The sequence below is a fragment of the Thamnophis elegans genome, chromosome 2 (genome assembly GCF_009769535.1).
Source record: "Thamnophis elegans isolate rThaEle1 chromosome 2, rThaEle1.pri, whole genome shotgun sequence".
In the NCBI taxonomy this organism is placed as follows: domain Eukaryota; kingdom Metazoa; phylum Chordata; class Lepidosauria; order Squamata; family Colubridae; genus Thamnophis; species Thamnophis elegans.
Window position 1 is genome coordinate 47,896,632 of NC_045542.1, and position 110,996 is coordinate 48,007,627.

A 110,996-nucleotide genomic window follows, 5' to 3' on the forward strand; every position below is an offset into this window, starting at 1 on the left:
TGCACCAGGTCCCCTAAGATAAGGAAAGCAATGGCTTTGACAGCTCTGGCATGGCAGTGACCCTGAGTGCCACCTGTAGGACAGCGAAGTTCATTGGGCATTACATATTACAAATAGACAAATCCGCTCTGTGAGTGAATCTGATACTTCTGGCTGTTCAATTCTGTGTTGGGTGTTGGAGGTGGTCAAGGCCTGCCCTGGGATACTGCTATTGCTACTAAATATTCTCTGCTATCATCTCCAGCAGTCCAAGAAAAATAGTTAGACCTATAATGTAAGCCATCTGTCACTCGATAATAGACCTAATAATTCCACTCAAAATACCGTATCATATAGAACCAAAGTATGTAAAGGGGAACATTTATACAGTGCCTGCCTAATGACGGGGATACATTTCCCCTTGATTTATTTGTTTTATTTATTCATTAGACTTATTTGCTTCCCATCTCACCAAGAGGCAACATTTATCTTAGTGTATCCATTTAAACTGGTTTCGATATTGTGATTTTTGGGCACAAGGGGTAGTTCCATGCAGCTGAAGTCAATTCCCCAGGAGGAAGGAAGACTGCTTCCTTGCAAGGGACAAAAAGGAAGTTATTGTTCACTCTGCCTTCTTGTTATTAAAACAGTTAACCCTCTTCTGTGGGAATTCTATCATCTGGTGACCAAAAGGCAAGGTAAAACATATTTGCCACCACCCGGCCCTGTTATCTGACTTCCTCTAGCTCATCTCTCCCTATCAAATACATACAAACACCTGCACACCAGAGGTGGAATTCAGCAAGTTCTGACCAGTTCGGGAGAACGGATACTGGGAATTTTGATAGTTCTGAGAACTGGTAAATACTATCTCTGACTGGCCCCGCCCCCAACTATTATCTGCCTCCCGAGTCCAGCTGATTGGAAAGGAATGGGGATTTTGCAGTAACCTTCCCCTGGAGTGGGGAGGGAATGGAGAATTTATAGTATCCTTCCCCTGCCCCGCCCACCAAGCCACGCCCACAGAACTGGTAGTAAAAAAAACCTGAGGCCCACCACTGCTGTACACACAGAGACTACAGATGCTGTTCAGTCTTCCTTTGATCTTGGAGTTATGAGGTCTCTGGGAAACTATATATATCTCACTAGAGGTTTGGTGTCAGCTAGCCATTGAGCAAGCAACAGTAGGAAGCAATCTTCAATATGTATTGATGATTTTCAAGCCATTTATGGAAGCCCTGAGCGCTGCTGCTAGATTGACACAAGTCACAATAAGCAGTCATCTGAAAATACTGAAACAACATCTAATTAAGTTTTGTCTATGCTCTTCTCAAGAGCACAGTGATTAAGAACAGAAAGCAGATAGCCCGGTTGAAAGCAATCATGGAGTCATTTGCAATCTTGAAGTTAAAACTGTCTGTCACAGTTTCTATGTCTCCTGCTTGTCTTTTTCATTATGAATAGCTTGAAGACACTTCCAAGGCTTCAGAAATGTATGAAATTGGCCTACAAAAAAGTGCAGAAATGAAATCTCCAAAGATTTCTGAAAATTTGTTGCCATTTTGTAACCAGGTTCCCTGGTATTCCCAGGCAGCACTAATATCCATCCCTGGGGCTATTGGCCTTAAATGCCTGTTTTGGTAATATTATTGTTGATATTGCATTGCCGTTTTAGACTAACTAGCATTCCCATTGTATATTACTTTTTTAAAAAAATCACTAGAAAACAGATCTGATGAAAAATAAAACTAAAAAAAAAAAGCCCTAGGGGACAAAATACGCATGGTTCAGCAGCAATCTCATCATTTAAAAAAAAGTTTAATGCAAAGGACTAGGGGTGACATGATAGCACTATTCCAATATTTAAGGGGCTGCCACAGAGACGAGTGGGTCAACCTACTCTCTTTCTCTGAAAATAAGACCTTCCTGGATAATAAGTCCAATCGGGCTTTTGAGCGCATGCGCTAAAATAAGCTTTTCCCTGAAAATAAGCTCTTCCTAAAAATATTGCAACACAGCAGCAGCCATGAATTGACCACGCTCGCAGCCTCCTCAAAAATAATAGGACCTCCCCAAAAATAAGGCCAAGTGCTTATTTCAGGGATCAAAAGAAAATAAGACCTTGTCTTATTTTCGAGGAAAACACAGTATTCTCCAAAGCACCTGAAGGCAGGATAAGAAGCAATGGAGCAACCTGCTCAAGGAAAGAAGGAATCTAGAACTAAGGGCAAATTTCCTGACAGTGAGAACAATGACCTGGAATGACTTGCCTCCAGAAGTTGTGGGTGCTCCAACATTGGAGCTTTTTAAGAAGAGATTGGACAACCATTTGTCTGAAATGGTATGGGGTTTCCTGCCTAGGAAGAAGGTTGCACTAGAAGACCTTCAAGGTCTCTTCCAAGCTTGGAATTCTGTATTCTATATTCTGAATGAAGATGGTAATTCAAGGCAGAAATAGTGTGCCATTGTTTTCTACCCTGCTGAGCAGGAATATCAAAATATCTTTTTGAAATAGCAAAATTCTGTATATTTTTGTTATTCAGAAGCAATAATATTTGGCATTCCCTTGTTATGTATTGAGAAGACTTCTGCTTTGGCCCAGTTCTCAGTGACCTAGCTAAGCAGTCTCTTAGCTGACTCTAAGAAGGCAGCATTTTACCTCCTTCAATAGATTCAACATTTTTCCCTCCAATTGATTCAAATCCTAAAACCTGTGCCCTCATGTTTTCCTGGTGAAAACTCCACATATGAAAAGCTATATAATGACTGCATATGTGTAAGTTAAAAGTTTTATGATAGTTGTATGCCAACATAGAAAAAGATATTCAAATAGCACTTAAAAAAAAAAAAACAAGAGCTCCAAAAAGTAGGTAGATCCCAACATGAGGAAAGCCAACTATATGTCAATCAGATCCCTGGGAGGCAGAGTGTGAAGCTGGGGAAAATCTGCTGCCTTTTTACTGTCCAGAGGAAATTCTTTAACCACCAACAGGCTGCCAAGTTCAAAAGCAAAACTGAGCTTTGCATGATTTAATTGAAAAGGACGGAATGCAATTATTCATATGAACTGACTAATATCACTCCTTTCTCATCTCCTGCAGCCTCAGATAAAACTTTCTACAAAACTCATAGCTATTTACTGGCTGCTTCAATGCAGGCAATAAGCTGCTAAACTGATTATTTTTATCTATTTATTTAATTTTATTACCAAAGATCAAATAACTCTGCTGATTGTATCATAGGGTCTTTTCCACATTATTTAGGGCAAAGAAAGAGGGAGGAAATAGAAAAAAAAATCCACTGGTTACAGTTGTTAAAGGTGATCTTATCAGAATATCACGGTTGTTTTGCCTTTATTGCAGGTAATTAAGACACTCTTTTCTAAGATAACAGTTTTTTAAAGAAATATTTTATTTTCTCAACACCTGAACCCATATTCTGCATTAGAGTTGAGTGGTGCAGCTGGTAGTGGTAAAGCTTTTTCTTTCCCTTGGCTATTATTTTATCTATATATAAAATATAAAGAAAAATAGAAAATAGGACATTAGGGGAAGGGAAAAGGAAATGTACAGTACAGAGGAAACAAGAAAAAAATGTGTTGACTTCTGACTCTTTAGCACAGTACAAGATAAAAACATTCCAGCCTCAACTTTGGTTTTTACACAATAGTATATAACTAGCCATTTCTTTAAAGACAAATCTAATCAACAAAACCAAAGTCAAAGTTTCATTTTTTTTCATCACAAGCACAAAATCCAGAAGTGATGCCTAAATGAAAAATTCACTTAAATATATTCTTCTCTTTGAATAAAATAGTCAAATTAACCATTTCTGCTTGTATTTCCTTGCTGTGGAAATAATATGTCTAGAAATAATATTTCTATTTCTGTACAATCTTTATGAACTGTCACCATTTACATCAAGGGTGTCTAAACTTGAGAACTTTAAGACTTGTGGACTTCAAACTCCCAGAATTTTCCATTAATGTGGAAAAGAAGTCTGGGAGTTGAAGTCCACAAGTCTTAAAGTTCCCAAGTTTGAACACTCCTGATTTACATGAAGCTTCCTCAGCTCATCAAGGACATTCACATGAGGCTCAGAATGAAATGATGGGTGACTGTACAGTCAAAGCTTGGCCCTTTTTTAACATGCATTACTCAAATGTAAAAAGGAATGGGAACCTGGCTGCACCATCATCTTGGCTTTTTTGAACCCTGTGCAGATGGACTTGTCCTTTACTTGGTTCTCTGCCTTGGCCATCTCACCTGCTTGCTCTCCTCTCTTGGTGCCATTGCTACTATCCACACAGCTAATGTCTGCATTTTTCAGGGAAAATGCATCTATAGCGAGGGCGATAGGCCCTAGATTGATGGAATCACACATCTTCCTCATCAATAGTCAATAGTCATTATTTAAGATTGTGTCTCAGAAATTGAAAGACCAATTCAGTGCTGATTCAAATTGATTCACTAAATATGGTTATTTTTGATGCACTGTTTTTAAAATTGTTGCTTTTACTGTACAATGAGACAATCAATATTAATCAACATCTTCTTATTGCTATTCAGTTGGCCAACTCTTGCCTTGACATGAAATTCTCCATGTTTCTGTACAATGTCCTCTATATTCCTTCTTGTCTCTTTTTTCTGATTCTTTTATCCTAATAGGAACCGTGAAATATTGTGATTATGTATGTATGTATGTATGTATGTATGTATGTATGTAGAAAAGTGAAATTGTATGATTCATTTACCTATAATCCTAACTGAACATAAGATCAAAGCCTCTACATTGTACTGTGTAAAACAACATATATCTGAAAGTGTGAATACACACTTCGTATTTATGTGTAGTTATTTATGGGTTCAACATAAGAAAGCAAACAACGTGGCAGTTTGGACACCATCCCATCCAGTACTTTGTAACACTTCCTTTGGCAGAAATAACAGCTTCCAAACATTTCCTGTAGCCCTATAAGTGTCCTTCTATTTTTGCTTTTGTGATTCTTTTTTTCTCACTCTTTCTTGCAGAACTAGAGTAATTGAGCATAGCTGTTTAGTAATATTTGGAATATTCATAGTTCTGGGAACTGTGAAGATCATATCAAGCTAAGTATTTCATGGTTAATTTGGAGGTAAGTTTCAAATCCTCTTGCTGAAATGCCCAACTTATTTTCAGCTTTAATTTCTTCCCTGACTATGAGACACTAGCTCCTAGGATCGGTTGATTAGTGGCATCCATTCTTCCTTCACTGACATTGTATTTCCTGTACACTGGCTGCATCCCAAAGCATCATTTTCTGTGAATAACAGTTAGGAAGGTGTTCTTTTCTTCAGCTGTTTTTCCTTCTTTTCTAATGTATTATTGTGTGGTTGCGGCTGAACAGTTCAATTTTTGTTTCATCACTCTAAAGCAGTTTGTTCCAAAACATTTCAGACTTATCCAAGTTTCCTTTCACATGCCATAGGCAGTTGGCTTTGTGATGAGGTCAGAGAAAGATATCCTTTTCCTCATACAGATCATTGTAGTATAATAATGCTTTACAGCACAGCCATGGAATCCCACTCCAGAGTCAGCTAAACTGTTCAGCAAGTTGCTACTATTGACCTCTGGTTTTATTTTTCAAGCCTTGTATGTTTTCAGCCAGGATATTAATATATCCTAGAAGCTTCACAATCAGAGAAGAGATTGAAGTTGAAAAGAATTTAGCTATTTTACCAGGAAAACATAATATTACCAAAAGATTTTGGAATAGCCTTCAGGGTCCTGAATATTAATGAAAATCTGAGTGGAGAGTTCAAACTCACAATTCATACTGGGAGATTTAAAAATATTTCTGAACTATAAGTATACTATAGGAAGGATCATGGAAATAAATACAAAAGCAATAACAGAAAGACTCTTAGATGGTTTCAAAAAAAATATTTGGAAGCTGTAATTTCTGCCCAAATAGTTGTTATAATGTTCTGCCTGAAAGAGTGTCTAAACTATTGTTATCAGCCAAATCCATAATTGCACCTAAAAGTAAAAAATGCATTCGGAATTTGCAGGGATATGTCAGTTTTAACTTTGAATCGTATAGAGATTGTATAAGCATCGTGTTCAGTAAGAGATTCATTGAAACATGCAACCGTCCGTGAGTGCTTGTGCATGCAGCTGTTAGGAGCTTCACTAAATTGTCTGGTATTAGATATAAGTTTCATTTTTCAGGATGAACAATGGGAGAATTTTGCTTGCCCTTGATTATACCATGGGTTAGCGCTATAATATGAACTTGTTCTCTGCAGGATCCCTGTAGGCACTGTGGCATTGTGTAGTAAAAATGATGTACAGGAGCAGAATATTGCTAAAGCAGGACTTTTTCAAGGACCTTTTTGCTTCCTTGAAGTCTGCCTTTTCATGTCAAAAGCCATACTCCACCAATGGGAGAGGAGAGGAATAAAACAAAATTCAGGGTAGTTGTGTTCTAACTCACGGTGCTTTAATACAAAACAGTTATTTGAAAAGTTGGGATTCCTGGATAGTTGAAATATAGGCAGCCAGCTGGCTCTTGTCGCTGGAAATATGTTTGCTTTATTGAGATCAGGAAGATAGGAATTACCTGCCTGATTCATTCCCCAAAACCCATCCAACCTATTATCCTGTCTCCAACAGTGGCAGCACCTGATTGCTTCAAGGCTTGATGCCAGACTTTCCATGTATGGGCAGATGGGGGTTAATCTACCCCAGGATGCAGTTGTCCAAATGGCATCATGCTGGAAGCCAAAGCGTGCGTCCTTCTTCGGAATTTTATTTCATTAATCCATTTTTAGAGTATTTTATCAGTTTCCTGGCCTTTCGAGTTAAAACCAAACCTATGGTATGCTTTTCTGTGCATCCTTCTGTGCATCTCATCGGAGATGAATGTGAGAGAAAACAAGGCAGTTTCGGTTGAAAGATTTTTAAAAAGCACTTGCGTTTGCCTAAAACTAGGAAGCTGCATTGGGACATTTAAGGCTAGTATTATTTTTGCATATTTCTAGTAGCATCTTTTTACTTAAATCGAGTGAGAAACAGCCATAGAAGGGGGGGAAACAACATAATTTTAATAATGCTCATTGAATATACTCTACTGTTTAAAACTGCACACCCATATGGCAGCTATCTCATACTTACCACAGCCTACAGTAGGCTGACCTATCATATCAGCATGCCAGAGTTTAGCCATCCCTGCTATAGGCTGTCAAGTAATAAATGCTTTTTGAAAGCCCCATAACTCTTCATTTAATTTGGAAATGCTTATAAGATTGCGGTGTTAAGGGTGAAATACAGTGAACATTTACTTGCAAGTAAGTCACTGAATAAACAGGCAAGATCAAGGTGTAACAATGCTTTATTCCACTGCAGTGGATCTTGATTTGTTTATTTGTTCAGCTTCTGACTGTCTAATCTCTGCTCTTAACCCCCATTCAAGTGGTTGAATGTCTTATGGATTAATTATATGCTTCTGCATTGACAGATTTATCCTTATGGACCTTTTCCTAATGCCAGTGTATGAACTAAGCCAAACAAAAGCAAGCAGACCCTCTTCTCCATGCACGTTTATTTAGCCAACAGGAGAGAAAAAAGGCATCCAAAACATAATGAAAGAGAAATTTGGTTTTATAGAGTTTAAATTTTGCATAGATCCACTCTAAAAACCCTGAGTTGTGAAAAGCTAACTGGCTTTCATATTTCCACCAATGAGAGATGAAGCTATTAGCTAGGTGGGGAAATCCATTTTGTTCCCCTCCCTGTTGAATTACTACATGATTTGTGAATTAAACATTTATACTGCTTTAACAAACATAAAATGTAAGGAAGCCTTTTCTTGCAAATCATTCCTTTAAGGGAAAAAAAACAACCTTCCACTAAAGTCCGACAATGTTTCTTTCTAGTAACGCTATGGCCCAGTGGTGGAAAATGGAGGATGTAACCAGGAATAATCTGGAGCAAATGGCTGAGGACTGAGAGCAGATTACACCCACTTGGTATACAAAAAGCAAGAATGGTCAGATCAGAAACTTTGTTGAGTCTCAGAGGAGGAAATACATGTCTCACCAAGTGCTGGATGTAAACTCATACTTGGTCCTGTAGTATTTAGCTTGATGCTCTCCGTTCTCTATTGTGAGGGAAGGGAAGCCACTAAAATAGGGGTGTCAAACTCGCGGCCTGCAGGCCAGATGCATCACGTGCTGGCCATACCCATGCCCCGTTTAGTGACGGGGGAAAAAGTCACGATATGTCATGTGATGCTGATGCGAGTTTGACACCCCTGCACTAAAGGGTGAAGGTGCAGCTTTCTGGCCAGGATCCTGACTCCTTTCCTTACTCCATTGTTAATGTGGAAACTAAGCAGGATTACTAAGGGTGCTATGAGCCTTAGTGAGGTTTGGATGCAGTCACTGAAGTTCCTGACTTCCTGCTGTCAGGATCACTGGATCCCAAATGCCAATATTCCTGGATTCATGGAAGCCTGGTGCTTTTGTGACGGTGCTACCAACATTTTGTTGCTCCTCTTATAAATAATCAGCATCCTGCCATGCCATTCACTCTGTTGTTGTTTAAATAAGCCTTGGCTTCACATCCCTTTCTTTACTTTTGGGATGGCCCATTCACATTTCTGCTGTCATCTTTATCCGTCTCCCATTACAGTTCATCCATACCAACGCCCTATGCCCGTGATGGCGAATCTATGGCATGCATGCCACAGGTGGCACACAGAGCCATTTGTTAGGGCATGCAAGGCGTTGTCCTGTGACCTCCAGCGCGCATACGTGTGCTGGCCAGCTGACCTTCTTTTGAGGCCGTTTTTCACCTTCTGGAGCCTTCAAGGAAAAACTGCCTCTACGGGCAAACCAGAAGTTCGGGAACAGGGCGTTTTTCGCACTCCAAAGGCTTCAGGAGGCTTCCCTGAAGGCCCCAGAGGGCGAAAAACAGCCCTACGAGTAAACTGGAAGTCACCATTCCCGAACTTCTGGGTTCCCCTTAGGGCCGTTTTTCACCTTCCAGAGGCTTCAGAGAAGCTCCTGAAGCCTCCAGGGGGGCAGGGGGGGGGGCGTTTAATTATCAATAAAAGCATCTCATAGCCTCTCCCACCACCACATTCCAAGTAATCAGATTTTATGAAAGGAGAGGTGATGATTTGGTGAAGGGAATGTAACGTGATCAGATTCAATGCTTGGCCCCTTTAGCCTGAGCAGGAAGATAACTTTTTCCGCAGCCTTTGAAGAACCAGTGTTTGGAGAGATAGCAAAGGGCCTGGTGGAACGATTGTTTGCAGGAGGTGTTAGGCAACTGCCTACATTGTGCTCAACTTATGACCACAATTAAGCCCAACATTTCTGTTGCTAAGCAAGACAGCTGTTAAGTGGATTTTGCTCCGTTTTATGACAATTGTTTTGCCACAGTTGTTAAGTGAATCACTACCATTAAGGTAGTAACAGGGTTGTTAAGTGAATCTGACTTCCCCATTTATTTTCCTTGTTAGAAAGTCACAAAAGGAGATCACATGACCCCCGGACACTGCAAACATCACAAATACATGCCAGTTGCCCAGCGTCCAAATTCTGATGACGTGACCATGGGGATGCTGCTGCAATGGTTGTCAGTGTGAAAAACAATCATAATAAGTCACTTTTTTCGGTGCCGCTGTAACTTTGTAGTTGTAAGTTGAAGACTACCTGTATCTTAGATTCCAACCAGTGGTGGGATTCAAATAATTTAACAACCGGTTCTGTGCCCTAATGACCAGCTGGGTAGGCATGGCTTAATCATGTGACCATATGGGCGTGGCCAACTCAACGTCATTCAGGTTGATGAGCGCTTCACCTTAGCTATTACAATGTAATAAGGGTTAACCAGTGAGGCAGTTTCTGTAAGCAGGTCAATAAAGAATAGGCTAGAAACAACACCAGTGTCAGGCTTGGAAGCCATGGGAGGAATAGGGTCTCAAGCCTGCCACATATTCAAACATAGTTACTATGGGAAACTGGGACGGGGGTGGTGGTGGTATGGAGCTTGGGAGATGTGTAGCCATAATAACATTCCTTCTCAGAAAGTCAAGGTCATCTTATCCCTGCATCTGGATGGATGTGTATGGGAGGAATCTTCATCCACAGCAGTAACTGCTTGGACCATTTGATGGACTTGTGGGTGTTGGGGCAGGGTCTTGAACTTTCAGCTGGGTGGGGAAAACCTGGAAGCTTTCGGATTTGGGTTTTCCCATATGTGCCAACATGGCTCTTCTAATAAATTGGTGTTTTGAGGAACTTCTTGCCTCAAGCTATTATTTCATAGAGGATACTAGTTGGAACCCTGACAACCAGAATGTTTCCTTCCTGCACTTCCTTACAGGATTAGCCCTGTAAAGTAGGGAAAAAAACAAAATGAGATTTCTTCCAACAACCGGTTCTCCGAACTGCTTAGAAAGTTAACAACCAGTTCTCCCAGATAGGTGCGAACTGGCTGAATCCCACCACTGCTTCCAACTCCCTTTCTATGCTGTTAACAAAGACACCTCTAAGGATATTAGAAGGTATGAATTCACTCCACAAGAATTACTGCCTAATAAGCATGCATAAGAAGGTAGCTTAAAACCAAGGAAGAACCTGAAAGCCTAGGATTTACCTGAAAACTCAGGAAAGAAAACAGAATGTCTACTGCTCTTCGCTGTTGCTTCTCAAAAACTCTCTATACCATTTTTTAGAGGAGTGCATTGCATGGCTGCTGCTTAAATATTCCCTCTGTGCCTCAAGCAGACATATCAAATATGTCTTTATTTTTTATATCATCGTTTTACATTTGAAAAACTTAGTGGGAGCAGAAGCAGCCCTCTTTGTGATTGGCATAAGGAGAAAGCCAGTCAGAACTTATGTGTGTGTGTCCAGATTTTGCTGCAAACAATAAGAACAAGTTCTGTCTGCATTCAGTCCGGGGGGGGGGGGGGGAGGGGAGGATGTCGTTTTGATTCTGTGGATGTGCTTACACAGCAGGTTTGCTACTGCGTGTATGGATATCTGTATAAATACTTAAAATGTGAATAAGTATTCTTTTGTCGGGAGGGAGTTTGTTGTGCGAGACGATTCATTTCACATTACAATCTGCAACCTACCGGACTCTGCTGCATAGGAAGAATAAGTAGAGATTTGTGTCATTAATGGGGGTGGGGTGGTGGTATAATGGATTCATAGTGATTGAATTATTTGTGTTATTAATCCGTTGAAAAGGTTCAGCTCAACGATAATACAAATTTTCTTAAATAAATAAATATAGTCGTCTAGCTTTAACCAAGGGATGTGGTGGCCCAGTGGCTAAGATGTTGAGCTTGTCAATCAGAAAGGTCAGCAGTTCGAATCCCGAACGCCACCTGACGGAGTGAGCTTCCATTACTTGACCCAGCTTCTGCCAACCTAGCAGTTCGAAAGCATGTAAAAATGCAAGAAGAAAAATAGGAACAGTGTTCCATACATCTTCGGTGTTTAGTCATATGGGCCACACAGACAGTGCTGGCTCTTCAGCTTTGAAATGGAGATGAGCACTGCCCCTAGAGTCAGGAACAACTAGCACATATGTGCGAGGCTTTACCTTAACTTTAACCAGAAGAATGTAACAGTTTGAAAAAAAAAACTAGCTCTTTAGGACATTCTGCTATGAATATTCTTTGGAATCCACCTAATTTATTTTGCCATCCTTCCAGGGAAAGCATCACAAGGAAAGCTGCTGACATCTAGTGGCTGTCTGGGTTTTTTCAGTCAAGCTACAGTAGCCTTTAGTCTTGCCGATTTGAACTTGAATCCCACTGATAAAGTCCTGTGTTTGCCATCTATGACAAACAGGTTAGCTGCTCTTTTCAGCCTGGTGTTGAGTGTGCTGGATTGGTGACTTTTCCCACAATCTCATTCCACAGAAAGCTTATTATATTACCAATAGAATGCTGTCCGTACAAACATTGACAACGATATGGGAGTTGGGAGATGAACAAGAAGCATTTTCCCCTAATATAATATACACGCAGCTGTTTTTGCCCGACATTGTTTCTCCTTTCTTTTAAAAGGATGGGTGGTTTCCAATTGCAATTATAGTTGTTGAGTCTGAATGTTGTGGTGTTGGTATCAGTTTAATTCAAGATTTAAGGAAGTTTGCTGATAAAACTGGAGTTATGCCCTGTATGAACAAAGGGCATTTTTAGGAGTTGGTGCTTTGTGTTGATACTTGGCTCAGAGGCTGCAGTGTCCCTCTTTTACATTCTGTTCATCTTTACCCTCGGATGCCTAATCTTCAAAGGGTGAGGTCCAAGCCTCTTTATGCTTTTGCACATTTCTGGAATTCCCATATCCCTGGCTGTGCCGCTCCCAAATGCAAGTCTCACTGCTGCTACTACCGTGATAAGTACATTCTTAACTACTGAGGTGTCTGCACCCTTTAAAAGAAACCTCTTTACAGTGACATTCATCAACTTGCTAGGATTAAAGACAGAAGCAAGACGAAGGGGCATCGAAAGCTTTTTTTTTTTCATCTTCTCACAGTGAACCATAATTATGAGAATTAAAAAAAACAGATAGCAAACTCTTGGGAATAAGTCTGTGCAAAGGATGCAATGCAGTGTCCTATACTGATCAAGGAGGCCAAGGAGATCAGAGAAAACCTACACTGCGTGAAGAAATCGCACCCCCTTAGATCGGAGATTCCCCATAGATGTTGCCACCTCTCGCACCCCCTCCACCAAGGAGCTCTAATACCTGCTGAATCCTGTGCTCCCTTCTGCCAACTTAGAAGTAATTTGTACTAAAAGTTAACCCCCCTGCTGGGAAGCCACCTGTCCTATGTCCTGGCTGCCCCCCAGAGTGATGAGCAAAAATGCTCATTCTAGCCAAGATCACACTATGTGCCTTGTGGTCTTGAGAGGAGGCTACCCTCTCTTGGCTCCTGGCCAATTGAAGGTTACCTACCCCACGATCCAGAAGCAGATGCTCAGAGGCAGAGGTAGCTTTAATTAGTCACATAATGTATAGACTTGCAATGGGAACCAAAAGAGGAAAAGGGGAACTTTGGGCATGGGTGTCTTTTGCCCTGTTTTGTGCTAATGTAATATCTTCATTTTTTCAAGCTGCCTTTCAGGTTTGGGGGAAAAAACGTAATAGTCAAAATGCTAATCGGTTGAAATAAAGAGACCAGAAAGAACATTCCGATCCTCAGTAATCAAAGGTTTCTGTGCTTGTATATAAGTTTTACAACAGTTGTTTCCAGTTCCTATTTATGAAGTCAGAAGATGTGGAATTAAATTGTTATGAAACCAGAATATATATCCCTTTCTGCAGTTCAGCATTCATGGTGTTTGAGAAACGGGTATATTTGAATTATGTAAAATACGATAAAATATACAGCTTGGAAATAGGCTTTGAAAGCTGCAGACACTGAAAAACAAGTGGTTCATTCCTATCTAAATGTGCTTTTCCACCATACAGTCCTGCAGTAATTCTGCAGAGTAATTGAAAATACTCCAGTATTTAAGGTTTGTATAATAGCCAATTGATATAATCTTAAAATGTGAAAGTTAGAGATATTCATTTCAAAGGGAAGGCAAACACAGGATCTCTGAATATTTGATGTGAAAAAAGCAGTTTACCATCATATCTTGCTCTCTTTGCAGCTTTCCGCAGGAAAGAAATTATAAAGAGTAAAACCAGGGCTGGCCAAGTGAAATACTCAGCAGCAATCAGAAGCACATGTAATCTAAGTAAATGATTTCATGGAATGTGAAGGATTGTGCAGAAAAATAAATAAATTAGAAGGACACCGTTCTGGGGGAAACTTAGCAATGCTAGGTAGCTGATGGATTTCGATAAAGATTTCTAGCAATTTGCACTATCCACAGAGTTATTCTTCTGTTGCACAATGGTTGCTGTAAATCTTCAGAAATATGTTAACCAATAATACCTAGCCAATCACAGCACCAATTTGAAGTACTAAATGCAAGGGGTTGATCTGACTGAATTAATAGTTCAAGCAGTGCAGAGTGAAAAGTATGCTGCAGTAGATTATTATCTACAATATAAACCTATTCATATGGGGGGGGGGAGAGATGGGCCCTATATGCTTCTCCCATCTTGAAAGGAACAATCTCCATCACACTACGATCCCTTTATATCCTCTTTAGGCAACATTTTTCCTTTGCAGGGAAGAGCAGACTGGGGGGGGGGGGGGGGGACTGGTCCTTTTTTGTTCACTCAAATGTTCACTCAAATACTGGGCTCCACAACCACCAGAGAGAGACAGAGGGAGAGAGGTTTTGAAGTTTGGCTGTAACACATAAGAAGCCAACATTGCTTCCATTATAGAACAACTGCCTTTTCACCCCTCTCCGTTTATGACAATACTTGTGACTTCAGGATGCCCTTCTTGGGCCAAAGAGCAGGAAAATAATTTGGGCAGGGATTAACAGTGTAGAACACAAGGGGAATATAGCAGTCTTCTGGAGGGCAATATAAGAAAAATTGAAGGAAGGAGGCCAGAGGCCAGCAAAAGAGTAATGAGAATGGTGGCCGATTGCAAAACAAGTGAGGCTTTTGCCATCAAGAAATAAGTAATTTTAAGGCTGAGATTTACAAAAGGAAGCTGGTGAGTGTGAAGAATGGGATGGTATCAGAAGAATGTGCAAAGAAGGGGAGTTGTTCTGTTGACTTGCTCCATTTTTGTTTTTATTTGATTTCTCTCTCCTTGATCCTTCATTTGTTCTTCTTTATTCCTATGTTGACCCTTACATGTTTACAATTTCCATGCAAGGAAAAAACAAGGGTCAATAGCTAAAGAGCTAGCCGGAATGACACTATTCCATTCAAATTCTTGGGGTTGCCACTTCTACAGTTCTCGGATGACTTTTGGCCCTGCTGACTGGGAATTTTGGCGATTACCGCCTCAATTTATACGAAAGGGCCAGTCAGAGGAAAACTGGTAGAAAGTACATCTGGCAAAGAAGGCTGAGGAAGATGAATATCTTCACCCTCAACTAAACATCATTTGATTTTGAAGTGCTTGTTTTCTGTTGTTTTTTTTCTTCTATTCAGGCTTTTTTTTTTTTTTGGCTGCTGCTTTTTCTATTATATAGTTTGAAGTATCTGTAGAAAGGAAGTTTTTCAACCTTGTTTGTACATACGAACACAGAGAAATTGGAGATATTTTTTTTTGTTTTATTGGAATTACTATGACACTTTCAGATTCATAGGCCACACTGTTCTTATGTGCCTTTGACATTGTGTTGTATTAGTGTGAGGTGTCAGAAAATGACCCTATATTTATCATTAATCTTAGTACAGATGTCCAAGTCCTAGCACAGTGATGGCTAACCTTTTTGCCATTGAGTGCCAAAAGCAGGGGGAGCATGTGGGGATCATGTGCGCATATGCCCACACTCCCATGCATGCGCACGTTCCCCCCCCCTCTCCCCGCTTTTGGCACGCAATGGCACGGTGGACCTATTTTTCGCTCTCCCCGGGCTCCAGACCCTTTCTAGGAGTCTCGGGAGGGTGCAAAAGGCTTTCCCCACTCCACCGGAGGCCCTCCAGAGACCGAAAACGGCCCATTTGCTCACTTCCGGAAGGTCCGTTTTTCACTCTCCCTAGGCTCCAGAGCCTTTCTAGGGAGGGTGAAAATGGCTTCCCCCCCACCCCGGAAGCCAAAAATAGCCAGCTTCCTGACTTCTGGTGGGCCCAGAAAGTCCGAAAATCAGCTGGCCAGTGAGCTCATGCATGGCAGAGCTGAGCTCGTGTGCCCACCAATATGGCTCCACGTGCCACCTGTGGCACCCCTGCCATTGGTTCGCCATCATGGTCTTTAGCAGATGCCTTGGCTACAGGGCATCCTTGTGCTGTCTCAGGCTTCCTGTGTATCAGGTGGAAGAGTAGAAAACACACCTTTAGTTTTAGTGGAAACCAAAAATAACAGCAAGGTAGGATTTCTTAGACTTTAAACTGTGTTGTGTAATTTAGGGCATAGGCCAATGAGCTTGTGAGTTCACTGCCGCTGAACTGAAATTCTGAATGAAGCACAGCATTTGAAGTGAGCCCCATATGGAGAATTGTGTGGGCTTTTAGCAATGCTGGTTGACTGAAAATGGCAGGGATTCTTCCTATTGCCCTAAACTGAATGAGCCGTGAAAGTTTTTGCTGCTTTCTAGATGCCTAAACCCTAGTGATGTGAAGGCACATTCTAGTTCCATACTTGATCAGAGAATGGTAGAAGCTTTGGAGGGATGCAAGCTCAACATAAGGAAGAATTTTCTGACCATGAGAACTATTAGACAGTTGGAACAGCCTGACTCTTAAGTCATGGGTGTTTTATCTCTGGAGGTTCCCAAAGGTTGGACAGCCATTTGTCTGGGATGATTTGGGAATTCCTGATTTGTGCAGATTGTAGAAGAAGAACTTCAAGGTCCTTCCAAATCTATGAGTCTATGTCAGTGGTGGGATTCAGCCAGTCTGCACTTATTCGAGAGAACTGGTTGGCAACTTTCTAAGAAGTTCGGAGAACCGGTTGTTGGAAGAAATCTCATTTTGTTTTTTCCCACTTTACAGGGCTAATCCTGTAAGGAAGGTAGGAAGGAAACATTCTGGTGTTGTTTCTAGCCTAATCTTTATTGCCCTGCTTACAGAAACTGCCTCTCTGGTTAACCCTTATTACATTGTAACAGTTAAGGTGAAGCGCCCATCAACGTGAGTGATGTTGAGTTGGCCACGGCCACACAGTCACATGACTACCAAGCCCCATCTACCCTGCTGGTCATTAGGGCAGAGAATCGGTTGTTAAATTATTTGAATCCCACCACTGGTCTATGTGCATTGAAATTCCCTCCCCTTAGCTATGAGCAATTTAAGAAAACCCTCTCCCTTCCTACTAACTAGTGGTAAAATGTAGAGTTGTGTTGAGAACAAATTGTGGTTAACTATCAAGGCAAGGCAACATTTATTATGTCAAATATGGAGGGAAATTCATTCTGAAATGTGCCACTCTGACTGAAAATTATTCAAAATATTTTTACTGATTTCAATCTAACCTCTGTACAGCATCATCTGTTGGCACTACATGGCCAATCTTGTCTGGTCTGAAAAACTAGTTGTAGTTAGGTAAAGTTTAGTGCTTGTTTGAAAGACTATTATGGATTCTCAGAGCATAGACTGGATCTGATAGTCAAGAAACCATAGCAGAAAGAGGCAATTGTTACCAGTTTTGTATGGTTGCGAAGACTATATGATGATATCCAAGAAGCTGCTAGAAGTCAAGGTTGACTTGAAAGAGACTTTATTTATTTTCCCTTTATCATTGACCCTTATGACTCGGTTCTGTGAACTATCGGTATTCTTTTGGAATAGTATGTCAATGTCCATAAGTAGATTTATGGGGAAATCTTAACATTAAAGAAGTTAATAGGATGCTGAATTATAACTCCATACTCCAGAATATGACTATGTTTGAGGAATTATAGTTGTACTGGGCATGAGAAGTGGCAAAAAGAATTATATTGAGGAATGAGGGAAATGGTATTTTTCTAGGCATTAAGGATTGGCTCTTGGTGTAATTTATCCATTCTGGAAAAAGCAATATTTTCAACTAATCAGAAAATGAAGCAATATGTTCTGCTCTGGAATAGATTTCATGAAATTTTACAATAATACAGTGATATTTCTAGGTAGTTGTATATATTTCTGTATTTGATTATAGTATTGTATTACAAGATATCCTTTCTAAACCCATGACATTTATACATTTAGCCTATATTTTAGATGTATAGTATTGTGATTTGTTAGGTTTTGTTACAATCTTAATAAAGTTTGGGGAAGGGCCCTTTTTTCATTTATTTATTGACGGTTTCAGGTTTAATTTTCATGTGGTTTATTAATTGTTTTTAATATTGCGCTTTTTCTGTAGGCTGTCTTTTCTATTCTGGTACTGTGTGGGGTGTTGGTTTTTATTTAATCTTCTTATATTAAAAAATAAAGATTAAAAAAAATACTACACATAGCAGTATCTTTCCATAACTTCTGCCTCCTATTCAGTGTGTGTGTGTGTACACAAAGATGTTACCGAGCCATTAGTAAACATGTTGCCTCTTCTTGGGAAACCCAATAGATTTCTTTCTAATATATTACTGCATCCTTTGAGGCATCTCATTCAGAATTTGTTTCTAGCTGATTAGTTTGCATGGGATGTTGATTAAAAATAAGATCAGGTCCCCCTGAGGAACATGGCAGAGAAGAGTCCCTGTTTTGCTGTTGGGGTTAATTGTATGGGGGTGGGGGGAACAATAGGAGACATGTGACCTAACCAGCCAACCCCGTTAAAGAAGCATTTTTTTGATCCCCCTCTGTTCTCAAAATGGGTAAACCTTGACACTCCTTTTTCCTGCTATTGCTCTTGCCATAGATCCTTTTCACCAAGAGACCCAGTCAACATCCATAAATCTCCAATTGTCTTCTATTCCCTGACCATGGATGCTGCTCAGGAGCCTCGGGCCTCTCTCCTGAATAGCTGCTATTTTGCATCATTTCCTGGGAATCAGAATAGAGCTGGAAGGTCTTCTTGGAGGTCTTCTAGTCCAGCCCCCTGCTAAAGCAGAAGATCCTGTATACCATTTCAGACAGGTAACTGTCCAGTCTCTTCTTAAAATCCTCCAGGGATGGAGCACCCGCAACTTCTGAAGGCAAACTGATCCACTGGTTAATTGTCCTCACGGTTGGGAAAATGCCAAAGCTCACAGCAGCTTCTATTGCTTCATTAAATCTGTAAGTCTCTATACCCAGTTTGTTCAAAAGCCACCCAATGTATTTTTGCCAGTATCTCTAGGGCTCAGACTGAGCCCTCAAAGGAAAGGATCGTGTTTTCTCAGGACTCTATGGTTCAGCGAAAAGAAGAAACAAAGCCATCCTTCTTCGGTCAAAGTATGGATTGTGCATCTGCATGTGAATCAGATCTGGAAATAATTTAAGTCCCCAATTTTATACTCTGCATTTTTCAGATGGCTGCTGCAGCAGGAAGAATCACCTAATAAAACTCACTTAGAAGCATCTCTGCCTGGCAGGGAGGATTCTGCCTGGAGCCTTGGAAGGCAGCCCAATTGCCGCGTTCCCCACGTTCTGGCTGAACTGAATACTGGATTCACATTTATGCTGCACAAGGAAGCTGGATACAGGTGGCTTTGCAGCTGGCCGGAAGATTTAAACTGGGCCCTGCAGAGAAGCGGCCTTAAGCTGAAGCCCCAAGTGGCCTTTACGGGCGTGTCTAAAATAATGGATCATTTTTCATGCTCCCTTAAGTTGAGTTTACTCCTGGTGACTGCATCCATGCAGAGGTTTCTGGCAGCATTACAGTAGTAATTTGCTATTGGCTTCTTCTGGGATTATTTTTTTCTTCTTCTCAGACTAGGCTATTGCTCTGGGATTCCCAAGCAATCATCCATCCAAGTCTAAACTAGTCCTGCTTAGTTTCTGAGATGGTCAAAGGTCAGTTAAATGCTGAGGCACCCCCAGTTTTCCTAAAGCCTGCAGGAATTCCATGGTGCAAGCCTTCAACATGTCCTTGAGAAACAAGCTATTAGCTATATAACCAGGCTTTACAAGTGATTTTCCTAGCTGCTGCGGAGTTTTCTTTTCCAGGAGCCTCCAGAGTGTGTGAACCTCGGTATTTGTAAAAGAATATGGTACACAACCTTGTTTGGTTGAACTGTATTTTTATAAGAGCCAAGGTGGCGCAGTGGTTAAATGCAGCACTGCAGGCTACTGCTAGATCAGCAGGTCAGCGGTTCAAATCTCACCGGCTCAGGGTTGACTCAGCCTTCCATCCTTCCGAGGTGGGTAAAATGAGGACCCAGATTGTTGGGGGCAATATGCTGACTCTCTGTAAACCGCTTAGAGAGGCCTGAAAGGCCTATGAAGCGGTATATAAGTCTACTGCTATTGCTATATTGCTATTATAACTCAAGCTATGTTATTTAGATTTGGTGGGTTGTTGTGTCAATATTAGCAAGCTGTGGGTTATGTTCCATTTGCCAATATACTGATGTAACATAGCCACATGATGGCGGCTATGGATCCATTATCCTGGACAGAATCTTTTTATTACATAATTGAAATAACTGCAGTTCCTAAGCAAATGGGTTTTTAAAAACTGGTTGTGTTTATCAGCTTTCGAAAGGGCAAGATTCCTCAGTGTCTGGTCGAAGGGTACCCTCACTTATAACTTTCACGGGATTTATTTTTCTATCTTTTTCTATTGAAACGACTCTTCTGAAATTTACTGTTGAAGGCGCTGATCAATACCAAAGATTTCACAGCAGGAATTTCTCAGAATTGAATTCACTAGTAATAGGTGTGCAACTATAAAGGCACTATAAAAAAAATGTACCAAGAAAATAGATATTTATTTGCAACTTTGGGGTGGTGTGTGGCAGTCTGTAAAAGCCTTGTCAAATGGCAAAGAGGATTTTTTTTATTGCAGATGTATTTAAATTCCTATTTAAATGTGGAATTTATGAGAAGTGGGCTGAATGAGAGCACAAAATATTGTTTGTATGATGGAACTCTCTCTACAAAGAATTTAATTATCTGGCTAAATGTTAACTGTTGGGCAAGAAGGATATAAAGTTGGAAATAATTGGAAACTTCACCAAAAGGAGGGCTGCTGCTAGGGGTAGAATCTTCCATTACTGTACAATGTGTACGCTGAAGGTTTGCATTTTGCTGCAGATCCAAAAGTGAAGGATCCTTTTTTCAACAGAACTTGCATCAAAAAAAGATGGTTCTGGCAGGTTCCATTATACATTGCATTACAGCATCACTCAGGAGCCTTGTGAGATGGAAGCTGCTGTCTGTGAGGAGCATTCTGGATTCAACTTGTGTCAGGTGGAGGAGAGCCTGTATGTTTGAGTTTGATACAGGCAGAGCCCTGAACTATGTTACAGAAATATCTCTTTAGCCTTTTTCTATTTCCTTTGATAAGATCACATTCTTATACAGATCCTGGTTCTCTTTTCAAGGAAAGGGGAATGTGAAGTCGTTTTATTTTATTTTATCCAGACTCACAAGCCAAAGAGGTTTTTTTCCTCCCCTTTGAAATCTCCTTCGGCCACACTATATACTTGCCTTTCTTTCTCCTGTCTCTTGACCAGAAGTTTTAACTTTCTTCAACTGCCTATCTTGGGCTTGCTGGTTTCAGTCCCCAGGGATTGGGAGAGAGAGGTCGAAAGGAAGAAACAAGGCTTTGGAGTCATTTATATCTCTGGAAGTGCTCCGAAGATCTTGGTCACTTTCTCTGGGGTGATGGCCGAGTCGGCAGCAAAGCTGAGCTAGGTACCCCACCCTTAACTGTATCGGCTAAGCTTGCTTAGTGGCCTATTTATCGCAGGGCAAGAAGCTGAGCTGCAGCAGGTGAGGGGTTAAGTGCAGGCTCAGCTGTTCCGGATTTTCTTGGTTTCCTAGCGAGCTGTTTGATATCTGAATGCACAGGGGACTCCCCCCGCCTCTCAACCCTCTCTTTCTCCCCCCCCCCCCCACGCGGACACGCGCACACACACACGCACACACACACCCTTTGCAGACCATGCGCTCGTTCAGCCGCTTCGTCTAATGGCACCGACTCTCAGCCGGCACGCTGCTCCTTCGCTGTTTGAACCGAGGACACACAAGGCAGCTCTTCTCATGGAGCCCTCTTAAATCGCTCCACGCGAGGGAGCTGCCAAAGCGGGTGGGGGACGGCCGAAAACGGAAGGGAAAAAAAGCAAGTCCTGCGAAGAGAAGAAGCAGAAGGAGCTGCCAACCTCCGCCGCTCCTGGGTTTGCTGGCGACCCATGCTCTGCTCGATGGCTAACTCCGGCTGCCTCCTAGTCTCCAACTCCGCCTTGCTCCCGCACTCTCTCCCTTGCCCCCCAGCCTTCCTCTACCTCCAGCAGGTAAGTCACCTCTTTGTGCCTCCGGTTCACACGTGGCTGGCCTCCCCAGGGCTGAAAAGATCCAGGGCTTCCCTGTCGCCCCTACCCCGGGCTCCCCAAAGGCAGCTCTACCTTGCTCACAGGTTGGAGCTGCACCTGTGCGCTGTCTGGCTGCGGTAGGGCTGACTTGGCAGGGAGCTCAAGATCAAGGAGATGACACTTCTCTGAGCTTGTAAATGGGAGTGGGAGGTGCAGCACTGTTCAACTTTACCTCCCCCCCCCATTAAGACAAATAGGTGGCTGTGTTGTATATCTGGAGCGTACCTGTTTGTGTTACCTGTGAAACCCCATTTAGAATGTATTTAAAGCATGATTTTTCTGCCAGCAGATGTGATGCATGTGGGCTACCTCTCTCTCTTCTCGCTCTACCTCTCTCTCTTCTCGCTCTACCTCTCTCTCTTCTCGCTCTCTTTCAGTTGCCTTTTAGTTGCAGTCAAATTTTTATGCTCCCAGGGTGGGTCGAATGTGTTTGTTTTGTATGTATACATGTGAAGTCATTGAAAAAAGAGATCTGACTGTTTCGGCTTGGCCCTCCAAAGTGCTGCAACCCAATTTCCAGGCAGCTTTGGTTTTGCCAGGCGTGTCTCCCCTTAGCTGAAGCATCTCGCTGCAATGTGAGTCTAGTTCCTTAACTTCTCTCAAGGGGCGGGGGGGGGGCTTTGTGATGCCCACGGCACCCTCACCAGCAGGGCAACAGCACTTTCTTTCACTTTGGCACTGTGATCAAGGAGCCACACATGCTTCTCGCCTGGGATCTCCAGAGGAATGGAAGCTGTGGCTTCAAAAGTCTCTTTTGCAGCATCGGAAATCCCTGTCTCCCAGCTGTGCTAACCCTTCCATTTGAGCTCAAAGGAGTTTTTAAAAATTCATAGCTTCCTAACCATTGGCACTAAGTAGTTGACATGGCCAGCCACCTTTGGGGTAGAAGGGCAGTCCCAGTTTGTCCTAAAATCTTAAATAAAAGAAGGGGAGGTTATTACCATTTGCTTTAATGCTTCAAACCTTTGAACAGAAGGAGATCATTCACACCTAGGACTTCCTTAAGTTTGCAGAGTAACGCGGCGGCTGCTTTTTTCTCTCTCGGCAATCTGGAGAAGGGGAATTCTCTGAATCATGATTTTCTCTTTTCTTAGTACGTGTTAGTCAGAGAGTCAGAATGGAATGGCTCCTGTTCCAGAGGAGGCATGGGAGTTTGGATGAGAGGCTTTTTGTAATTTCAGTAGCTTCTTGCTAAGGCATGGAATTCCCTGGGAAAATGAAGACTCATTCAGAAAAATATCACAGTCAGCAGCATGAGGGATTTATGAATACTTGAAGGGAATACTAGGGAAGCCTCTCCTGCTTTGAACTAGAAGACAGACTGGGCTAATATGATTAAAACATGGAGGGTATTCTGTTAGGGGGGATCCTTTGGGGGTTTTGCTTTTGGTCGCACTGCGTAGCCCTTCAGCCAGATAAGACTTCAGGAAAGCTGCATGGACGTTTTGCCTGGTGTACATTGCATTTCCTCTAGACCGGACAAGGGAATATTGCAAGGAAGTTCATTAAATGAGTGGTTGCAGCCCAAAACCTCAGCACAGAGGAATTTAGGGGAAGGAGAATCTTCACTGAATAGCTTGGTTTCTTAGCTTTTCTCAAGACTCCTTATTTTCATCCAGCTTCCCCACCCTCTCTGCTTTCTAAACCTCTTCCACTTTCTTTTTTTTTGGGGGGGGGGTTGTTATATAATTTTATGGGGATTATTTGTTTGCGACTTGTTTGTTTTGTTTGGAGAATAGACTAGAATTTCTCTTCTTCTGGGCAGGAAACAATCTGCATCTGAAGTTTTTAGTCATTATCAAATTAGTTTAATTTAAAAATTAATTTAAAAACCATTAAATAATATTTAAACACAAGAGAAAATTAACTGGCAAAAACTATCTACTGTATGCAAAGCACTTAAGGAGAGGCCTATGTGGAAGCTGCAGCTCATGACACAATTATTCCTCTCCTGTCCCCCACCATTTTGATTCAGGTTTATTCCTTTGAGGCCTTCCTGCATGTGGCATGGAGACTGAATGTAGGCTCGCTGCCATGGTTCATTTTGGGGCATTCAAAAGTAACTTTAAAATTGAACGTTAACCTTAATTGTGGTTTGGTTCCTATGGTGGGTTGAGGGGAACCCCACACATTCGATAGTAAGCAAAATATCTGAAATTTCTACTGCCCAAGGAATTTTCACCCAAGTTAAAAACCTGAATGCTATGAAAGGTTGATTATGAATACTAGATTATTTAGACCCATCAACACAGTTTATCAAATATCAAGAGTGTCCAGTTTCAATTTACCTCCAGCTCTTACATAATTAGCAGAAGTTTGGTGACATTCAAACGACAATCCAGGGCCAGTTCAAGATTTTTGACTTTGGCAAGAAAATGTCCAGATGCCATGTGCACAGGCACTCTCATATTCCTATATTAATTGGATAATTGACAATTTTGTGAGATTTTAATGGAGCCTCTAGATATTGCAAATTGAACCTGCCATTTCACTGCCTCTCCAAAGGGATATGTTTGTTTCTTCCCATTGCTTTTATTTAATATTTGTTCGTGTAAACACCTTTTAGAAAAATAATATTTTTAATAGCTGGGGATATATTAGCTAAATGGATCCTTGGCCTAACACAATACCTTTATCATACTAATTTATCTTGTTTGCAAAATAAAGATTTGTCATTCAAAAGTTTAAAAATTGAATATTTTGGCCCAGTTTTAATAGTGATGATGCTAATGTGTTCAGTCATAATAGGATTATTTTTGTACATATTTAACATTTGGTTACATGTTCACAGATGTTAAATGTAAAAGGATCAGTAGTGCAATCTCTAGTGACACTTTATCTCTTATAGATGTGTTGTTCACAGTTTCTCCTCTAAACCTCCAAGATTAAAAACCATAAAAATAAGTGTCTCCTTCATTAGTCCTTGCTAATTGCTTGACACTTGGTGTGCATATAAATGGATGTGTGTAATATTGTATATTATATTAGTTTAACTGATCCGTTTGGGAGTACATAGCCAAAATATTGCACTGATTTTGGTTAGCAAAAGTATAATCTTACACAACATTTACAGGCAAATTCAGAATGGGTTTCAGAAACTAAAGCTTTAAGAAGCAGGTTTTGAAAATAGTAAAATTTCTTCTGCATATAAATAAGCAGTACGTATGGAGTTAAATATATTAGAATGCTTTTATAATGGATACCTGTGCATAGGTGTTTGTTATTATACATATAAAATGGGCATGTATTTTAGATGTTTAGAAGTAGATTGAAAATGTGGGGTTTTATACCTGGAGCAAGCTGAAAATTATTGTTGTGTGTGTCCAATGACAAGCTGAATTGTTCATGTGAATTTCCACACTATTGGCAGGGAACATTACTGGTAAATGGTAGGACTGAAATTGGATTTTACCACAGTTCAAATAAAATTTGAACGTTTGTTTCATTAAGTTTGATTTGCTCCATCCCTAGTGAATGTCAGAGTTTTAGTTGAATTACTTTAATATTAATTTGCCCCTTATATTTTGAGGTATTAAGATGTGTCTGTCCCATAATATGCTGTGATCCACTGTCGCCCGAATCCCATTGCAGAGGCATTGTAATTTTTTTTTAATTTGGAGATGGGAAGATTAACATGTCTACCACATGGTAGCTGAAGTCTGAAGGCTGCTTCAGATTCTGTCAAGATGTTGAGTTACTCTAAGCTGTGTATGCCTTCAAAATAGAAGTGTTTTCCTTCTGATAAAATGCAGATTTAACTCTTTCCAAAATCCTATTTTGAGTTGCTATTCGGAAGTGCGCATGTAAAATTCAGTTGCTATTCTGGTGACAAAACTCTCACACACCTTCTGTCTTAACAAAGGGGATGAAAGAGTACAGTAGAGTTTAAGTCTATGAAGAGGACTCTCAATTCCTTCCACACATGGTGATACTTTGATTTGGAAACTGATTATCTGTTGATAGAAGCCATATAAAAGGCAAACTTTGCCTTTGCTGGAGTTTTATTAAAATGAAACGCATGCGCTGCCTGCCCACAAATAAACTGCCCCATGTTCAGTAGGACTTTTTAATATTTCATTATAATCTCCAATATTTGGAAGATAATGATTTGCAAAGATTGGTGGCAAAATATAACCAAAAACTGCTCAAACAGCCTAGACTGTGCCATCCCCTCCAGGTTCTGCTTCCCTGTTTAGCAACTGGATTTGTATGTGGATCTCAATAGATATGATATAGGCAATTGAAACTGGCAAAAGCTGGCAAGTAAGAAATTCTCTTGGTTGCAGATGGGAAGAGGTTGGGGGGGAATAAAGAGGCAAACACAAGGTGTGTGCAGGTTGCATTGAGGGTTGAACCACAGCACTGTGGCTGACCTAATCAAAGATAAATTAAAGAAAAGCGACAAAGCCACCAAAGGCTTTTCCTGGTGCAGCAGAATTGACAGAGTTCATCTCTTCCTGTCCAGTAGCTTGGTGCTTAAAAATAGTTCTCATCCTCATTAGAAGACCCAGGTTGTTGGGGACAATATGCTGACTCTGTAAACCGCTTAGAGAGGGCTGTAAAGCATTATGAAGCGGTATATAAGTCTAAGTGCTATTGTTATTAATTTTCTGCTGCAAGCAGCTTTCTTCTGCACCAGTTAGTTCAAGCTACACTCCACTCTGAATCATCTTGCCGAACCGGTTATAGAATAGAATTCTTTATTGGCCAAGTGTGATTGGACACACAAGGAATTTGTCTTTGGTGCCTATGCTCTCGGTACATAAAGCAAAATAAAATAGAATACATTCATCAAGAATCATAAGATAGTGTTAGTCATAGGTTACTAATAAGCAATCAAATCATACTAGGAAACAAATAAAGCAATGTAAATTGTAAAGATACAAGCAACATGGTTATAGCCATAATTGGAAGGAGATAGGAAGGATGAGAAGAATAATAGTAATATAGTCTTAGTAAATAGTTTGACAGTGTTGTGGGAATTAGTTGTTAAGCAGAGTGATGGCATTCGGGAGGGGGGGAAACTGTCCTTGTGTCTAGTGGTTCTGGTGTGCAGTGTCCTATAGCGTTGTTTTGAGGGTAGGAGTTGAAACAACAGGATGCGAGGGGTCTGTAGATATTTTCACAGCCCTCTTTTTGACTTGTGCAGTATACAGGTCCTCAATGGAAGGCAGGTTGGTAGCAATGTTTTTTTTTTTTTTTTTTTTTTTTGCAGTTCTAATTATCCGTTGAAGTCTTGTGACTGTTCAATGGATCCTGCAATCAGCACTGGACAGACTGTATTAATGTGGGCTGGTTTGTGGAGAGAGGATCAAAGCTGCTTGCACATTTACTCTCTGGTACATGTTGTTTGAAGGCAGCAAGAATCCTATGAAGTTTGGGGCAAACCCAAGGACAGTTTGCTTCCAAAAGAACGGAGCCTTCTTGAACTCAAAAAGGCTATAGTTTAAAAGGAACTTGGAGGTAGGAGAATGATGTCATCAAATTAAAAACATCCCTGGAGAATAGGTATTCTTTCATCACCAATCACGTAATTCTTTCTTAGTTATTTATTCTTGCCTCTTCAACCCTTTCAATATTTTTTCCTTATTATTAATAATCTCAGCCTAGCTAGGATCCTTTCTGCTGTGCTGCCCTAAATCTGGAAATAGCTGGTGGATATTAGGTCCAGGCGGTCTACAGAAAATGTTTTACATAGAGTTTTGGACAAATACATGAAGAGAGGTTAATATAGCAGCTTTGGTAATTCATTTAATCTTGGCTGCGGAGAAGGTGGACAGGGGTTGTAAATTAAGGGGGTGGGGAGACAAAGCAAAGCAAAAAATAAAGACCAAATTAAATGGAAGTTGGCAATTACAGGTAGATCTTACTTAACCAACCACATCCGGGACAACAACTCTGTCACTAAGTGACATAAGTATAAGTATAATCTTTATTGTCATTGTACTTAAATACAATGAAATTGGTTTTAACCTCACTGGGGCAAAATTATAACAGAAATGAAAAAAGAAAGAAAAAGGAAAAAAACTAGCGTGTGCATGGAGTGATTGTGGTTGTATTTAAAAGTCTCACAGCCCAAGGATAGAAATTATCTTTAAACCTATTTGTTCGGCTGGCTATACTTTGATGTCTTCTGCCCGATGGTAGAAGTGCAAAGAGACACTGACCAGAGTGTGAATCATCTCTGAGTATCTTCCTTATTCTGCTAAAGCAGCAAGATCTGGCGATGTCATCCACTGGTGTCAGAGGGCAACCAGTGGTTTCTTGTGCCGTGGTCGTTAAGCAGAACATTACATGACTACGACTAGAGTTACGACTTCACTTCTACTGCATTCAGTAAGCCAACATCCGTCATTATTAAGTGAGACACCATGTGACCACAATTGGCAGCTTCCTGTTGTCTTTCCTATTGAGCTTGCTTTTGGAAGCTAGCTGTGCAGATAACAAATTGTGATCATGTGATCAAATTGTGACCATGGAACACTGCAATCAAAGGTGGTATTCAGCCGGTTCTCTCTGGTTCGGGTGAACCGGTAGCAGCAGCTGCGGCCCACCCACCCCGACGTAATGCGTGAGCACTGGGCATGCACATGCTCACATTTGCAAACCGGTAGGGAAGGTAAGTGAATCCCATCGCTGACTTTAACTATTGTAAATATACACTGGTTGCAAAGGTGCCCAAATGGTGACCACATGATTGCTGGAATGGCTGCAAGTTTGAGGACCAGTCGTAAATCTCCTTGTTTAGCATCACTGTAAGTTTGAACAGTTGCTGAATGAGGCATCGGTAACCAAGGACTATTGATCTATTTATGCCACATTACTTTTTTCCTATATGAAAAATGTGTGTGTATGTTAATTATAAGAAATACTTCTAATCAGACTAATTGGATAAGATTTATATCTTCCTTGCTTGCACACATTCACTTAAAGCAGAGATATGGAAAGTGAAGATAGGGCCACACCAGGGGTGGGTTCCGGCAGGCACTACTGCCGGTTCTCTCATGTGCGCGCTGCGTGCACATCTGCAGTATGTGTGCATGCGCAGTGCAATTAAAATTGTTCTGCACATGTGCAGAACTGAAAAACAAGATGGTGCCATTGGTGCTGCCCGGAGAACCAGTTCGTGGGTGTGGTAGGCTTGGGTTGCTGCCGGTTCCAGCGACCCAAACCGCCAAACCACTACTGGTTCATCTGAACCGGTAGGAACTCACCACTGGGCCATACTTTTATGTGCCTAGAACAGGAGTGATAAACTAGTGGCCCATGGGCTGGATGTGTCATGCACAGGCCACACCCACCTAAGCTCCATGAAGGGAAAAACATCATGATATGTCATATGATAGCAATGTGATGCCACGAGTTTGACACCCGTGGCCTAGAGAGTCTTGCCCCCCCGCCCAGTTGTTGCTACCATTTTTTTAAAAAAATCTAAGTGCATCCTTAAAACAAACTTTGCAGACTCCATTTCATCCTTTCACCTCCCCCAAATATGTCCTGCATGCGCCCACTTGGAATGCAACTCTTGAACTGTGGCTCTTAGGTTGCTGAAATTTGTAATGTCCTGACATCCCAGCCACCCAACTGATCTGTTTGGTTCCTGCATGTGCAAATACATGCGCTCAGCAACCTACCTGCTCAAACAACATTTTCCACATTGTTTTATAATACAGGTCTTATACAAATAGATATTCAAGTGATTTACAAATTTGGGACATGCTGTATGTGTTATCTATTAATATACTTTCATATTATGCATATACTTAACATGCGTAAATACATAGACGTAGAGGGGTTTTTTTTAATCCCTACTTTCATTTTAACTCATGGAACTTTATACACAATAGACCAAATTCAATACTTTTGCTAGCAGTGATAAGCAAACTTTAATTGAAAGATTTGGTGAATACTTTATATGGACTTTAATTTCTATAGCTTCCATTTTGGCATATATGGAGTCATTTTATTCATGTCTAGTATTTGCTGCAATGGATAAAAGTAACTTGGATCTCAGAAATAGGAACATGTGGTGAAGATGATATGTTGTTTTAACTAGAAACATCCTATGATTTAATAAATGGTTTCACATGTGAACATGTGTGTACATTCAAACATTCCACCTTTCTTGGTTTGAAATTATATGATGGGGAGAGCAATTTGCCAAGATGCACCATGGCCATAAGAGCAACCCAGACCAGTTAATAGCACCAGACAGTGTTTGCCAACATTAAAAGTTGACTGAATTCTCTTGACTTCGTCGTTTTGTCATACTAGTTCAGAAGAACAAGAAAGAAAAGGTGCACAAAAAGAATAAGAGAAGAACTACCAAACCAGAGCAGAGTTATTATCAAGGAATGTCAGAAAATCAGAAGCCTAGTAGTACTTTTTTTGACGATTGATTGATTGGTTGATTGATTGGATTAAAGGAGCCCAACTGGAAGAAGACAAATACATTCTCAGATTTTATTTCTGGAACTTATAATATTTCTAGGTTGTTTTACGGTTGAGATTGCAGATAAAATTTCTTGTTCATGAAGTCATGTGTGTCTACTGAGAAATCTACTATCCCTCTAATATGATTAGACAAGAAAGTGTTAGTAGCTTACTGATATAGGTAATCCTCAACTTACAACCCTTTGTTTAGCTCATTGGAAGTTATGACACTGAAAAAAGTGGCTTACAACCAATTCTCATTTTTATGACCATTGTAGCATCCTTGCAATTACATGTGTGTGATCTGATTGCTTGGCAATTGGCTTGCACTTATGACAATTACAGCATCCTGAAATCATACAAATGCAGTCAGAAACTTGGCAACCTGCTTGCACTTATGACAGTTGCAGAGTTCTGCAGTCATATGATCGCAATTTGTGACTTTCCCATCCAGCTTCCAACAAGCCAAGTCATTGGGGAAGCCTACAGGAGATGGGAAGCTGCAATTGTGTGATGTCTTGCTTAATGAGATGGCAAAAGTGATGATAAAGTTTAGTGTGGTTCAGTGGTGAGTTGCAGGCGGTATGCCTCACCCGCCCGCTCGTGCTTCTTACCTGTCTTTAATGTCTTTGGCGCTTCCGCGCACGGCTCGTACAGCACCTGCGCAACAGTCCGACAAGCAGCTGGAGCATCACAGAGGCGTCGCTGGATGGCAAGACACATGCATGCACTGTGCACGTCCATGTTGATGATGCCAGGCCCATTCCAACTGTACCGGTTGGAATGGGATCCGGAACCCACCACTAGTGTGTTTACATGATGTCATTTAACAACTGCACCGTGTAACAATGAATTTTCCTCTCCCGTTTGTGATTGTAAATAGAGGATTACCTGTTCTGCTTGCCAGAATTTCTTCAGAGTTTGCATTGGCTTAGCTTGCTTCTCTTTGTGCAGATGTGTTTTTGAAATAAAATCTTCAGCAGAGAAAGTCTGCTAATGTCAGATACAAATAACTGAGAGCATTTGTTGAATTCTATGCATAGTAGAGTTTATTATTGCTACCTATATGCAAAAATCTAGACAACTAACAAGCAAAGCTAAATTAGCTGTAGCTAAGGATCAACAGAATTAACTAGACTTGGGTCTCTTGTGGTAACGCAATCACCCTAAACTGATGACACATTTAACTTTCCCGTCCAGCTCAGCCTGCTTTCTCTTATAACTATCTGTTTACCCCAGTCCAACTCTTTTCTTCGTTTAAGCCACATCCATGGTTGCAAACCAGTTGTCTTGGTTTACTTCTTCCAAACAATGAAAGATGCACCCTATCACTTTAGTTGCGAAGTTAACTTTTCCCTAAATTATTTTTTGTATAAGGTTTTGCATTTTTTTCATGTGTGAAGAAGACTAGATATAAATATGTTTACCAGCTACTTATAGTATATTAATATTACATTAATACTTTACAGTTACCATTGTCTTTTTGTTAAAAGTTCAAGTATATGAACATTATCTAATTTTTTATTATTTGTTAATAAATAACATGAGATACAGTATGAACATATTTTTTGATTGAATTATTAGAGAAGTGATTAGTTACTGAAATGACTCGTAGTTGTTTTGATGAAGGGAAAAGTCATTTCTTTATTTCTTTTTTCTTTATTTTTTCCTTCTGCCCTTTTTTTCCTCTGTACTTTTTATTTTTCCTTTCCTTTTTAAATATTTTTAGTGTACATTAGTTTTTTATCTTTATATTTTAAAACTTTAATAAAAATTATTATTTAAAATAGTGAAAAAAGTTGAATTTTTCTGAGCACTGGGCCTTGTACATCTGGCATAAAGCCACAATAAGATTCAAGGTAGTTCTGAGTTTAGTTATTTTCATTTTAGAAAGCAATGATATCTGGAATCCTTACTTGGTTCCCTCATCCCAGCTGTAGAATATAGTCCTTGGGGAAAATGCATTTTGTATACATTCAAAACTATAAGTGATCCATCGTCAACATATCCAAGTTCTCTGTCCATAGATCAAGTATATCATTTCATAATCTACCAAGTATTTGTATCATTTCTGTGTTTGTGTGAACTTTGTGCTTCCTGCTGAGATGTTCAATGGCTTTTGATGACCCACAAGGGTCAAGTTCAGATCTTGAAGCATGATACTTATTATGTTTGGCCACATCTTGCACACTGGAAGAGAAAACAAAAATTTGTGTAAAATAAAGTTTTTCCCTTTCATTTTTATTGAGCTGCAGGGTTTAGAATCCTGCTTTAAAATTCTGTGAGTAGGAAAAAAAAATAATTCTGCTGAAGACAGGAGAATAATGCAAACATTTTGACAGACTAGGCTAACCGACATAAAGGAAAGATAACACTCATAAGTCATATTTGTAGACGAGTTTGAGGGAAGGATTGTGCTATGCAGATGTCCCTTTCTTTACTCATTAAACTAAAACTCTTGTGAACTTGGTTGCTTTTGGGAAACTGTGCCATTCACTGTAAACATGCGGGATAAGAATTTGTTGTTTATAAATCCAAGGTACCTATTTGGTGAGGTTGGTTAGATGACACAATCCTAGTCCTTAGACACTTTTCTATACAGGTAATTCTCCACCCACGACCATAATTGAGCCACAAAATTTCTGTTGCTGGTTATAATCTAAAACTAGTTAAACTTAGTGAAATTTAGTGACAATAGATATAGTTAAATAAATAATTGATAATGATAATTATGCATACATATGTATTGCTATGATAAGTAATAATTGGATATGAATATTGAATGGTACCTATGAAAGGAAGATTAGAATTTTTTTTGATTATATATAAAGGTTAATAAAAAAGAACTAAGTTAAATTTAGTTGTTTTGTTTATTAGGGGGGAAATGTTATGATAAAGGAAACAGTCAAATAAAGGAGGGATAATGATAACAACGTATATATATGTATGGGTACAACATAAGGAAAGTGGATGTAAATTGTAAACAGTGATTTGGAAAGGAGGATTAGAAAAGTTTGTTATTAAATATTATGGATGTTTAGCTAGAATAGGACATAAGGATTCAGTGTCATTGGAGGATTTTAGAAATAGCAAATGAAATGCCAGTATGTGGTTTTGTTTTAAATCTTGGTATATTTTATGATGAAGGACAATTAAAGTCAAATGAAAATGGATGTATGATTATGGTAATATGTATAAATATATCTGAGTTAAAATACTTGAGTTAATATGAATTATGTTGATAACTGTGGAAGAGATGCACGAAAGTCTTTTGTAACCAACTGATACACAGTATGTAAAGAAGGAGGATTCTTTGTGTTATGTCCATTTTGAAAATAAAAGATAAAAAAAAATATATAAATTTTTTTGCTGCTAAACGAGACAGTCGTTAAGTAAGCTTTGCCCCATTTTGTGCCCTTCCTTGCCACAGTTGTTAAGTGGATCACTGTAGTTAAATTAGTAACATGGTTGTTAAATGAATCTGGCTTCCCCATTGACTTTGCTGGTCAGAAGGCTGCAAAAGTGATCACATGACACTGCAAACATCATAAATAGAATGAACCGGTTGCCAAGCATCTGAATTTTGATGACGTGATCATGAGGGATGCTGCAGTGGTGGTAAGTGTGAAAAATGGCCATAGGTCATTTATTTTATTGCCATTATAACTTCAAACCAGTGGTGAAATCTTAAAATTTTCCCTACTGGTTTTGTGGGCGTGGCTTGGTGGTCATGGTCATGTGACCGGGTGAGCTCAAAAACCAACTTTCAGACTTTGCAGACAAAAAACACAAAAGCCACACAACTGACTCACGCACAATGCAAAAGCACACAAAATGGCCCCTGCAACAACAAGCAGGAACCTCACAGAGTAATGGCTAGGGCTAATAGGTAGTAAAAAAAAATGCTTTTAAAAAGTTTTTTAAAAAAGGTTCTGACATCCCCCAGCACAGCTGATTGTCAAACAGCTGATAGTTGGAACCTTTTTTTGTTACTTTTTAAAGCATTGGTGGAATAGGTAGTAAAAAATGCTGTTAAAAAAGTTTTTAAAAAAGGTTCATCAGTTGTGCTGCGCGATCGTGGGAACCTTTTTTTAAACTTTTTAAAAGCATTTTTTACTACCGGTTGGCGGAACCGGAAGCAATTGTTACTACTGATTCCAGCAAACTGGGCAGAACCGGTAGCATTTCACCCCTGCTTCAAACGATCTCTAAACAAATGTTTGTTGCTGTAAGTCAAGGACTTCCTGTCCAGTCATTTTGGCTGAATGTCTGGCGTCATAAAAAGTTTGCCTCACTTTTGCAAGATTTCTGGAAAGAAAGTCGTCGTAGCAAATTCAGGAAATTGGACGTCTGGCAAAATGCAACAGAAAAAATGATGCCAGTGTAGTCCAGAGGAATGTCCCAGTTCACTTGGAAGTACCCCACCCGGTTATGTCCTAGCTTGGGCTCTTGTTTGCCAGGGTGTCTCACTTACTCAGAGAATTCCAGCTGGCTCCTGGCTCCTCCGTCTCTAGAGAGCTTCTGCCAGAACTGAGCCACCTTCTTGCTGTATCTGAGTTGAATGTCCATTACTGATGGAATTTGCACTGAATCAGCGAGTTCTAGTCCAAGCCTCTGGATGATCTTGGAGCAGATCCTGCCAGGATGTAATCTCTGGCCCTAAGGGATCAGCTACAAACAATGAGGCAATCCCTGGCAGAGAAGACAGTCTGGAGAGCAAATCCTGGGAGTGGCTCCAATGATCAGAATGATGCTTAGAAAACCATAAGAAAAAGAAGAATTCATTTGAGAGAGGGGCTTGTTGGAACTTCAAATAAATTGAGATAAAGTAGAGAAGATATATATGCCCAGCTCAAAGAGAGGGGTAGAAAAGAAGCTATGAAGTTGACCAGATCAGATTTGAGCAGAAGGGCAGAGGAGCAATTATTTCTTGATTTAGTATGCTACACCAATAAAATGTTCCAAATCTCTAGGACCAGAATTTGCTCCCTGTTTCATTTTCCACCGTGGCCTCCTCTCCTCTGTATTCATTCCCATTGCTTTCAAAGTGCTGCTTCCATTGCCTTGTCTGGCTTTGGACTTTGCCTAACTTTTTAATTGTCAAGTGCTGGCACAAGATATGAAAACCTATGGGATATTCTTTGGTGTTATCTTCAGCTGCCTTCTAGGGGTTTTTGCTTTTAAGCAGTGAAAAGGGGCTAATCCCTTTTGCCTACTGCAGGGCCAGCATAAATACTTAACATGAGACTAGTCTTCCCTTTCTGGATTCCAACTCCCTTCCCCAACCAAGATTCTGGCTAGGAGATGGGGACATGACACCCAACCCATTTGGAAGCCTCCCATGTTTGGAGAAGGCTGTTTCATATCCAGCATCTGATGCCTCCGCTAGTCAATAGTAATTCATGAAATTGTGTAATATTTATGCAACACGTTTTGTAGGACTCAGACAATTTTGCTGCTATGTCACTCATTGTGTCTACAGATGGTGATTTGACATTGAAATCTATTTAGATTATAATCATCCTTTAAACCGACTAAATCAATTTTTAAAAAGTATTTCAATTCCAAAACATCTGCATGGCTGATTGATTCACAAGATGAAGGAAGTGTGATTTAGAAACTGGTGATGCTCACTAATTAAACTATATTTTTCATACATCAGAGTATACATTGCTTGCCCAAGACATTTGCTGCCCAAGGCAAAGTAGGAAATAATGCTTCTGTCCATCTCAAATCCAAATACATATTCTGGCATTAAATAAAAAGAAAAAAAAGACAGCAGTATTAAATTATATATCTGACACTTTGCTACCCTTTTGTTATTCTCAGAAAAATCAGCTGCCTGAAGCCACTGTCTCAATTTGACCAGTGGTCAGCCCAGTCCTGAAAATTTTAATCAGAACCAGAGTAAGTGCAGCCCTCAATGAGCAGCTCCAGTAATTATAACTTGCCTTTACAAATTAAACAATTGATGTTTTAATTACCCAAATTGTAATTAGGCTACTTGCATATAAACTTTTTAGCAATGATGGCATTGGTCAATCAAATCTAGTACTTTGTACCGTATGTGTGCAGGGGGAAGTCCTTTTGCACTTTAAATTGCACCCGGGTTATATGTGTGATTGTTCTAGTAATGAGCAGCAAACACATTTGGGTAATCTTAGGAGCAACTAAAATGTCCCATTCTGGAAAACAGCATTTAGAGTTGTTAAAATGAACTCACAATTAACATATTGATGAGTACTTTTTCATTAAGCCATAACAAAAATGAAATTGTCTCTCTCTCTCTCTCTCTCTCTATGCCTTGCCCTCCAGTATAATCCTAATGCGCTATCAACTATACAGGCTATTTCACTAAGTTTCAATGGCCCTGCCTCTAGACATAGAGGTCTGAAGCATATTTAGGGACTTAAGAGTCCCAAGGAAAAACAGAGAGCTGGAAGATGGGATTCTTGGAAAGTGGGAGCCAGATAGTAAGAAAAAGCAGATGGTTGAAAAACAGCAAGTTGATCCATCACTGAACCCTCTGGCTAAATCACCCCTTCCATTGGGAGACTAGTCGGCACAGAGCTTCTCTAGCAACTCTCACCATCCGTCCAACTTTGAGAATCGGAGTGGAGATGCACGGGGTGGGGAACTTGTGTCCCTTCAGATATACGGTTTCTAATATTCCTCCCACTGGCCCTGATGGTTAGAGTTGATGGGAACTGGAGTCCAACAATCTCTGGAGAGTTGGCATGGTAAGTCTAGAAAGGCGAGCGATAAGAAGACATGGAATGAGACGGCAAGTTGTTTGGGGACCTGTGTGTTTTGAGGCGTTAATTAGCGTTAATTATACTAATTAGCTTGTAAATGAATTTCTTTTTTTTTAATGAAATTCTAACCAGATATATACAGGATTGCAATATCTTTGCTGCATCTGACTAAGCTAGGAGCTTAGCAGCAGCTGCTGCTACTTCCCAAGGCTTTGCAGTTTTTCTTCTTTACGTACTGTTCCAACTCATCCAGCCACTAGACCCCACTTGCATACCTTGTTTGAGGAACTTGTATCAGGCATTATTCTTTTGTGTGTGAAACGGCTGCTTCCAAATGGAGTTGAAACGATGGCCACTTCCAAGTGGGACTAGTAGTGTTCATATGCATGAAATTTAATGGGCATAAGTTCAGAACTTCTTATATTCCCACCACTTCTGACTTTGCTGCATAAAATCTATTAAAGAGGATAATATGGGATATAGCTGTATAGCTATTGACTTATGACTACAATTGAGCCTAACATTTCTGTTTCTAAGAGACTAAGTGAGTTTTGCCCCATTTTATGACCCTTCTTGTAACCGTTGTTAAATGAATCACTGACATTGTTAAGCTAGTAATACACTTGTTAAGTGGAGCTGGTTCCCCCGCCGATTTTGCCTGTCAGAAGGTCACACATGGTGACCCCGAGACTCTGCAACCGTCATAAATACGAGTCAATTGCCAAACATCTGACTTTTTATCATGTGATCATGGGGATGCAGCAACGGTCATAAATGTGAAAAATGGACATCCTGGTCCCTTTTTTCAGTGCCGCTGTAACTTTGAATGGTCACTAAATGAACTGTTGTAAGTTGAGGACTATCTGCAGTGCTTTTCAATTGCTAACACAGGTTTTCTCCATCTGGAAACTCTTTTTTGAGGTTAGCGCTTCACAAAGTTCTCCAGGCCATAACCTTTGTGGAAGCCCTGTCAATATTTCCTGAATCTTTCCAGCATTGCAAGTGACCCAGTTTCTGGCTGTTCCTTTATGCATGTTCTTCAAACATAAATAAAGAAAACAGAGTGGAGGTACTTTTTTTAGAATAGTGGAGTCACTCTGGAAATTGCTACCTGTCTAAATATACTTAATTTTCTCAGAGTAGCTTTAAAGAATGGTTTGGCAATGCTGAAGCAGAAGTTGTGCTGCTTCACTTTTACACCATCACGAAAGTAGCTGTGGGGTTGTTGTTGTTTTTTTCCAAACAAAGCCCTATTTTCTTTCGGCAAAGAACAAATATATAGATAGATGCCAAAAACCTCAGTATGTTAATAAGCGAAGCTAGACTTGCTCCTCAGCCAAGAGACACACAATGAGCTTTATCACCTGCGACCTCAAAAGCAATCCTAATTGTTTTTAGCAGTGGGTGGAACTCCCAAGGCATCCTAGTCTCTGGTGTGTGATATAAATCAAGTGTAGTCATGAACGGTGACTGTTGGCTGGTTAGCAGTGTATCTGCCAGCTAAACTGGGATCATTGTTTGTAAGATTCTATGTTTTGGTATAAGACTCTATGGTTTTATACCAAAGTGGTGAGGCATCCATCCTCCTTTTTAAGGTGTTCATTTGATGTACTGGGAGGGGGAGCGGGAGAGGGATGAGTGTGCACTTTTTATTAATTATTGCTTTTGGAAGAATTGTGTCCTTCGCAACTCCTTTGAATAAATACAGTTGGATACTTCTTTTTCAATGGGCCCATAAAACCCTGCAATAAATGCAGGAGGAGAGAGAGTACTGGCCTGGGATCATCCCAGCTCTTATTAGTTTGAGCTCCTACTTCCACAGATAAAGAGCTGATAGAGTTTCTTCAGCCCATGCCCGGTACTCCCCCTCACTGCCAATGCACTACAGCTATAATCTCGTTCTATTAATCGCCCACCCCTTCCTTCCAAGTGGCCACTTCAGCACTTTCCTGCCTAGCAAAGCCGGAGCACATTCCCAGCCCTCGTCAGACCATTCAGAGGCCCTGACAGCCACGAATACCTGACGCCGACACCTTCTCGCTCTGTATCGATCCCCTCTCTTTTCCAATCAGTGCTGCCAGGGTGATGGATCAGAGAGGCTGTGGCCTTGTGCACCCTTTTCTCCCCCCCCTCCACCTCCTTTCTCCGCTGATGCAACCACAACGTGTGGGGACTAGGAGGAACACCTGATTCCTCCATGGAAGTCTCATACAGAAAATAAGCTGGACCTACAACTGCCCAGCTGTGCCAGTACAGCTCCATGCTCTGCTTCATGTTGCTTTCTTTCTCTTGACAGTAGATGTTACATATTGAGACTGGAGCAATAGGCTCCACCAAGGTCCTCCATTCCGGCAGGAAAATGCTCAAAGCCGATTGGCTGAGCCGTCTGACAGCTCCCTATAAAAGGCTAGCTGTCCGAGCGGGCCAGCACTGGATTTGTAAATAGTTATCTAATAAAGAGCTGTTGTTTGTCCCTGAAGCCTGAGTCCTGTCTTATCTATTCACTCTATCTAAGAGTAGACTTCTTTTCAACTGAAATTTAATTTCAATGTGACCTCTAGCACAGGGGTCCCCAACTCCCAGTCCGTGGACTGGCACCACGCCAGAAATCGGGCCATGCAAACAAGTGAAGCCCCACGCAGCAGCTTTGAAACCACACCCTCTCCGGTCTACGGAAACATCAGTCTCCATGGAACCGGTCCCTGGTGCCCAAAAGGTTGGGGGCCACCGCTCTAGCATGTCTGGTGAGGACTTTGATCCAGGCCTTCCCCATGAGCTATGGTGGCTAATGTTTGGGGATGTTGAAACCAGGATTTGTAATGTTTGTGGTGCTGCTTCTCTTCTTTTTATTTTGGTGCTTAACCACAGGTAAAGATTAATAACTGGATATGCAGAAGGACTGCGGAAATTAGTTTGATCAGAATATTTTTTAAAAAAAATCTGCAATGCATTTTGGATTGAAGAGAACTTTAATGAGGCCATGGCGAGCTACATATCCCTGCTGGAGCAGGATGGAATTTTTGGTGGAGATTGGTGGCCATGGGCCCTCCAGCCAGCTGCTTCTTGTGAGTAGACCGCAGAAATTGAGGTTTTTATGGTGAGCTTATGAGTGAAGCGGCTGGCAGTCAAGGGATTCCATAAAAAGCTCATAGTCATAACGCAACATTTATGGACATTATCAGAACCCCATTCCTTAATAAGCAACTTTGGAATTACCCTTTACTGCTTTTAAATATTAAGAAACTTCAGAACGGCAAGTTTTAATCACATTCACAAGGGTTTCCTTGTCCTCAGCTTTGAATACCACTTAAAGGACAAGAAAAATATGACAATAAACAGCAAAAGAGAGTTTAGACTAGTGTTGATTTTGGAAAGTTAAAAAAGGTCCAGATGGATTTGGAATAAAATATTTGAAATTAATTAAAAAATATTTCCCATGGGAAACTCTCATTGTTTAGGTTATCGGGGGGGGGGGGGAACCCAACATAATAGGAAGGGACTATGAAGGGTAGACATTGGACAGAACTAGAAGATACTAACAATTAAGTTAAATGAGAAGAATACTTAAATTAGACTTGTTAATAAAGAATGGAGCAATATGCTTTTGACAGTGGAAATTTTGAAGAATATTTTTAAACAATGGATTCAGGAATTAATTTTAAGAACATATAATTCATTTAAGAATTAATTTTAAGACACCATAAATAGATGGTTGTTAATGATATCTCAGAAGAATAAGCTAAACTAAATATGATTGAAATTGATTTGAATGTGGATTTAAGTATAACAAATTACAAGAAAAGATGGATATACTGGACATAACAAACAAAACTGGTTGGTGTCTTAATGCTTAAAAAAGACGTACAAATATCAAACCAGAAGAGTGATTTGGATAATCTTTTTTTTTACTGGATGTACAAAAGAGATCAGATACGATTTGAAGGAATTTCTTAGAAGAGGCAAAGAAAAAATAAAATGAAATTGAGTTCTAGAACAGGGCTGTGAAACTGGCAGCACATGGGACGGCTATGTCACATGGAGGCCACACTCACCCCAGCTCTGCAGAGGCAAAAAACATCGTGATACGTCATGATCCAGCTCGTGACTTAATTGAGTTTGACACCCATGTTCTAGGACATTATTTGAAGGGATTAAAAACCAGGATTGTTAAAAGTAAAGGGGAGGAATATAGAGTTTGCTTATTTGTTCCAGGTTAAAATAAATATATAGTAACCTCTGATGAAATTTTGCTGATAAGGAAGGAATGATGAAGCTTTTGAATTTTGTTTGTGGTTGAGAGATGGGGAAATGGGAAGAAGAGAGTACTTTTAAGAGACGGTGCTACATTACTAAAATTGGTTGTGATGAAGGAGGAAGTTATTTTTTTTTCTTTTCTACATTTTCTATCATTTTTTTATATCCTATAGTTTTTTTTATTTTCTCTAACTAATCTCTAATAAAATTGTGTGTGTGTGAGTGTGTGTTTGCGTGTACACACAGACACATACACAAACACTTTTGGGTTTAAAGCAAAAGTGGCAGAATCAGAGTGCTTTTTTAAGAAGAAAGCTCAACCACAGAATGTATATTTCATCAGCCAGCCACCCCTCTGTTTTTCTCCTCATTGCATCTTATGTCAACGTAATTCTTTTTTCTCTTGTTTTTATCTATTGAAATCAATGGCCTGATAAATGAGAATGCATAAGGGAAGACCTCAAATAATGAAATATCTCTTGGGATTATATTTTAAATGATTAACTTTACTGCCTTGAATGAAAACGGAGCAATCCAGCGTATCATTTCAAATACAAATCCATATTTTGGATGTGCTGTCTCCATGGGTGGGGCTTAGGTCGTGGTCCCTGTTCCCTCCTATTAGCAAAGAGCCCAGGCAACATTCAGGTTATTCCACTTAGTTTGCACAAGGCTACATACAATAGGAAGGGCTGAATCCTTAGTAATCAAAATACCTTTGTACAGCTGTTTTGTGTTTCCCTCTCTCCCCTTTTATGTAAAGGCACAAGCCAAAATAAGCAGTGAAAAACACAGGAGGTTTACAAATGCCCCTGATCCCGCCTGCCCCCTTCCCCCAAAAGACAACCAGCTTATACAACCAAAGTTCCTCTGGAATCAACTATACAGCCTAGGGACCAGAGGTGGTGTTCAGCCAGTTCTGACAGGTTCTGGAGAACCGGTAGTGGAAATTTTGAGTAGTTCGTAGAACCGGCAAATAGGCTGGCCCCGCTGCTGCTGCCTCCCAGCTGATCTTCTTTTGTTGCCCTGAACAGGAGAACGGAGCTGGAAAGCAGGTTAGCGGAGTGGGGAGGGAATGGGGATTTTGTAGTATCCTTCCCCTGCCATGCCCACAAAGCCACACCCGGTAGTAAAAAAATTTGAATCCCACCACTGCTAGGGACCATGCATTAAGTGTAGGCAATGACTTAAGAAACAGGGGGTGGTATTGTGGGGAGTCACTTTCCGTTCTCCCCAACTTTGAATTTTCAGGCTTTTCTCTAATGAACGTTTCAGGTGGGTATATTTTTGCCACCCTTGAATAGATGTTCACTCTTCTGTTTCTAAGGAATATTGATCTGAAGAGAGATGGTATGCTTAGCATTTGCTGTGGTTGTTTGTTTTGAGTGTTTGTTGTTTTGTGAAGAGATAGATCTCTGCATTCTTTGTATACCCTGCGCAAGGACAAACGGTGTAGGGATTTTTAGGAGTAATGTAACAAGAGAGCTCATCCGTCTCTTGACGGACAGAAGATATACGCCTTTTCTGCCACTGAATCAAACATTGGCTCAGTCATTGCTCTGTCTCCATGCTCTTGATGGGATGCCTTCTTCTTTTTTTAAAAAAATTAATGTGTCTTCCTCTACTCCTTTATCATCAACAACAATGAAGCTACTGTTTTAAGGAGCAAAATTGCTTGGGTGATTTAATGTGAGAGGGCATCTAAAGGGGCTACCTTTGCACTAATGGTAGGAAAGACTCTTCCAGGATAATGTTAATGCGCTGAACTGGTTAAATCCAAGTGACCTTATGAATTCTTCTAGATTACTTTATCATGACCCTTGGCTCAAAGGACCAACCCTGGATTCATAATAGCTTATAGCTAACATTTGTTCACCGTCATCCAGCATCTCTCAAATAGACAGGTATCTCTACAAATCGGATTAAAAAATAACTAAATAAATATCTGTCTTCTTAGAGATCTCTTAGATAGCAGCAGTTGTCCATTCGGTTTGAAGATAGACATACAAAGATGGCTCAATGGGCAGGCAGACTGGGAGATGAAACAAGGTACGAGAACAACCCAGCAGGTTTGCTGCTGCCTGCAGGCAGCAAATGTTTCTTTTAATTTTCTTGGCAGTCAGTTTGCAAACTACCCAAGGTCAGTGGAGTTGTCTTGGTATCTGAAGCAGAACCAGGACACCCCTCTGCAGCTCTCCTTGCTCCCTTCCTGTAAAAGGGTGGAGGTGGTGGTGATGCCATTTACTTTCCTTTTCATGGTGGCTGCCTTCCTTTACTAAAGCTTGCAGTGTCTAAGAAGGCATCCTTCTAAGTGAAGAGATCCATCACTTAGTGGGAGAACGCTGAACTGTAGGTGAAAGTTCTCAAGCATTCTTAAGGCTTTGGAGTTTTCCCTTTTCCCAAGTAAAAAGCAACAGTAAACCGGATATACCATTTGGATAAAAGAAAGAGTGTGGGATTTCTATATGTTGTCTGAAATGGGTGTGAGGAGAGATGAAAGACTTCAAGGGCCAGGGGAAATAATTTTTGTACTTTCTTGACTTGGTCTCTGTGTCATTCCCTACTATCTCAATTTTAGAAGAAATTGGCGGGGTTGTTATTGTTAGAACCTACTATTAGAAACAGTCCTAGTAACTGCCTCTACAATGCACTGTATATGGGGCTACCCTTGAAAAGCATCCAGAAAGTCCAGTTGGTTCAAAATGCGGCAGCCAGCATGGTTTTGGGCAGACCTGTGTTACCTCTCCCACGGGAGCTACATTGCTTACTATTTTGCTCCTGGGTGCAATTCAAGGCGCTGGTTGCAATCTTTAAAGCCCTTTATGCCTTGGGAGCAGGTTATCAGAGGGACTGTCTCTTGCAGGTCACATCCACCTGACCCACTAGAGTCAAACTGATGGCTCATGGGCCAAATGCATCACACACAGGCCACGCCCACCCTAGCTCCGTGAAGGGGAAAAAGATGGTGATACGTCATGTGACAGTAATGTGACACGGCAAGTTTGACACCCGTGCACTAGAGCGTGGAGGCAAGGAATATTGCGAATCCCATCCCCTAAGGAAGTACATCGGGCAGAACTCCGAAGAAGGGCCTTCTCTGCGGTGGCTCCCTCCCTTTGGAATTTCATCCCTTCAGAAATTAGACTGGCCCCCATTTTGACACTCTTTTGTAAGGCCCTGAAGACTTGGTTTTACCAATGGGCCTGGGGAACCAGAGAGAGATGGAGCCCATCAAGTGGCTCATTTGACTTGTGTGTTGTTGTCGGGGAGGTGGGAATAACTCCCCAATTTTTCCCGCTCTATTTTGTGTTTTTATTGCTTATAAACTGCCTATAGTCACTATGAGTGAGTAGGCAGCCATATAAATTTCCTAAATAAATAAACTAAAGTAGAGTAAGTAAAATGCAACTGGAACTAAATATGGGTGTGTTGACTCATAATGGGCTTTTTGTTAAGTACTGTTTGGATTTCAAAGATAAAATATTCAAACTCCACATCTCTGCTATAACAGCCTTCTTCCATTTCATCTCAAATAAGAGAAATGGCAGCCAAATTAATGATTCCCCTTTCAATAATAATCTTACAGCACATAATTATGTTTAACTAGTTATGCAACAAAACTGCCTGAAATTCTGGTGAATAGACGCTAGCAAGTTTCCCAGTATAGTGCAGATACTCTTGTTCTCATATATAAAATACCTCCGTACGATGAAATCGAATTTGGGGAAATGGCTTCTTTGCTCATTTGGTGCCCCACTTATTGCTACACAAAGGTTAGTTTTAAAGGTTTGAAATTTACGGGAGGCTGCTAAGAGGGGACTTTGCAGTCTTGATTTATTCACCTAATTTTAATTTCCAGGTATTTCTTCCCAGAATGGTCGGAAGGTAGCATTTCCTATATGAGAGTTGAGTTGCCTGCTTTCAACAGCCAGATCGGTACACAACAGTGGTGGGTTCCTACCAGTTCGGACCGGTTCAGCTGAACCGGTAGTGGTATGGCAGCCTGGGTCTCTGGAACCAGCAGCGACACAGGCCTGCCACGCCCACGAACCAGTTCCCTAGTCTCTTCTTCCATCACAGGCATGTTTCTGCGAATGAGCATAACGATTTTCAGTCAACTGCACATGCACAACAATACACAGCAGGCGCAGGCGTCCGTGAAGCAAGCAGCGCCCACACAAAATGTCCTCTCAGCAAACCAGTAGTAAACTGGTTAGGAACCCTAACCGGTTAGGGTTAGGAAGTAAAGATAAGGTCAGCTGTACATTAAAGTCATCTCAGCTGGCAGCTTCCTGTTGTGTCCTGCAAGGCTTTCCTCACCCTAATTTCCTTGTGCTCCTTTCTTAGCCCCATAGTGATTCTTCTTCTCCCCCTCCCCCAATTTCTACAGCAGTCACAGGCTTTGTTAGCACACTGGGGTTCAAAAGTCCGATTAGTTGTTAGAAGAGCAAAGGGTCAATTTACCAGTGCGCCTTCCTCCCCATTTAACTAATTTAACAGTGGAATTGTTACAAATTCCATTTTATTAGAATCTTGTTTCTCAGTCCTGCTGAATTACCCAATCTCATTTTCTCAGAAGTGCTGAATATGTAATTAGAGGAAAAATTATGCTCCTGTTTTCTATTAGTGTGGAGCATGCATATGAGAGAGAGCGTGTCCGCACGGGGATGGATCATTTTGTATGTGTGTTTTGTGTGTGACTAGTTTGTAGACTCTGCTTTGGGTGTGTGTGCAAGCACAGGGCTTTGTCTTAATCTATAGACTCACCGATATGATTCCTCAAATCCTCATCGGGACTTAGAGGTCTTTTATAAATTGTGTGAATGTGGATGTCTCTTTTTCCATGCGTGTATATGGTTTTGTACAAGAGTGCATATTTTATGAAGCAAAGCATTATTTAGGGAACATGCATTATTTAGGGAATGCAAAAATCTTAATATTTTGGTATTATTTTAGAACTAGCTGCCTACAAACCTTTTAACTGACCAGACATCCATTTTTTTTTCCAGAAAAGGAAATTACATTTCTGCTTGGGGTGCACATGAATAGGGGCTAAAAGGGATGGTTGGTACCTTTTTGTTTCCACAAATCAATAGAAAGGAAGTCTTCATGCACTTCTTTAAGGCTGTTTTAATCCAGAGTGAAACACCAAGTTTTCCTTCCCGAGCATTTTGGGCCCATATGAATTATTGAGTTCAATTGATTTAGTGCATCAAGGAACTCATGTGGTCTCCTGTGTCTGAACATGTAAGACCATAAAATTGAAGGAGGTAAAAGACAGGTTGGAATAAAGCATAACTAGGTAAAAACAATGAAAATAATGAAATGTAGTTTCACAGTCTTCACTGCCCCACCCCCTTGTTTATTCCTTTAACGCATAGGGGCCCGGGACATAGCATTGTCTGAGATTTTACAATGTACCCCTATTACTCTGTCCTTTTTTCAAGCTGGACATACCAAGAGCTGAATTTGATTCCTTTGTCCTACTCTGCCATTAGGCTTCATTCCATGATACGTTTGCCAACTTGAATTGATTCCCTCCACCACTATCACCCCCAACTATGGATAAAAATCTGATAACTAACAACATTTTTAGCCACTCAGGGTTCATCAAGAGTTTTCCCCTCTCTGCCTCTGTTATCGTTGTGACAGCTTCTATGTTCTTCTGCCTTGAGAAGAATGGCTGATCCAAGGTCATTCACTGAATATTTTGATCGGGGGATTTGAGCCTAGATTTTTATTAATGGTATACATTTGATTTTTAATGTCAAATAAATATGGAGGACCTGGACTCCTGATTTATAATTATATAAGCTGATCTTGGAGAATTCTCTTTAATTTCATAGATTCTGCCGTCTTGAGTTATCTACAACAGACAGTAGTATATCAACCATCTAGACTTCCTATCCCTACTCCTGCCATATTCTTTTTGGTCACCCTCCAGTTTCAAAGCCAAGAAGACATACGCTTTTTATGAGGGACTTATATATCATTATTTTTTCCCTCTCATCAAAGTCTCCTTAAATTATTTGCCAACCTGGGCCATAGAGAGGATTTTAAAAATCCTGTTTTAAAGATAACAAACTCCCCTGTGAAAATATATTGATCGTGCCATTTCTCTTTATTTTCAAATTTAGCTTCCAATCTTAGTTAAATATTCACTTTCCATGAAATCCTAATATCCATCTATAATTTAACAATAAATAGCAGGATTAAATGTCTAATAAAAGGAGCAATAGAAAGTCTAGATGGCATAAACAGCCAAAGCAGGGCTTTGAATTTCAATTTGTTAGGCCAACAGGTGCAAAACAGAACTCAATTGGAGCTATACCTAACAGGTTTTCTTTGTCTTATGAGCAAATGTAAGCAATAATATAAATACATGTTGTTGTCCATAACATAGTAGATTATCCTGAACCTGTAGTTTTGTGATCATACTTGGATTCCTCTGGAGCTTCTTTTCCCAAGCTAGCCATCCCCTGTAATGGTTATTTTCCTATTATTAATTCATGGGGATATCCAAAAGAAATAGTCTTGTCTTTTTGACTATTTCCCTTTGTTAGTTATCTGTCATAAAAGAATTGTCCCAAATGACAATTGTTGGAATCAAAGCTGCAACTTGAAAAATGGTCCTATCGGAGATATAAATGTATTTACTTTGATTTCCAACTCACTTGATCCCCATAGTTTAGGGCAGGCAGCATCAATAATCCAATAACACCTATGAAAAAAATATCATATGGAAAAGTTTATTGGTTTTTTTTTTTCAGGTGGCCTACGTTAACACCAGCAATCATACATAAACTTTCAATAAATCCTTCCTGTGGGGCAGATGGTAGTATATGGCTTGGTGGGGAAGACGAATAGCTTATCTGGATGGAGCATGTTCTAAAACAGTGTCTCTTTTTCTAGTGAGAATTTCCTGCAGGCAGAATACGGTGAAGAATGATAGGTAAAATGTTTTTAAAGCTCTACATTATTTTATCCCCACATTTAATCCCTTGTACCATGTGTAATGCCTTCATTAGGAGATTGAATGTTAGAGGGTGGGAAATTCCTATTCTTCACACACACACACACACACACACACACCTAGGAAATAGGAGCACCTGAGATTTAAGATAGAGACAGGTGAGAGGAGATGAAGTAGCCTGGAGTAAAAATGAGATAGTTTTCAATACAAGATGGGTCTAATTTTAAGGGTACTTTTCCCTAGCGTGTATCCAATTGCATTCATCCTATTCAGAAAATGTCAGGGATAGGTTATTTAGACTGCTAAAGCCCAGTTAAATTGTTTTCTAGCAATTGGGAAACAATATTGAAGTTCCAACTGAGAAGTGTTCAAAGAAGAAAAAAGATTTGAATAGGACAGCTTCTCCATATCCTATCTTGAAAGCATTAGGTGACTGCATGGCACTGAACTTGTCACGGAACTGTAAATTAGGACTGTACATACGTTTTTGGTCTTGGAAACTGATGGAAAAAGTAACTCTGTCTGGATCTCAAGTCTAGAATCCACAGCCAAGTTAGAGGGGCAAAATCCCCTGTAATGAATATTCACTTAGAACAGCAACAAATAGAGACAGTGCCTTAGTTGCCCTGACCTATCATAGTCCATTGATAGTGGTTTCTCCAGCATTCTCTCGTTTTCATATTTCATCATACATACAGGCATGTATAAACATACATAGGGTCATCTTATTGTTTTTAAGTTTAAAAATACATGTTATTTCAACCCCCAAAGACTACCTTAAAGGGGGAGATCCAGGGTAGAAGATTATGAAGTCTGGAGCAAAATTTACTTGGCTGCGTCATTGAGCGGAATCTTTGTCCATTGCTGCATCTCCATGCTAAAGTAGTCTTTCCTGGATGAATTTTTGCTTGTCATGCAGCTGTTAAATGGCTTTGAATGCTTGCCAGATTAAAAAAAAAAGTTAGCAAAAGTTGGCATTTCAGAACAATTAGTAGATGATAAGGAGGGAGGTTATTGTACCTTTTCCACTGGGTCTCATCTGTGAACATTCTTCCTGAGCGATATTCTCTTATTTTAACTTATTTTCGAATGATCCTGCTATAGACTCTTTGATTTAAAATCTGGGACTTATCGGCCTTTTTATTTTTGCAAACCTTTCAGATTTGATGCACTGCTGGGTTGTTATGGATTCCTTATCATGAGCCTAAGCTTAACTGCTCCAGAGTATTCCACCATGAAAAATGGGGGAATTCTAGGTCGTGTCTGAAGTGCATGATTGAATTGTAAGGGGAAAACAGAAGCTAAACCTGACTTTGTAGTCACAATTTAGGGTTACATTGGTGTTTTGCCACACTCCTGGTTGATCAGACAATTTCTTCCATAATGCGTCAATTGCAGTCAAATGATCTTCTGAAGTGAGAGCAGAACTGCATGTTACAGCAACCTTCTCAAACATAGTGCTTTCTAATTTAAAGAATTAAATTTCATCCTATCACAAACTAGGTGATTGGAAAGAATAGAATAGAATTCTTTATTGGCCAAGTGTGATTGGAAACACAAGGAATTTGTCTTTTGTGTGTATACTCTCAGTGTACATAAAAAGACAAGATACATTCATCAAGAATCATAAGGTACAGCACTTAATGATCGTCATAGGGTACAAATAAGCAATCAGGAAACAATCAATATAAATATTACAATATAAAGATTGTAATATAAGAAATTCAAAGCAGCAGCCCTGTGTCAAATTCTCCCAAGCTAAAATATGTAGTGAAACTTTCCCCAATCTCTGGGTGCCATTATTACCTCCTACTTTTTTAGGCACCCGACAATTTGAGGACACAGGAGAAGTTTTTATATACTTTAACAGTTTAAGAGGAAATTTGATGAGGAACTATGGCTTTGGGTAGCTGTCATATACTTTTTGTAACATGAAATCCTACAGAGATTATATAGATGCTTGCTCATCTAAATCCTGACGGGGGGAATAGACAGCAGCCCAGAAATGGCTGCAGTATTCTTCTCTTATATAGTGTCTGTGTTGTGTCTTATATTGTGTAGAAAATCTTGTTGTCTCAATAGCTCTCTTTTTTTTAAAAAAATGCTAGCTTTTCTTCTGCAAAAGTCTTAAATTAAGTACATAAATTTGAAACAAGTTTGAGACTTATGGTTTGGGACTAGAAGGAAGGCACGTACAAAGATGTGCATTTGTAATCTTAATCTTGCAGCGTAGGAATCACATAATAATCTGTACTCTCTTGATCCAAGTACCACAGCATCAGAGAAGAAGCATCCTGAATTTCGGGATTAGAAAGATCCTGAACATCTGCGCAGGAGAAGAGACCTACCTTTATTCACCATGACTGGTATATCCCAAGATTCTTGGTGCTGTGCTCAGTAAAACCAGGGCAATCTTCCATTGTCTGAGCTGAACCCTTGAAGTGCTCACTTATATAGAGCTGACTGACACCCTCATGTTTTAGAATACACACATCTGCACCCTACAATCTCAGCATGCCAAAAGGAACTCATTCCTTCCTGTAAAGTCTGAGGCCCTGTTGATAGAGCAGCTGAAATGCCAATGCTGGAAAGTCCAATTGTGTCCCCTTTGCCAAAGCCTTTGTCCGCCATTTTGCCTCCGTTACACAACAGTATCATCCCATCACACTCTGAAATATACATGAAGTTGGCTGAATGCAGATGAAATTGCACCATTTACAGCATTAATATTTCATGCTCTCTCAGCTCCTTGCTTTCTGGCTAAGGAAGACAAGTAACCAGACCCCTCCCCTCTAGACGTACTTGCTTATACATAGGCAGTGGCTAGTTCCCAATCACCAGCTGGCCATGGGTGTATTTATGGAGAGGTGTGTCTGTATGTGAGAACATTCATGTACACCAGTCCAGATAATGAATAGGATGCTTGGTCAGTGCGGGAAAGCCCTCTCCTGTGCTTTAGCAGGCAATCTGCACTTAGGATTCCTCTCTGTCCTTTGGTTTTGCAATAAACTTTTCAGAAAAGAAACAAAACTAGGCACAATATTTCTGGGTTGGGGGACACAGTATCTTCAGCTTTGCTTTCTGTACACCTAGATTTCAAGGCAGAGTTTTAACTGACTTGCTTGTTTAGCCCGTCATTATTAAGGGTGTCATCATTTTGATGCCGAGTCCCAAATTCCCAGACAGAGGGGCAAGACAGTGAGGTAAAAATATTCTTATGAGAAGGCACCCAAATACGGGCCAGCTGTGTAGGTGAGGTGAGTCTAGATGGATGGGATGTGTGAGCTTGAGTAAGATGCTGAAATACGGAGATGCCAGTTTAAGGAAGAACAAAGTATTCCCCCGCAGACCAAAAGGGTATAATAGATTTCTAATTTCAGATTATGGTGAAGGTGGATCTTATTACAGGCTTCGATACTGGCTGTGAGGAAATTCAAAAGGTAGCCGGTATGTCTTCTTTGCTAGGTTAATCTATGCACTTTTGGGTGGAGGAACTAAATAGGGCAAAACAAGCTCGGATTAAATCCCAGGAAGATGGGAGTTGCCATCAATCTGTAGATGATTGATCTGGCTTGATCCTGGTTCCTAAATTAACTGGCATGTGTGATCATGCTTATCCCAAAAAAGCAGGTTCCAAAGTCTTCTTGGGTAGGGCTGTGGCCAGGAGACTGTTGCCCAGCTTACCAGGTAGTCTGCCATTTCTAGGTCTTTTAAGATTAGGTAGCACTTTCATTTAGACCAGGGTTCCGGTTAGGACCTTTGTGCCTCCTGGTGTTTTCTTTTCTGTGGGAAATGGATCCAAATGGATCTTTGAGTGTTTAAGTTTGCCGACCCCTGATTTAGACTATTGCAATCAATCTACATGGGACTACCTGTGAAAATGAGTGAGAAGCTGCAGAGAGATTACAGTAGACAAGCGATTAGCAAGGAGGGGTAAGTAGTGTTACATCTGTTCCTTGGTCACAACTGGTTGTCAAAAAGGCCTCTGGGTCAGGTTGAAGGGCCTGCCTATTACCTGTAAATCCCTGCATGGCTTGGACCTCAGATCACCTCTTCTGCTTATATTTGACCTTGACTGTATATGCATTCCTGTTAGGACCACTAGACTTCCCATTCTACAGGAGATAAGAGGATTGGAAGCTTGAAGAGTTGGCCCCCCCATGTTATGAATAGTTTTCTCCTTTTGCTCCAAAGGTCTTCCATTCCAAAGGTCTTTTGGAAGACTTTAAAAACTTTGTTCTGACCACCTTTTGATGTACATTGTGAACCTGATTTGTCTTAATAGGTTGATTGCAATTAGATCTTGATTGATTGATTGATTTTCTTTGTTATGTTTTGCTTGTTATGTAAGCCATTCTAAATTTCAAGAGTGAGTATAGAACAAATAAACGAATCTACCCCTCATGATTGGAATAATAAAGGTAAAGGTTTCTCCTATCTAGTCGTGCCCAACTCTAGGGGAAGGTGCTCATTTCCATTTCTTAGCCGAGGGAGCCACCATTGTCCGAAGATACTTCCGTGGTCATGTGGCCAGGCTCAAAGAATGCTGTTACCTTCTCATTGAAGTGGTACTTATTTATTGACTCGCATTTGCATACTTTCAAACTGCTAGGTTGGCAGGAGCTGGGGCAAGAACAGGAGCTCACCCCATCACGTGGTGCTTGGGTCTCAAACTGCTGATCTTCCAGTCGAGAGGCCCAGTGTTTTAACCACTAGGCACTGTGCCCCCCCCCCAATCAAAATATCTCCTAATCTCATATCTTTGATGGGTTGCAGAGCAGTTACTTTAAGGGACTAAATCTAGTGTGAGATCTGAATAGGCATTTCCTAACTGACGCTGTTTCTCGCCCATCACACTATTGGCATCTGGCAGATCAAATCTTGGCAACCCCTGGGTAACTTCTCTCGACAATAAATGGAATTCTGAAGAACATATTCATTCCACGCTGCAAGTTCATTCCCGTGTGCTGCAAGCAATAGATTTATGGCCCAGCCTGCCTAATCCCACCGCAATATTTCCAGGGGCATTAATGAGCTCTGCCGGTCTAGGGGGGTTGTTGGCAGAAAGTGCATCCTCTGCATTGACAGAACGGATGGATGGATGCTCCCTTCCGTATGGCGGACCAAAAGCCATCCATAATCGGCAAATATCCTACAATAGACAAGTGCGTAACTGGTGGTTTTCTCCTGCTTCTCCCTGTCTTTTGTCTTTGGTTCTTTAGAAGAGGAGCTAGCCAAGAAGCATAGGAGAAAACACAGTTGTCGTCTTTGTGCTCACTGGGGATGTGGCAGCAGGTTTCCCAAGGCAGTTTGGGGGAACCTAAATTTAGCAGCCAGCTTCCCCTGTCCCCAGTTCCATCAGCTCCATCCGCCTTCCCCTGTCAATGTGACTAGTTCTTGTTCCCACCGGTTGGGCTCCCTGCTTTGTATGGATGGTGCATTGTTGAGGGTAATGAAATATTCACAGGTCAATGCTTGGCTGAATGATGGCGTGAGCCGTCAACTCCTTCTCAGGGAGACAATTGCTTCCCAGGCGCAACCTCAGCTTCCTGGTGACTGGCATCTGTGTGAAAAGGAGGCCAGATTAGAAAAAACAGCAGAGGCTCAGCCACCTAGAGCTGAGCCCCACTTAAATCCAGACTGGGGTACCAGGGCCAGATTAAAAAGTGGGCAGAAAAAGTGAATGGTTGTAGCTAGGTTGCATGCTGGCATTGGGAAGTCGCAGCAATGCTCATAGGAAGCTTTATATAAAGTTAAATGAATGCTAACATTTTAAAAGCCAGCTGCAAGGAAAGCCTCTTTCCAATTTGCTTCTGCATGTACAAGTTGTGTTGGTCCCATTTATGGCTGCAGCCTTTAGAGTTCCTGGGGCTCAGTGGAGGGACATTTCCAATTAGAGTTTCCTCCCCTTGGACCTCCCAGGAAAAGCCTGTGGGAAAGAGGCTTGCTCTTTTCTTGCAGCCCTTCTACCTCCTTTGTGATGTGCTGAGATTTGCACAAATGGAGTGGCTGTGGGGCACTGAGAAGTGGGGAGGGAGCTTTGGACGAAAGCTACTGCTTAATAGGCTTTGAGCTAGGAACATAACACTCAGTTTTATCTGGCAGCCAGCTTTGTTCTGGCTCAGACCCAGCAAACACAGGCAGGGACGTGTGTGTGTGTGTGTGTGTGTGTGTGTGTGTGTGTGTGTGTGTGTGTGTAACCCTTGACACATCAAAGTATAGGCCAATCCCAGCTTTCACTCCCTACCCCACCACCACCATCTCCCAAGCAAAACCGCTGTAATCCACCGAGTAATTTCTTTTCCAGGAACTACCCTTCACCGTTTTCTTAGGGCTATCCAAATTGCCATCCAGATACCTGGTGCACCTATACACATATATACGGCCTCTTTGCAGGCATGCCCAAATATGTTAGCGATTGGCATCGATGCAACGTATTGTTGCTGTATAAGCAATTGTTTCTGCTGGCTTGATATTAGCTGAATTTGTTTGCAGTTGTGACATCCAGGGGAGGTGAGAATGAAGAACAACACATGGCTTTGATTTGCTAAAAGTAAAGGGAGCTACGGATTCCCCAATTCAGCACTTCCTCTTCCATTCAAAAGGAGGGTGATTTAATCTCCAATAGCAAAGGAAACATACCCAGGCAGTACTGCAGGCAACCAGCCTCCTGGTTATAGCAGGATGCCCGTTAGCATGCCAGGATATCATCACCCAGACAGATGCTAACTTTAAGCACTTGGCAGCTGTGGGACCAATTTAAATGAGACAGGGAGGGGTGCACTAGAGGCTGCACAGGTGTGTTCTTCTAGATTGCCTGCCACTGAATTGAAGTGAGCTCGCCTTAAGGTTTAGAAGGCAGGGGCCCCCAATCTTAGCAAGAGATTCTGTTTTTTAATCTGACTTTTAATCATGACTGACATTCATGTTTATGTGGCGGGTGGAGGGGAGTTTGGGGCAGCAAATAATGGTGTGTGCATGACAACATCATCATGCAAATCCCAAGTACTTGGCACCAGATTTGCGGCATGGGAGAGCAAATAGCAAAATTTGTGTGATAACCTCACACTTTGCTGAGAACACGGCTGCTCCTGAGACCCTCTCGGCTGTATGTCGCACTCCGTGGCCACAGCTCACGTTAAACCAGGTTAGGCAAGCCATGGGTGCCTTTGACCTCGTCATGTCTGATTAGATGCCCAGAGGGAAGATTTCAAGGTTGATTTCGGAATTTTTCAAGGTTGATTTTTTTTTTATTGTACCTTCAGGGTATAGACCTTTACTGAATGCCAGCAAAGAGAGAGGTCTTACCACCAAGCGACTGCCACCTAAATTCAGTCCAAGAGAAGGCTGTGGATGAATGGGACACAGAGGAAGAAAGAGTAAACGTGGCCAATCCATTTAATTCAGTGACATGCCCTTAGTCTTCGTGTCCCTGGGCAGTGAAAGAAGAGGAGCCTTCAGCCCATTTAAGGAATTAGATTGGAAATACTATCGATAAATACTGTACTGCTAGGACAGCAACTCAGTTTAGAGCCAGACTAATTTGTTTGTCATCTTTTAAATGACAGCATGCTTTTATGGTCGCTTGGCTCATTTTTAAATCTCATTCTGACAATAACTGTGGTAAGGACAGGCTAAGAGATGGCTGATTGATACGGCCAGAGGTGTCCAGATTATGGCCGTCTTTATATTTAACCCGGGGGAGCTTTTCCTTCAGTCCTCAAGCAATACTCAATCTTCTTTGCCCGGCCCCTTCCTGGACCTCCTTCCAGTGGACTAGGAAAGTGAACTATCCTGCCTCCCTCTCAACCTGCTTAAAAAAAAAGTCAAAAATCTGGGAGGCCGGGGAATAGGTTTCAGGTTGGTTGCTTCAGCAGTGCAAGCGTGGGAGTGAGTGGTGAGCTCAGGGCAGATGCCACGGCTGTAGTTAATCATGACCAGCTGCTGGCCTCTACAGCCTCTTTGGACCCTGATGTTGGGGTTGTTGCAGTGATAGGAAGGCAGCCCAGCTGGTGGACAGATGGCATTTTGGAGGCATGGCTATGCGGGATGTTAACTGACTGTCCCACCATTGTCATGTCCCGTCTATGTTCAGGGCTGCACAGCTTTGCCCTCCATGCTGCTCTAGTGCTGGGGTATCAAACTCGCAGCCCACGGACCGGATTAGTCATGCACTGGCCACACCCACCCCTGGTTTAGCGGAGGGGGAAAAGTTGTGATGACAACGTGATGCCACGAGTTTGACCCCCCTGCTTTCCAATTGAATGAGGATGTGAATCCTCACACCGGTTATCACAATAACATCCCAATTTACCCCATGCCAAGAAAAGGCAATATGAAGACACCCCAAACAGGAAAACTTCCATTTTCTTCATGTGAATCTGGAACTGCGCCGCCTGCAGCATGATCTAAGCACAATACACAGAATTGTCTGTTACAACATCCTACCTGTCAACGACTACTTCAGCTTCAACCAGAATAATACTTGGGCAAACAATCAATACAAACTCAAAGTAAATCGCTCCAAACTCCATTGCAGAAAATACAACTTCAGCAACAGAGGGGTCAGCGCTTGGAATGCTCTACCTGACTCCATTGTTACATCCTCAAACCCGCACAGCTTCAACCTTAAACTGTCTACTGTAGACTTCACCCCATTCCGAAGAAAGGGGGCGTGCATAAGCGCACCAGCATGCTTCCTCTCCTACTATCCCCATTTATTTGTATTCATTTCTTTCGTTTATGTCCATGTTTATATTTATGCCTGCTGTCTTGTACAAACTAATAAATCCAAATACAAATAACAAGGGGGATTCAACTATGTGGTATGGCAAGAAACTTTGCTTCCTCATCCAAACTAAAGAGGTCCTTGGGTGCTTGGGAGGTCTTTATTTCAAGACCAGCAGCCTGGTCTAAATGCAGCTATCCTGGAAGACCTGGGTGGTATCTTGATATTTGTATTTGTATTGTGAAGTACAACTTCCTTGAGATTTAAGGTCATGGACTCTTTTTTTCCCCTTCCCAAAATAAAAGGAGGAAATGTTAAAAATGGAGTCATCAAGCAAAAGACGACAGGCGCCACTGGCAAAATGCGGTGTCGGCAGGAACCAGCCCCACTCACTAAATGACTTGAGAGGGAATGGCCCCATGTTTGTGCTGAGGTGGCAGAGACCAGCAGGGAGAGAGCAATCCAAGCAAGCCCAAAAACTCCATTAATTAAAGAAACTCGTTAATGAAGGACATTTAATCAGTGCAAGATTAGATCCAACTCTGAGCATTGCCAACAAGGCAGATGAGACAGCTTGGGCCAGGCGCTGCAGAGGCATCCTGAGAGCAGAATGTCCAGCTCCAGTGGGCGGATAAGAACCAGCAAATGGGCAGGAATAAGTCCGAAGGGAGATGGAAGGTATGAAGAGGGGGTGGATCCAGTGCAGGTCTCAGCTGGAATGGCTGCCTGATCCATGTAGCAGAGGCTCTACTTTCCTCTTTCACACGGGAGACGCGTGAAAATGGAAAGTGGAGCGCAATTGCAGGAGTGATTTGTGGCTGTATTTATTTCGTGTGTTGCTTCATCCTGCCCATTTCTGATTGACCATTTCCACTTGAGAGAAGACAGAAGTCTTAACAAGAAAAAGCAGGGGTTGGAAGAAGGGAGAGAGGCTGCCCCGCTTCTGCTTGTCCTTAGAGGCATTTGAGAGGCTAGAGGCTGCACTTTGGATGGATGGATGGATGGATGGATACGGCATTTGATAGGAAACAAGGTTCAAGAAACTGCAGGAACATTTGGGATGGTGACACTTTCAGCTGAATGATGAGGCAGCAAAATCCTGCAGTGACAGAAAGTATTATATCAACTCAAACTTTCCATTGATATTGTTTCTAAATGTTCTCCTATGTGGTGTGTGTGTGTGTGTGTGTGTATGTGTGTGTGTAATTAGTGTCACAACCCCTGGTGTGCCCAAATATATATAAAGGGGTGGCATATATTGAGAAGTTTATGCACATGAAATAAACCTGTGTTGTAAAATTCAGTGCAGGAGAGGTGAAACAATGATTCTTAACTTCTTTGTTGTTCTGGAATAAGTGAGTATTTCTGTTTTGTTGGCCTTTCTGCTTTGGAGGCTGGACAGGCAGCTCTGGGAGCAGGATGTATTTACGCAATTATGCTTTCCTCTGATCTTAGCTACCACGGTGAGATTTCTTTCCATTAATCTCACTGATAGAACACCACATGGTCAAGAAAATGCTCCTGTGTTCTTTCAAAGCCACACTGAAGCAGCAGTTTGGTGGAAGTTAAATGTGTTCATCCTCTTTAGGGCAGCCATTCTCATGAAAGCAAAAGCCAGTTCTGGGGACAAGAAAGAATGTGTAGGTTTACAAGAGAGTGGTGGATGTGCAAGAGAACCAAGAGATTGTGGGAAATAGGATGGGAAGCATTGTTGTCATTTGGAGAGAGAGGGGGGGGGGCTGATGGAGTCCATGGGTTAGAAGGGATTTCCTGCAGGAGCAAACCTCAACACTCTTTCCTTAACCACTGGAGTGTGGGTGAGGGGAGAAATGAGTTGGAAATCAAGAGGGTAAGCACCACAGTCCTAACATTACATTCAGCCCAGAGGTGGCATTCAGCCGGTTCTGACTGTTTCTGGCGAACCAGTAGCAGAAATGTTGAGTAGTTCGGAGAACTGGCAAATACCACCTCTGGCTGGCTCTGCCCCATCTATTCACTGCCTCCCAAGTACCAGCTGATCAGAGTACCAGCTGATCGGCTGGGTCTTCTTCTGTTGCCCTGCACAGGAAAATGGAGCTGGAAAGCAGGTTAGTGGGGTAGGGTGGGAATGGAGATTTCTCCATAGTGAGGGGGGAGGAGTATCCAGGATGGGTTGACCTTATCCTCTCGTGATTGGTTTGAGTCAGATAAGCTCTTTGGGCTCCGCCCCCTGGAAGTGAGCCTGCCCAGTTTTCTGACTCAAATCCATCGTGAGAAGTTGCTCATTCGAGAGCTCCAGGAATTTACTAGGATCTAAAGGAAAATTCATTTGGACCCGTCGAGTTTGCCTCCCTGCTTCACACAAAGCCTCCTCCTGCAAGATTGGAACTGCCACTACCCCCCTGGGGCGGCAGGCTGCCCTGGACACTGAGGAGATCCGAAGACTCTCAGTGAGGAGCTTGACCAGGCAGCAGGAGAAAGGGCAAAAGCCTCTAGCAGGCAGCCCTAACCAGGAGGACGGGCACAAGCCTCTAGCAGGCAGCCCCAACCGCTGAGGCTTGTAAGTCGCTGGAGCGCTCCGTTGCTCCCCTCAAGGGTCGAGCGACGAACCAGGGCTTTCAAACGCCCTGGAGCGCCCGCGCTGCCTCCATGTGGCCAGAGGATCGTGAGGAAGCCGAAGAAGCTGTTCCTGGCCACAGCGGCATCGGAGGAGAGGCAGGAGGAAGAGAATCCGGCTGGGAGCGCACGGGGCAAGCTCTCAGGAGCTCAAGCCTCGCTTCAGGCACTTTTAAATTTCGCGCCCCTTTGCAAGCCGGTCGGCGCCATTTTGAAGCCGGGAGGACCCACGTGGTCCAAGATGGCGGCGCCCAGCAACTATCAGGAAGGAGAATCCCAGGCAGTTGCAAGCAGGGACTGCAGCCCCACCGGAGGGGCAGAAGAACAAGCACCCAGGTCAGTGGCTTCCCCAGAGACTGCCCGAGGAGGGGGGGGAAGAGGAAAGGCTAAATGCAAAACCAAGCACCTTTCCCCCAGGGCAGATCCAGAGGAAGGGAGGGGTCACAAGCCTCCCAAGCCCTCTAAATACGAGCGGAGGAGGCATAAGGCTTTGGAGAGGCTTTGCAACCAAGCAGCCAGCCATCAGAACGCCCCAGGCAAAGGGGGGGAAAATTCAGGCACTCCCTTATCCAGCGGAGGCTCAGGGGAGAATCCAGCCCTGCCAACAAGGATCCCTATAGACACCTCGGGGCTTTGGGGCTCCACTCAGGGGTGGCAATCCCCTATCACCCCTACTGTGGGGGCAGCCTTGCCTACTGGCTTTCCCCTTTTGGGCAGCCCCCCCCCCTGCTCAGGGGGGCTTCAGCCCCAACCCAGCGCCTCCCACAGGAGCCCCCAACTTCCAAGAATTAATGATGCAGGCCTTTCAGCAATACATGGCTGCAGCATTCCAGCAGCCACAGCCTCAGGGGGCCCCCCTCCCCCCCCCCACCCCCAGGGCCCCTGAATTCCCAGAGGCCCAGGAGGAAGAGATTCACAGCTCCTCAGATTCATCCCAGGAGGACAGTGACAATGAAAGTGAGGAAGGCGAGATCAGAGAACTCAAGCTATCAGAGGATGAAGGCATGCCTCCTCCTAAACCCACATTCACTGGGTTGTTCCAGCCCTCACTGTTTGAGTCCCTGCTCTTCAAGGCCAAGGCAACGGTCAAGCTAGGCAACAAAGCAGCGGAAGCCACACCCCAACGCCAGGGCCTCTCAGCAGAGAACATCTTTGATGAGCAGGCCATCGAGGCAGACACTGTTCCTACGCCCAAGACCTTCCTAGGCCTGATAAGGCGCCAATGGGCATCTCCTACAAAGGGCCCCTCACCCTCCTCTTCAGACAGGATGTTCTTCAATGTGGACCAAGAGCTGGCTAAGCTACTTGCACAGCCCACCATAGATGATCCAATCGTGGCTCTTCATACATCCACCAACATGCCTGGGGAGCCAGAGGATGCCTTGAAGGCGGAGGACAAGAAGGCAGACCTCACCTTGCAGAGGGGCCATTTAGCAGCGGCCTGGGCTGTGAAAGCATCCACCACAGCCTCTTTCATCATCAGATCGTCCTTGCTGTGGCTGCAGGAGCTACAGCAACGCACCCCCATAGCAGATGCCCGGTCACATCAGGACATCAACAGGCTGGCAGCGGCCATCCAGTTCTCATCGGATGCCACCCTGGCTGCAGCCAGATTCGCTTCCAGGGCGATCGCATCGTCGGTGGCATCACGCAGGCTGCTGTGGCTTCGACAGTGGCAGGTGGAGGTTCGTCACAAGTGGCGCCTGGCTTCAGCCCCCTTCACAGGGGACTCCCTCTTTGGCTCGGCTCTGGACCGGTTCCTGGTTGAGAACAAGGACAAGAGGAAGGTCCTCGCCACTGCCCAGAAGAAAGGCAGCTTCAGGTCAACTCCATACCCCAGACGCTCCTACTCCCGGGGTCAGGACTCTGGTTCCTTCTTTCGGGGTCAGGACTTCCTTAGGGGGTCAGAGGCAGGTTTCTCAGGAGGCAGGCAGTATCAAGGGGGATTCCCTGCTAGACAGAGGTACCCAGACAGACAGCAAAGAGGCAGGCAACAGAAGCGGCCCTTTCGAGGGGGCGGAGGAGGCGGAGGGGGGCGCTCCTTCCGCAAATATTAAAGCTAGGTCCAGCGTTCTCCCCATTGGGGGGTGCTTAGCGCACTTCGCTGACCGCTGGGACCTCACCTCCTCTGACAGATGGGTGCAGAAGACCATCAGGCACGGCCTTTCACTCGAATTCCTTTCCAGTCCCCCGAGCTTCTTCCGGATATGTCCGGTTTCTAAGAACCCGACCCGGAGGCTGCTGATGCAGGAAGCCATCCAACACCTGTTGGAGATCCGGGCGATCCAGCCAGTGCCTCCAGAGCAACAGGGTCAGGGGCACTATTCCATCCTGTTTGTCATCCCCAAGGCCTCTGGGGGCTGGAGAGCGATCCTTGACTTGAAACGCCTGAACCGTTCCATTCGCTATAGGAGGTTCAAGATGCACTCCCTACACTCTATCTTGGAGGGGGTTAGACAAGGAGACTTTCTCACTTCCATAGACCTCACTGAGGCCTATCTGCACATCCCCATTGCCCAGGATCACCGTAGGTATCTCAGGTTCTGCTACATGGGTCACCACTATCAGTACCGGGCCCTCCCCTTCGGGCTGTCTTCGGCCCCGAGAGTATTCACAAAGGTAATGGCAGCGCTGGCAGCGCACCTGAGACAGGTCCCGGTGCGCATCCAATGTTACCTGGATGATCTGCTCCTGCAGTCATCTTCCTTTAGGGGCGCTCTGCGAGACCTAGACATCACCATGTCAGTCCTGAGGGACCATGGGTTTACAGTGAACCTAGCCAAGAGTCACCTCCACCCCTCTACTAGTCTGATTCACCTAGGAGCCAGAATAGACACCCAGGCGGGCATGGTCTTCCTGTCACCCGACAGACAGATAGCGCTTAGACAGCTAGCCTCCTCGATAGCCAGGAAGCGCAAGGTGTCCCTAGCCACTCTGTCTAAACTACTAGGCACCATGGTCTCCGCCATTGGCATCGTCCCGTGGGCTCGCCTCCACACCAGAGATCTCCAATGGTTCCTCTTGCCGTTCCAGCGAAGACGCACGAGCTGTTCGCAGACCAAGGTACTTCTCCCGCTAGACGTCTCCCGCTCCCTGGCTTGGTGGACATCCCCAGCGATCACAAAGGGCGAAACCTTCTGGACACCAGACCGCTTGACGGTAACGACGGACGCCAGTCTGAGTGGGTGGGGTGCCCATCTGCTGGCTCAGATGGCGCAAGGAGAGTGGACTCAGGCGGAAGGGACTCACAACATAAACTGGTTGGAGCTCAGGGCGGTCCGCCTGGCTCTGTTACGGTTCCAGAATTCGGTCAGGGGCCAGCACATATTAGTCCTCACAGACAATATCACCACCAAGGCTCACATAAACAGACAGGGGGGGACAAGATCAAGGGCCCTCATGAAGGAGGCCAAACGTCTGGGTCAGTGGGCCGAAAGGAACCTCCGGTCCTTGAGGGCAGATCACATAGCGGGGGTGGACAACACCAGGGCCGACTGGCTCAGCCGGGCCGAGGTGGACAACTCAGAGTGGAGGCTACAGCCTGCGATATTCGAGGAGGTGGCCGAGCGCTTCGGGCGCCCGGAAGTCGATCTGTTCGCCACTCTCCTCAACACTCAGCTCCCGAGGTTCTTCTCCAGGTACCGGACACGGGGGGCGGAAGGGACGGACGCTCTGCGGAGCTCATGGCCCAGGGGTCTTTTGTATGCCTTTCCTCCCTTGCCCCTGATTCCCAGGGTCATCCGGAAGATCCTTCAGGAGGGGGCGGAAGTGGTTCTGTTGGCTCCTCATTGGCCCCGGAGGCCTTGGTTTGCAGATCTCCAGTCTCTGTCGGTGGAGAGGCCCTGGAGAATTCCCCAGGAGAGGATATCCCTCAGCCAGGGGGCGCTGGAGCACCCGGATCCTCAATGGCTCCAGTTGACCGCTTGGCGGTTGAGCGGAGCATCCTGAGGAAAGACCTCTTCTCCCCCAGGCTGATAAGGACTATCCAGGCCGCCCGCAGGCCCTCCACAGAGCGCATCTATGGCTCCACGTGGCGGGCCTTTGACTCTTGGTGCAACTCCCAGGGGTTCAACCCCATCCAGGCTACGGTGCCTCAGGTCCTGGACTTCCTCCAGGATAGAGGGTTAGCTCCTAACACAATTAGGAGACAGGTCTCAGCCATCTCATCAGTTCTCCTGTGTGGCAGAAACCAGAGCCTGACGCACCACCCCATGGTCAGGCAATTCCTTAAGGGGGCCTCCAACCTCAGACCACCTACGGTACACAGGTACCCTTCCTGGGATTTACACAGGGTATTGGACGCTCTAACGGGCGCCCCATTTGAGCCATTACAAACAGTTTCCCTTAAGTTCCTGACCCTGAAGGTGGCTTTCCTGGTGGCCATCACTTCCGCCAGGCGGATATCCGAACTGCAGGCGCTGTCCACCAGGGAGGATCTCTGTGTCTTTCACCAAGATAGGGTGGTGTTACGGCTGGATCCATCCTTCATTCCCAAGGTGTGCTCCTGCTTCCATCGGGCCCAGGAACTGATTTTGCCCAACTTCTGTCCAGACCCTTCTCACCCATTGGAGAGGAAGTGGCACACTCTGGACGTTAGGAGGGCTCTGAGGATTTACCTCAGGAGAACCAGGCCAAACAGGAAATCCGAAGCCCTGTTTGTCTCCTTCCAACCAGGATCCCTGGGTAATAAGGTAACTTCCACCACTATCGGCAGGTGGTTGCGAACCTGCATTGCCACTGCTTACCAATCGCAGGGGTTACAGACACCAAATCATATCACAGCCCACTCCACACGGAGTGCAGCCACATCCACGGCCTGGGCCACACAAGCATCCCTGGCCGAAATCTGCAGGGCAGCCACGTGGGCTTCCCCCTCTCCCTTTGTTAGGAACTATAAGTTGGACTCCTTTGCCTCGGCAGAGGCCTCGTTCGGCCGCAGGGTGTTGCAGGCGGTTCACAGGGCAGGACCCGTGCCTCAACAGGCCTGAGTGGGGGACATATGGCCTCAGGGATCTCCCTCCCTAGGGACGTGCAGGCTTTGGTACGTCCCATCCTGGATACTCCTCCCCCCTCACTATGGAGAAAGGGCGTTGGTACTTACCTGATACGCCTCTTCTCATAGTGGGGGGAGGAGTATCCAGTCCCTCCCTGACTATGTTTGTACAACTAAGTGTTATGTTCATGGTTTATATTGTTATTTAATTATTGATGTTGAAGACAATAAAAGCAAAAAAACTGAATCAAGAGTCTGGAGTGAATGATGCAACGAGTCGGAGAGAGTTCTTCGTCATAAAACTGGGCAGGCTCACTTCCAGGGGGCGGAGCCCAAAGAGCTTATCTGACTCAAACCAATCACGAGAGGATAAGGTCAACCCATCCTGGATACTCCTCCCCCCACTATGAGAAGAGGCGTATCAGGTAAGTACCAACGCCCTTTTACAGTATCCTTCCCCCAAGAGTGGGGTGCAAATGGAGATTTTATAGTATCCTTCCCCAAAGAGTGGGGTGGAAATGGGGATTTTACAGTATCCTTCCCCTGGAGTGGGGAGGGAATTAAGATTTTAGGGTATCCTTCCCCCAAGAGTGGGGTGGAAATGGAGATTTTACAGTAACCTTTCCCTGCAGTGTGGTGGAAATGGGGATTTTACAGTATCCTTCCCCCAAGAGAAGGGTGGAAATTGAGATTTTACAGTGCAATGGGGATTTTGCTGTATCCTTCTACTACCATGCCCACCAAGCCAAGCCAAGCCCAGATAACCAGTAGTAAAAATTTTAAAACTCATCACTGATTCAGTCCATTCAGTCCATACATGTATGTAGCATTATTCTTTTGCCAGGAGATTTTTTTCACTTGGAGCTACAGATCAGGCCAATGAGATGCTTTGGAGATCAGGAGAGTCTAATAAGAGATTGATCCTTAGGACAGTGAGTGCTGCTGAGGCGGGCCAAGGGATTAACGGAGATTATTTGTATTTCACAAGAGAAATTTGAGCCTGCAGCAACAACATTAGATGTGGAATGGGGCACAGTTGTATTTTTATCTGTCTGGTTCCTTGCCCACCAACCAACCACCCCACTTTCTCCTTCCGTTCTGCAGTTAAAGAAGCTTCCATGTTCTCTAGAAATTATGGAAATGCTGAATGCTGCTTTCTGAATATACTCCATGCCCACCATTTGCCATCATATGCCGTCTTCGCTCTCTGGTTACTGTGGTTTCCAGTAACTTAACTATCCCTTCCAACTCTGCTATTGTATTGATGCCAAATCAGTCAGTCAATCAATCTGGGCGACACATGCAAAAGCCATTTCCCCCCCTGAAATACAGTTCCTATTTATGCTATCGCCTCTAATTCTAGACTGTCAACCCACCACTAGTTATACTGACAATCACTAATTTCAAAATATTTAGTAGTTCTGCCCAATGTATCTGTCATGTAAGCTGAATGAACCGTAGTTTTCAGTGGAGATGGCAAAGAGACCTTTTTCTACAGAACAAGGAAGCAGATTCAGAAACGAAAGGAAAAAAGCCAGAAAAATTGGGAGAGAAAACTATGACACACCAGAATGTGTTTTGGTCTGGCTTTATGCTAGAAAACCTGGTTAATTCAAAAACAATATATAGGCATTGCAAATATGTCTGTGAAATATTGTTCATAAATGCAATATGTTGGAAGATATCCATCAGCACTTCAGGCAGAGATAGTCTGATTTTGTATGGTCTAAGTTGAATTCATTGGTTAAAAATTGAGTAATGGTGAAATTAAGGAAAATTATAAAATTTTAATAGCCTGATTCATATTTTTCCATTTTTGTTGTTGTTGCTGCTTCTGTTTATATTAGAATTAGACACAATTTAGATGGGGTGGACTTTTTCATGTTAAGTTTAGTTGAGGTATTTTTTTCAAAACATTCTTGTTTTCTGCAGTTTTTGTCTCCCCCCCCTTTTTTTTTTTCCTTTCTTTCGCAGAGAGTTATGTGTGTTTTCTGATTGTCTGGGCTTTTTTAATGAAACTGCTAATACTTTTGATTTTAAAAACAAATCAGGAGGAAGCCCTTCAATTCCAGTATTTATAGTGACATTCTTAATGCATACTTCTATATATTGACCAGCCATCCTTCCCATTCACAATTATGGACATTTCCTTCTTTATTTTTATAGATTTTAAGCAAAATGTTTCTTTACACCTTTTCATACATTCTCACAGGGCAATCCTGTAGGAGTCTACTCAGGAATAAATAAATTTGACCATGGTTTAGGTTTAAACAAAGGCCATCTCTTTGTTATGCCTTATACCTTACCCCAGCTTAAAACAGTTATGTAAAACAATCTATTATTGTTGCATAATGTTCCTGCCTCCTCAGTTTATTTCGTTTCTGTTCACAGAGAGTAAGAAACTGTTAATTATGTCACTTTCAATGATGCAGCTTTCATTTATTTTCTACCTTCCTAAATAAAGAGTGGAGTGAAATGTCACCTGCCATTTAATTTTTTTGTTTCACTTTATTTAAGTCTGTATTTTTTGATATAAATCTTGTGACTTCAGGGGACAATAAGAATACTAGAAATTGACCTATCTGTTTTATTTTTAGTACCTGGCAATCCAAAATGTTGACATTATATACTAGTTAGTTTAGTTTATTGATCAGCCCATAGACCAGTGATGGCGAACATTTTCAGCACTGAGTGCTGAAAAGGGAGCGCGCCAGGGGTGGGTTCCTGCCAGTTCTAACCTCTTCTATAGAAGAGGTTCCACAAATCTACCGTGCCGTTTAGAACCGATTCCAGCTCCCTCCCCCCGCCTGTCCGCACCATGCTTGTCCCGCCCACCGTTCACTGATTGGCTGTCTCACCAATCGTCCCGCCCACCTCTAAGAGTCCTATCTAAACCTTTAAGTCTTAAAGCTGTCAAGTTTGAACACTCCTGAGGTTTTTTTTCCTAAAGGGTTAGGGGTGCAAGGGTCTTGTAACTTGGCAGCTTTAATACTTGCGTACTTCAAATGCCAGAGTTTCTGAGCCAACATTTTGGTTGCTAAGCAAGAGCGTTGTTATGTGAGTTTCACCACAGTTTACAATTTGGCCGCGCTCACCCAGTCACATGACTGCCAAGCCATTCCCACTCGGTCACATGGCTGGCAAGCCACTCCCACCCAGTCATATGGCCAGAAAGCCACTCCCACAAAGCAGGCCACACCTACAGAAGAGGTTCTAAAAAAATTTGTAACCCACCACTGGAACATGTGCACATGCTCATCTGAGCCACAACTTGGAAGAGGAGCTGCCCAGGGGGCATATGGATTTCCGGTTTCCGATGTGCACCAGCAAGCTAGTCTTCTGGTTACTGACTCACATGCATGCACGACAATCAGCTGGCCCCCATGCATGCTCACACCAGGAAACGGAAGACCAGATCTTCCAGTTTCCGGCACTGCTGCATGCACAAAGGCCAGGTGAATATCGTCTGTGCATGCACGCCAGAAACCTGGAAAAGGATGGAAGGAGAAACTTTCTTCAGGTTGAGCTTGACTTCTTAGGAATTTGTGGACATATCCATGTAATCTTCTTAATGTCAAGATGTCTGAACATTCTTCCAGGATCTTTTTTCAACTCTCCAGCCTTGCTCCGGGATTTTCTAATGCTTTCCCATCAAATTATTAGGTATTCTGAGTCTATTTATCTATTCAAGAAAGACCAGCGCTTCTCAACCTTAGCAGGGGTGGGTACTAGCCGGCGTTACTGCCAGTTCACTTGTGAGCGTGCTTTGCGGGAGGCGCACGCTACTAGCGCGCACATGCACAATTTAATAGAGATTGTTCTGTGCATGTGCAGAACTCAAAAACAAGGTGGCGGTGATGACTGGGGTGACCAGGGAACCAGCTTGGAGGCGTGGGAAGTCTGGGTCACTGCCGATTCTGCGACCCAGGCCGGCATGCCACTACGGATTCGGCCAAACCAGTAGGAACCCACCACTGAACCTTAGCCATTTTAAGATGTGTGGATTTCAACTCCCAGAATTCTCCAACCAGCCTTCCTGGCTGGGGAGTTCTGGGAGTTAAAGTCCACACATTTTAAAATGGCTAAGGTTGAGAAACACTAAGTTAGGCTATGGTTAGTTGGGTGCTGATCCCTGCTGCAGGCCAAAGTGGAGCATAATAGATGAATTCACTTCAGCAAAAAACCCAGGATGGTGTTATGGAAAAAGTCCTCGTGTCCAATGTATTAATTTGAATGTAGGCAGATTCACAACCTTAATTATTTTCCTTTTTTTAAAAAAACACAACAACTTAAAAACATGATTAAAAATAACGTCTTTCTCCTTATTCAATAAGAAAGACTGGAACAATAAACAAATTTCCAAATATTTTCAAAGCTGATATGGAGGCGAACGTCTATAAGGAGATTCGTGTCTGCCTTCATTCCAGTCTTATCTGGTGGACTCTGCTGAACTGTCTGGGTGTTTTGATGCATCTGGAAATGTTAATTCCATCTCTCTCATTTGGGTACATCGCTTAAGTGGCTTAGTTATCTTCAGCAAACATGGCATTGAGTTTTGTCATGGCCCAGTCCTTTTTGCATAGCAATCTCATTTGGGTAATTAGAATAGAACTGTGCCGAATACTTGCAGCTGATTTTTTTTTTAATTCTCTATGAGTTTCCCAGTCCCTCAATCTTCGGTAACCCAGATTGACTGCTCCTCCTGCACGTCTTCCATCATTTTTCATTTGAGTGATCTTACTGAATTGAGATATAAAGTTAATTCAGAGGGAGGGCAAGCACCGGCCTCAGTGTAAATTATCTTTATTTCCTTTTTTGTCGTGAAGCCAAATCTGATTGGCCAAGTGAAGTTGTTCCTAGGAATAGACATTTAGGTTAGGTTTAGGTTTAGGTTTATTGGACTTATATACCGCCCTTCTCCCAAAGGACTCAGGGTGGCGTACAACATAAAAACACATATTACAAAAGGTAAAAGAAAGATTAAACAGAATAGACATTTAAATAAATGGTACTAGAGTAGCAACCATTTCAATATGTAGGATTATTCTGGATGCCAAAATAAAGATAAGTCAAGACAAAAGAACATTCTGCCACTACTTGAATGCTCTGTACTATGGGGGGCCCTGAACATGTTCATAGGGAGTCCGATTGAAAGCACGGCACCAGAGAACTGACGATGAAGTGATAGTGATGTCTGCAAATTGTAAAGATAGCTGCAGAGTAGAAGGGATCATTTTGTCATAATTACACATGAAAGAGAATTCTGGGTTGTACAGCTGTTCCAGAAATATTGGAAGGGTCTTCTTAATAAAGGTGAAGGGCAAAGGATGCATTTCTACTTCCCACAGTTACTTTATTTGAAAACACTAGTTGCCTATTTCTTATTCAAGTCCTGCATTTGGTGGATTGGTGTGTGTATAATATATATTGGTATATATATATTTCATAAAAGTGTGTTTTCTCTGAAATCCTGTTTGTGGCAATTTAAGACTCGACTCCGGTCGCCTGGCCCATGTAGTCATTTTTTAAGTCATTGGAGCAGGCAAATATGTCCCACTCAGTTTGGTTTTTTTGTGTTTAGTGATGAGTATCTATATTGTAAAGATGTGGCCAGGAGGAAATCAATTTCATGTTCATGGCTTGTTTTGTGTTTCCTTAGGTCAGGAGTGGTCAACAGAACAATCCATAGAGCTGCCTTTTATGGTTCCCTGCCTCCCTTTCCCTGCAATGTGTTCTCCAAAGTGCCCGTCCGCACTCTTCCTGCTTTTAATCCGACTCATTTCACATGATGCAACATCAGGAAGGTTTCTCTGCAACACATTAAAGTGATTGGAGAAAGTCTCCAAATGCGAGCAATGGTCTGGTAAACCACAGTGAAACATATTTACTTTGATTCTTTTGGCCCAGTTAGGTGGGATTTAGTAGGGAAGAAGAAAGCTGATGAGCCAAAGAAGCTGCCAGCATTTGCATTAGATATTGCATTATCCTTTTTTCCCCGGATGTTGCAGAGTAACCGCTTGCTGATGTTGCAGCTGGGGAAAATTGCAAGCACCTCTTCCTCCTCACTAGTGGCCCTGCATTCAAAATATTTTTTTAAATAATAATAATAATAATTATTATTATTCAATTGTATCACAGCGGCCAGTTGTTTCGCCAGATTTGGCATTGGTTACTAGTCGGGCCCCACCCAGGGGCCTAGGACGTCGTAACGTATTTTCGTAATATGCGTGCAGATCCAAGCAGTGCGGCTTTTTGCATTTGACTGATGGTGATTTTGTCAATTTTTAACTGTTTTAAATGTAATTCCAGTGCTTTTGGTATAGCACCCAGTGTGCCAATTACCACTGGAATTATCAGTGCTGGTTTGTGCCATAGTCGTTGAATTTCGATTTTTAAGTCCTGGTATCTTGCGATTTTTTCATGTTCCTTCTTGGCGACCCTGCTATCACCTGGTATTGCGATGTCTATGATTGTGACCTTACTTTTCTCAACCAGTGTGATGTCTGGTGTATTATGCGCCAGTATTTTGTCCGTTTGTATACGGAAATCCCACAAGATCTTGACCATCTGATTTTCGGTGACTTTTTCAGGCTGATGTTCCCACCAGTTTGTTGCTGTTTTAATATTATAATTTTTGCACAAATTCCAATGGATCATTTGTGCTACTGAATTGTGCCGCAATTTATAATCAGTCTGCGCGATTTTTTTACAGCAGCTGATATGTGATCAACAGTTTCATCAGCTTCTTTGCAAAGTCTGCATTTGGCATCATCAGAGGATTTTTCGATTTTGGCCTTAATGGCATTTGTGCGGATAGCTTGTTCTTGCGCAGCCAGGATTAGTGACTCTGTTTCTTTCTTTAATGTACCTGTTGTTAACCATAACCAAGTTTGTTCACTGTCCACTTTATCTTTTATTTTTTCCAGAAATTGGCCATGCAGTGCTTTGTTCTGCCAACTCTCCATTCTTGATTTTATCACATCTTTTCTGTATTCTTGTTTCGTCTGTTGGGCCTTCAGTAGATTTTTGTTCTTTACTTCGATTAATAGATGTTCTTGACTTTCTTTTAAATAATCAGCCAGTGCATGTTTTTCTTCTTCAACTGTTTGCTTCACTTGTAATAATCCTCTGCCACCTGATTTTCGGGGCAGATATAGTCTATCAGTATCACCACGTGGATGTAAACTGTAGTGCATTGTCATTAGTTTCCTGGTTTTTCGGTCCAAAAGGTCCAAATCAGCTTGTGTCCAGTTAACTATACCAGCTGTGTATCTTATAACTGGTATTGCCCAGGTATTTATGGCCTTGATTGTATTTCCACCATTCAATTTAGATTTAAAAATTTTCCTAACTCTGTTGGTGTACTCTCGCCTGACAATAGTTTTTACTTCTCCATGCTTGATGTTATCCAACTGCAGAATGCCTAAGTATTTGTAGGCTTCATTTTCTTTGCATTTAATTAATTGGCCATTGGGCATTTCAATTCCCTCACATGCAGTGATTTTGCCCCTTTTTATGGATACAGTGGCGCATTTTTCCATGCCAAACTGCATTGAAATATCGGTGCTGAATACTCGGACTGTGTTTGTCAATGATTGGATTTCTATTTCTGACTTTCCATAGAGTTTCAAATCATCCAAATCATATTATTATTATTATTATTATTATTATTATTATTATTATTATTATTATTATTATTATTATTATTATTATTATTACTCTTTGGAACCTAGAATCTGCGTTTTGCTTCAGTAGGGTGCTCGTAATTGATAACCCTTTTAAAAAATCTGCTAGGTTTCCTTTATCACCAACACTAGTTGCCAATCATATGTGACTTCTCTTTCCTAGACAGTACAGACTAGTGCTGTGATGGTGAACCTATGGCACACGTGCCAGCACCCCAGTTCAGCTGCACCACGCACGCATGCATGCCGCCTTTTGGCCAGCTGGCCTTTGGATCTGTGCCACGCATGCGTGGAGGGAACACGGGGGGAGGGGGTCATGCACGGATGCGCAGGGGATGGAGTATGGGGGGGGGTCGGGTGCATGCGTGCAAGCATGGGGCAGGGGCATGCACTGGGGGACGCACATTGCATTTTAGGGGTAAGGGCATGTGTGCGCTTTGGGCACTCAGTCCGTAAATGGTTAACCATCATTGGACTAGTGCATATGCTCAAATTTCTAAATTCCAGTAGATAACAAAATTATGGTACAGATAGTCCTCGACTTACAATAGTTCATTTAATGACCATTCAAAGTTACAACAGCACTGAAAAAAGTGACTTATGATCATTTTTCCCACTTGTGACCGTGGCAGCATCCCCATGGTCACATAATTTACGTTCGGATGCTTGACAACTGACTCACATTTATGATGGTTGCGGTGTCCCAGAGTCATGTGATCCCCTTTTGCATCCTTCCGACGAGCAAACTCAGTGGGGAAGCCATGTTCGCTTAACAACCGTGTCACTGACTTAACAACTGCATTGATTCACTTAGCAAATGCGGCAAGAAAAGTCCTAAAATGGGGCAAAACTAACCTAACACATTTCTCACTTAGCAACGTAAATTTTGCTCTCAATTGTGGCTACAAGTTGAGGACTACCTGTACTATCAATTGTAATGCATTTATTTGACAAAATGCAAATATATACATGTATATTTACTGTTTTCTAATAAAAACATGGAGAATAGAATAGAATAGAATAGTTTATTTGCCAAGTGTGATTGGACACATAAGGAATTTGGTGGATATGGTCTCAGGGTACATAAGGAGAATAAAATGCATTCATCAAGAATCATAAGGTACAACACTTAATGATAATAACTTACAGCAGTATTGAAAACAAACAACTGAGACTTGCTTATTTCTCCTCTACCATTATCACTAGGTTGTCTCAGATAAATATTTTAATGTGGTCTTCTTCCAGTAACGGAGCTCTTAATGCAGGGTGCCTTACAAGAGGGAAAAATATGAAAGATTCACAGGTAACCTGAACAAAGTTTACTTTTGGAGCTAGAGAGACCCAGGGAATCTGGAACGCCAAGGTGCATAGCTCGCAAAATTGCCAAATGTGGTCCCTCACTCCACAGAGCCCGAACTCAAGAACCAAAACACTTCTGAAATCAAGTCCTTTAAATCAGGGCAGGCAAGATTCCCAGTGGGGCTAGAATTCTTTCTCTCTTGCGAGCATTCCCGAGTGCAGGCATGTGCCAAAAGAAAAGTTAAGTGACACAAAGAAACATCAGACATTAAAAGGATTCTGTTCTCCTCCGACACAATTAGGGAAGGAGAACAGAACTTCCCCAAGGAGGAGTAGATTAGATAGATGGGATAAGGGAATTATATAAGAGCAGCACCCAGGCCTTCTTGGAACAAGTAATATTTCCTTTAGCTTTGCCTTGGATTTTGAATTCCTTGACTCCAGCGCCTCATCCATTAATTAAAACATGTTCAGTATATTCTGAAGGCATTGTACTCCCCCCCCCCCCCGTTAAACAAAATCTGGATAATAACCATAATTATTTAAAGCATTTCTGTATCACTTTCAGGCAGAGCACCACATTGCATGCAACACAAATATACACAACAAAAGCCAGAAGCAGTTCATTAAAAATGCAAGTACAGAAGGCAGCGCCATAAAACCTGAAAGATTGTTCATATATTATCAAGAAGATATCAATATTAAGTGACCGCATTGACTTTTCAGGATGATTTCTCCCCAGGCTGGTCTTCTGATAGTAATCCAGTTGCCAGTATAATGGAATCCATCCACCTTGTTGTTGGTCTTCCTCTTCTCTTTTCTTCCACCTTTCCCAAGAGCATAACCTTTTCAAAAGAGTTCGTTGGTTATATAACGTGGCCAAAATATGATAATTTGAACCTGGCATTTGTCCCTTAAGTGAGAACTCTGATTGATTTGTTCCATGATCCATTTGTTTGTTTTCTTGGCCAATTCTTATATCCTCAAGAGTCTTCCCCCAACACCAAAGTGCAAAAGCATCAATACTCTTTCTGTTCTGCTTCTTCAGAGTTCAGTGTTTGCTTCTGTGGAGTCTTGCAGGGTAAATCATTTGTTGTATAATTCTGTTCTTTGTGTAATACAGACACAGTACAGCATCTGAATGACTTTTTCAAGGTCTTTTTTTCTACCCTATCAAATGTTAGTCTCTCATGGTTCCTTCGCTATTCATAATCAGTTCTATTCACCACCTCAGTATCTCCAGAGTCAGTTCTAAACCAGGTTGCCAGTTCTGTTGCCACTAGCTTTGTCTTTTTATAGTCCTGTTATAGTCACTGGACTCCTCAAACTGGAATATACAGATAAACAAGAATGAAAACCTAAATCTAACCAAAATGTATAGCTGGGTGTTAAAACATCGCTTATATAATAATCTGCATTGTAGCCACTTCTTGCTGATCCCTTATTTTTGTCACCTACTGCGTAGTACTGCACAATATGCCTCTTTTAAACACCACTAGGGCTCAGATTCATTCCAAAATAATAGGTCAAAATTGTGTCTTCTATCAGTCTTCACTGCAGGCCCTTTCCCTTTCCATCTATCTGCGTGAAGAAAGCAGCATAAAAGGGATAAAGCTATGATTAATCTTACGACAGGAACATAACTCTTATCTAACTCAAGGCTTATGGTTTCAAAAGCCATGGAAGGTATGTTTTTTTTTCTTTCTTTTTTTTTGCAGATAATGTTCTCAATTAGCTCTTACCCTATCTCCGTTCCATTGTACAGGAGTCAGATAAAAATATTTATTTGTGAAAAATATTTGAGAAAGAAGTCTCATTCCTTTTGAGACTTTACAAAATTGTCTGCCTATACTATGAACAACTACCCAGTGTTCTTCCAGTAACTTATTGGACTTTGTTAGATTCTCTTCCAAATGGGGTTGGTCACAAGAGGCACACATCTTGAGAAGTAAATCTAAATCTATAATAGGATAGATCGTGTGACAGATTTCAGCATTTTCTAATTCTAAGATTTCAGGGGGAAGCTATCCCATGGGACATCAAATACGTTTCTCAACAGAACTGCAAGATTTTATTTGATGCAGGCATTAAGTAAGACAGTTTTCCCAATATAGCACCTTTCAACTACATAGCAAATGTGTCCCTTAGAGTGGCCTCCCTAAGTGCCATTTTTGCTGGGAATACCAGGAGTTGTAGAGCTGGAAATAGTGGGATAAAGCTCAAGTGTAGATAACATTTTCAGTGGCTAAGAAATGGGATTTTTGTTTTCAACTGTCATCTGAGGAAAATAAAACACCTCCTTCCCTTCACAGGAAACTAGTTGCTGCCATCCAGAGGAACGTGTGGCTTATATATTTGATGGCCACTCAGCCGCCTTCTCCTGCATTTTTCCAGTATAACAAAATATTTAAGTAACGGAATGCAATTCTGTATATTTCAAACACATTTTACAAATTAACAATTCTGAAATTTTCTTAATGTAATTGAAAGGTATAATATATGGCAGCACAGGTCTCTGGGATTCAGTTAGTGAGCCTTTCACAAACAGGGTGCCTTTCAAATATGTGTGTGTGTGTTTGTGTTTGTGTATACATACATACACACACTTAACTTCCAAGAATGTTGAAAAATAGCCCAGTTGACTGAAGAATTCTGGGACTTGCAATCCACACAACTAGAAAGCATCCAGATTGGTTTATTACTGATTTGCCTGCTATTGTTATTGCTTTATTAGACATATATTCCACCTTTCCTTTAGGGATTCAAGGTGATTTATGTGGGATCTCCCTTCGTTTTATCATCACAGTGTTAACCCTATGAGTAGGTTGGGCTGAGAGGAAGTGATTGGTCCGGGGTTACTCATTGATTGTTCATGGCTATCAACCTGAATCTCTACAGGTGCTAAAACCATCCCATCAAATGGATTGTTGCTATCATTTTCAGAGTGGAATGTTTGAGGATATTTTGATCAAGTGTGGCAATAGGCCAGTGGTGTCAAATTCAAAGCCTGCAGGCCAGATCCAGCCCATGGAGTACTTAGATCTGGCCCCTGGGGCTGCCCTGGAAACAGCAAAGGATCGCCCATAGTGTCTCTGCCAGTGAACACAGAACTGGCAGAGGGCTACAGGAGACTGTCACAACCGAAAACTGAGCTAGAGATAATGGATCCCTCTGGCCCCATCCGGGCCACCACAGATGCCCCCGACACAAGTGACATTGAGCTGGCCACCCCCACCATGTCCACCCCCATCCATCCCCCCGAGGTCAAACACAACCGTGATGCGGCCCTCAGTGAAATCGAGTTTGACACCCCTGCATTAGACTATTGAGATTTAGTACCATGGAGAGCACCTACAAAGTATTGAGTTAAGCGAGATACCAGATTCATTGAAATGCCTGAATATTAGTTTGCAATAGGATTGAACAACCTTTATTCACTCATGCGTACAAGTGCATGTACGTTCACACGCTTCGTCCCTCTTCTTCCCGTCTCTGTCTTAGAGGCTCATTCGAACCAGGAATTCATTTGCTTCTGGCCAGCTAATTCGGCTGATCAATTAACTGGTGGATAGGTTTTCCTGCATTTCTTTTTCAGCCCATAGTCTGCTTCCTACTCCCTAATTATTTTCTGCATAGTTTACATGAAGCCGTCCCTCCCTCTCTCAAGGGAGAATTTCTGGAAATTCAGAATGTTATGCAGATATGCACTAACGCTAGAATATGTTCTTGAGACTCTGGGTTTCAGAGACATTATGAACTGCCAGCACTTTGAGAGAAGAGTTATTCAAGCTTGAAGAAAGGAATAGAGCTGCCTTCCTTGGACCCAGGGATGGAGACCTAATTATCTGCTGGAGTTCCCTTCTATACATGCCTTTATTGAGGTCATTGCTTTAGACATGGTCTCCTGGAGAGCTTCAAGGACCAATTATTTCTGCCTGAATAAGTTTTCCTTGGCTAAGGAGTGGGTGGTAGGTGGTCAGAAAGCTACATACATTTTAAAGGGAAACTATCTCCGGTATCAAAGGTGTCTCCCCAGTGAAGACTGCTAATTTGGGACACTAAGATCAGCTTTCTGTAAAACTACTGAGCTTAGTCATCTACTACTTCTCCAGTGTATAGCATGATTAGTGTAAAATAGTGCTGCCAGGAGCCCCTCCTAAACGTATATTAGCACCTACCTTCCCTTTTCCCCATTCCCAATGAAGCCTGACTCCCAAGCAGGAAAAACCCAAGGAGTAACAAAACAATTTCGCAGGTTCAGAAATGGCTTTTCCCCCTGCCCAACTTTCACCGTCACAGCTTTGCTACATCCTCCAGGGTGTGATTGGGAATAAAAGAGCCTAAAGACAGAGCCTGGAGCGGAAAGGTTTCTCTCTTCAAGCAAGGAAAGCCTGCTTGCCCAAGCCTGTCCCACTGTGATGTTGCCTTGTCATAAATTAACCACACACACAATTAAAGAGCCTGTCTCAGCTCCAGGAGCTGTGGATGTATTTCATCCCAAGAGAGAGAGAAAGGCACTGTGGTATACAGCTATAAAGCATCTGAATGCGGAATCTGGGCTCTTAGCAGAGGGCTGGTGGCTATTTGTCAGCACAAGGCGAGGAATAAGGGATTGAAAGGAGGCAGGGGTGTGGGGAGCAGTCAGGTATGAAGCTGTGTTGGTGGGCAAGGGAGAGAAAAGTGTATCTGCAGAGGAGGAGGATGGCTCGATGTGGGATATTAGGACTATGAGGCACTGTGGATGCGTGTTTGAGAACCAATCTGGCACAGTGGTTAAGATGCTGGACTAGAATATGGGAGATCACTTGTTCTAGTCCTTTTGACATGGAGATTGGCTGAGGGACTTTGCCCAACCCACCTCAGAAGCAGGGGCAGGTTGCTCCCAGCATTACTGCTGGTTTGGTGGGTGCAAAAATTTTGCGTGCCCATTTCCACACAAATAGGTCTGCACATGCGCAAAACATTAAAAGAAGAACCAAATGCGCAGAACCAAAAATCAAGATGGCAGCCTCATAGGAGAACCGGTTCAGGGGCGTGGCAGGCCTGGGTCACTGCCAGTTCCAGCGACCTACTGGTTCAGCCAAACCGGTCCAAACCGGTAGGAATCCACCTCTGCTCAAAAAGTTGTTTTGAGGAAAATAGGAGGATCTTGAACAGTACAAAAAACGTGGATATGCATCAGTGGTGGGTTCCATTTTTTTTTACTACCTGTTCGCTCGTGCGCACACTTGTGTGTGATGCTTCTGCGCATGCATAGGAGCATCTGGATGGGTAGGCAGAGCCCCCCCACCCCCGCTACTACCGGTTCGCCCGATCTGGGCCGAACCAGGAGCAACCCACCTTTGATATGCATCCAGTAATAAATAAATAATATCTTTCGTGATGACTGTCACCTGAAGATCAATCGTCACATAAGCTGTCCCTAGCATATGAGTCACATTCCCATCAAATATTTCTAATGGTAACTAGTGGCTGAGAAGTTTTTTTTTTTTTTTTTTTTTTTTGGCATCGTGTGGGAGAGACAGAACAGCAATCAGTTACAATTAACATCAGGCAGAGAAGGTAGAAACATCTTCCATGTGTGAATCATAACTTGAAATTCCCTGATGACAGTTGACGTGGATGCATCAACCCAGGCTGGGTACTTTCGTGGGATTTGGAGAATTGGGACTCTCTTCCAAATCATTCATGTTGTCATGGATTTTGATTTCTGTGTCCACAAGAGTGAACAGGCAATTCAACTGGGTTGCCTTTTTGTTATACCTGATGTCTTGCTTGTGGTATCCCCATCAACTTCTGGTTCTCCCCAGAATATCGAGCAAAATAGATACAATTTCAACCCAATCCAACACAACTCCCACCTACCTATACTGACCATTTCTTTCTATCTGCCAAATTGGGTCTCCTATTATAGATGGGGTAATTTTCTACCGACTTGATCTTTATTGCCAAATGTTCAAGATGAACCAAGTTGCATTTTGTCAGTACTTGGAAAATAGAAGCCACTACTAGGACTCTTGACCATATGTATATGAATATTCCTTACTGTGTACAAAGTATTTCTCTCTCAATTTTATGTCCGTTAACAAGTACTATGTAAGTTTTAGGGCTAGCCAAAGGATTTATAGTCCAATAATTTTATTCAAAAATTTATTTAAGGAATATTTGAGCAGAGCGTTAATTTAAGCATATTAAAATAGTTGATGAGAGTTAACTTGTAACAAAAATTTGAAAAATAGTCTAGGTCAGGGAAAATTTATTATATTATGGGTGAGGGGCGATAAACCTCTATGAGTTACATAGCCTGCCCTATGGGAACAAGTAAAATGCTATTCAGATTTTTTTAGGGGAAGAAGGGGGTGTCCTGTGCCATTATAGAGAGGCTCATTTCGCAAAATCTTACAGATAGTCCTCGACTTACAACAGTTCATTTAATGACCGTTCAAAGTTACAACGGCACTGGGAAAAAAGTGACATGATGATTTTTTCACACGGCTGTTACAGCATCCTCATGGTCACATGATCAAAATTCAAACGCTTGGCAACTGGCTCATATTTATGATGGTCGCAGTGTCCCGGGGTCATGTGATCACTTTTTGCGACCTTCTGATGAGCAGAGTCAATGGGGCAAGCCAGATTAACTTAACAACCATGTTACTAATTTAACAATTGCAGTGATTCACTTAACAAGGATGGCAAGAAAGGTCATAAAATGGGGCAGAATTCACTTACCGTATTTTTCAGAGTATAAGATGCACCTTTTTCCCTCAAAAAAGAGGCTGAAAATCTGGGTGTGAATTCAGCATTTTTTTGCCTCCCGAAACTCCGCCCCTTCACCAAAATGGCCATGCAGAGCCTTTAGGAGGCTTTCAGAGAGCTCCTGGGAGCTGGCGAAGATTGAAATGAGTGAAAAATGGGCCGGTTTGCCTCTATGTATCCAAATGTTCAACCTAAATGTTGGAGATGTGGTTCTTGTGATGCTACATATTTTCATATATGGTGGACATGTCGTAATGTCAAGGCATTTTGGATAAAAATATGGTGGATCCTGCAAAACATCTTTAAAAGAAGGATAAAATTTACCCCCCAGTTGTTTTTACTGGGTATATGTATTGATTTTACAGCAGCAGAGACTAATTTGGTTCTGTATTTAATAACGGCAGCAAGACTCTTGGTGGCGCAGTATTGGAAGAAGAAAGATTTACCTACAATTCAAGAATGGACTTTGAAAGTTATGAACTTAGCCGAAATGGCCAAAATCTCAGCATATCTCAAAGAACATTCAAACGAGAGATATAAACGAGACTGGAAAAAATGGATTGATTACATAAAAAGTAAATATGGGACTAAGAAACTCCAGATAGCTTATGCTTAGTATCAGTAATAATTTAAATTGTTTAAAATTTGGGTAACAGTAAGAAGCTGAGTTCAATGTAGAGATATTTTAGACTGTGATTGTTCAAAAGTTATACCACGTATGGTCTTTGGGAAGCCGGGGGGAGGGAAGGGAGGTGAGGATTTAGGGGGAGGGGGGAGGGGGGAAATACAATATGTGTTAAATTCCATGATTGTATTTGTATACTGTGGCTTTTCAATGTTAGTGCGAAAATAGAACAAACCGAATATACTGGAAGGTAATAGATACCGAAGGAAAGAGTCGAGTGAAAGAAGAAGGAGGGTGGAGAGGGTGAGAGAGAGGAGGAGGAGAAGGGAGGGAGGGAATGGAGAGGGAGTGATACGGTTAAGGTTAGAAAGAAGGGGAGGGGAAGTAGGCGTAGAGGGGTGTGTGAGAAGGAAGAATGAAAGTTGGAGGGGGTTGAAAGAGGGTGTATGGCAGGCCAAGGTGGTATACTGGGTTTGTATTGTAGAGGGCATTTTCTATATAAGTGAGGGCCGTGTTTATTATTCAATGTTATATGCCCTGATTAAGCACAGTGAATATGTGACTGTATAGAATGAAAACATAATAAAATATATAAAAATTAAAAAAAAAAATGGGCCGGTTTTTGCTCGATTTTGCCCCCCCCCCCAGCCCCCAGGAGTACTCTATAAGCCTAAAGGCTACGCATGCAATTTTTTGACAAAAAACGGACCTGTTTTTGCAAAAAATGGGCCGTTTTTTTCTTGTTTGGGGGGAGGACGCCCCAGGAGCACTCTGCAAGCCCCCTAAAGGCTATTCATGCCTTTTTGGGGGGAAAAAACAGGTTTGTTTTTGTGAAAAACGGGCCGTTTTTGGGAGGTTTACAGAGTGAAAAAATGTTTTTTTTTTAATTTGCCTCTTCGAAACCTTGGTGCGTCTTATATCTGAAAAATATGGTAACAACTGTCTCACTTAGCAAGAGAAATGTTGGGCTCAATTGTGGTCGTAAGCTGAAATCACCTGAATTTTTCTTTTTGGTACATTTCAAGGGGGGTGGGAAACAATGATGAATAGCTAGTTAGTAATGATAAATAGCCTTGTTTAATGGTCTCAGCATCAGTTTTTGTTCCCATAGGGAAGGGGGTGGTTTAAATGATTTTTTTTTGCTCAAAACCAGTAATTAAAGCCTCTGGAACACTGGAACAATTAAGAAATGCTGTTCAAAGGTCAATAAATTGGCTATATGTAAACGGGGTAGTCATAAGTAAGAACAAACAATTTAGTGGTAAGTATCTGTAAATTGGACAATAAAAACCATGAATGTTGAGAAAGATGTTTATGAATGGGATTTAATTCTGAATAAACATTATAGAAAAATTAAATGGTGAAAGAATATGTTGTAGATAATATAGTGGTATATTCAGTGCTGGGTGGAATTTTGATTTTAATTCCACTTCCAGAAAATTGTGGAAAAACAGTGTCTCAGCAGTACTAAGCATATCTAGTGTAGAAGCAACCACAGACCTCTAATGTACAGTTGTGCTTGTTTCTCTTTTCTAACTTTCATTGAAATTAACACATTTTTGATGCAGTATTTAAGAAACTGAGTTGCTATCATTTAGCAAGTGCCATGTTCTTCTCTAGTTCAGAATCCCCTTCCCTTTTTTAAAACATGAAGATAGGCCAGTTTTAGGTGTTAATCAATGCATATCAATGATTTCGAATGAATAACTTTATCCTTATAAGAGAATGGGACATAAAGGTTTGATTTTTGCTGGAAGGCAGGAAGGGCAAAATAGCAGGAATAATAAAATCCCTGCAATATCTCATCTTAAATCAATACTTGGGTGACTGCCCCATGTATGTTTAGGAAGGAAGGACATTTCCACTTCCATTTGAAAGTATAATCTTTGGATTTAGTAGGCCCAACACTTAGAAATATGGCTGACCTTTGATTGAGATAATTGTTTATGTTAATACTCCGAAACACATACTGTGTCTTACAAAGATCTTGCTGCTTTCTTGGCCCCTTTGCTTCCCTTTCAGCTGGGATAAGCATGAACTGGGGGCTTTCCTCCTGTCCTAAAGGCAATTTTTCCATTTTTTTTCACCCAATTTACTTTCTCCCATCTCTAAAAAACAAATTGATACTCTGCTTAAGTCCACGGGTGTCCAGGTGATGTACCTGCAGTTTAGATGTACAAACATAAAAGTTGGTAGCTGTTGCAATTTGTCATGCCGATATATTTTTTTTAAAAATAGCTAATTCGCTTTTTAGAATATACCATATTTTTCAGAGTATAAGACATACTGGAGTATAAGACGCAGCCAAGTTTTGAAGAGGCAAATTTTTTAAAAAAAGTTTTTGCACTCTGCAAATATCCCAAAAATGGCCCATTTTTTGTGAAAATGGGCCCATTTCCCCCCCCCCAAAAGGCAGGTATAGCCTTTAGGGGGTTTGCAGAGGGGGGTGGCAAAAAATGAGCAAAAAATGGCCCGTTTTTCACAAAAACGGGCCCGTGTTTTGTAAAAAAAGGGGGGGACATGGGTAGCCTTTAGGAAGCTTATAAAGTGCTCCTGGGAGCTGGGGGGGATTGAGCAAAAAATGGGCCATTTTTTTTTTGCTCATTTTTGCCCTCCCCAGGCCCCAGAAGCTCTCTAAAAGCTTCCTAGAGGCTATCCATGCCCTGCACGGCCATTTTTATGAAGGGGATGGGGTTTGGGGAGACCAAAAAATGCTGTATTCAGTGTATAAGACGCACCCAGATTTTCAGCCTCTTTTTTGAGGGAAAAAATACTTATATTCTGAAAAATATGGTACATGAAAAAGAATGCTATAAAAGAAATACACTTTTGATCTTCCATGAAGTTGCTGGACAGGTTTTCTAGAGCAGGTTTTTATTTGCTCTACACATAATTTTTATCTTTTCCTTGTAATTCCAACTTGCCTTTGGTGAGATGCTTTTTATGTCTCTAATTCTCCCAGAAGAGAATGAGAGTCTAATCAAATCCATTGAAAACTAGAATAACGATGGGCACATCTACCCTGAAGATTTTATCGTCCTGTGTACACTGCTTCCACTCTGCTCCTATAAATTGATGTCCAGCAATTCTATGGCAGTTAAAAGGTTTGTGTTGAAAAGGTGCATTCTTTCTTGCCTTGGTGTTGGAAGCAATTACTGTTTTAGCCAATACTTAACGGCCTTGTGTTATGGGAAGATTAACTGGAATTCACCTGAGCTGAGAGAGAGTGAGGAGCTGATGAAGGTTCAAGCTCACAGCCTGGCTTGAGGTTGTCAGTCATGAATAAGGAGTATTTTTCTCTTGTCCTATCTCTGCAGGGCAATCAGGACGCCACGGCTCCGCCTGACGCAATGGCTCAACCCTATCCCCCGGCAACCTATCCACCACCCCCACAGAATGGTATCCCTCCAGAGTATGTTCCTCCACCACCACACCCACATCCAGCACAGGACTATTCGGGGCAGAGTACAGTACCCGAGCATGCCTTGACGCTCTACACCCCAGCACAGAGCCACTCCGAACAGCCAGGCACTGATGCCAGCACACAGTCCATAGCAGGCACACAAACGGTACCGGTAAGAGACTTTTCCCTACAGGGCTGACTTTGCTGTTGAGCCTGCCTGCATTTTGAGGGAGTGGGGCAGTTCAGGGAAGTAGACATCCAATGAAGAAGGAGAAAGGAGTGTCTCTTCCTGAAAAAAATGCAAGCTGGAAGGATGAAACTTTGCGGGAAGGTGTATAAAATTGGATGAGAAGAAATTTCTGTTGGAAAAAATGGACCCCTTGCTCATGATTGAGAGGCTGCATTATGGGGAGCAGGGAAGAGCGAGACTGCAGACCCTATGCCCCCTCTGCCTCCATTCGTAGTTTGTCTGCTTGGCCTTCTTTCCACTTCCATCTGAGGCCCAGAGATAGCAAAGAGCAGGGTGAAAATAAGAGAGTTCTTATGCAGCGGGAGGCCGATTTGGAGAAGCCATCCCAGCACCCTGATACCCCCATGGGCATTTGTGGCTCAGCACTTAAGTTTCCTGGCTCACTTTGTGTCCCTAATCACTTGTAATCTACCTGCTTGGCCGCTTGCCAATCCTATCGTGCCAATGATGTGGTTGTAATGCAGCTCAGCGAAGAAGCGCTGAGTGAGCAGTTCCCAGCTGCTCCTCAATCCCTGAGTGCCAGGCTGGCTGCTCGCCACCACGCAGCTCTGAGAGTGAGCTCGGCCTCCCCACCTAGTCCTGTGTATGCAAGAATGCATGCAAACCCAGGATGGCGCCAACGCATCCCCGGCCTCCTTTTCCCAAAGCTTGTGCGTTTGGGTCCACGCTGATTCTTGGTCTACTTTCTTGGGTGCTACTGCTGTTCTAGGTAGAGGGGTAAGAGTATGGCCCCTATTTTTTTTATAAATGGGAAGGTGAAGCTGAAGGATGGTGGCTTGTCCGAGGCCAAATTAAAGAGCTGAACCGGGGACGTTTGGTTTCACAGCTCATTTTCTTAGTCCCTAAGTGACAGCATATGCCACCACTCCCTGACTGGCTTCTCATATTGCACTAAACCATCATGTGATTTGTTTGTGTTTGGTTATCATGCATCTAAGTCATGGTTTATGGCTTGAATGTTGGGTAAACCCAGATCTTCGTTTTTTAATCAGCAAGCCACAGCTAAACAAACTGTGCAATAGCTCACTGTGTGAGCCTCGTCTCAGGATGACATTAAAAGTTGACCAGTAGCATCACTTTCATAGGAATGCATGTTCCCAAGTGCCTCTTGGGATCATGGGGACCCTGCAGCAGGAAAGCCCCGAGCTTTGGCCTTATCTTAGACAGGGAACAGGGAAATGGGGTCCAACAAGTGGGGGAAAAAAACATTGGGGAGAGCTAAGATGAAAGAGCCCCCTTGAAGTGATGAGTTCAGAACACCTGCAGAACTGGGGGCGTAAGAAGCAAAACCAAAGTGGAAGTGGGACACTGTGTGAATGGAAGGAGCCCTCCAAAAGTAGATCACTTCAGAGCTGTATCAATAACAATCTGCTCTCCAGGCAGAGAGGAAGTCTCTGGTGGATTGGGGGTGGGGTGGGGAATTCAGGGGTGGGTTCCAGCTTCTTTTACTGCCGTTTGCTCAGGGATGTGCTTCAGGGGCGCACACGATGCGTGCTATGCGCACATGCGCAGGAGCAATAAACAAGATGGCGGCACCTACGACATCACCGATAAAACTGGTTCGGGGGTGTGGCGGGCCAAGTTAATACCTACTCGACCAAACTGGTAGGAATTGGGAGAAAAGAGAAGGAACAAAAAGAGGGCTTTAAACAGAGAAATGGCTCCAGCTCCAAGCATTGCAGAAAATGAACCCCGGTCTTCAGCAGAAAGAACAGATTATATGCTAAACCCAGGAAAGTGAATATGCCTGCAGGCTGAAAACCTAATTGCCCCAAATCCAATCCAGCATTTTTGCTACATTCATTTCATACCTTTGAAATCTGCCAATCGCAAGCAGCGATGGGGCCCTCCCTGCCTCACTCTACCACCACGCACCCGCATGCATACACACAGACACCTAGAAAGAATCACAAGGGTGATTTAATGTATTTATTTTCACCAGCAGACAGACGAAGCAGCGCAGACAGACAACCAGACACTACACCTACCGGAGAATGGTTCTGACAAGCAGCAGCCTAAGCGGCTACACGTTTCCAACATCCCTTTCCGCTTCCGGGACCCTGATCTGCGGCAAATGTTTGGGGTAAGTCCGTCACCTTCCTGTGCTAAATAAACATAGAAATGTACAAAGACCCATGGTGTTTCTTCTGGGAAACGAACTGACTTAGTTCTTTCTTTCACATTATAATTTACTCAGGGGTTGTTTTTTGTTTGTTTGTTTGTTTCATGTGATACGTGAACCTGGCATTGTGGTTTGTAAAACATACCGTATTTTTTGGCGTATAAGACGCACCAAAATTTTGAAGAGGCAAATAAAGAAGTTTTTGCACTCTGCAGACCTCCCAAAAACGGCCTTTTTTTGTCAAAAATGGCATGCACAGCCTTTATGAGGCTTGTAGAGTGCTCCTGGGGGGTGGGGGTGGGGGCAAAAGTGAGCAAAAGGCCCATTTTATGCTCATTTCTGCCCTCCCCAGACCCCAGGAGCACTCCAGAAGCCTCCTAAAGGCTATGCATGGCCATTTTTGCAAAGGGGGTGGGGTTTCAGTAGCCCAAAAATACTGTATTCAGTGTATAAGAGGCACCCAGTTATTCACCCTCTTTTTTGAGGGAAAAGGGTGTGTCTTATACGCCCAAAAATACGGTAGTTTACAGTTGAATGTTTTGTGTGAACCACTAGGGCTGACTTAACAAACAATGGTTTAAACAGAGCATTATTTATCACCATTTATGAATTCAGCAAATCAGTCCAAAATAGTGAATATCAATCAAGCTAAGAGTGTTGGGTCCAAATGTTGTCAGATCTACTTCTTATCTTTATACGGCTTCTACGAACTCTTGTTCTACCTTTTAATTATCCGTGTATCTAAAGTGCCTGCTTCTTGCTTTCATTCCTCTTTGGCAGGAATGTTCCCTTTGGCTATCTGTTCCCTCTGACCCCCACAGAACTCTGCAGGTCTTGTGGTGATCAGGGTTCAGGCAGGATTAAACCTGTTTCTCTGAGCATGTCTAGGACATGTCATTCAAAGGCTGAGTATTGCGTAAGGCAGAAAACACCTCCTGTACTTCCAACGGGTGATAGTGGTTCCTAGCAGCCAGTGGAAACAGAGCGGCATCTGCCTAAGTGTGATGGTAGATCCCAGAAGTTCTTTCTCTGTATGTGTATAAATACTGGTAGTCCTCGCTTACCAAATTTATGACTGCAAATTTGAAAAAAAAAAGTAGGTTTACAATTGATCTTCGAAATTGTGGCGGTTGCAAGCATCGCCATAGTTGCGGAACAACCAGTTTACAACCATTTATGCCAATTACAGTGTCCCACAGTCATGTGATCATTGCCATTTGCAGCCTTCTACAGCCAGCTTCCAACAAGCAAAGTCAGTGGGGAAGCCTGTGAGAAATATCAAGTCACATGACTTAAAACTGCCGCGGAACAAGCATAGGTTGGGCACCATCACATGAACCATGTGCTTAGAAATGTTGCCGACCCCAATTGCGGTCAGTACAGGTAGTCCTCGACTTACAACACTTTGTTTAGTGACCGTTCAAAGTTACAATGGCTCTGAGAAATGTGACTTGTGACCGTTTTTTCACTGTTACGACCTTTGCAGCATTCCCCATGATCGCGTCATCAAAATTCAGATGCTTGGCAGCTGGTTCATATTTATGGCCATTGTTGTGTCCCAAGGTCATGTGATCCCTTTTTGCAACCTTCTCACAAGTAAAGTTAATGGGGAAGCCAGACTCACTTAACAACCGGATAACCAATTTCATTGTATTTATTTTGTACAATGACAATAAAGACTATACTATACCAACTAATCAACTCCAGTGATTCACTTAGCCACTGGGGCAAGAAAGGTCATAAAATGGGGCAAAACTCACTTAACTAATGTCTCACTTAACCACAGAACATTTTGAGCTCAATTGTGGTCGTAAATCAAGGACTACCTGTACATGAGGACTACCTGTATTTGATACTCAAGGATGTCCGATAGATGTCTGCCGGACATGCCCCCTTTGGGAATAAATCAAAGCTCAAGGGTTTTCCAAGCCGGGATGGAAAGGAACGATGTCTCCGCTCCCATTTTCACCTTTCCTTCTTCCCCCTTCCCCTGTCCCTCTTTTTCTCCCCCCAGCAATTTGGAAAGATCCTGGATGTTGAGATCATTTTCAATGAGCGCGGTTCCAAGGTGGGTTCAACATGTTGGCGTCTGCTACAACCCAAATGTCCCCGTAGATGGGTGTTCCCAAGGGGCCAGTCTGTCTCCTCCGTTCTGCATCCCTGCCTTTTACCACTTCCTTTCTCTGCCACAGGGGGCCTCCTGGTTTCTAACTGCCCCTCCCCTCACCATCCCTTCAAGCCTGGTGACTTTAGATGGAAGAAGGACCTGTTGATATTCTAACTCTCCCTTTGAAAACCATGCTGTGCAGAGTCCTGTAGAAAGAGGGAAAACTGTCAGCCACAAAGCTGCCACTAAAAGTAATTTAATGCAGAAAAAGATCACCCTCTCATGGTGAGATTAGAAATTGCTCTAACCAGAGACAGAGAGAATAAAATAACATAACATGCCACTTAAGGCAACATGATATTAAGGTTTGGAGGAAACATGTGGATATTTCTTCTTCCCCCATAATAGACATGAAAATACACTATTGAATTTTGGTTCCAGGAGATAATTCAGGTATTTTAAGTTTGAAAGAAACTTGGGAAATCCTTTCAGGGCTTAAACTCCTGCTGTTCCGTTATTGACTGCAGGAGCTAAACTGAACAGAAGCTGAGCAAGTGTCACACGGTGGTTGGGCGTTCTGGAGGGGGCAGAACTGTACCCCAACCATCCCTGCGGCCTCTTTAGGAGGCCCACTGTGTGTCTCTCTCTCTAGCCTGGATGATATAAATGTAAAGCCAATAGTCGAGGGAAATAATCCTACACATTTGCAGTCCTTTGGGGCTGTATTGCCCTAACGGAGTGGTGATGCAGATCTTGTCCTGTCCTCTTACTCCTCTCAGTCCTTATCCTCCCTTGTCCTCGCTCCTTCCCCTACCCACCCCTGACCCCTTCGCCCGGTCTTTAGGGTGGCTTGGGAAGCTCACATCCTGCCTCTTTTCTCTGCTGCTCCTTACTCACCCCTTCTCTCTGTCCTGTTCCTCCCGCCCCTCTTTTTTCTTTCTTCATCCTTTTCGCCTTTTCCTGCCTCTCTCCCTCCCCGACCCCCCCCCTCTCTTTCTTTCCTTTTTTCCTTTCTCTCCCTCACTCACAGGGTTTTGGGTTTGTAACTTTTGAAACTAGTGCAGATGCCGATCGGGCACGGGAGAAGCTGAACGGCACCATCGTAGAGGGACGCAAAATTGAGGTGCGAACAAATGCACTGCCTGCTCTGCGTCGGGCATTAGGCCTCACACTTGCAACCACATCACAACCCTTTAAATATACATGTATATATTTCTGTCTCCGTGATTAGCCAGGACAAGCAGGCGGGCGAGTGAATGTTGCATGTCCTGTGCTTTTGATTCCCATAGGTTGGTTGGTAGGGGAGGATGCAGAAGGGAAGGAAGGCAGAACATCTCCATCAAGAATCTGCTACAGGCAGGCATTTCAGACAATGTTAAGGGAAGGAAGTGAAGTATGATGTGTCCAAGTTTCCCCCAAAAAAATATCTGCCTAAACCATCCTGTGCAATTGTCACCTGTCAGAGATTCTTGCTCTTTGCCTTCCAAAAAGGAAGCACAGAGCAATTTCAGAATAGACCACGTAAAAGGCCCTTCTGTGAATGTAGTTCTTGGTAGCTGTTGAGCCTTTTGTTTACACTGGAGCACTGAAGATGATCCCTGGATCTCTGGTTCACCAGAGTTATGAGGTAGAGGGAGGGTGCTGCATTGTTGCCCCTGACATCCTCTTCTGCTGGAACTCCCACCCTTTTGTTCTACTGGGTTAATTTCTTAGGTCTCCTCTTGCCTGCGTTGCTTAGTCTGTCCAGTTAATGGTATTTCTAGTATGCATGAAAACTGCCTGTGCAGGGCCCTGCATGCTAGCTGTGAACACGACCCTGGGAAGAGAGAGTTTCAGCAGTGGTCTCTTGCAACGAGCCCATCAGTAGTTCTAATGTTGCGCTCCTGTTTGTGGCCAGCACCCTTGGAAGGAGCTGTAAGATTAAAACTCAGGAGGCCAATAATCCAAGATGTTGAGAAGTGAATTCCACTTGGACCCCCCAAAGTCTTATCAGTAACCTGGTGCTTGTTTCTCAACAGGTCAACAATGCTACCGCACGGGTCATGACAAACAAAAAGGCAGCTAATCCCTACACAAACGGTAATGGAATAAGGAAGGGGGTGTTTGAAGTGAGTTCAGAGACAGGCATTCCTGGAAAGGGGGCAGCTTGCTTTCCTCCAGGCCACCCTATAGGTTGGGAATGGGGAAGTGTTCTGACTTCCGGGGGGGGGGGGGGTGTGTCTCAAAAAAAAATGCTAAGCATGGATTTGGGTTGTATTTCTGGAAACAAAGATGGCAAGAGGTGGAGCAGCCAGCTTATTAGAGCAACTGCTCCAGAGGGAAACTCTTCAAAGCAGGGGTGAAATCTAGCAGGTTCTGACAGGTTCTGGAGAACCAGTAGTGGAAATTTTGAGTCGTTCAGAGAACCAGCAAATACCACCTCTGGCTGCCCCCAGAGTGGGGAGGGAATGGGGATTTCGCAGTATCCTTCCCCTGCGATGCCCGCCAATCCATGCCCATAGAACTGGTAGTAAAAGAATTTGAATTTCATCACTGCTTCAAAGGCAATGCCTAATGAGTCTAGCACTCCGTCCAACCCACTTCTCAGAATGCCATTGCTTCCCCTGTTAGGGAGAGTTTAGGAGAACTGGGAGGAGCAATGCTTTCTGACTGCCCCTTTCTTTGTTACCAGGCTGGAAGCTGAACCCCGTAGTGGGTGCCGTCTATGGCCCTGAATTCTATGCAGGTAATGTCTGAATTGGGCCAGATCCATGGACAAGCGTTTCTCTCTTAGGCATCTAGCAGGACTACTGAATCTCGTACCAGAATCTAGCTCTTGCTTACTCCTAGGTTGCCACAGGCTATTCCTTACAAAGAAAAAAGCAAGAAATCGAAAAGCCGGGGAGCGGGGAGGGGAGGGTTGAGGAGGGAATGGAGGTGCTGGATCTGGGAAACACTTGGTTAAAATTCCTGCTTAGCCATGGGGCTTTCTGCCTAATTTTAGGCAAATCACTATCTTACAACTTCACTCTAGGATTGATAGACTATCAACCAGAATCTAGAGGTACATTATTTAGTAATTTATAGTAAAATGGCTAGACTTTTTGACTCCCTGTTGTAAATTAGGGTTCTAGACTGGCCAAATTATAACAGTTCAGAACCACATTTAGGGTAGTATAAACACACCATAAAACATATCACTAAATGTATTCAGTGCATCTCACAATATTCTTGGCACAGCTAATATGCTTTTGCACAACATATTCAACACAGCTAAATGGGCCTATGGAATTTATAGCTCAGGATGCTGTGGTTCTCAGTTTCTCTCTCTCTCTTAGCCTATTGTATGAACCCAGCCATCACATAAAACCATAATCTCATTTGTTTGTTTGGGCCCCAGCATATAAGTAGAGGAATCCTGTGTTGTTAGCCTAGGTTTAGGGTTTAATATGGTGTATGAATCCTGATGGGATTGGGAGGGATGTGAGACATCGTTTAGCCCTCACCCCTGACATCTTGCGCTCTGTTTAGCAGGTGGCTCTGTTTGTAGATCTTATAGTCCTTGAAAACAGTTAATTCCTCCATCTGTACTTCACATAAGCAGCTTCAGGCACTGGTTTGGGTAAAAGTAGGGATAAAATAGAGAGAGAAAACTATGTCTGCATCTGGGTTTTATTGTGAAAAAAAAGGGAACAAATGTGATTAGAATTGAGACATAGACATATTCTGAAGCTCTGATGCATAATTCTTGATACAATTATGACAGAGGGTAAAATTCTTGAAAACAAATATTTGGAATAAAAACTTAAATACAGAATAACAGAGTTGGAAGGGACCTTAGAGGTCTTCTAGTTCAACCCTCTGCTCAAGCAAGAGAACACTATCATTCCAGACAAATGGCTTCCAATTTCTTAAAAACCTTCAGTGATGGAGCACCACAATTTCTGAATGCAAGTCCTGCCATTGATTAATTGTACTCATTGTCAAGAAATTTCCCTTTAGTTCTAGATTGGATCCCTCTTTGATAGGTTTCCATCCGTAACTTCTTGTCCTGCCTTCAGATGCTTTGGAAAATAGGGTAGCCCCTCCCCCTTCTGGGAAACAGCTCCTCAAACATTAAATAGGAAGGACCATTGCATTGATGGGTTGGGTTCAGGGGTGAAATCTCACAGGTTCTGACAGGTTCTGGAGAACCAGTAGCGGAAATTTTGAGTAGTTTGGAGTACCAGCAAATGCCACCTCTGGCTGCCCCCAAAGTGGGGAGGGAATGGAGATTTTGCAGTATCCTTTCACTGTCATGCCCACCAAGTCACACCACACCCATAGAACCAGTAGTAAAAACATTTGAATTTCATCACAGGTTGGGTTCATAGGTTATCTGTGAGGAACATACACTATTGCCAAAAGCATTCGCTCACCCATCCACATAATCAGACTCAGTTGTGAGCGAATATTTTTGGCAATATAGTGTACCTGAGGAAGGAGGTGGGAAAAGTTCATCTCTTATTCTTGGAAGGGGAAGGAGGAAATGGACAACAGAGTTTAAAATTTGGGGCTATTCAAGCCTGGTCCTCATGGTTATTTCTTCCCCTCCTCCAGTGACCGGTTTTCCATATCCAGCCACAGGAACTGCAGTAGCATACCGGGGAACGCACTTAAGGGGCCGAGGACGCACAGTCTACAACACGTTCCGAGCAGCTCCCCCACCTCCACCCATCCCCACTTACGGAGCGTGAGTATTGAGCAGAGAGGCTACCTTATAAAAATGGGTGGTTTGGCACTTCCAAAAAAGGCTGAAGTTATACGTGCTATCTTCTCAAGACCCAGAAGATTCTTTCCCATGTGTCTCAGCTCTGGGCAGTGTGATCTGATTATAAGCCATGTTAACTCTAAGACATTTCTTCCTGAAGTGCCTCGGTTTGTGGTTCCAGTGTGATTAAGACATAAAGTCTCTGTTGTCCTAGATTTCTGGACACATGCTTGGAAAATTCAGAGTTATCCTTGGATTTCTCATTGGCCTCAATTTTCCTATAGAGATTCCTACAGATCGTCCCTATTGTCTGGAAATTATGGAAATTGTGGCATTTCCGGAGGGGCCACTATTTTGGTAAGATTAGGCAGAGAATTTGCCCCGGTGGCACTGTACATTTCACAGTCAACTCATACAGCCGGAGAAGTTATGTCCCCAGTCATTCCATTTTTTCAACAGGAATTTTCTGTTTCCTTGGCCAGCATAAATTATGCAAGCCAATTAAGTACATGCCGGTGTACTGTGCACAACATATTTATTTTCATGCTTCCTTCCGAAGCTGATCATCTTCCTTCTTGTGTTGTATAGGCTCCTTTTACTAATTAGACAAACATGAGGGATGCAGGAAGGGAAGCATCGTTAGATGACATGTGGAAGAGAATAGATAGCTGTGTTGATCATCCTCTTGCCTATGGATCAGAAAGCTGATCCTTTTTAAAGTGATAAAAATGAAGCAAAATCTGCCACAGAATGCGTGTGACTTATTGTGCAGGGCTGCACAGCCACGAGCAGCTGTGTCCAGGTTCCCCCAGAAACACCTTCATGATCCTCCCTGTTGACTGTCAGGCAGACAGCTCTATCTGTCTATCGCATGGCGCCTGTGTTGCACCTCTCCTGCTGTCAAGGTAGAGAAGAGCAACGGAGGGGGCCAAACCCCAAAGCCACAAAGGCCTCGTCTGAGGCCTGTTCTAGAGTTCCCATCTGGAACACAGCCAGCCTTGCGGAGTGAGCCCTTCCCAAAGTAACTCTCAGTCACGGCCACATTCTTCTTGCTTTTGCAGAGTGGTTTACCAAGACGGATTCTACGGTGCTGAAATTTATGTAAGTCCAGCCTTTCAAAGTTTCCTTTGGAGATCCTCTCCCCCCACCCTTTCCAGGCAAAGCATCCTCTGGTACTTAAGTTCCTGCAGAGACCTGGCGGACTTTGCTGGTAACCAGGCACAGGGCCCTTCCAGGAAAGCTGTTCTGTCAAGGAGAAAACCCCCCTGCTTGCTCTTTTCATTAAGTGATGCAAATAGGAGCCGAGGCTGCCAAAACACAGTGGGGAAAACAACCCGGGGGCTCAGAGCTCGGGAAGAAGAAGAAGCAGCAGTTGGGCAGCCTCTGAGCCTCCCCCATAAGCCGTACAGCTTTCCTCATCACTCTTCCAAGGCTCATCCCAGCACTTTCGACAGCTGAGGGAGGTTAAGGGTGGAAAAGGAAGGCTTGAAATCACACTTCCCTGCCTGCTTCGGCAGCTGGAGAAGGGGAAGTCGGCTACCTGGGAGGTAGGGCAAGGGTTGCATCTGCTCCTACGGAGGGCAGGATTTATTTTCTGGCCTGGTGTCAGCCTGCCGGGTTCTACAGCAGCATTTCCCCTCCATATTTAAAGTGCTCTGGGCAATACTTCAGGCACACACTGACAGATTTATCAGAGGCGACATCTCGTTAACACCGCCACCCTCTAGGGAGGTGACATTCTCTCCTCAGCATGTTTAATTTCTGCAGGTTAATGGTAGCAAGGCCCCCAGGGAATGCTAATGAGATTGGAGAGGGGCTGGGCCTGTGGGTACCTATCTCCCTCCTAGCCAGCACCTGAGATCCCCCCAAAGATGTGCCCTTCTGCAGTCGCGCCATCACCCCTAATGCTTGTCTCTCCCATCTCCTCCAGGGGGGCTATGCGGCCTACAGATACGCCCAGCCTGCGGCAGCGGCAACAACAGCTTACAGCGACAGGTAAGCCGTCTTCCTCCTTGGCATCTGGTCCCTTTGTCAGCCCATCCCTTGGATGCAGGGACTATAATGGAGCCCCTGCACCAAGGAATTGTTACTGATGCACCAGGGGGTGAAGAAAAGGGACAGCACTGCTTTCCCTCAAAAACGTTTTCCAACCCCCATGGACTGGTTTGCCCAGGGGGAGGGGGAATATCAGAAGTCCTGGCAGACCCTGAAAAATAGCAGCAGAGTCCCCAACATTCCAAAGGGCTGGGAACCAGGGGTGGGTTACTGCCAGTTTGCAACCCCCACACGCCAGATGCGCCCTACGCGCACGTGGGTTCTATGTAAATTGTTCTGCGCATACACAGAACGATTTATAGTGAACTGCGCATGCGCAGTCACTACAATTCAAAATGGGGGGCGCCCAAGCAACAGCAAGGGAACCGGTTCAGGGGCGTGTCAGGCCTGGGTCGCTGCCTGAATTCCGGTTCGGCTGAACTGGGCCAAACAGGCAGCAACCCACCTCTACTGGGAGCTGATTTGTCCACAGTGCAAAGAGTTTCTGGCCTGAGCCATGCCTCCTCCTGTCCCCTGTTCTTGTTCCTCTCTCCTGCTCTTCACAAACAACTATTGCATCTCCCCACACACACACTTTTTTTTTTATACCTGTCACTGAAATGTGTGCGCTTTCTGGCTTGCCAGTATACAGAATTTCATGCTGATAAGATGAATGGCTATATTGAAGTGGCCTGCATTTGGAGGGGTTATGTTGTTAAACGGAGTCTCTCGGAGGCAACAAGACAACTCAATTAATCCTTTGTGCTTATCTTCCTTTTCTAAACACAATTATTACAAGGGGGGGGTAGGAAACATTGAAGGGGGCGTTTAGTTTTGATTGTTCACTCAGCCAAGCGCTTTTTCAACATGGTTCCACAAAATAAGGGGCTGGAGCACACTTTCTGGGAGAAGTCACTTCACAGGACTCCAAGGAAATTCTGATCATGCACCAAAGACATTTCATTCAAAGCAAAGTTGCTTTTCCACACTGCGGGGCCTTTTCACTGCAGTTATTGAAGCCAAAACAATTCTACAAAACCAAGCAGCACTTCTACAAAACCAAGCAGCACAGGCCCAGCTATTACAGTGGTAGCTGCTGAAGCTCTATTTAGGAAGTGGGAGAGACTATTTTCTTAATCAGGTATTTATTGACATGCAATTGTCTTATCATCCTACTCCCTTTACATGTTTTAGCATCCTATTAAAAAAAATGACTGTCATTTAATTAGTTTAGCGGTAGATTATTATTCTGCTGTTAATGAAACGCAGGTTAAAGATGCACAACAAAGTAATAACTGGGCAAATAAATAGGAAAGACACGAAAATATTATGAGAAACAATACATTATAAAGAGCTTAACTAAGAAATATTGGGATAAAACTGGGGTGGAGTTGACCCATTGCAAGAAATATTACTAGCAGAGCAGTACATTTTTATCAGTGGTATTTTATTCTGCTCAGAAACATGTTTCATTCTCCTGCTTTCTATATTTGTATTATCATGCTCAGTAAAGCAATGTGTGTGTTCAGCTGTTCAGTTCCACTTAAAATGCACATATGTTGCATTAATTCATAGGGAGATATCATAAAAAGTGTGCCGTACTCTCATTAAGAAAGGAAGCTATAAACTAAGGGTTCTTCCACATGGCAGCTTTTAATTGCTTGCCTTCCATGTAGAAACCTGCAGGAAACAAAACCTTTCCAGATTTCAAACTCCAGTTTTCCTCCTTTTTGGCCATGACGGTGGCCTGGTGCTCACTTCAGGCTGCATTTATCGTAGCCCCAGATGGTGGGTGTTCCCACTTCTTTTTTTTTTTTTTTTTTTTTCAAAATATTTTATTCAATTTTCACATTCCATTTGCAATCATTTATATACAGGGTATTTACTATAAGAAAAGAAAAAAAAGAAAAAAAAAGAAAAAGGGAAAACGAACAAGTAAAAAGGAAACACAACTCATCATTCACAACCCCACCTCCTCCATACACCCCATCTACCCCCTCCAACTTTCCTTTCTCCCTCTAACACTCCCCTCCTACTTCCCTTTCTCCTCAAACCTTCCTTCTCCCCTTACTCCCCAGACACCCTCCTTACATTCCCCTTACTCCTTACATTCCCCTTACTCCTTCCTTACTCCTCCCTCTTCCTTCCCTCTACCTCCCTCCTTGGTGTATGCCTTTATTCGAGTGTTGTTTGATCTGATAAAAGTAAAATGAACCAAGGAAAAGAAAAATAATAATAATAATAATAATAAAAAAAAAAAGAACCACCGTATATAAATACATTCTTGTTCTTGTTAAAACTATGTTAACACCCCCCCACCCCACCCCCCACAATCCCCATCCCTAATCCTCCCGACTTCCCAGGGCCCACACCTGGCACTACCTTCTATCTAAAATATCTTGTATACATATGGATTAAAAAATAAAAGTAATATATCAAAAAAAAAAAAAAAGAAAAGCAGAGAAAGAAAAAAAAAAGGAAAAAAAAAAGAAAAGAGAAAAGAGAAAAAAGAAAAAAAAAGAAACCACTCTTTGTGTTGATCTCAGCCCCCCATCTTTATCTATGCTTAAATAGTATAAATCATTCTATCTATGTTTTATTCTCATCTCTTACTTCTTTGCTATTTACCCCGACCTTCTGTAGGCTCTCCCGTTCCCTTCCTAAACCTCATGATCCCTTCCAATAAGATTTAAGCAGCGTGGATCATGCCATATATTCAAATATAACTTTACAGACAAGTAATCAAACTTTCCCTTCTAGTAAAATTTAAACAACGTAAATGATCTTTCTTTACCCCTTTTTCAAACAATAATTCAAAATAATCTAACCAGATTTCCCCTTCTTAGTAAGGTTAAGCAGCGTAGATCAGATATTACCTTACACAGGAATCAATTTCTATCTTAAGATAATTCCAACCGACTTCCCCTTCTAATAGGATTTAAATAACTTAGTTCATTCCACATGTATTTTACCCTCATCCCCCACTTGTCTGATATTTACCACTATCAAATTTATACTACCATTTGTTTAAGATATAACTCAGAGCGATTTGTAGCATGAATCATTCCACATATTCCAATAATACTTTCAGCAAGAGTCAGTTAACCTTCTATTTTAAGGTAGTCGCTTCTAACAAAGTTTAAACAACATAAATCATTCCACATTCTTTTTACAGTTATCTTAAGATAATCCCAAGCGGCTTCCTGTTCTAATAAGCTTTAAACAACGTAAATTTTGCCCTCTTCCCTTGCTTGTCTGGTATTTACCTCAAAGAACGTAGTTCATTTCACATGCATTTTACCCTCATCTCTTGCTTGTCTAATATTTACCACTATCAAATTTATACTAGCGTTTATTTGAAAAATAACTCAGAACTATTACAACCAACTTTCCCTTCAAATAAAAGTTAAATAGCATGGATCATATTCAAATAATACTTTCGGCAAGAGTCAGTTAACCTTCTATTTTAAAATAGTCCCATCTAACAAAGTTTAAACAACATAAATCATTCCGCATTCTTTTAACCACTATCAAATTTATGCTAACGTTACTTTAGAATCTAGCTCAAAGTAGTTTCACCCAGCTTTCCCTTCTGATAAAAATTAGTCCACTTTTTCTACCGGAGAGAGGTCTCAAACCCCCATTCAGTCCTCAACTTTAGGAAGTCTTTTGAAGTATCTAAATTCTCGATCTGCGTTCTTCTGCTTCTCCGAGGGAGGAGGGGCTACCCCCTCCATCTTGCAGCCGCATGGCCAGCCGTTTGCTTTCTCCTTCCGCTTGTCTCTCCTCTCTTCCAAGCGCGTCAGGAAGTCCCGCCTTCAGAATCCTACAATAGAAATCTTGAGCCTCCGAAACAGAATTAAGACGAAATCTTTGATTCTCAAATGTAACCGTGATGCCGGCAGGGGCCTCCCATCTGTATCGAATCTGTTGACTCCTAAGCTCTTTAGTTAAAAAAGTGTAGTCCCTTCTTGCTTTCAACATCTGGAAAGGTATATCTTTGAAGACAATCACGTCCTGGTCATCAACTCGGAGACTGTTATTATGAAACTTTTGCACAATCGCGTTTCTAGATTCTTTTGTAGAGAAATGTATAATTATGTCCCTCGGGAGCTGTCGCTGTTCCGCTATCAATGAGTTCTGGCGATAGATTTTCCGAATCTGCCCATCAAAGTTAAATCCCGGGCTTCCCAGCGCATGGCTGAAGGCTTCAGCAAAGGTCTGTTTCAAATTCTCTTGCTCCTTTTCACGGAATCCTCTGACTCTTATTGAAAATGCCTTCCTATCAAAATTTAGCATCATAAGCTGTTCTTCGTTATTTTTAATTTTTTCTTGTAAAATTTGAATATTGGTGGTCAAGTTAAAATTAGCCTTCTCCAGACTTTCCAATTTGTTCTCTATTTCAGCAGAGTAATCTGACAGGGCAGACACGGCTGCAAACGTATTCACCTTCATTTGATTAACTTTAGATTTTAGATCATCATAAAGTTGCAATACAAATTCCTTAATTTCTTGCTTAAAGGTATTAAGTATTTTAAAGAGATATTCCTGTGTTAAAACTTCTCCAGTAGAGGGCGTAGGAGACAAAGGCTGTGTTTCCAAAAAAGATTCTTTAAATTCTTTAGACACATTTGTAGCAAGACGCTTCTTTGATCTGGGTGCCATAATAAATAAACAAGTAAGCAGCGCTTCGCTCCCCTCTATTTCCAAAGAAAAAGAGTTTATTTTGTTAAGGAGCGGTCTGCAGGAAGATAAACCCGGCTAAGTACATCCAGTAATCATCCACGGAGAGAAATCGCCATTTTGAAGTCTATTTAAACAAAGAAGTCTTTAAGACGAATGGTGCTGGTATTTAAGATAGTAATAAAAGCATAAATCTCACAGGGGTGGTACCCTCCCGTATCAAATCTAGCTTGAGAAAACTTTGTTTTGTCCTGGGGGGGGCTAGCCTGTCTGGGGCTGCCAAAAAAAAAAGGCAGCTGAGAAGAACTGGCCGGAGATAAAAGCTCCGCTTCGGCTGGATCTAATCTCTTCCAAGCCAAAAAAAAAGAAAAAGGCTGTGGCTTACGAATAGACCCTAGTCTACGGAGCTATCCTCCCTGCCCCTTTCTTAGCCAAAAAGGGGTGCTATCTATGATCTTATTTAGATATACAGACCAGATCTCTGAGGAGCTCGGTGGAGCCCTCCTCGGCAACAGGCCACGCCCCCAGGAAGGTCGGTGTTCCCACTTCTTGAGTACTTTCTTTCCACGGGGGATGTTTTGGGATACTGGTTTCCATTGGAACGTTTTTAATATGAGCCCCTCCCTTGCGTCTGGACCAATGGACCAGAAGAAAAGAAAAGTACCACAGGTTTCTCATTCTTCTAGTCAGTTGAAAGGAGTCACAACTCTTGCAAATTTCACCTAATTAAACAAAAACCAAAAGATCCTTGTTTCCCCATTCCACCAATCTATTTATATAAATAAAAATGGCTGTGTGTGTGTATGTGTGTGTGTGTGTTCCAGCATAACTCTGGAACGCCGCAAGCAATTTCAACCAAACTTGTACACAGATGACTTACTCTCTGGAAAAAAATATTGTGGGGGTAAGACACCCCTAACACCCCTTGGTGTGTGTGTTCTGTTAAGATACAGCCTGTTGTTATTTAAAATGGCTTCTACTGTACAGCACAGTGGAGTTGCCATGGTAACGGCTTCACAGTACTCCACAAGGATGCTCCCTCTGGTGGTGGGGGGGGGGAATCCTACATTACAAATTACATTTGGTCCAGACATTTTCCCCCTATAAATAAATACCTGGACAATGCCAGGTTATCAGCTAGTTATTTTTTTAAAAAAAAAAAAGCTTAGCCTTTCATCATTCTACTAGTGAGCTTTCTTTTTTAAAAAACGTCAGTGTTTCACCAGTTCTTCTGGGAAACAAAGAAAAAAAGTATAGCTTTTCTGGTCCAGACTTCTGGTCAGAAGGGAGCAGCCCCCCCTGCAGCCCCCCAGGGCTGAATGGTCAGGAGGACAGCAACCGATGGCCAGGGAAGCAGGATCCTTCCCACCACCAGGCACAGTTTCCCCTTAGAATAGAGGCATTGGCTTATAGTGAAATGAAGCCCAACAACTGACCAAAGAGATAAGTCAGAAAACACATTTAATGAACATAGGAGGGAGGGGACCAGGCAAGTGGCCTTCCTGATGGATTGAGGGTGTTGCGTGTTTCTACTCTTGAAAGACGGCTCACAATTACTTGCATTGGGACAAGCTGGGTCTTGCCAATCAGATTGAACATTCACATCTGACAAGGAACATGTATGTGTGGTCTTAGATGGTGATGCTTTCAGCAGAGCCGTTCCCATCTATAGCACTGCAGCCCTGTAAAGTAGGTCATTGTTAATACTCTGGTACTTACCTACTATACAGGGCTGTTTCAAGATTAAAAGTTGATTCAAGCTTCCTTTCCGGGACACGCTTTTTGATCTTAACCAAACTGCTCAGAAGCAATGATTTCTATGACATTCACATAGTTTTCTTGGCAACAGTATAGAAGCGGATTAGCAGTGCCCAATTCTAGAATGTCTTTCTGATTTCTCAGTCTAACCTGGGAATTCCCATCCAGAGAATAACAAGTTCCAATCTTGTTTGCCTTTTCAAAATCAGCCAGCACTGGCTAGACGCTGCTACCTTCTGTTACATTATTTACAGAAAAGAAATCCTAAGAATTCTTATGATAAAATCTTCTTAGAATGTTAGTTTTTCTACCTTCACATTAATTCCATTCTTCACTTGAGGTTGTTGGTCAAAGAGTTTCGGAAATTTTAGCTGTTGGTTGTTTATTCATTTCTCCCACACATAAAATCCTCACATAATTTCTTCCTTTTTGACTAAAGATATTGACAAAAGATCTGCTCCAACTTCATCCACAGCCAGGAAACAATTATTTACAAAACCAGTTCTAATCAGCACGACCCAGTCACCCAGGCACTCCTACTCCTCCTTTGATTAAAATAAATAGTGATCTGTGTGCCCTCATAGAATTGCAGGATGCACACAAGAAGTTAAACAAGGATAATGTGGAAGAGCTGCAGCTGGTATGACTCTACCCCACGTCCTTTGGCTGCCAAATGGTTTTATTCCTTCCCTCCTGGGAAAACAAATACTCTTTCCCTGCTTCTGGGTTACACACTTTCTCCCCTGCAAATCACACCTCCACAATCTCTGTTTGCACAACCGGAAAAGCAGAACTAAGGTAGGTTTTTTTTTTTTTTTTTTTTTTTTTTTGGAGGTACAAAATGCACAGAACTAAAGGAGAAATCCAAAATTCCTTGCAGACCTCAAAGAGACAATCATAAGACTACACAGTTGGGGGCCCTGTCCTACCAATTTCCCCCAACTCTCCAAAGGAGGCTTGCCCACTTCTTGTTTAGGCTATAGTGATAACCTGTACATTTTGGGGGCATTAGTATCTCTCTAGGAAAGGACATCCTTACAGTGACCTTCTTGTTCCTCCTGAAGCCGGTCCTTTCCTTCTCCCTTCCGAAACTAAATCCCAGCAAAAAAGGGAATGAGGATTGTCAATAATAAATGTAGTTTTTGAATTCTAACCCTCTCCTTTTTGATATGCTTATAGTTTGAAATGATGTCTCTGTGGGGCGGGGAGTTGGAGCAATTCGCTACTGGGTCGCTTTCCCCAATTGGCATCTCCCAAACAATGCTGCAACAGCAACCGCTGGCATTCCCAAGCGGCATGGCTTTAAGGCTGGAGTTCCTGTCCTACCATTGTGATGGCGAATCTTTTTGGCACCGAGTGCCAAAAAGGGAGTGTGTGCATGCACTTGTCGGGGCCACAACCTGGAAGTGAAGCTGCCCAGGGGGCATGCGTGCACTGGAAAATGAACTGATGGTTTGTGGCGCATGCATGCGTGCCATCTAGCTATTTTTCTGGCTACTGCCATGCATAGGCACACGGCGATCAGCTGGCCAGCGTGCATGCTTGTACCGGAAAACGGAAAACCAGTTCTTCCAGTTTCCAGCACTGCCGCAGGCACGAAGGCCAGGTGATTGTGGTACGCGCAGGAACGCCAGCAACCCAGATGAGGAACAGGCAACGCTTCACAGGCCAGGCGACACGGCTCCACGTGCCATTTTGGGCATGCGTGCCATAGGTTCGCCATCACGGTCCTTGCACATTTAGCGGACACCCACTTGGGAAAAGTCACTCGGGGGTCTTTGCTAAAAGCTCAGTGAACATTTCTTGTCGTTTCTTCTGTGTGTATCATGATTTGAAGCAAAGTTAATGATGCCTGGGGCCTGATTCATGGTTTTTTGAACACTTAGGGTTGGCAACTCAGCGATTCCTCAGTTTCTAACGCTGCCCCCTGTGTTCGCTCCTAGTTACGGCAGAGTTTATGCAGCTGCAGACCCTTACCACCACACTATTGGCCCTGCTGCCACCTACAGCATCGGCACCATGGTAAGAATGGGGCCTTCTATCCCTTTGTGCATAGCCATGCAGGCCTTGGGGAGGTGGGATGTGGGCGGTCAGGTTGGGTCCTTGGGCAAAGAGGAAGAAAGATCTGGGATGTCTCTGGGGACATTGACACTCGGATCTCAGCTGTCGTCCTATTAATCAGCTCTCCAGGGCCAGAGAAACCCTAAGCAGGAAGACTCCTAGAGAAGCAGCACACGTCTAGGGCTGGGCCTCGCCCTGGTTGCCCTCATTGCCAGGGATGTGCAGAATAGAAAGGATGGTTTCCTGAGCAAGCGATGCCCTTCTTAAAAGCCACCTGAAGCAAGCAGCAGCTTGCCCAGGTGTAAGGGACCTTCCATTCAGAAGCAGGGCTTAAAGGAGCAGATACGGAGGGAAGTGGGTTGGAGCTGAGCAAGGTGTGCGTGCACAGGGACCCTCCCCCCCCAAAGCCACCTCCCCTCCCCCATCCTTCCTGTTTCTGAACACACTTCCACGTCTGGTTCCCGCAGTGATGCCTCCTTGTAAACAGGTCTCTAGGCAGCATCAAAGAGGAGAAAGATTTCAAGCCACCCTGTCATCACCTTTGCCCATCAGGGCCTTCCTGGGGATAACCACGAGAAATTCCACCAGCTCACAGATTTGCATTGAACCCTGATAGCCAAATGTGGCTTTTTCAGGCTCGTGCCTCAGTGTGCATATTTTCCAGTGAGACAAACCGAGACAGGAAGATCATTTTATTACAAGTTATCAGAATATTCAGACAAAAGGGATTCCTCATTCAAAGAGGGAACCCAGATCTTTAGTTTACATCCCCTTTTATAGTTAACATAACAAAGAAACCTGAAAGAGAAAAGTTGGACAGGACAGGACAATAGCATACATGTTTATTAAAATGAGGTCTCAGGGGGAATAAATTGTAAGGAGAAAGGTTGTTTAGGGTTCACAAGAAATAAGCCAGACCCCAATTTGTACTAACAAACTTTTCTTATCTGGAGCTAGTCTCCAGCTTGTTTATCAGTTTAGGAATGTTGAAAGCTAATAAATCTTTAACATCACTTTAAAAGAAAGAATATAAACCAGATTAAAATACAAACTAACTGTTAGTTAACAAATAACAAAACCCTTGTTATTTCCCCCTCAACCCTCAGAAGGAGGAGAATACTGAGAGGGAGGCATCTGTCTAGATTAAGGGAAATTGAGGCAGGGTTCTGCAAGGCCTTTGCTTCCTTTACCCATGGAAGGATTCTTAGCAAAGTGCTAGGCCACCTGCCCCCAAAGCACCATTTTACTTTCCTTTCCTTTTTTAAAATCCATACCTGCCTTATCCGTCTGGATGGTTTTCCGGTGAAGTCTGCTCCAAGGCAGCTTTGCATTCTGGGAGGTTGAGTCCAACCACCCACCCTTTACTTCTCCCCCCCCCCCCACTGCTCCCATCTCCTCAGAAGAAGTTCTCTGCCAGCCTCAGTGCCCAGCCCCATATTGGCTCCAAGGACAGGGCAGGGATGGGCTGTGCCTCTCCTTTATACTGATTGGCTTTTTCTCCGTCTTTGATGTTGCAGGCTAGTCTATACCGAGGAGGGTACAGCCGCTTCACTCCCTACTAGCAAGACAGACCCAGACCCTCCTCACAGTAGTAACACTGACTGCTCCTTAGAAATCCAGCCAAAACCCCGTGGACATGGGCCCCTGTCCCCTTGCTGCTGGCCCTCGGCAGCCTAAATCACCCATCTCTTTACCTCAAGCCGCCTGCCATGCCTCTCTTCCCACTTGTCTCTGATGGTGTAATGGCCACGTTTGTGTCATTTTTGCAAAGCAGCCAGCCAGGGAGCTGGAACAGGGGCCTGCTTTTACCACACAAAGACTCACACACACACACATCCACCCCAACAGGATAACCTCAAGGAAGTCCCCTGCCTCCTGTAGAGCCTCCCAGTGTCTTGAGTTCTCCTGTTAGATCAAGTCCCATGACAGCCTTTGGGATACTATTGGAGGAGGCCCCTGTGAGGCTTCCTGCATCATTTCTGCTCTCACACAGCTAAAGGAGAGGCTCTGGCCAAAGGAACTCAGGATACCATCCCACTCAGGTGCAGTGGCCCTTCTTCTCCCTCACACCAAAGGCAGGGCAAAAGTGCCAGGCGGGCAGTAGCCCAGATCCTTCCCATAGGGGACACACAGGCCCTGTGTCAATCAGATGGGCATCTTTCTCCCTCTCTTGCAAGGGGAGAGAAACTGAGTTCCCCTCTTCCCATTGGGAAATGAGTGAGGGAAATGACTGCTATGCTGGCCTTGGTACAGATGGGGGGGTATTCTGGAGAACGTGCAGCGGGTAGGAGACGCCACAGGTCCCCTCCTCTAGCATGTAGGTCTTTGAGGGAACTGACTGGGTTCGGGCCCTGGGTGGGGCCCAGCAATCCCAGCTTCCTTCCACAATGCTAGCTACCAGTTCTATGCTGGGCTTGGGTAACTTTCCTCATCCCTGATTTTGCTGAGCAAAATGGGCCCACAACTATGTACAAAAGGGGCCTGCAGAGCTTAAAGATACTTGGGAGTCCCACTTCCCAAATCTAACATTTTGGACCAGCACACACAGAGAGAGCGGAAAGCGCTTCCCTGCCTTCTCCCCCTGTCCCGTTTCCCCCCCAGGCCACAGCCTGCAGGTTGCTCCATAGAACATTCTGCCTTTGTTTTCTGTTTTAGTGAAACCTTCAGCTGTTTCCTTCTGGGACCAGGAAGGGCACAAAACATTTTTTTTTAAAGCAAAGCAACAAACAATTACAAAACTAACAAGCCAAGCGACTGAGTGAAAGCCCCCTTCTGTCCACACATGCGCCCCAAGCGACAGGCCAGCCGGAGCGCAACTACTGACAGTCTGCCCGGACAGATGGACGGCAGGGCAGCCCCACGCAGACTCCATAATGCTGTCCGCATCAGGAGACCCGTGCCCTGCTCCTCCCCGCTGCAGACCATGGGACCAGGAGGGACAGGTACTGACACAGACTGGAATCTGCAGGCCCCAGGCCATCACGTCTTCCTTCCAGCCCTCCTGAAGACCTGCGGCCCTTCCAGACCGCAGACGACGCCATGAGCGCCCGGCAGGGCTAGCCGTCCTGCTTCTTGCATCCCAGAAGTTCCCAGTGTTTTCGCGCTTAGCTGGTTCATCCGTTGGTCAAGTCGGCAAGCCTTGGATTCCTGTACGGTGTAGGGCCAGGCTGAGGGCTTCTGGGGTACGCCGGTGGATGGGCACCCCAGGTTTTCAAGGGGGGTTTCTTTGAAGAAGTTGCACTTTCCTCTCCCCCTGAGGATCCCGGCTCCCATCGGCCCACAAGGCAGCCAGCTCCACCCCGGCAGCTGTCCTTGGGGGAGGCCTGGCTGAACTCAGAGCTGAGAACATCCGAGATCTCCAGGTCTCCCCCAGAACCTCCCATCTTGCTCCGGAGGGCCGAGAAACGCCTCCCCCTCCATCACACTGAAGCCAGGGTGCTGGGCAAGCATTTCCTCAAGGACTGTGTGGCTGGCAAGGGATAGCAGCATAGCCCCCAGCTGGGGAGGGGGCCAGTCTGGGCACCAGGGCATTCGGAGAAAGAACCGTTTTGCTACACAAACCAAGCTGCACCACCGCCGCTGATGCTGCCACCGCCGCCGCTGCCGCCCAGGGTTTCCTCCCTGCCCACAGCCCTTCATGGGAGGAGTGCATGTCCCATTACCCGCCCACCCCACCCCAGAGCCAGATGGACTCAGGGCCTCCTCCCTGCTTCTGACCTCCCCTTGGCTTAGTCATCTCATGAAACCTCACTTTCTATTCAGCATTAAAGCTCCTGACATGCCAGCAACCAGATGATCCTCCTTTTCTATTCCCGTTGTATATAGCCCCACCTTTGCCACTCCTGCCCCCTTGTACAACCCACCCCTCCCATTTGCTACTCCCTCTCCCACCCTGGGAGCATCAGCTACCCACCCCATTCTATATGCTTCAAAAGTGTGACCATTCAAATAAACAGTATTTATTATTATTACTATTATTATTTATTAATAAAGGTTTCTTTCTTCAATGAGGATGGCTCAAGATTTTGATTGGGAGGTGGTTGAATGTGGTGAAGGGTGCAAACGGGAAGGAAGCTGGGAATTTGCAAAATACAGGCTGCTCTAGGAGGGTCTATGACAACTCATCACAGACAACTTGCCATGGCCAATTCACCACGGGACAAGAGTTAACACTAATAGCCAAGACATAGTAGAGTAGAATCATTAAAGAAAGGATGCCAAAGGTGGGACAAAATGGAAATGTGCATGATCAAAATTAAAATAATTTGTTTTAAATAATTAAATTGAATCGTTGAATTGTCCCATGCCGAGTTGTCCTGCAGCGAATTGGCCGTGAGTTACCTATGGCAAGTTGGCCGTAGCAAGTTGTCCCATTCTGGCTCTAGGAAGAGGAGGATGTATGATAAAAAATCCCAGACAGGAGAAAACCAGGGACAGAAAACAATTCTTTCCTAGTAAGGCAGTACAAGAAATCTTGCAGAAGATTGGTTCATGCGCCCAAACTACTAACATCCTGAAGAACATTTCTGGCTAACTTTTCAAGGCCACCCAATCGTCTTGCTGCATCCTTTTCCCTTCCCTTCAATCCAATTCAGGTCATTGGCTCAGCTTTGACCCAACCCATTTTGCTAATTTTACGGCAACCGTCTTGGGCTGGACAGAGCGGAGAAGCACTGATTAGATGCTCCAAAACATCGGGCATATGTGAAATCCCTTTTAGATGGGATGCCTTTTAGAAATCCCACTTCTAAGCACTGGATTGATACTGTTTTTGCAACTATATTGAGCTCGCCTAACCTAATTAGGGCAGAAGACCAAGACTAGATACAGGAAAGCGGGACTAGAAGAGATATTGGGCACACTAATTCTCTTGGATTGAGAAAATCCTATTTGCCTATCAGGGAAATGACCTTGCTTGCATTTGCTGAATAAAGAGAAACAACATCTCTCCCCCCCCCCCCCCCATTAGGCTTGTACACCAGGGCCAGTGGTCTGGGATCTCACACACACCATACCACATCCCATGCTTCCTCTGTGTCTGCTGCCGATGTCCAAGATAGGTGGGTAAAGGCATTGGGCAGCCCCAGACTCATTGCCCTGCCAGCATCCTGCTGGTTCACAAGTGCAGCTCCTTCAAAAGGATTCATAAAATTTTGTATCCCTTCATAGCAAAGGACTTTGCATCGATCAGGAGGTTATATGTTGACTGAATTATATAGTTCCCATAAATAGCATTTATTTCCTTCTACACCTGAGACTCCTATCATTTCTGTCACCGCCACCTAAGTATCTGAAAAAATTAGGAGGATGGGGTTAGCTGGGTGGTAATGGCAACCACAACTACACAATTGAAACCCTCCTCTCTGTTGTATGTGGTATGACCTCACCCTTGCCCTGCAGACACCCCTGACCTCCAGCTGCAATTCTGTCTTCGTATGGAAATCATCTCAGTCTGGATCAATTCCGATCCCTCTGGAAATGCCTGGAAGTTGCAAGTCATGCAAAATCGGGCTAGAAAACTAACTGGTGCAAGTTAAAAAGATCACACATCACCTTATATGGAGAACATCAGCAGTAGTGATCTGTTACTGGGCCCAATCTCAGGAGCCGAGACTGATGGCTAAGGAAGCCAATTCTTTCCTTGCCCATTTGTTCAGCTATGCGGCTCTGCAGGACAAGCCCTTTAAAGGGACATTTTTAGGTGCCTTGAATGCTTATCAGAGTAGAAAGAGCAGGTGTAAAGGAAATACTCAGATGGGGCTGTAGAAATGGAGGATGGAAACTCTTAGCAGATTTCTGTATCAGAGTTCACTGCCCACCACCTCCAGTCGGCATGGTTAGTGGAGAGCTAAATGAGAATTGTACTTTAAAAATAAATACTCAGAACCCAAGTACACGGAGAAGACTGTCATCCACGTCCCCCCAACAGACCCAGTGGATTTGTACAAGAACTTCTCATCATAAATACCACCTCCATCAATTAATGAAGATGTGCCACTGGAGGGAGAGGACAGGAAAGAGGAAACATTAGAGATTAAAAAAAACAACTGTGTCTTCATTGCCTGAAATAAGGGCTACAGCTGAGCAACGTGGGCGCCCTGGTGCATAAAAGTTAAAAAGAGCAAAAACCCAAAACCAAGAGAGAAAATGTCATGGGTCCATCCCTATGCCAGGGCCGACATTTTTCAAAATGTCAATTTCTTGCTCTCGTTGCAGTCATGCCCATCTGACCAGCACCGGCAGCGTAAATGTCGCTGTATCAATTTCCTTTGCCTTGAGCCGTGGCCACATGTGGAGACAGGCCTGTGCAGCAAAGAGCCGAGATCCCCATGTGTGCCGTGCTTGGCCAAACTCCCAGCTGCTAATTGCCTGCATGCCAGACTGCGAAGGAATAATTGCTGCTATCAATTCTCTTGCCAGCGCTGCATCAGGAATTCAGAAAGGGTGGTTTTTGCGCAAAGCAGGACGAGAGGGACTCCCCCACATCACCCAGAACAGACTGGTCCAGGAGGAGAAGCGGGAGATCGCATGATCCATTCTCTGGCCCTCCCGTAAGAGTTTAAAGCAGTGCTTCTCAACCTTGATCATCTGAAGATGCGTGGACTTCAACTCCCAGAATCTGCTGGCTGGGGAATTCTGGGAGTTGAAGTCCACGCATCTTCAGGTGGGCCAAGGTTGAGAAGCACTGGTTTAAAGGCAACACCCGCTTCAAACTGAGCTCAACTCCATGGACCCGTC

At 43.1% G+C, this 110,996-nt stretch overlaps 1 protein-coding gene across 4 annotated transcripts; it reads left to right on the forward strand.

The window, feature by feature from the left end:
- The first annotated feature begins 21,594 nt into the window (after positions 1-21,594).
- RBFOX3 (RNA binding fox-1 homolog 3) lies at positions 21,595-108,265 on the forward strand. Of its 4 annotated transcripts, XM_032212135.1 has the most exons (12): positions 21,595-21,934; positions 84,429-84,686; positions 86,707-86,847; positions 88,901-88,954; positions 90,024-90,116; positions 91,012-91,072; positions 91,665-91,718; positions 93,572-93,704; positions 94,784-94,823; positions 95,653-95,717; positions 104,141-104,219; positions 105,776-106,895. In XM_032212135.1, exons 1-12 carry the CDS (start codon positions 21,833-21,835, stop codon positions 105,818-105,820), a joined length of 1,125 nt encoding a protein of 374 aa, XP_032068026.1. In that variant the 5' UTR covers positions 21,595-21,832; the 3' UTR covers positions 105,821-106,895. The 4 variants fall into 4 exon arrangements, with proteins under 4 accessions (XP_032068026.1, XP_032068024.1, XP_032068025.1 ...); XM_032212133.1 differs by lacking the exons at positions 90,024-90,116; positions 105,776-106,895 and adding an exon at positions 106,914-108,265 and having other exon boundaries at positions 104,084-104,219; XM_032212134.1 differs by lacking the exon at positions 90,024-90,116.
- The last annotated feature ends 2,731 nt before the right edge of the window (positions 108,266-110,996 follow it).

What these genes read in the sequence shown, in the direction of transcription:
- RBFOX3 (XM_032212135.1), top strand. Translation starts at nt 21,833, where the DNA reads ATGCTCTGCTCGATGGCTAACTCCGGCTGCCTCCTAGTCTCCAACTCC. An exon ending in TCTACGGTGCTGAAATTTAT is followed by an intron (nt 94,824 to 95,652) that starts GTAAGTCCAGCC and finishes CATCTCCTCCAG; the next exon opens with GGGGGCTATGCGGCCTACAG. An exon ending in ACAACAGCTTACAGCGACAG is followed by an intron (nt 95,718 to 104,140) that starts GTAAGCCGTCTT and finishes GTTCGCTCCTAG; the next exon opens with TTACGGCAGAGTTTATGCAG.